The sequence below is a fragment of the Stegodyphus dumicola genome, chromosome 5 (assembly GCF_044657685.1).
Source record: "Stegodyphus dumicola isolate Sdum_Otavi_A_Nest chromosome 5, ASM4465768v1".
Lineage (NCBI taxonomy): Eukaryota > Metazoa > Arthropoda > Arachnida > Araneae > Eresidae > Stegodyphus > Stegodyphus dumicola.
The window spans coordinates 127,401,161-127,545,339 of record NC_140772.1 but is presented as its reverse complement, the minus strand read 5'-3'; the positions used below and the strand labels follow the sequence as shown (position 1 = coordinate 127,545,339).

General features: G+C 33.6%; 1 protein-coding gene across 1 annotated transcript; it reads right to left on the bottom strand.

Annotated features, from left to right (window-relative positions):
• Positions 1-67,365: 67,365 nt before the first annotated feature.
• LOC118199259 (heparan sulfate glucosamine 3-O-sulfotransferase 6-like) lies at positions 67,366-131,768 on the bottom strand. Its single transcript, XM_035371072.2, has 2 exons — positions 130,052-131,768; positions 67,366-70,364 (listed from the first exon to the last, which is right to left on the bottom strand). The coding sequence occupies exons 1-2, from the start codon at positions 130,555-130,557 to the stop codon at positions 69,740-69,742; spliced, it is 1,131 nt and encodes a 376-aa protein (XP_035226963.2). The 5' UTR covers positions 130,558-131,768; the 3' UTR covers positions 67,366-69,739.
• Between the last annotated feature and the right edge of the window lie 12,411 nt (positions 131,769-144,179).

The window sequence follows — 144,179 nt, the reverse complement described above, 5'->3', positions numbered from 1 at the left end:
TTTCTGCAAAACTCGACGATTTCAAAGCAAGCAGTGGCAACACTGTACGGAATAAAACATTTCTATCTCGAGCGCTCGAGGCTGTCTCTCGGAAATTCTAAAGATATGCTGTTTTTAAATATTTTGTGATTTTGCTGTTGAACCGAATTTTGTTTGGCGTAAGCTGACAGAACGTGATATTTAATAAACAAAGTGAACACACAAAACGTTAATAATAAAAAGATAAAAGGAAATTTTGTAAAGTCATCTTAGTAAGAAAACTGAACATTGAAATAATGACATTTGAAAAGACGAGCTAACAGAAAAATATGGCAACACTTAACGCTGCATCGGGAATTCTAAATACATGCTGCTATGCTGCTTTTAAAATTTTTGTAATTTTGCTGTTGAATTGTATATGGTGTAAGGGCGATGAAAAAAAAATGGGTTAGTAGAAATAAATGTAACAGCAGACTTGTAGACTGTGAGGACGGCGAGAGCATAAAAAGCTTTAATAAACATTTTTGGGCTACCGTTAAAATGTGAAACCTTTCAGATTTTTTTATATTTTTTATTTTTGATTATTCTATAAGTCTAGCAACATTTTTCCGTGTGCATTTTCTCCCTCTTGACCATAATTAAATCTTCTTCCTAGATATTAAGGAAATTATGAATTTATATATTATCTTCGGCTACTTTTTTAAGGTGAGAGACAGAATACTATTTTGCAGCTGTTTGATAATAAACATAAAAATAACGTTAAAAACATTAAACCATTTTTTCTCTTTCCTTTTTTCTGTGACTTATATCACGTTTTAAAAAGAAAAGGAATTAAATTAAGTCTGCCTTGTTCTTAACTTTCCTCTTGTTTCAATTTCTCTTATTTTTGATGAATAAGTACGTAGCGTATTCGGGAACTAAGTACCGTTTCATTCTAGCGCCGGGCCCACCAGCGGCCGAGCGGTAAAGTAGCTGAACACTGGTAGTTCGGTCCGAGGTTCGAATCCCGCAAACGGGCTGGCTGCATGGGTGTTTCCGTGGTTTTCCCCATGTGTAACGTGTATACGAGCCAGTTTCCCTTAGAAAGTCCTCCACGAAGGCGTCCCTTCCCTTAGGCAGATAGCCCTAGTGTGCTTTGCCATAATAAAATACACCATACACCACCATTCTAGCGCTGTGGTAGGCGTCCCGCGCATGCGCACTAGTCTTTCTTGTTCACTGACTTTCAATTGTCGCCATTTTGGTTGCTCTATGTTGTGTTTTCAGTTTGCTGTGCACATTCAAAATGTTTAAGACCCGCTGACTGTGTTCTCACGCTGACTGTGAGATTCGTGCCGTGATTAAATTTTTGAACGCGAGGAATGTTAAACCGGCCGAAATTTATCGTCAAGTGACAGAAGTTTACGGTGAATACGCGATGGAATGGTGAGAAAGTGGGTAAGAATGTTTAATGCAGGTCGAACAAATGTCCACGCCGAGGCTCGGAGTGGTCGGCCTTCTGTTGTCACCGATGATTTGGTAAGGAAAGTTGATGAAGCAATTCATGAGAACAGACGCTTCACAATGACAACTCGTTCAGAGGCATTTCCACAAATTTCACGTACTGTTTTGTTCGACATTGTGTCTGACCACTTGAATTATCGCAAACTGTGTTCCCGATGGGTTCCAAAAATGCTCACTGATGTTCACAAAACAAAGCGACTTGGTATGCCCTGACATTTCTCACGCGGTACTGTGATGAGGGAGAAAACTTTTTTAACCAAATTGTGACAGGTGATGAAACTTGGGTGTGTCATTTCACACCAGAATCGAAACAACAATCGATGGAGTGGAGACACACTCATTCTCCGAAAAAACAAAAGTTCAAAGTGACAATGTCATCACAAAAAATCATGTGCACTGTCTTCTGGGATAGGAAAGGCGTTTTGCTTACTGAATTTCTTCCCAGAGGTGAAACCATTAATGCGGCACGATATTGTGAGACTTTAACAAAACTAAGGCGTGCCATTCAAAACAAACGAAGAGGAATGCTCAGTAAAAGAATTGTGTTGCTCCATGACAATGCTCGGCCTCGTACTGCTGGTGTCACTCAATCGTTAATTCGACAGTTTCATTGGGAGCAGTTCGATCACCCGCCATACAGCGCGGACTTGGCGCCGTCCGACTATCACTTGTTCCTGCACATGAAGCGCGAGCTTGGTGGCAAGCGCTTTGGATCTGACGATGACACGAAAAATGCTGTGGAGTCGTGGTTATCGAAACTGGCGGGAAGTTTCTTTGACGATGGTATACAAAAACTGGTCACCCGCTATGACAAGTGTTTGATCATTTGCGGAAATTGTTTGAAAAATAGTTTAAGACATGTATTTTCATGTAAAAATAAAATTGGATTCGAAAAAATTGTTTTACTATTTTTTTTTTTTTCCAAAACGGTACTTAGTTTCCGAATACGCCTCGTATATATTACCTGATGAATGTCAATTTCTTTTTAAAAAGTAATATATTGAAGGTTTACTTTGAAATAATTACCATAGAAATTAAAAGAAAAGCTCAGTCTTAAAAAATTTAAAAGAATGTAGGTAGATTATTTTTGAAATCTTCCGTCAACGATTCGTAGAGAAATTCACAGCAAGGAAAAGCATTTTTTCAAAGTAAAACTGAAAGTACCGCAGTGAAAAGAGGGGCTGAAATGAGAAATGGCTGAATTTGAAAGCGTCAGCTGTCACCCCTTAATGAGGGCGATAAGGCTACGGGTGAAAGATTTGGTGTATGAGGCAGTTCACTGAGAGGCCGACCCCAAGCTATTTGTTTTAAAACTCCTGCCACCGGATCCATTATCGAGGATATATATTTGTATGGCATCTCCCTGAGTATATCTCAGCTGCGCAATTCTTCCTTTATTCATTCCATTTTTACCATAATCGGTCTCGTGAAATGATGTTTTAGATTGAAAAGTGAGCACATGGTAAGTGAAAATTGCTGCTCTTGCAGTTTGTAACTGTCATATCCAAATGGAATGGCATTGTACTAAAATACTTTGACATTTCAATATAATAGGATTAAATAGCTGTAAAGTTAATTAGTGAAAGTAAGCTAATCTCAAATACAATTATGGAAGAAGTATACTGGCCGCCCAACCGCGATAGTGGTTAGTGACTCTGATTGCTGTACTGAAAGACCCGGGTTAGAATCCCAGATAAGACATGGATGTTTTTAAATGTATAATGTTTGTGAGGCATGGGGGTACTCTAAATTTGCGGCTAGCCGAAGATCCTCTCGGGAAGTTGATGGTAGGAGAAGAGGGGTAGACCACCCTTAGACCCGTCATCCCAGAGTGCTCTCTCTCAAATCGTTGGCGAAACTGAGCTAAAGTCTGGCTGCCACCTACAAGGTGTTCAAGGCTCTTGAACACAAGTAAGTGCATTTGACTCCTTGCCACGATGAATGTCGTGGGCTTATGCCGACCATTGTCAGACAAGTGAGACTGGTAACAATAACAACTACAAAAAAAGTACATTATGCCACTTACAAAGTTTTATTACTTTGCGAAGCAGTTAAAATCTTAATTTGCTAGATAAAATATTCTATATGGGCATTTCCATAAGTGGACGTTCATCAAAGCTATCAGCCACCTTTCTTATCTTTTGATCTAGGTCGGCTTACGGGACATGCAGTCATAGAATGTCTCCGACACAGTTTACAGCACAGAATGCACTACTGCAAAATTTTGATGAACAAATACAATTATGGAAAAATACTGTTACAAAATTCATACTGTTAAAATATTCTCACTCATACTGTCTCAGTACATCTCATTCATATTGTTACAAAACTCTTGTGACAGCATGAATGAGATCGATAACTAAAATTCTATTCGAGGAAACTTTAAGAAAAATTTTAAGAGTTCAGATTTGTAGAGATAGGAAACCAAGAATACAAGCAGATTTTGTGAATTTAGAGCGATTCAGTGGAACAAACACGTTTGGTAAAAGATAGATAACAACGTAGTGTACTTATATATAAGAACAAAATCTTTCTCCTTTTTACTAATTTTGATCATGCGATACATTTTTATATTGCAAGAAATTGCAATCTTATTAGCAAATATAATCATTTTCTCTTTGAAACATTCTATAAAATTATTGGAAGACAGATAAGATCCTCTTTATCGTCATTGCATTAACTATCTATTTATGGAGATCACTGTATTAGGTAACTGTTTACGATCACTTTTTTTCAGATACTGATTTCAAAACAGATACGAATCTATACTCCTAATACTCTACATTCAAGTAATGCACAAAATATTGATACAACATTCTTTTTATTCTCTGTAATATTAATAATTACAACGCTTTTATTTTAAAACATCTAGTTAAGAATATGAACATAATTCTCTCATTAAATTCAAAACATAAGAATACTCTTTAGTTGCCAGACTGAGAATTACAGTGTTACATACATGAAGTTATACTGACAACAACACGCGTGTTATAAATTTAACTATTAGTTTTCTACATCCTCTCACCTTTGGGAGATTTCACAACTCAACAGTTAACAATCGTGTTGCAAATCATGCCTTTCTATTACTTCCATACCTCTTCCATATCGAGTTGTTACAGTTCGTATAATGGTTTCTGCAAGGTCTGCTACTCGTGCCTGGGAACCTTCAGAATGAGAAATTTGCTTTCTTTGAATTTTAGCTTGAACATCCTTAGCCATTTCACAAGTAATCTCTAACGGGAAAAACCTTTGTATCGATCTCATTATTTCTCCATGAGCTGTTCGAAGTTTCACGAGTCTGGTGATTCTTTCTTTCTGGACATAAAAATGTTGCGTTTGAATGGACAAATTGAGACCTCAAAGGTCACTTTTAGAAGAGGTTTCATGCCTCAAAATCCTACTATTACAGATTTAAATGCCTTGAAGACTACTTTAGTGGAAGAGCGGGAATTATCTTGTAAGCTCTAGGATCACTTACCGAGAACATAGAATCGAAAACTGTTATGTGTATACTTATTAAAAGAGATCACATTCCGCATTTTATAAGTTTGCATTTATTTCTGAGATATCCATACACATAGTAGTAGTAGTAGTAGTAACGGAGGACGTGGGCACCATCCATCTACCGTTACGGGTTAATTGGTTCTGCACACGTCCGCCCTTGTCTAGTATTTATTACTAATTCTAAAATTTTTGCATTGCCATATATTGTGGCTGATTTACAAATAAAGTTTATACAATAATTGTATTTACATTATTAGCATAAGTTATTACATACATTTTGATTGGAGAATTTTCTCTAATGAATTTCTTTCTTTTGTAACTTCTCTTTATTTACATTACATTTATATATACCTCCTAGAAAGCCCGGCGGTCATACGAAATGACCGCTGTTCTAGATATTATAAATTGTAATTAAAATAATTCTAATGTCTGCTAATTTAAATTGAATTACCCAGGGCAGGCGCCGAGGACGCCCCTTTGCTTACTGCCCCACGGGGTTTCCCCCTTCTACTTGCTTAATTGCTTAAAGTAGAGTGCAATGAAGGAAACCACTGGCGGTACATTTCTTACGAGCCACCGCTAGCTCAGTAAATAAAGGTGATTTAAAAAATGAAATGTTAATTCACATGTCAAAGATCTCTTTGTACACAACATTTCTTGCGTAGATCTTTCCATCATTTTTAAGCTCGCCTAGCAGAGGACCATTCATTATTTTTAATTTTACGTCCTTTTTTTCACAAACTCTTGCACTGGCAACATAAAGTTGACCGTGTCCAAATGCAGGCTCAGGTAAAAAAATGTCAACACGCTTAAGCGTTTGACCCTGAGACTTACTGATGGTCACAGCAATGGCAAGTTTTACAAGAAATTGTCTACGTCTCAATTGAAACGGCAACCCTGTGCCGTGGCAACTTCACCCCATTGGCTAGTACAATTACGCAAGCAACCAATAAACTGTCGGCGACAAACAGACACTTAAGCCGCATATATGAAAATGCTGGCTCCCGGGCTTAGCGAAGCACACCGTTGGATTCCGCAGGTCCGTGGCATGCCATTTTGACCATTCGAGTCTTCTTGGGACTTTAATTAGTCGAGATATTAATTAAAAACTAATTTTTCTCTACATTTTCCACTTTCTTTCGTGGGTTTTCCCTATTACAGGGATTTGGCTACGCGCCAAATTCTTTTTTCTCGAATATCTACGGAACGGCGCTGAGTTGAAATTCCAGACGCATATCCTCGGATTCCAAAAAATTCTTCGAATCCATCGATACCGTTCTCATCTTCGTATAACTTTAATCGGCCGACATATTAATTAAAAACTGCAGAAACGTTAATTTCCACCCTCATTTTTCCGGCAACAATAAACTATCGGCGACACACGCTTTAGCCGCTTATACGTATATATAAAGATATTGTAGTATATCGAGAACTATCGATGTGGTATATCATAATCGGACTTAAAGTTGGCACAGAGCCAAGCATCGAAGCGCGGGCAGTAATAAGAAAATGATTGGAATGCGAGTAGCTGTAGATATAAGTGTGTATGCGAGTGATGATATATTTTGTATATATAATAAAAGTAGCATGTAGCTTAAAAGGGTGTGTCTTGTGAAATAATTACTCACTGAAGGATACACGGTAGCTGGCGAAGATGGATGTGTGATTTTTAAAAAATGTGCCTAATGCAATGTGAATAAGGATTAGGGGATTCCACGAAGACTGCTCACGGTAAAGCTTTTATAATCATTTTTTCTTTCGGAAGATCATGGAGCAGCTTGTAACTGAGTTAATAGCGCAGAACAGAGCTCTAATGAAGAGACTTTCATCAGCTATTACTCCACAAATGAACAATTCGAAACTTTCGCTTCAGTTTGCAAAATATAATGAACAAGAAGAACAGTTTGATAATGTTTCTAGAGAGATTCGAAAGTTACGTATTTAAATCTACAAAATGTTCCACAGAACAAGCGTGGGAAAGTACTGATTTCTAGTTTGCCCAGAAAAATGTATAGTCTCTTAAAAAAACTTGCTGGCTCCTGATAATCCTTCCGATAAAGATTAGAATAAGTTAAAAATAACATTGAGAAATCATTTAAATCCTAAGCCACTTATAATTCCTAGCAGACATGTATTTTTAAATCGAAAGCAGCACGAGGGGGAAACAATTAGTGTGTATATGGCAGAGTTAAGTTCACTTGCCATACCGTGTGCTTACGATCAGAACATGTTAAATACGATGTTGCGGGATGTATTTGTTAATGGGCTAAGAGATAGGGTTATGCTGGATAGAATTTTTGAGCAGGATGATATCAGTTTAGATGACACTTTAAAAATACCTTTGACAATGGAAAAAGCGTTAAAAGGTGCAAATGAAATAACTAGGAAAACCCGTGGAAATTAAGGAATTTAGAGCCAGGAATAAAAGTAAATCCAAGTCAGTCGCTCCAAAACAAAAGTTTGGAAAACAAAACTTCGCAGCTAAGAGTGCTAAAAGCAAATTGTGTTTGCAATGTACGGGGACTGACCATGATAGAAATTCTTATTAAGACAAGTATCTGCAGATTTTGTAAGAAAATCGGGCACATTGAAAGGGCATGCTACAACGCTAAAAACGCTCAAAATTGAAAGGGAAACAAAAACAATTAGATGTAGGAAATGAAAACACAGTTCCTATAAACAGCATACATTCTAGTGAGGTGAAAAATAGGAAACCGCGCATAATGGTCTAAGTGAACATAGAAGGAAAACCAGTAGCTATGGAACTGGATACAGGGGGTGCAGTATCGGTAATGAGTTTAAAAACTTTTCGGCAAATTTCGAAAAAGAAAATTAAAAATACAAGTCTGGTATTTAAAACATATAATGGAGAAAAACTGATACCTTTAGGATTTACTACAGTTAAGGTAGAATATAAAGGTCATAATAAAAACTTAAATCTTTACATTGTTAAAGAAAACCTTGATACAATATTTGGTAGGGAATGGCTTTCAGAAATAAATTTAGATTGGTCCTCAATAAAGTCAATTTTTGTCTCTCAAAAGAGTAGTTTAAATAAATTATTGGAACATTATAAAGAGGTTTTTGACGGAAAATTAGGAGAGATAAAAAGTTATGAGGTTCAACTTGAATTGAAACCAAATGTTTCACCAAACTTTTGTAGAGCTAGGCAAGTACCATTTGCGTTAAAAGGCCGGATAGATGAAGAAATTGATCGCTTAGAAAAAGAGGGTATAATCGAAAAGGTTTAAACTTTGGAATGGGTAACTCAGGTAGTACCAGTAATTAAGCCGGACGGCTCTATACGACTCTGTGCCGATTACTCGGCGACTGTAAACCCAAATATTGTTACGCATCAACACCCTTTTCCGACCATAGAGGAAATATTTTCATGTTTGAGCAGGGAAACGTATTTTTCAAAAATTGATTTTAAATATGCTTACTTACACTTGAAAGTACACCTGGAGACTCAAATAACAATAAACACACAGAAGGGATTATATTAGTGTAATAGATTAATGTTCGGGTTAAATGCAGCGCCGGCAATCTGGCAACGTTACGTAGACGCACTATTCCACGGAATAGAAGGGTGTAAGGGCTTCATGGATGATGGGCGGATAACAGGGGCGGATGTTGAGGCACATTTAAATACTTAAAAAAATTTCTTCGAGAAATGTAAAACTAATGGACTGAAATTAAATTTAGAGAAAAATAAATTTTTTCAGTATGAAATAAAATTTTAGGTCATAAAATTGATGCTAATGGTTTACATAAGATTGATGAAAAAATATCAGGATTGCAAAAGCCCCAAGAATTTCCCAGAAAATTCAAAGCTTTTTGGGATTGGTTAATTTTTATGGAAAATTTTGACCTAAATTAGCGACAATCGCAAATCCCTTATATCAATTAACTAAAGAAAATTCAAAATGGGTTTGGACGAAGGATTCTCAGGAGGATTTTCTAAACATTAAAAAAGAATTGTGTTCACAAAAAGTTTTGATGCATTATGATCGAAAATTGCCCTTAACATTGGCAACTGATGCATCACCAGTTAGGTGCGGTACTTTCTCATAAACTTCCTGATGGAACAGAAAGTCCAAATGCATATGTTTCAAGAAGACTGACTGAAACAGAGAAAAAATAGTCTCAAACCGATAAAGAAGCTTCATTTGGGGAATAATTTTTCTTTCTGTATTTAAAAGGCAGGAAATTTACATTAATTACAGATCATAAACCTCTTGTTTCAATTTTAGGCTCAAAGAAAGGCATGCCAGTTTTGGCAGCAACAAGACTCCTACATTACGCTTTGGCTTTACAGTCATTCCAATTCGATATTATTTACCGGAAAACTAACGAGCATGGTAATGCTGACTTTCTAACACGACTGCCGACGAACTCAGAGCAACTGTCTGTTCAGAATGATGTAACTATTTTTCAATTGCAGAAGATTGAAACTCTTCCAATCACGTTCAGAGATTTGGCTAAGTAAACTGAAACTGATGCAGAACTCAGTCCTCTGCTACGAATACTTCTATGCGGCGGCGAATTGAAAGGAAGGGAGATGGAGTACAGTCTCCAAGATGGCTGTATAATGTATAGTTAATGCGTTTGTATTCCAAAACGATACCGTAATAATGTTTTGAAAGAGTTGTACCACGGACATTTAGGGACTGTAAAGATAAAAGCAATTGCTAGATCTTACGTCTTTTTTAATGGTATAGATAAAGATATCGAAAATACTCGCAAAAAATGTTCTGAATGTGCAAAACATAAAATAGATCTTCCTAAGGTAAAAGTTCATGATTGGGAGTACCCGAGCGCTCCAATGGAACGTATTCACATCGATTATGAAGGACCTATTTTTGAGCATATGTTTTTGATAATCGTCGATGCTCATTCAAAATGGCTAGAAGCTTATCCATTGAAATCAAGCCCGACTTTCGAAACAGTAGAATGTTTACGGGACTTTTTTGCACGATTCGGATTACCAATATTGTTAGTGAGTGATAACGAGCCACAATTTACTTCAAATGAGTTCAAGATATTTCTACAGAGTAACGGAATCAAACACAAAAACTACAGCACCATTTAAACCATCTAGTAATGGGCAGGCTGAACGGTATGTGTTTACAATAAAGCAATCTTTAAGAACAACGCAAAATTATCCAAAATTATTATTACTTTGAAACAAAAACTCAGTAAATTTTTGATGCAATATAGGAAAGCTCCGAATTTAACTACTCTACATAGTCCTGCAATACTAATGCTGAAGAGGGAAATTCGAACAAGAATAAATTTATTAAGACCAGATCTCAAAAGGAGGGTGGATGACAGAGTTCGAAAAGAAACCCACGAGTTTGCAGACCGAGGATTTAGAGTAGGAGATGATTGGCAGTAAGAAATTATAGCCAAGATAAGAGAAGATGGAGATTTGGAACAGTCTAATCCAAGGATGGGCAGCTTCATTACATGATAAATATAGATGGTCAGCTATGGCGACGGCATATCGATCAGATGCGTGATGGAGGAACCGTAACAGATGAGGGATTCATACGTCCACCTCCAGCTCTCGTTATTTCCAAAGAGCCTGATAAGAGTGGAGTTCCAGAAGCATCCAAAGAAAATAGCCACCAGGCAGATGAGTCTGTGTCGTCTTCCAAGCCTAAGGTTTTACCAGATGTTCCATCCACCGGATCTGCTGCTGATACAACCAGGTTACCAAAGAAACCAGCAGTACCACAACCTTTGCGTCGGTACAGTAGAATTCGACGTCCCCCAGATAGACTGCAGTTATGATAAAGGGGGAGGGATGTGGTATATCGAGAATTATCGATGTGGTATATCAAAATCGGACTTAAGGCTGGCACAGCGCCAAGTATCGAAGCGCGCGCAGTAATAAGAAAATTGACTGGAATGCGAGTAGCTGTAGTTATGAACAAAAAAAAGTAGCTGTAGATATAAGTGTGTATGCGAGTGATGATATATTTTGTATATATAATAAAAGTAGCATTTAGTTTAAAAGAGTGTATCTTGTGAAATAATAACCCACTAAAGGATACACTTCTCGTAAATATTTCTATTTGATTTGGTTTGCATTTTTAAGCGCTGTGATGCTATGCATTATCCCGTATGAATTCATTCAATTTTATTTCACAGTTTTTGAGTATGCACAAAATTTTAGACACCAGCGTAGTGCATGATGGATTTAATTTCTTTCATAAATATACTAGAATTATGTGTGTAAAAGTAGAAAAAAAGGAAGCTTTCTTTATCCCAATTGCTGAAAATATTAAAATTTGTTGAGGATACCACATGACTTCCTTGTACCGACAGTTAAATTATGCACATATTTTGCTGCATTTTATTTAAATTTATTTCCTCGAATTCCATTACAGATATGTTTCTCATTCAAATAATTCAATTGTCACTTCGCGGCAAGGAAAATAAAATCTCAAAACATATTGATAAAAAATTTGTAAAATACAAAAACAAAAGGGGAAAAAAACATGAAATAAAGTTAGAAACAGTTAATTTTTTTTTTCCTTTGCAATTAAAATTAGAGTTTCTACTCAAAAATAACGAATTCGGCCGGTGGGCAGTAAGATAAAGTTTTCGGTGCACAAAACTGAAAGTTTACTTTTGGGCCCACTCGGACTTGATTCACTATTCTAATAAGAGTTTCGAATGTAAACAAATGGCGGCCTCGTTAGAGTTAGTGCCACTTAAACAACTTTTAAATTGTTTATAATTCTACAACGATTGCATGCAGATTAATTAAGGACATAAATACCTTAATCAAAACATAAGAACAACATAATTCAATCACTTTTAAAGCAAAAAATGCACAATATACCGACATATAAGAATAAAAAATTGAGCTCACCAAGCCGGGTAACAGAGTGGTAATCAGTATATGTTCGGTGAGGCCGATTGCTACGAAAACGAGAGATGCACAACTAAATGTTATAGCAGTCCCAAGTACAAAATTTCAACGTTCTACGGCTATTCGTTTTTAAGTTATGGGAGATATTTACGCATGTAAGCACAAACATAACAATAAAAATCTCTTCTTAACCCATTTTATCATACATTCTGGATTAAAAAAGAGTCATTTATTCTGTCCGTACGTACAGATGTCTCCCAAAATTATCGTTCAAACGAATTTGAGAGCGGTCGAAATGGATATTTTTGTAGAAATATGATACCCGAAATTTTTGAGATTACAATATTTCCCTTACTTCGTACAGAGTAGTAAAAATGAGTGGTATAACAGTTGCTCCAGTTTATTGAGGGATTAAAGTATTTTATAAGTTAGACTTGCCTACATCCGTAACCTTTAAACGTGAAGAAAAAGATTTTCCACCTTCGAAGTTATTTATTTCTTTTGGAAGATAATAACGACATTTTAACGCATGTTTTATAACTTGAGAACATATTTTCATAACTTCGCAAGTGCTGAAAATTTTCTTGAAAGTGCATTGTTTGGTATCAACAGATTTTTAATCAGGCTGAACTAAATCCGTTTTATCGTATACTGTTTAAGTCATCAAAGAAATTTCTATTATGTGTTTATAAAGTATTATACTGTTTCTACTTTTTAAAACCTCACAGAATATACATATGCAATATATAATTCAATTATACTTCTACAAGCTTAATAATTCAAGTTTAATTTGTTCTTTATTCAAGTGCTGAATATTCTTCAGAGTATAGTCTTACAGTATTCTTATAGTATAGTCTATAGAATTGTTCTCTTCACAACGAATGATTTAATGTTATCCATAAGCAACAGCTAAATTTTAGCTAGGGATTTTCTTATAGTAGAGTTTAGAAGGTTATAAAATTTTTACAATTTGAAAATAGAATAGCTAACCACAGTATTGCTGATTTCTCTTTGGAGAGCATTATTAGGTTCAGAATTTTGGCTAAGGTACTGGAAAAATTTGATGTCGATAAATCAACAACTTAATGCTGATATTGCTTCTTGTATTCTACTGTTTGAAATTGGAGGTGAAAGCAGCTTAATTCAAACATAATTTTTGTTAAGGAATAATATTCAAGGTAACTTGCATTATTTACTAAAGGTAAGCAATAAAAATGACTCTGTTTCCTACATTTTTTCGTTTCCTTGATATTTTAAATCTCTTTGAGAAAATGCCTGCAAAGAAATGAATAAATGCACTTTTGTTTCCTTTCGGAGTTTTCTATTTTGCTTTTTTCCTCTTCAGCTTAAATTCGTTTTTTTTTCCAATACTTACATTTAAATGAGACAAACTTTAGTCTCATTTAAATGTGAGTAATGTAATTGTTATAATAATAATGTAATTGTTATAAATATTTAAATTTTAATAACACTAAACCCGTTATTATGTGGCAGCTGTGGAGCGGAAGAAGCTTACCGAAGTATTGAACTGTCTTCGTGTAAAGAGGTAGACGAGAAGAGGCACAATTTGACTACGCCAAACCCATGCCAGAGTGCACTGCGCTATTTCACTAAAAGACCCATTTATATGAATAATAAAAACGAATTAGCATCTGGTGAGATGCTTATGATGTAGGAGACCTAGAAAGGTTTTTCTCAAACTACGAAAACAACTACGCCGTGCTTTTACAGTATTAGAAAGGTATTTCTTTTTAAAAATGGATTTACTACACTGACAGACTGTAATTTGTATAATCAGTTAAAAATTACTGTTTTCAGTGAGTTAAAATCAAATAAAAAGTAATTGCCTCCAAAGCTATGTAAATCTGAATTTATTTACTTGTATTAATAAAATAGACGTTTAATTTCTTTAAACTCTTTCATATCTTAAGATTTCAGTTTTGTGTTTTTAGGCGCAAGTTAAAAAAATTGAAATGAACCGAACGATTTTGATATATTCGATATTTTTATTGTCACGTCCGAGATACATTTAAGTGTGAAAGATAATTTAAAGAATTCGATATTTTTATCTTGAAAGAAATGTTTGCATATAAAATGCAAACATTTATTGGTTGTGGCTGATAACTCATTAATATTGCTTCTATCTATAATATTGTAAAGAGAATTTTAATAAATTAAGTGGACTATTTTTTTAACCAAAGGAAGAACGAATTTCTAACGTATTTTTTATTTATGCGAAATACAAACTGATGACATTCTGGTACTTCATATAACATTGCAAACTATCCTGCTACTTCGAAATCAGAACACAAATAGTCTTTTACTATTTGAAATGAAAAAACAAATACTCAAAACTATGCATTAGTATTTCAGCTACAATAGTCAAGGCATGTCCATTGTTTATACATAACAGAAAATAAAGAAATTAAAAAGCAACGTTTATGAAGTCAAAATGACTGTTTAAATCTCTGAGAATCATAATGGATTACCATTAATTCGCTTGTTCAAGATGGCAGTTGGCACCAGTCCCGATAAGCGCTCACTTTTGACACGTCCATGACATCACCTCTAAACTATCTTACTCTAGCAGACGCGAGAGCGATAAGGTCTGAGAAATTAGGAATGGGAAAATCTTTTGAACCCAATGGGCGTAATGTGCTGTGGTACCATGACTGCAAAGGGCTTGGGAACAGGAGTGCGGACGCTAGGGAATCGACACAGCTATATAGGGAACTGAAAGTGATAGGCGAAAGATCTCGCCGTAGCTAAAGGGTTTTTCTCCTGGAAAAAAAAAATTATGACTGCGATCTATCAGTTTATGTAATCTGATCCTATACGAAAAGGACTTTCCCTAACGCGATCGCTTTTAGTGGGTCAGAAATCAGACACGCGCGATGCTTTGGGGTGGAGGGAACCAACCATGAAAGTTATCAGCTTCTTTTTTTCGTGACGTCAGAGAAAAGAGTGCCATTTGTGTCAAAGCACAAATGACATATATCTTCTGCTTTTGAGGGAAAATTAGGGTTTCACATGGATCATATTTTAGTAGTAACATAAGTTTAAGGTAGAATTTGGGAAAACACGAATTGCCATTTTTTATCAATCGGAAAAAATTGTAAAAGTAGAAGGAAGTAATTGTAAAGAAGTAAAATGTTATTACGTATAATATTCTCATGATGTATCAAATATAAAACGCAAATCCAAATAAAATTTAAGACCTTCCCGTATGAAAGTAAGTAAAACTGAAATTCCGAAAGCAACAAATATGAGTTCTCACTCAACTAAATCTTGCAAACTTATTCCAAAAATTTTAATTAAACGAGAGTGTAGTGTTCTTTTTCTTTATCTAGTTACCGAAATTTTGCTTCCGTATAGCACTCATGTACATTAGCAAATATGTAAGAGAAATTAGAGCAGAGAAATAGGTTAAATGAAACGTTTAATGCGGAAGTCGTATTCATTTTTTTCATGAATCATTTAATTTTAATCAGAATTTGTAGTCATTATTTAAATTTAAAATTAAAAATTTTGTGTTTTTAAGCATCCCTATACATGCTTTGCTGTCTTATTGTAAACAGAAAATTTAGAAAGAAAATAACGTGGAGTTAGTTATATATACATAACGAATGCTCATTTCATCACTCGATTGCTTTAGTGTCACGGTTTCTGTCCTTAATGAGAGCAATTAATGCGCACAAAATGAAACAGCTGAACACATTTTACAGTAAATACATCAAGTAAATTACACAAGGCGCTCGAATTTCTCCAAAATGCTTCTGATGAAATATTGGAGTACTTTTGGATTATTCGGCATGCGAAAATTTTCACGGCTGTAATTAATATTAAGTGGATCTAACAGGAAGAAGGCTAATAAAGTCAGACCTCTTACGCTGTTGTCACAATGAAAACAATCCAACTGATATGTATCTAAACAAATATAGTTTATCTGGTAGCCGTTTCCTCCATAGAAAGGTTTGTCACGCATAGAACGCACAGAAGAGTTTATCACTCTTATTTACATATAGCTTGAAACAGAGCGAGCTGAAAAGGGTATTTTATTAGCGTATTTAGCAAGAAAGAGATTTTGTGTCACGCAAGTAATGCGATTAACTTGTCTTAGAAAGTTGCACCAAGGCAAACAGCTTGCCCGCTTTGTCCATAATCAGTTCATTTGCTTACTGACGGAGAGGAAAGTAAATATGAACAAGTATGTGTCTACATGGCGGTATGTATTTGTGTATATACACAGTATCCCATAAATTTGAGCACATTTTAAAAAATCGATCGTATAAAATCAGCAAATCGGTTCCTTAACTGTCGTAGAGGTCTAGCACACTGTAAGAGTATAATGGAAAATATTAAGATTTTGTGAAATTTATTCATGCGCATTTGTAAGCATATTAAATGTTAATAACTGTGTAGCAAACAATATAAGTTCACATTATTTGGACAATTTTACGATATAAATGATACAGTGCCATCCATCAGTTAAAATGGGAATTATGTGAAATGTAGCTTATGTGAAAAAAAGTGCCCGTTTAAGTGGTAGTTTTTATATGTATGTCATTTTGTTCATTTTATACGATTTCTTAAAATATGTCTAAACTTATGCAACATCCTGTATAATTCCTTGAAATAATGAAAGCTTCTCAGAGAGTATAGCAGCACTCATCAATTTTAAACATAACATTTCTTTTGCAATTTGAAATGGATACGAATGGATTTGGTTGATTTACTAAAACAAATTTTATAATGGAAGCTGCTTAATTTCATTTCTATTTATTTAACTGTGTAAATGTTTAAGCTCAAGCAAAACTACATCAATGATTATAATACAAAGTTCTGTGTTTATGACATTTTTTTAAAAAAAAGTCTTTTTTTACCGCAAAGGGAAATAGATTAAGACTTAAGTTACTCTGTTATGCCTTAAGTATTACTTTTCTGTATAAAAATATGTAACTGTTCAACAACCGCTGACTTTTAGAGCTAAAGTGAAAGGAATTATATTGAACACAATTCAAATTTGACATTGAATCAAAAACGTATTCGAAAGCTCATTCACGCTGTTGATGTTAGACAAACTAATTCTTTCCCTCTGTTTATATTTAAAACTATAACGTGCATAATTTCCGTGCAGCATAATGCTGAAATTTATGCACAGCCCCTAGTTTCAGAAAGTGCCAGTTGTTTGCTAATGAGCCTTATGCAAGCCGATGAATACAAAGGCTAGTCAATCTAGAACTTTATTATAATCTCCCATCCCCACACTTGTTTGAAAAAGAGCTCCGCCACGTTTAAAATATCCTCCATTCTTCGGAAGTTAAATAACCGCGAATCTGGGGTCGAGATTCGAATGAGCTCAAAACGAGGAGTCATTCTCATGTGGCACATTCGCATTCCCGTTTGAAATAAAGCGATTACCGCACGAGGAAGATGACAACAAGAGATGAAACTGCAAATAAAAAGAATTTAGTCTCAAAAGAATTTAGCGATAAATTCTCTTTCAGAGCAAAAGGAAATATATATATATTTCTTATTATTTATAGATATATATTCAGTTCTAGGGTATGAAGAGAAAATTTACAGTCGTTTTTGACTTGTAGCTACATGCAATATACATTTTCATTCAAATTTATTTTAATCAAGATGATTGGTTAAATAATTAATTTTTGTGATGATATATGTAATGAAAATCTCATTATTTTACACAAAAATATTTGAGCCGTTTCCTTTAAAAGTGGCATATTTCTATTTTTGACAAAAAGTTAGTTAATGATAATAATGAATGAAAATTGCTATGAATTTTTTGCCCACCCCCACCCGAAAAAAACATTTTGTGAATATACATTTGCATAGTTAATGAAATTGCAAATATAATTACTTTGAAAGTCGTGTAAGTTCACTTTCCGCAAAGACATAATATTTAGTTAAAAAATTATGTTGTATAATGTCTCTACTTCGTTTTTTAAGGTGAGGCAACCCTGTTAATGACAACAAATTTTCGTTCGTTCACAGGAATTTCAGTACTCACCCGTTTATTGTAGAGTATAAAACTCAATATTTGTTCACCTAACTTGAAATAAATATGTACGATTAATTCTAAAATACTAATTGTTAAACAAGTGTGCATTTTATATCTATATATATATAAGGAAGAGTCTGTTTGTGTGCGTGTACACGTGTATGCCTTTCGTTCGTGCTGCGTGTAAGCTAATAGACCCAGAACTACGAAAGTTTGGACATAGGTGCATCTAGACAAGAGCCAGTGCACCTAGAAGCGATTCTTCAAAATTCGAAAGAATTATTTTTATTTTATGTTTTTTGTTGATGAAATCGCATGAAATCCGTAATTCTCTCTCATTATATCACACAATGGCACACAGCCATTGTTGCTGATATATCACTGTTGCAATTTTTGCTGATATCAGCACTGTTGCTGCTCGGAAAAAGGAGAGAAATAATTCTGTGCAGTTTCTTTAATTTAGTGTTTCTTTTGGATACTAGACGCTTGTCGAGAAAAGGCAACGGAAAGTTGGTTAATTTATTTATTAGGATAATTAATATTTGTATTAAGGGATATTGCTAATTTCATAGTAATTTTTTATATGTAATACATTTTTATTGAAATTTATGTTTTTTTTTTTTTTTTTTTTTTTTTTTTTTTTCTTCCTTGTAAAGTTGTTCTGCAGAGTAAAATTCTGTGCAGTTTTTAAATTCAATGTTTGTACGTTTAACGTTTACGTAACAATTTAACGTTTATATTACATTGAGATTATGTTATCTTAACATGGCGAAGCACACGAGGACTATCTGCCTAAGGGAAGGGATGCCTTCGTGGAGGACTTTCTAACGGGTATAAGTTTTTAATCTCGGTACACATGGTCCCCATGTGCAACCAGCCCGTTCTCCAAGATTCGAATCTGGACCGAACTACCAGTATTCACTAATCGTTAACCTGACGACCACTGGTGGAAATCTATTGCATTGTGGGAAAATGAACAAAATCAAATTCTAGGGTGCAGAAAATATCACCAAAATTCGTAAAGAGATTAAAAACTAAGTCTTTTTCTTCTAAAGTGTAAGATCACCAATGATATTAGAATTTGAAAGCTCGAAGTAAGAAAGTTTAAAAGGCAAAAGAGAAAAATTCAAGCTTCAGATGACGCGAAACATAGTGGAAACTTACTAATGATTCAAAACATTAGTTTTTCTAGAACGCTTTCTATAATTAAATATTAAACATGCTAAATAATAATTTAAATATCAATAATCGTTGTGAATAATCTAATAAGTGTTAACAATTCCTCTGCCCAAAGCAGTAGCGTAACATTGCTTGTAAAACAATGGTGACAAAATTCGAAAAGCCAAAATATGTACTTTTTATTGCTTTAATCTATATGTATTTCCTCTCTAAATGCTTTTCTGGCTTTATACTTTGCTAAAAGACGATGATGCGTATTTTCTGAGATAACAAAAATACTGCACAGAAAACATAAATCAAATTATAGTAAAACTTTCGTATTTTCAAAAGCAGGTTCGTGTTTTTGATGTGGTAACGATTTTTACTATAATGTCTTGCAGTGCTGACATTATAGACTGATGGTCTATTATCATTAGTAAGACTCAAAATAAGTTTCTTAAATAAAAAAGTTTCACTATCTGATTTAAATTATTATTTAGATCTATTGATTATCGATGCAAATTTTCCAGCAAAATCTTTTGATCAGTTCATAATTTCATATCTATCCAAGTACAACTACAGAAATATGCATTCTCATTATTAAGTTCTTAATCACAAGGCTTGTGTAATCACAGTCATTCCGGCACATCAAGTTAAAGGAGGTATTAGCTATTTTTGCAGCAAATTACGTTCGCTCCGTTTACGATCAGCTATGAGGGCGTCCGCCGTTCGAATTAATAATTGCTCTGTCAGTAAAATATTACGCTAATGTTTTATTCGCGAAAATTCTTTGTTGTGCAGGGGCGTTAACGCCCTTTCTCCCGCTATTGTTAGAGCCCCGAATCGATAACATCCACCGCCGACTGTGTAGCCACGTTCGCAACACGCTTCTTTTCCTTCAGATTTTAGAGGTTCTTTCCTTTTTTCTCTTCTTTCCTCTTGTGAAATAAAAAAAAAGAAAATATCTTTTATGAGATGAAAGATGAGACGAAAACCAGTAATTAGTGGTTAGAGAATGCGGTTCGTGGTAAGATCCTGGAGGTTTTACATTTCATGAACACAGCCATAGCCACTCATTAGACATATGAAAAGAGGAACGGTGAGGGGGGGAAGAAATGCAAAGCGAAGCAGAAGGTTAAAAATGAAGGAAATGTTACTATGAAAATGGTCAAGTTTTTAATTTTTTTCGAAAAATAATAAAAAAAAAACATATTGTCACAGGTTTCACAGAACTTGTAATTAAAGAGCAGAAATACTATCCTTTCCAAGTATTTCGCTCCTAGTGGGGTATAAAAATTAAAGGTTTACTCAGTGTTTCTATAGGCTGGCTTTTTAATATTTAGGAGAAATTTATTATCTTCAAAAGAAAGCGAAAATTTGTTCAAGTGAATGTGTTAAAGTTGCTTAACAAATGCAAGAGGAAGTTAATGCGACAAATATTCTATTTTTGAAGTACTAAATTATTAGCCAAAATGGATGTAAGTAGTGTCTTAGAACTGGAATTTTGAATGAAATGAGAGTAAGAAAGTATTTAAATCTATTAGTATTTTTTCTACTTTTTAGCAATACTTTAATTTTAAATGAAATTTTTATTCGCAAATCGGTTTCCTTTTGTGACTCACCTGCGAAAGCATCCTTTCCTTTAGGGATATAAATTCGACTGCTTTGCCTTACGTAATTAAACAATTACCAATTAAAATTTTCATCTGGTTAACATACATGCAGAAGGCAGATTTTTATTGGAGACAGCTTGCAACTGATAAATGAATTTCAGAGTATATTCAGGATTTATATGTGCCTTTAAATGATACCGAACCTAGGTAACCAGAAAAAAAATCTATGTGCTCAAAAAGAAGTCCTATTCAAAAAACCATGAACGTTCTGGTCTCGAAAATACGAAATATATTTCATGAAGAATTTTTCATCTGTTTTGCTGTTCTACGCTTGGTACAGACCTCGGCAAACCTCATCAAGACAAAATCAACAAATAACTCTTCTTTCAATGCTTCTGTGGTGAAACTAATTTAAAATCGCGTTTTTCGAATTTTGTCTTCACTTAAAGTGATTCATTGCACAAGAAAACTTGTGGAGGAGACCATCTGGAAAGAGAGACGGTGTTTGGCCTTCCTCCAAGTCGCGTGTCTGGAGCGTGAAATTTTGATCGAAGAAGTCACGCGATCATCGCCCACTCTCTTGATCTGGCCGCTTTCATTTAAGAGCGTCTTGGAACATTTCGTGTTTTTCTTAACGTCTACATTCTGCCAGTGGCTGTGGGCGAGAGAACTAAACGAAAATTTTGGGGAGTTATAGATGTCCAACTGGCGATGGTTTCAATAATATTTGATGTTTAGACCTGACATCGGAGAAATTTTTCGCAGGTGTTAGCAAGTTTTACTATTTTTTCCAAACGTGGAAAGAGCGAAAATATTCCTAAGGTTTGGGGGAAAAGAACATTCCTTGCCATAGCTAATTCATTGGAAATAACGGAAGTCTTCCAATTATAGAACTCGATACATTATCTGACAGTTTTGATATTATTTAAGTGGGTTTGAGGATTATTCTTTTCTGACTGCTGCAACTCCTCTTACAACGGTGCTTTTTTGACGTAATCTCTTCCCTGCATTTAATAATAAGAAAAGCTTCTCATGCATGAGCGTGGTTTTAAATGTCATTCTAGCCCTTTAAAATATTCTGTTAAGTATGGCAATTTATCGCGCTTTTGACTTGAAAATATTTCTCAAAGTCTTCAAATAATACACTCACTTCCAAACGTTAAGCATAAAGATATAAAATGCAGAAAAATCAATAAATACTGCTTTGATTGACACAAAATTCGTCAGGAAAGTAGCATATATATTTATGCATAAAAAATCAATAATTATATACAGAGATGAAAACAATATTAAATTTTTGTAAGTTATCAAATAATGACATACTGGAGACTTATGTATAAAGTGAATTATGTATAAAGAATAAAATATGTATAAAGAATATAAACAGAATTATGTATAAAGTGAAAATAAACAGCATAAATAAAAAAAGGACATTAATAGGGTATGTGATTCCCCCTCATCTGCATACAAAGTTTACACATTGTGACCATGCTTTCAATTAGGTGGTCAACCACCACCTCTGGCCTTAAAGGCAACCAGCAACCGAGTGAAAACTCGTAAAACTGCAGTGGCAAGCGGCTTGCTTCCTAAAGCTCCTTCTCTCTCCCTCTTGGCAAAAAGCTGCAACTTAAGTACTTGGGCGTTAGCAAGACAATTCGCATAAACAAATTAAAGCATTTAATTCTGGCCGGAAGTAGAAAATAAGAAGTGGTAGTACAGTTTTAAAATAAAATAAACGTTAGTAAAACTTAGGATCCTTACAAGTTCACCCATTTCACTCCAGTCTTGACAATTAAAATTTAATATATTTCATAAAATAATTGAAATTTTCTTTTTTTAATAAAAACAAAATGATGTATTTAAATTGTTATATTTTTATTTTGTCAGATACCATTCCTTTTGTTCAAATTATTTAGCAAAAATTTTTCTTATTTTCTTAAGCTTTCTAAAGATATAACAAACTTTCATTATATGGGAGATTCTGCATGCCCAGTTTTAGGCAAGTATATGAGTACGATGAAGTCAAATCTGAATAGTGAATTTTCTGCTTACTAGAACATTCATACGTCATTACTTTCTTTTATTATAAACTGTGAAAATTAAGTCAGAAAAAACCTTTTGCAAACATCAAACTTAGGATTTCTTTTCCTTATGGAAATTCTATGATGATGACAGACAAACATTTGTAAAAATTTATAAAGTAATATTTAATGATTTCAGTTTTAGTTAAGAAAAAGTATAGATTGTTCTTGAAAACCTTTAATCTGTTTAGATTCTTCTCAACAAGAATTAGTGATTTCATATAAGGAAAAAAAATGTCGAGTTAACAATAAATTGTAGTAAACTATAAACCTTTTTTAAAATATATGTTGCCCAAAGTTTAAATTTAGAGAGTTGAAGGTAGTAATTGTAAACGAACTCCATTTCGAAATTAAGTAGTGTAATATTTAGAACAAAGAAACCAAATATTCGTGGAAAAAAATTTTTAAACTATACTGCTCGTCAAAATTAAAAGATAATCTTACAATATATGTTCACTGATTAAAATTTTCAGCGAATATACAATGGTGTAATTACTTATATTCATTACCTGCAGCTGGACTTCTGCACGTATTTCAGCACATGAAATATGAGCATTAGGCAACTGACAACATAGTGGAGATATACTGTTCTTTAAAGTTATTGTGATTTCTGTCAGTGATCAATATTTATTAGTTATGACTCAAAGAGTGTCATTCAAGTGAAGACCATGAGAGGCCGTTGATTGATAGATTCGAAGGGGAAGGACTCCCAAAGGGAGATCCAAGATCTGAATATTCTTCAAAGTGTCATATCATGAACCTGGAGCTGCTTTTTAATCAGTGAATAAGTTGGTAAACTAGTATTCTTGATCAGGCTAGTCAAAGCCTGGTCAAGAATAACGACTGCGTCCGAAGACTTTCTGTCAGTGTCGTCTGAAAAGATCCATGAAACCCACCATGTAGGAAGAATGCACTTTCAAAAAAGTGCCATGCACTTAATTCCATAAGAATTAATCAAGTTCATTGAATTCTATGCAATAAAGATATGAGATATTCACTTGTTGTAGAGGTGACTGTATACTACTTTAAAGAAAGGTTTGTTGCAAGGCAGGGGAGATTATTTTCAGCCACTTTTAAAATTCCATAAATATAACTTTAATTTCGATATTTTGTGATTAGTCAACTAACAAACATGTTAATTTATGTTAAATAATGTTTTGGCATAGATTGCTGTTTTAATAATTTTTCGACAAGGTTTATTTGATGATGAGCAGTGTATTTCACTTCCGCATGGATTATCACAAAATAAAATGTTTCACGAACTAAATCAGCACAGTAAAATAAATTGTCTGAGTAAGAAAGCCGAAAATTTCAGTTAACAATATATCTTTATATTTCAGTTATGAACGAGATATCGATTTCCTCAACAAAGCTTCTAAACTGAACACCCCAAAGATTGACAATGCATAGAAGGCAAACGGAAGTCAAGATAATTGTTGTTTAAAGGAATAATTGAATTGAAAACCAATGTAGTACTTTCAGAAGTTCTTCGCTAAGTGCCGTATTCTGGAAGGAGAAAGACGTTCAGTAAACAATTTCAGATTTCATACCTAATTGGAAACCTATCCACTAGTGCGAAGTTCAAATGAGAAGCCGATTGACCACTATTGGTTCTCCTAGGATTCGATTCCTAGCTATTGAACCGACTGACTGAAGGCAACTTTCTCGATACTTCCGATTTTTAAAGCGAATACTAGCCAGATTCGTTTACAAAATCTTAGATGAATTTCTCACTGATAATTCTGGAGGCTTTACAAGTCGTTCGTTAAAGGAATTAAACATTAATCATGTATGAAAAGTGCAAATGGCCATCAGTACGCTTTTCTCCTTTCACTTGCGATTTATTTTCATAACCTGAGCATTGCAGTGTTATATGTGTTGAAAATATAAAAATTAAACTTAATTCATTTCATTTACTTAATGATTCATAATACGTAACAAGATCGAGATAAAATATCTAATAAAAGACTTTCATAGTTGACATTAACTCATGGAAAATTTTAATATAATGTTTATTAAGTAGTTAATGCATTAAATTACTGTATGGTCTGTTTTCAGTTGCAGTTGTAATCATATATATTATAGAATCTCTAAAATAAATTATTTGTGTTTCAGACTATACACAACTACAAAGCTCGTTGTCTGCATGACAGTTTTTAAATATCGCTCATATTAATGATTAGCATATTAATGATTAATTAAGTAGCATTGATATATGATTCAACGTTGATATTTGATTAACTTTTAATGCAAATTATATGATTTTTTTGACATAAAAATTTTTAAATGGGCAAATAAAATATTTGTAAATAAAAAGTTGGATTTAGCTTAAAATTTAAGGAATCGTATTCATTTTTTGTGAAATTTTCAAATGTTTTAAAAAAGAGTGGGATTTTAAAAGATAGATGTTAAGAAAATATTTTATTAGAACTTAGGAATTGAGTATAGAGACTTCATGGTTGTCGATTACATTTTGCCGCAAGGAAATCGCGTGTTTTGATAGAAAGGCTGAATGATCCCAGATACGATCAAGCAAATGATACAGGCGACAGGAAATGAAACTTCACTGATATGTCGATATCAGTGAGTTCTTTTTCCCATCTTTCACTGTCAGACGAGAAACCAAGATCGTTGCATTTTTCAGTAGATAGAGATAATACAGCTTTCAGCAGGAGGGACGTGGCAGCTTTCACGTTGTCAACAATGTTTCACCAAAAAATTTAAGTTAAAAATAAAAAAGAGAGAAGAAGAAGACTGAACGTATATATTCTAAAATATAATGATCTCGTGCAGCTTTTCCGCTTTGATAATTATAAATCGAAGATAGCTTTAAAAATAAATTTTTAACATGTTTCTTGGAAGCAGTAACGGAAAGCTAATCCTTCTCACCTGAAAAAGTATCTCAATTTCCAAGTTACATTACATTCTAAACACTGTTTATTTCTTCCTTTGTTTTATGTGAAAAGAACTTCCAACAAAATTTTAGCTTCCTTTAACTGATTTATTGTGATAGAATTCAAGAAAGATAACAAGTGTTGTAGAAATAATTATTAAATCTCTTTTAAAACAACCTAAGTAACTTATCCTTGAAACAAAGTTTGTACATGCAACTAATATAGTTATCGAATCTAAACTTCTGATTAATTTTTAGATTATAATTTTCCCTTTTTTAGGAATAATTTTTGCAATTTAGCAACAGAAAATTTTTAAGATAAAATCTCACAGCATCTATTTTCGGCTCTGTAGAATTTAATCTTTCAAATACTAACTTGATATAACTTTACCACATAGGCATTTTTTATACGTTCAATACAAATTTGTGAAGCTTTAAACAAGCATCTATATTAACTAACGTAATGAAGGCTGATATTTAATTTTGTTTTTATGAATGTAATAATTCGCAATTATTTTTAAATTAAAAATGAATCAATACTAATCTTATTTTTACTAGTTTTCAAATACAAGCTATTGTCATGCATATTGGATGGAAAATTCCCTTTATGTGTCAATCTAGTGGTTTTTAATTTGCTTCTCAACAGAAATTGATTCAACTAGAATTCAAAAATAAAAGATTTCTCATAGAAAGCAGCTGTCTTACATTCTTAAAATATGTTTATAGATCTTTGAAAGGGTGAAATGACTAAAAGGACTCAAAGGGAATTCATTAAAATTGCTGTACTTCAAAACTAATTCCTGCCACTTATTTTTTAGTGTGTAGCTTAGAATACTTTTCTAAGTGTGAAGAATTAGTATAAATGAAGAAATATAAGACAGTTAAAATATTTTAAGGTAATCATTTTAAATCATTGTTAATGATGTAACACGTGAAATAACTTGAAAGTTAAAGCCAAAAATACTTTTATAAAGGAAACATAATATTCATGGATAGGAAGAGCTCCAGATCAGATGCTGACATTACATAGTTCTGGCTCGAATCGAACATAGCCATAAAGTTTTGCCTGGAGCTAAAAATATTCTACCAATAAAGGAACGGCTGTAAATGACATCCAACAAAAGTGGAAGAGGGGCGCCAGTATCTGGAAATTAGATAAGGACGCAGACTAGGCGATTGCGTTTGAGGTATAAAACTACTGATAGAAATGGACTCAAAACTCGCAGTAAGCTTGAGTTTATTTTGAGTTTTCAGTCTCTTATATAAACAGAATCCAGGGCTAAAAATTTGTATTACCTTTGTACAATATAAATATGAAAAAAAAACTGAAAGATGAAATTCTACTGCTTGGGTGCTTTCTGATATTTTTCTAGACATTTTTAAAACCGGAAGAGGAAGAAATATCCAAATTTTTATTTTTGAAGAAAGAAATATTCAAATTTTAATAGTCTTCAAATCAAAATCGATTATTTTGCTCCTTTTCCTGGAAATAAAGAGTTGGTAGGTAGGTAGGTAGGTGACGGAAGACGGGGACGCCTGGTGGCTACCAGAGATAAACAGGCATGTGTCCCTCGCCTTCCACTATCTAATGGCAACAACTCCCTGTGGCCTCAAGAGTCCACACCGGGAGCATATTAAGGGTGCAGGAGTTTAGATGGCCAAACAGGGGCGACTTATTACATAATTACAGATATGAGACTTGTGGAACGGATTTACAGGTGAGGGGCTCAGAGCTAGGTACTAAATGTATGAAAACACAAAAACATGAAAATGTACAGAAAACACACACGCAGAGTAGGGGGAGGGATACACTTGATTAACACTGAAGACTTATGACAAATAAAGCACACTTAAAAAATAATAATACACATATACCACATGTCAGATACATATTTGGCCTCATTGATCACATATACTGTACATTGTGGGGTGTGTTTACAGACGAGGGGCCATAAGATGGGAATAACATGTGATTGCTGGACACTGATATGGGGGACACGTAGAGGTCCGGCGAATATATATTTGTGGAGCGCATAGGTTGCTGAGTATATGAGCATGCCGAGCGCGGTGACATGTTAGCAGCACAGGGTGATATTCATGTTGACTTCTGTTAGTGGCGGACGTTGTGGGATTATGCAGCGTCGCATATATCTTGGCCCATAGCGGCGAGCTGGTCAATGACCTTACAGATTTTATTGATTGCAGGTTTGTTTTTAATAATGAACCGTTGAAAGGCGTCTGTAGGAGGAGTGGGATGCTTAAAGTGGTTGTCTGCTGTGAGTGGGCAAGAGTAGATATAGTGGTCTGGTGATCCAAGTTGGCCGCACACACAAGCATCTGTAGTGGAGGTGTTGTGCCTATAATAATACGCTGGATAGGGGCCATGTCCCTATCCAGCGAACCGGGTGAGTTGGGGTATAGCTATGAGGCGTGATAGAGAGACTTTGGGTAGGAGATTGTAGGTCCGTCGTCCGGTGTCACACGCGTTCCATTCCTCTTGCCATATTTTGAGTAGGTCTTCTTTGAGAAGCCTCTATAGATGCGATGGTGGTGCACGGATACGGATTTGCTGAACTTCAGAACTGATGGCGGCTTCTTTGGCTAGGGTGTCTGCTGCATCGTTTCCAACTAGACCAGCAAGCGCCTTGACCCAGGTGAGGTGAATGCGTTGCTGGTGGTTTACAGAGAGTAGCTTTTGGATTTCGGAGATAATTGGGGAGGTGTGGCTTAAGTTTTGAATCGCCAGGAGTGAAGATTGGCTGTCTGTACAGATGCATGCTTGGTGGTAGCCGTTACTTAGTATGTCGTTGGTGGCGTTGAGGATGGCCTGGAACACACTATTGAAGTGCCGAAGTGCTGCCTTCCAACTGGTATGTTCATCATTTTGGTGGTAGCAAATGTAGGCGCTACCAACTCCGTCTTCAATCTTGCATCCATCGGTGTAGTAGACGTACGTAGCATTGGGAATACTAGAATTGCTAGTGTTGTCTATGGTGATGCGGAAGTTTCTTCCTTGAATGCCTGGGTGTGGGCGTTGGGTGAGGCGAGGGTTTTCATATAAGGTCGGACTGTGGGTTGTATCGTGGAAGGTGGCGTCTTTGCGTAGTTGCAGGACTCTGGTTATTGTAGCTTCTTGCTCGGCTCTAAGATATAGTGGCGGTATGCCTGCAAGGATGATGGCCGCAGAGGTGGCTGTGGTGCGAAAACCTTTGCACATCATTAGGGCGAAAGGTCTTTGGATGGTCTGTAGTTGTTTAAGTTTCCGGCTTTGCATCGGCTTCGCCCATATTGCGGCAGCGTACAGGACTATGGGTTCAATCACTGTCGTGTACAAAATCTTGTTAATATATGGGTTTCGTCCCCAATTTATACCTTGAAATTGACGGGCCTTGCGTGCAATGGCTTGTGTCTTAATTTTGAGTTGCTGTAGATGTGGGATCCATGTAAGGCCTTTGTCCCATATTAAGCCTAAATACTTGAGCTCTTTGACGATTTTTAGATTTTTCTGTTGGAGTTTAATACATGGATTTCTGCTTGGGTTGGTGCCTGGCTTGGGAATGATAAGAGCGGTTGATTTGGCAGTGGAGATGGTTAATTTGAGTTCTTGACAGAGGAAGCTGAATTTTTGTAATATTTGAGTGCTTCTGTGTTCCAATTCGTTTCTGGTGCGACCCTGGATTAGGAACGCAACGTCGTCTGCATAGGCAACTAGTTGTGTATGCTGTGGCCAGTTGGTGGAGATGATGCTGTTGAAAGTTAGATTCCAGAGCACTGGGCCAGCGCAAGATCCTTGCGGGCATCCTCTCTCCTGCTGTTTGATGGTTGTCCCGTTGTTGTGTGGGACCAGGAGGAAACGATTCTGGAGGTAACTGTCAAATATGCCATAGATGTTACGGGGCATCGAGATGAGCGGAGAGCTTGTTTAATGGCCGGCCACCAGAGGGTGTCAAAGGCACTCTGAAGGTCAATTGAGACAAAGGCCGTGTGAAGCTGTTGTTCTTTGTTATGGTGGATTATCCGTCGAACTTCCTCCAGAGCATGCAGTGTGGAGAGGCCGGAGCGGAAGCCGAACTGCCTGCTGCTTAGGATGCGGTTGTCTTGCAGATGAAAGATGAGTCTTTGTACTATTAGTTTTTCGTAGACTTTCCCTAGAGCCGGCAACAGGCAGATCGGTCGGAGAGAGCTTGGGCTTTGGGGATCTTTGTTCTTTTTAGTGAAGAAGACTGCATGACCAGTTTTAAAGGCGCTTGGGAAGAGCTCATGTTTCAGTAGGTTGTTGAAGAAGGGAAGAAAGAAGATGGGATGTGATTTGTAGGCGACCTTGAGGATGCTATAGTCTAGGCCGTCAGGGCCTGGTGCTTTCTTCTTGGACAGGGTACGATAGATTTGTGTGATTTCTTGCCTGGTGAAGGGAATGTCGTCTTGGGTCATCGGTGCTGCGTGTTTGTTTCTAAGAAGCTTTTGTTTCGGTGAATCATCAGCTGGGTTATCTGAGGGAAAGACGGTGCTCAAGATAATTGCAGCAGTGTTTGAGGTAAGGCTGGTGTTCGAGATGGCAGTTTGTTGCTGCAAGTAGATTTGGTGGGGTCGAAAAACTTTGCTTGTTGAGATTTTGTGGAGAATTCCGAAGGGATCAGAGTTCTCGCTGCAGAATTTCTTCCAGGTGGTAGTTTTTGCAGTCAGTATGCTTCGTTTGTATGTAGCTCTCTCTTTTCTGAACTGTGTTAGGAAGAAGGCGCGTTCCTCTGGGGTGTCTGCTTTGGTAAGGCGGCGTCTTAGAGCCCGGCATTTTTGGCGTTCCTGGCGAAGGTCCTTCGACCACCATGAAAGACCTTGGATTTTCTTGGCTGTGCGGATGGGGAGAGTACTGTCACAGCATTTTTGTAGCTCCTGCGTTAGATGGTTTGTGTACTGGTCGAGGTCTGCGGCGTTGTGGCAGCTCTGAAGTGATGGAAGTTCTCTGCTAAGTAGGTCGTGAAGTTGCCTTTTCAGTGTCTTGATTTTTGCTTTCGGTAGTCTGTAGCGTTTAAGTATTGGGATGGTGGTGCTGGTGCTGATACTGAAGTGGATGTATTTGTGATCCGACAGGCTACAATCGTCTGACACCTCCCAGTTTTGCAATAAGTGGCTGGCGTTGTTGCTGGTAAGGGTCAGGTCTGGCCATCCTTTGTTGTAGGCGTTGTCAAACGTAGGGGGGGCATCTATGGAATTGTGAAGGGGGAGGTTGTTGGCGGCTATGTAGTCTTCAAATTCTTGACCTTTCCTATTGATGTCGGTATAGCCCCAGATTGTGTGATGGGCATTAAAGTCACCGCTGAAGATGGTGGGAGCGGAAGGGCATTTGAGACGAATTCTGTCCATTGCGGCAGTTGCTTCTGTGATGGTGTCCGCGGGGTAGGAGTAGATGGAGCTGAGGATGAAACTCATGTCTGAAGTTTCGAGGAGGATAGCGACACAGTCTCTTTCTGTTGTTACCATTACGGGAGTTCAAATCGGGTTGCATATTATGATGGCTGCTCGTGGGGCTTGGATTGCTCGTGGGCTTTCGGTCACTTGGATTGTTCTCCAGGAAAGCGGGAAGGAAGCTACTTGGCCGTTCTTGCAATAAGGCTCCTGAATGAGAAGGATGTCGGTATCGTTTTGAATGGCATGTGCTGTTGCTTGTATGGTTGCCGCCTTTGCTCGTTGCAAATTTATTTGAATGCACTTGAGGAGGCTGTCTGGAGTTGTGACTGTTAAATTGCATATAACTGGTGGGGAGTGACCTGGCGGCAGATTGTGACACGATCTGGAGCTCTGAAGTGGGAGATTGTAAGCTTGTGCAGAATTTGGGTAAGACTGACTTGGTTGGGGAATGGTAGGATTAGTAGTTGGTGCTGCGTCGAATCCTCTCGATGTACTTCTGGTAGGTTGGACAGGTGGGGTGGTACGCTGGGTGTCCACCTTTTGTCTTGTGATTGAAATCTGCGCAGTTGATGCATGTTGGATGGATCGCGGCGCAGTCTTTGACGTTATGTGCGCTGGAGCAGAAGGCGCAGTATTCCTTGTTGTGGCAGTCTTGTTGTAGGTGGCCAAACTCTTGACATCTGTAACAGCGTTTGGTACTGAAATATTCTGTGATCCTGTGCGCATGCCATCCGATGTAGATGCGGCCAGTTTGCATAATTTGTCTGAAGGCAGGTGGTTGGCATTCGGCGATCCACTTGACATTATTATTCTTGTCTTTAAGCCGGTGTAATAGTTTGAACGCTGTTTTGTTGAGGCTGAATTCCAATTCTATGATGTTCGCGAGTTCTTCCTTCTGCAGGGAGATTGGGATATTGTGTATGGCTATGCGCGGGGATCTTGTGACAGGAAACTTTGTTGAGACGAGCTGTTTGCCTTTGTCGCTTTGAAGCGTGGTGGAGAGTTTGGAGAGGTCTGCTTGGGTGGCACACTCAACAGCGATACCTCCGTTCTGTATATGCCGGATCTTGCGCACCTTGATGCCAATCTGCGAAAGGGGAAATTCTTCTGCGAGTTTATGTCGTAGTGTATTGCTCGTGGCTTGTTCTTGTGGGTAGATGAGCAGAGTAGGCGGGGGTTGAAATGCGTGGGTCAGAGCCTTAGCGTAGGTTGGGTGACAGGCTGGTTGGAGCCTGCTGTTTTGTCCGTAGTATTCCTTGGTGGAGAAGAGACGTGGTCCGTGTTGGTCGTGCAATCTTTTGTTGTCTTTAGATTGGGGCCGCTTAGGGCTAAGGTCTTGAGCGCTTGCAGGAACCGCACTAAAGTTTCTCTTAAGTTGGTTGGCAGTAAGTGCCGGCCGGTTCGTTTAGATGTACAGATTTCGAGGCACTCCTCGTGCAGGGCAGAAATTTTATCTTCGTGAGAGAGAGAGATGGAGTCTAAGATTGCGTCCAAATTGAGTTTGCTGACGTAGTATGAGGTACCTGTATTTGGCATTTTGTAAAGGAGCACCGTTGCGCTGTGCGCTGCAAGGACCAAGCTTAGAGTCCCTAAATGTGGTAAGCACACTAGGAAATTGCTTGAGAGGTCGTGTCACTAGAGTTGCGCACGCACTATTGCACGCGCAGTTGCTGAAGAGTCCCAGTTGAAGTGCTATATAGTTGGTAGTCACTACTTCGCAAAGTCACAGAGACGATGGCAGACACTGAGGAGTTGTTATATAGTTGGAAGTCACTAAGTCACAGAGTCACTAGTTGACAGTCACTAATGATTTACAGATGATTAATGTGTGTGGTAAGCTGTGTGCTCATCGATTGCGGGTGTTTGAATGGTATGAAACAGGTATACAGGAAAGAACAATAAATTGCGGGCAATCAATTAAATGTAGCTATACAGATTAAATCAATCATATAACGATAAGAACAATCAATAATAATCTGGATACGGTATAAATCAAATATGAAGGACAAGGAATGGATTAATTCATATATAAGAATCAGATATGGTGAGATTAACCAGAATACAGTCAATTAGGAAGTATTGCTTACTATTATAATTGCTAATGGTTTCAGTAAATCCTGGCCTTTGATATTGAGGACACACATATTCGTACAATTAGTTAGCCAATTAATGCAATGGTTTAGACATTACATTTGTATGCATAATCCTTGAAAATGGCGTTTGTACCGGTAATCCGATCAAAATAAACACTGTTTATGCAGAAACAGGTAGGCTATACAAAAGACTAAATTGCAAAACTTAACGCTAATTACACAAGGACCAGTCAGATCGTAATTTCAACTATGCAAGAACTAGCTTATGGGAATTCAATTTGCTATATTGAAAAGTTACAAAGCTAATTATTGCATAAAAAAATCTTATAATGATTTAATAATGGTAAGGTAATGAAATAAAGCTAATAATACTGGATAGATGAGTTGTGCCCTAATAAACCAATTAAAGTTATCAGCAAAAGAACTATATTGTCAAAAATACTTAGATGTAATATAAACACATAGATTTAAAATTTGAATGTTAGTAATCGGTTACAGCCGAAAACATCGCGGCAAAAACACTGCAGACGAAGACGTCGCGGAGAAAACAACGCAAGGCGAAAACGTCGTGCTACAAAACATCGTGGGAGAAAACATCGCAGTTCTAAAACATCGTGGTACAAAACATCGTCGTCGAAATTAAAGCGGTTCAAAAACTTCGCAGTTTGAAAACATCGTCGTCGAAAATATCGTGGTAAAAAATAAAGTATCTACAAATCATCGCATGACGATAACATCGCAGACATGCTTTTTTCAGACATGCTTTAATAACTGTAAATGGATATTCCCAGAATGACTTGTGAGCGAAGATGGAAAGAAGGATAACTTTTACTTTCATATTTTTTATTAATTAATAAATTTTTGCTGAGAAAATAAAAAGGAAACTTAAGCATACAAAATTAATGCAACTTATAGCACTTAATAGAATTTTAAACCGGCATAGTTAACTAACAAAGGCCATTAATAAATCATTTTTATGAAGTTTTTACTGGTAATTTTTCATGAAAAGTATAATCTATAAAACGCATTTAATTTTCTATGCTTAAGTTTCCTTCTTACTTTTCAGCAAAAAATTTATTAGTTAATAAAAAATGTGAAAGTAAAAATTATCCTTCTTTATACTTTGCGCTCACAAATCATTATGGGAATATCTATTTACAATTATTAAAACCTGAAAAAAAGCATGTCTGCGATGTTATCGTCATGCGATGATTTGTAGATACTTTATTTTTTACCACGATATTTTCGACGACGATGTTTTCAAACTGCGAAGTTTTTGAACCGCTTTATTTTCGACGACGATATTTTGTACCACGATGTTTTAGAACTGCCATGTTTTCTCTTTGCGATGTTTTCTCCCACGATGTTTTGTAGCACGACGTTTTCGCCTTGCGTTGTTTTCTCCGCGATGTTTTCGTCCGCGATGTTTTTGCCGCGATGTTATCGGCGGACACCAAAGTAAGCATAATCACTATTAAGGCAATTTGAGAAGAAATTCCAAGATTCTGGGTAAAATTGAGATAATTAAAACTAGCTGACAGCGTAATTAAATGTATGTAAATAGTCGCATACCTTGGCCACAAAACTTCATCTGTTCTTTTGTGCTTGTAAGTATAATGGTAATACAGTAAGGAATACACAAGAAGTTAGAAACACACAAGTAAGCTGAAGAAACACACTGTGTATTGGAATCCAATATTAGCGTTGTTGTTGATCGCACAAAGCTGAAACACTGGCACAACACAAGCACAACACGAAAACACGAAGAAAACTCCAGGCACTAATTAATGAGGCACTTAGTTAAAATACACAAATTCGTTAGAAATAGTAAAAAAAAAAAAAAAAACACTATAGAAATGACCGATTTTTTCAATTTTTTTTTTCCCTTTTTTCCCTCTTTTTTTTAAACTTGTGTCGCGCAAACGATGAGATCGACTTAAGACATGGCTCTGTGAAGGTACGATGCTAATTAGTTGAGTAATTGAATTAATTAAAATCTTCAAGTACCTTGTATTGCTGAGGGAGGCAACTTTCTTTGGTTAACAGTCGTTAAGTCCGAAAATTAGGCGGAAAGTTGTAAAAATTCAACTAATTGTCCGATTAACTTGAAATTTAGAATCTTGTGTCAATCAGGCGATGAAAATAACTTCCGTCCTGGTACTATCAAGATCCGATTGTAATTAGCAGGGTTATGAAGATAAGTAAAAACTCTCAGTTCCCTTTGTTGCTCTGGGGGAGGGGAGCTTCCTTAACCGTCGTCAACGGTCGCTGAGGTATGCGATGACTCACGCTTCAGTGTGCTTGCAACGTTTGAAAACCATACTTTTGCTCGTAATTAATTAACTAATCAACCGATTCACTTGAAACTTGCACCAAATTATTCCTCAGGATGTCGTGCGTATATTGATGTAAGACACTTAGACGTCGAGAAAGCAAGGGCTTCTCCAGGGGCTTCTAAGCTCTGATGAAAGTCCGCGGTGAATGGTAGATATTACGAATATTTGAAAAAATTAATTAAACAGGAACTAATGATCACAGCATCGAAAATTTGGTATTGTTATGTTCCTTACGTAATGCACTTCCGTTGATGTTACTTTTGGCAGTATGGACTGAAGTAATCCGCTGAAAAGGACTTGGAAGACGGAGCGACAAAATGTCGACCTACAGCGCTAACGAAAGACACTAAAGGACTAGCCTACTGAATAGCTGAAAGAATTCATAGGAGGATTGACAATGATTTAGATAGTTTAAAGCACTCATCTGCAGATCAACATACCTTGTTTTCTATGTTAGTAAACTATAATCTTTACAGCAGTCTCCAGCTGAAAAAAGTAGCCAAAGTGATAGAAAATACCTTAATTAACATTATACAGTGCCCTCTAAAATTTAAGGAACAGCAGTTTTTTTTTTTTTTTTTTTTGTGTGTGTGTGTGTGTGTGTGTGTGTATGTGTCTGATTTGAGAATGATGCAACATAGAAACAAGAAATTTACAGGAAATATTCACTAAACGGTTCTTTAATGAATGCAACAGAATGTTTCTGAAGTTCAACACAAACATAATTACCACAAAAAGTTGTTTTCTTGGCAGAGAAATTGAGTCTTGGAGAACAGTATATCACAGTTTTTTGAGGGAAAGTGGGATGATACCATTACAAAAACGGGTTCTAATAAGAAATGTGTCCACACTTAGCTGCAATGCATTGGCGGAAGCGACGTTCTGTGCTGTCAATTAAGTTACTGGTCAGTAAAATGGGAAGAAACGACCAGACACGGACTAATTCTTATTCCAGCTCATCTAACGACCTTTATAGAGGACTTAAAGCAGCAACCTGCCTCCCGAGGTAGTTCAAAAGATGCTGTATCGGATTCAGGTCTCGGGATTGAGCTGATCATTCCATCCGCTCCGTACCATAATCCTCACGATATTTTTCAGCAGTCCTAGCTCGTCACGCATTGTCATTCATCAGAAGAAATCCAGGGTCAATAATAGCGGCATATGGGCAGACATATTGATCAAGGATCTCGTTTCGATATCTCACACCGGTCAAAGTTCCTCTATGGAACACATGCAGGTTAGTGTGACCATTGAGAGAGATCCTAGTTCAAACCATTATTCCACCACCTCTGTAACTGTGTCTTTGGGGTTGGTTGTATCTAGTGCGTTTTTCTCTCCGAATCAGCTGACGAACTTAATCTCTCTCCAATGTGAACCTGGACTCGTCTGTAAAGAGAACAGATGCCCATTTTTGACTGGTTCAGGAGACGTGTTCTCTTGCCCAACATAAATGGGCACATCTGTGTCCTCGGGTCAAGGGTACACAAACAACATACATACATATCTTGTCATCTTGCATACAGACCTATATTGTGAGGCGTCTGCGCACTGTAGTAGCTGAGATTCTTATTCCTGTTTCCACTAAATGATCTGCTGTGAGCTGAGGCAGAGTAGTGTTACTCCTCCTTCGGGCCGAAAGAGCTAAGAAAGGGTCTCCCGCAGGTGTTGTAACTCTAGGTCTGCCTGGAACATGTCTTCTAGACACAGAATCCTTGGATTCAAACTGATTCCATTGTCGGTGTATCACACTACGAGAGACGTTGGGACGTCTAGCAACATCAGTTTGTAACAGCGCCATTTCCATCCATCCGATCGCCCGCCACCTCAACGAATCGGGCGAAATACTTCTCCTGGACACTAATAGACTCTTCTGGATATTGTAAATGAAACTCTGGTAACAACTGAAGATCAATACTCGTGAACAAAAATTACAGTTTTTGCATTTTTTTCTCCAACCCTTATTTAAGTATTCATTTCAATAAAATAAAGTGGTAGCAATTGTTTTTGCATATGGTTTCTTAAACTTCGTTACTATCATGAATATGAACTGTGAATTTAAACGTTACTGACATTTTTGTAATGGTGAGCTTTGAAAAACATGCTATTCCTAAATTTCTGGAGGGTAGTGTACATTAACTGAAAATTGGAAGCAGAACTGAAGATGTTGAAAGGACTAAAAGGAAGAAGGCTTTTGAAACTGAAAAATCAACGGCTTAGACGCCATAGCAATCATCTGATAAACGAGAATTCTCAATAAAACAGAATATTGTGAATGAAAATACAAAATCTTACACTGTAGTAAAAAAAAAAAAAAAGTCTAAAATCAAATTTACTTTACTTTTAAGTTTGGTATACTTTTAAGTTTGTTATGATAGAAGTAGGAAGTTAATTGTGCTGGTAGTATCAAATTTATGAAAGCTTTCAGACAAACAAAATTTATTTTAGATCAGATGTACCCCAACTCTTGCCGCTTAAAATCAAACTAATTACTTCACAGGAGACGTTTTTTAACTCACAGATGAACTCGATAGAGTACGAAACCAAAATTAGTCTATGAGGTATTCACGTTTTTAAAGAAAAGATATGTACCACATGGAATGGCAAAATCTATATAATTGATACATAGCCCAAAACTTGATCCCGCTATAAATCAGGTTAATCTTTATTTCACAGCTTAAAAAGCTTAATAAAATATACATTTTTTTCTTTTTAATCGAAAGAGAACGTAAGATATGTGCTTAATAATTTGAGATTTACTCCATATTTCCTTTGGGAAATTCTTTTAAATTTACATTAAACGTAGAAAAGTCAGCTTTTGGTTTTTTGTGTCTAATGATAGATGAAAATTTTAAAAAATTATTTTGCTTAACTAGTATTTTTATTCTTTTTCTAAATATAATATCCTTGGTGTAAATTTAATATTATATTTCAGGGGTGACCAACCTGCGGCTCTTTGAAGGATTACTTGTGGCTCTCGATAAATGTACCCAGTTTCCTTTTCATTTTTGTTAGAAAGTCCTCCACGAAGGCATCCCTACCCTTAGGCAGATAGCCCTAGTGTGCTTTGCCATAATTAAATACACCACCTTTTCATTTTTGTGTTATTATATTTTAAAAAATTATTATCGTTCCGTATGTGTTTCAAAATGTCTTTTAAATTACAGACAACAAATATGAAAGACTAAGTGCAACGTTGAAACAAATTTCATTTCCATCCATTGTCTCTTGATTTTTTCTGAATCAATTTGAAGTTAACATAATTCAAGGTTAGTTTTCCATTTCGAATATAATTATGACCCAAAAAGCATCTGGAGAATTAGAATTAATAGAGATGCAAGAAGGTCAAGCTCCACAATTAAAATATAAATCGAAGCCGATTACTGAATTTTGGAAATTTGTGCCAGAATCGAAGTATCCTGAATTAAAAAAGGCTGCTTGTCGAGTTATTTCAATATTCGGAACAACGTACTTATGTGAATCATTTTATTCCACTTTAAAATTCGTGAAAATCCAAACACCGATCAGTATTAACTAACCAGCATCTCAAAGAATTACTGAGAAGTGCTGTCACCAATTATTCACCAAATTTTAAAGAATTATCAAGAGAAGTAAAATAAATGTGTTTAATTTTAATTATTTAAATTGAATACACATATTTTGTACTTTTATTTATATGTTTTCAATAAATATAATTTCTGTAAAAAAATTTTTAATACCTTTTTTTTGCATACGTTTTAAATACGTATTTAATTGCGGCTCGGAAAAAATTTCAAATTTTGAAAATGGCTCGGATTATCAAGGATCTTGGCCCCTCTTGTTATATTTAATATTTAAAAAGTCTAGAATATTTTGCCAACGAAACACCTTAGATATAGGCCTAGGTCTAAATTTAGATCTAGAGAACTAGTTGTTCCGAATACCACATGCTCTGAAATATTTAATACTTTGCTAAGAACAGTAAAAAAGGTAAATTAAACCAAGTTATTCCAATATATCATAAGAGATAGATTGTAAACACCATTGAGCTTAAGCGGAATAAAATTTATTATGTGTTCACTGTAATTGCTCAAAATATATCTTTGAATATTCTGTTAATGCTAACTCTAGAGAAAAAACAATTTATATTGCTATTACGAGTATAAACATGTCATATTGATAGCACAAACATACAGTTATTTATTACTTTTTAAACCGCGGAATCAGTTACTACTATGAAAAAGTACTTCTAAATACTTCGAAGATATTCACCTGAACTTGCAAGAGCAATTTTATGAATGCCACAGTTTCAAAAAATATTTTAAGTACTTTATTTAAATTTGTTAGCAATGAAATTGTTTTCTAATCTGATGCTTAATTTTTAATATTTCTGCAATAGTCATATTTTGCCAGCATTCTATTAACATAAAATATATTGCTGATATTCCAAGAAGGCAAGAATTGGTAGTCGTCAAAAACTAAATTGCAAATCTTGCCCCACCATTTGTAATATGTAGATTGCCTTCGCAATAGACGAACCTCGGATATCTTCCCCTAACATCTTCTGAACTTGCCTCCAACTCAAATCAAACAGAGTTCCGATGGAATCAGAGAAGCGGTTAAAAGGAAAAGCAAATATTAAGGATGTGGAAGAATTGGGTTCTGTGAGTGAGAAGGTTCCTGTCGTATTGGGGTAGAAGTTTCGTTATCCAAACTCAAGTTGAGGAGAAGCAGGTAAATATGCGCGGTAGTATGTCGCAAAGGGATTTAAATATATCAGATAATGTGATGTTGGGAAATAAGAATAATTCAAAAATTAATGTGTCTAGGAAATTAGAAGTAATTGAGGTTTGAGAGCTTACATAGGAATTTACCTAAACAGTAGAAAGCTTAAATTTTATTGTAAAAACAAGAAAATATTTTAGTATTTCAATTACACACAAAACAAAAAAAAGCTTATGGTTAAGCGAATTGATTGAACTGATTCTGCAAGTTTCATTGCGTTGTCATAAAATGCAAATTTGACTAAAATCGAAATAATTTGTAGTAAGGAACGCTTACTATCAAGCTGTCAAAAAAATTTAAATTTATTACCGGATTCTATGTAAAATTTCATCATCGAAACTTAATATAATACTTAGAATTTTCAACTTATCCTCCAGCGAAATAACAGAATAAAAAGCTTCGCTAGTGTAGTGGATAGTATAATATGGTGTGTGTGTCTAATAGTGTGCATAATGGAGTGTTTATAATAGTAGATGTATAGTGGTATCTCCGCTGGTATATAGAATGGATTTAGAGCATATTAAAATTTTCTTTTGAATTCATTTATAATACTACACATTTATTCAGTTCTGGCAACGCAGTGCTTTGTAGAACTGAGAGTTACCCGTATGAAATCTCAGCTTATATTATTGTGTAGCTTTTATTTATTAATGTAGCTATGAATTTATATGGTGTTTCAACAGCACTGCATTGCTAAATAGCCCTTGTTGGCCATAGCCTTTCATTCGAGTTTATGAAATGAATAAAATAGAGTAAGCTTTTCAAATTATTTTATTTAAAAAAGATAATTGACATTTAATTTTTTACACATTTCCTCTATGGAGAAGGTGGGAAATAAGAACCCGTTCCTCACCTTACATAGATATTTTAGTCAGAAAACCATTTCCACAATATGCATAATTAAACATGTGTAAAAACTGTCAAAATTATTTGACTTACAACACTTTCACCAGATTACAAAAAAAAAAAAAAAAAATCTCAGCAAACAGAAATTTGAACCGACTCAAAGAATTGTGAAATTTTTATTATTTCTACAAATAGAAATGCATTAATGTTTTTGGAGCAAAAAAACTTCAAAAATAAGCTATGCACTCGCATGAATTCGAACTACAAATTTTCCACTTGCAAGCAAAGCGTGTTAACCACTTACTCACAAGAGAAACTTAAGGATAATGAATGCAATAATGCATTATATTCTTTCTTTTTTCCCTCCCAACTCTTGCCTACTGAACAGCCATCACGGAGAAAAGCATGGAGCAAAAATTGTCCAGCCAAAATAAATAAATAATTTTTAGAAGTTTATTTTTGGTCATTCGCTACACTTTTATTCTAGTGCTAGTGTAGAAGACTATTAAGTTTTTCGAAGCAAAAAATGTGAAAAATAAACTGTGCGTTCGCCGAGAATTGAACAACAGATATTTTAGATGAACATTCTTATTATTTACACCACAATAGCACGTTCGGGGGAGGAAGAATGCCTTAGAGCATAAGCTCCCAACTTTTTTTGAACTGGTGCTCCCTTTTCTAGGGAATATTTCAATACCGCCCCCTCCCACTCCAGAGAAATAAGAACGTACATAATGCATGATGAAAACAAGAATTAAATAGAAAAAAATTACTAATAAATAGAATATTGTTGGAATTGAAACGCTACTCAATTTCATCTTTATTTAAAAAAGAGGAATAAAAGTTTTAGCTTAATTATTTTATTTATTAGTTTTAGCTTAAAATTTTAGCTAATGAGAAGGCTGAATTAGATGCATTTTAAGGAGCTTGTTAATATCAGGTTCGAGTTTACTTAAAAACAATCGTTAGTCATCGCGTTCAGTAACATGGAGCCGATTTCTCTTTTTCGTTACCCAATGTTGCTACAGCACTAAATCCACGTTCTGCTAAATATGAAGATGGGAATGCTATCAAAAATCGTTGAACAATCGACCATAATTCCGAATACAATTGCGAAATCGACTTCTGCAGCCAAAATTGTTGGTAGCCATTCTTGAATTTAATTTTTAATTCCTCATTTTTCGTCAGTTCTATTAGTTGTTCTTCTAAATGCGATGATCCTGCTGTGTTGACATTGGAAAAAGGATCCAAAACCCAGTCTGGTATGTCCATGTTTAAAATGTCCTAGAATCATTCCTTGAAGTCGTTGTAGAGGTTTTCCAAGTGTTGACAGTAAACAAACAAGTCGTCGTGCTTGAATGATACTGCTGATAAGGATGCGAAGTTATTGAATTCCACGTCTGCCTAGATTTCTTTATATAATAGCAGTTTGGACACGAAAGCAGCAACGCTATTTGTAGTCTTAATACAAGTTTAATTCGTCGCCCTGAAGTTGGAAATTGATATCATTAAACAATTTATACAGGTCCTGATAAGTACGCAATATCGTTCTTTGATGCGATGAGGTTGTCGCGCAATTCCGTATCTTTGTTTCCTAGGAACTCTATCACAGATTCAAACAGATTGTAAAATCGAGTCAAACAAGTACCTTTTGAAAGCCAACGCAACTCTGTGTGAAGCAGCAATCGGTTGAAATCTTCATCATTTGCAATGCAAAGCCGACTAAATAATCTGTCATTCAACGAGTTGCTTCTGATTTTATTAACTGCTCTTATAACAAATTGCAGTGATGTAGGGAGGCGTTCGCTCAAATTTTTCGCAACCAAATGCTGTCCATGAATTACGCAATGCACAGCAAGAACGTCAGGAACTTTATTTTTTAAGCATGCTATGAAGCCTTTGTGACTCCCTGTCATAGCTGGTGCGCCATCCGTAGCAACTGACAAAATATTATTAAAAGGAATTTCTTTTTCGTCAAAAAAATTTTCCAGTGTATCAAACACGGTTTCTCACTTTGTACTAATTTCCAAATTGGTAGCAAACAACATTTCTTGACATATTTTTTCATCTTTGATAAACCTCACGTATGACAAAAACAATGCTTCATTGGTCGGTAAAGTGGACCCATCCAGCTGAATTGAAAATTGACAAGTGTGCAGATAATTGCACAACGATTCTTCAATGTATTCAGCTATCTCATCAATTCGTCTTCACTCAGAATTATTACTCAAAGGTATGTTTCGGATAATATTTGTAGTTGGTTTATGACGCATGGTGGTTATTACTTCTTTAACTGCTGGTAAAATTAAATCTTTCCTAATAGTATGTGGCTTGCCTGTTTTAGCAATCAACAATGAGATATTGTAAAAAGCTCAAAGTCCGTCATCGTCTTGTTTAGAAGTTGATGAAAATAATTTTGATATAGTTGGCTTATTTTCAAACTCGTTTTTTTATGTCTAGAAAATAGCTCATATCTTTGTCTTTCTTATGCGGTGCATTTTATTAAGATGATCTTGAAGCCTAGAAGGTTTCATCGCTTCATTAGAAAATGTTATTTTTGACAAATAAGGCACACTAGCGATGATGGATTTGTGGGATTTTCGATAAATCCGTATTTTATATAATCCACACTATGCTGCCGCCTCTTCCTTTTTTGCTTCCGACATGGGTTTTTCATTACTTATACTTGATTTAAGTTAAGGGAGCTGCAAGAGATACTTCCGGTTTAAATAATATAAGTTGAAGTAGCAAAATATTAAGGCACACAAACGCCGTTTTCATCCTACGCAGTACGTGCTGCGATGAACGATAGAGAGAGTGAAAATGAGTCAACAGTTTTCTGCGAGAGAGAATAGGCTAATGCAACCACAGAGCTGTATACACTTAGACAGGTATCTCTTTCTCTCAACAGTGAAGTCTCATATCGAAATATGTGATAGAAATGAATTATCAGCGTGATTTTTAAGTCTTTTTTAGACTATATTTGGTTAATCTTCCCACGCCACTCCGTGCCGTATCAATGCCCCCTAATTTTCTCTGGGTCTTTCTCTGAGAACCTACGCCTTAGAGGTATTCGGCATAATTACGATTTCTGATGCTATTTCTTTGACAGATTTTCGTCTATCACTGTAAACAGCATTCCGAGTGCATGCAATGCTTTCATTGGTTGTAGAGAACGAAAAACATTCTCCTCTTACATTCCTGTAAAAGGACCTTATCATAATCGATGAGACCAATTATATCTTTGCGATTCCTTCCTTACAACACCATTGGAAGCTATCTGAAGCGTTTTAAGATTTCTAATCGTAATATACAAAATAAAACCAAAGTCTTATTTTTATAACATGTTTAATGGTTGTCATTTTGAACTTCTGTGATGTTATAGGCACAAAAAGTTCAGGACAAAAAATTCTACGTGGAAAAGAAATGGCACAGTCACTCCACATTTCATGTGATGTAGCCATTTTCAAACGCTTATAACGTAGTACATAGCATACTGTTATAAATTTATGAGAGACAGAATGACTCGAAAACCTTTTGATTGCTTTAGTGCCTGACGTGAAAATATTACGTAATACGAGTATTTACCTGGTTTTCCACTATACGGACCAATTTTCTTTAGAAAGTCCTTCATGAAGTTATCGATTCTCTTACGCAACCAGATCTAGCATGTTTTAATATAACCAATTAGTTCAGTCCATTACAAACCTAAAAATACCACAGCAGTTCATTACAAAATATCTGTAACGTGTTCATAAATTCCCACCATATTAAAGATTAGTAACGAGTTTTAAGCATCAAATATGTTTGAAATCTTTTATTCCCTGTATTTTTTACTCTAATGATTATGGAATGCTGATTTTAATTAGTTCCTTGTAACGAAGTTATTTAACTGTATTTATTTGACACTATGTCAAATGCTAAAAATTTAAGAAGTTATTATTTATTCTGTTTTTAACTTACATGGACGATTAAAGGAAATTATTAAAAATGAATTGTTGCAAATAATTCGTTTTAAAATCTTCTGTCAAAAATGCATATATTTATATATATAAGATAAAAAAATGCAAATCAAAATTATAATTTAAAATGCTCTTAATTGTTCATTTTTAATTTGGGTATTTTTTTTCTCTAGTAATATTCTCTAAACTGCGTCATATCTGAAAACTTATTCCACATTATGTCATCTTGAATAATTCTGCATTGACTATAATTTTTAGCCAATCAGATTAACGAAAAATTTAACTATAAATATTTTTGGAATCCTACTACCCTCCCTCTTTTCTCTGCTTATGCTTGCTGGCTAAAGGACGTCTCTTGCTTGGCTGCTTCAAAATTGTGGGGTGCAGACTGGCCCCCATTGGGAAGTGCAAAAAGTAATAGAGATACATCTGGGAATATCAAGTGATTTTGTGATTCTTCAAACATTCTTTGCATCTTCTGCTACGTAATTGATATATTCAGTAATCTTCTAATTGTCAATCTACTCGAGACTGCAAAATAATGTCTTCCCTAGTCAAGCATTCATCTTTCATCAATTTACTGAATTTTACTTATTAAATCTTATCACCACACACACACACACACATATATATATATATATGTATATTGTAATCTTTCAAGAATGATAAATTTATGGTATAATTAATTTTCTTTAGGGGAACCTCTTACCCTCAAGAAAACTACTATACAGATCTTTCCATATCAGTTCCTTGTTCCTTTATGCAAATCTTTATCTGTTTCCTATTTAAAATCAAATATTCTTTTAAAGTTGGAAAAATATTTTATTCGCATATTATTTGCTGCATGCAATTGAGTTGCATGCAATAAAAGCATTTAAACTACGTTCTAATATCTCCGTTTGTAGATATTATTATTCTAAGGAAAAAGCAGCTTTTCAAATATATACCGACAAATAACTAAAGGCCAAAGACCTATTGCCACTATTCTTTTCGACATTCATTGCGGGAAATGTTATTTGGCTATATTTCCCGAATAAATCCATCGGCCTGTCCATCGGGCAGCCCTCAGGAAATGTGTTCTGGAACAGATGCGGCCGAATCGATGATCGGACTGCAGGTAAAAGAGTGAATGGGGACGCAACGGCCGAGATTGACAAGGGGAAGTGAGCATTTTTGGCATTTTCCCTAGAGACGCAAAGGGAATGAAGATGGCATGTTTTTATATATAAGATCTCTCTTTCAGGAAATGCGAAAATTGAGTTGAATATTGAGTGACCACTCTGTTTGAGAGACATAGACCTTTTATTGCTTCGATCTTTTTTTCTCTGTTATGTGACCCACCTAAAGCTGAAGGGCGGTAAAAGAGATAGCAACTGTTTCAGCCAACTGTCAAATGTTCCCAAACTAATTTTTCGTAACATGGAAACAATTTTGCTCAGAATTAAATATTTTATTGTTCTTATTAATTAATATAATGTTATGATTTCATTAGTTACCTTGAATTTAGAATAATCAGCATAAATAAAATATAGAGAATAATTTCTTTTTAGAAAAGAATATAAATTAATTAGATAGTATTTAAACTGAGTTTTTTGGGTTATAAGACAGAGCATGATTCTTACATGCATTTGCATTTATTGAAACTTGCCTACTTAGAATTTAGAACAAATTTTACTGCAAGCTCAAATAACTGTTCTAGAGTACTCGTATATCGTAATTGAAAAAATCCTGAATTTGCGGCAACAACCAAGGCAATATTATTTGGATAACTTCTCCATCAGATTTTTTTATCGTACAATAAATTCAATATTTGTATTTTCCTTAATATAAATTCCGTCAACTCTTCAGCCTTAGTTTGATACCTATCACACATTTCCGCTCTATCTCACCAGAGTGAATGCTATTAAAAGGGAAGGTTTTAAACATTTCAAACTTGTAACTCTCATTGCCTGGTTCTCCCAACAAAATTTACCGATGATTTTGTATCAGCTCATTGCCTGCCTTCAAAGCGTAGCGATTGTTATGGTGACCTTTTGTACTTCTCCAAGAGGGTAAAATAGAAAGGGGGAATCTAATTGTTCCAGAAAGATGTAACGTCGTACTTTCTTCTATATCATAAAATGTAATCGCCGCTGAAGATTGTTTGGTGAATCAACACCAAGTCCTTTAAAGTACTACAAAGTCGTGAGAATGCTGTAAAGAACCCTTTATTAATTCAAATCATGCTTCGCAGATGGCATCAACTACTGTTATCCTTTTTGGCTTATCACAAAAGGTAATGGATAACTTAAAAATCAATGAAGTTAAGTATATCTTCACAGGTTAACTATCCTGCAAGCTGGTTCTGACTCGAAAGTCGGCGTTACAAGCCTAATTGCAAGAATAACTCACCGCCGCAGAAATCTAATGGCTAGAGAATAAAAGTTATCAACGTTAACTTCAAGCTGGCGGAACACGCTCTCACCTTCCCAAACCTTCTCTTAAAGGCTAACTTCTTTCTATCTTACCTGAATACATGCGCGCTAGTCAATTTGTATTCTGGCAAGAAATTTGAGTTGAAAGCAAGAGCGACAGAAAAGCTGATTGATCATAAAACAAATGTTAAGTAAATTAAGTAAAGTTTCATAAAGGTCACTTCCAAACGTCTGCCATCAATAATAATTGTTGGTTTTTTGACGCTCGTATCGTATCTACGATAAACCCGAATCCTTGCGGGACTTGCGGGGACCCTTGGAGTCTGACTAAATGTTGCCTTGCCTGGCGACGTGATGTGTAATTTGTTCGGGAGCCATTTATGGGGTTTCACTTGATCTGTAACTATTAAATATTAGCCACATCATATGTGAAGCGAATTATTGATATACTATCTAACGTAACTCCAAGCCATGAAAATGTTTTTATAACTCTTTTTATTAAGCAGAACTTAGAACATAAATGCACTTCTTGTGCTAATGATATCAAACACAGTTTTTGGTGATGCACCTAAAGGAACAGTTGAATTGCGAATCAAATTCGTGTATCGATAGCGATATAACGTAAAGCCGAATAGTTGCAACTTATCAGAGCTGGCAGGAACTAAACGTAGCGTGCACTCACAGGTCGGACGCATGCTGTTGTAGAGTCATTAGGTTAATTGGAAGCAGAAAAAATGAAAATTATGCAACCGCCTTCGCCGGGAATCGAACCACGGACCTCTGGAATACCGGCCCAGCGTGCTACCGTTACACCACGAAGGCACGCTAGGGAAGTGGGAGAAATGTCTTATACTGTGTCTTACAATCCAAAATAGTCTCAATTTATATACAGTCTAACTCATTTATATTCTGGAGAGGAAACGGAAAGGAGAAGTTATGGTAAAGGCCGAATTTATAAATAACTGATTTATTTAAGTAATAACTTTACAAAGTATTAATTTCATTGATTATTTTAAAATTTTATTTTTAATACTTACCTGCTGAGCAAAATTTTTATCACACCTATACAAATAGAGTAATTAATAACGAGTTGTAATAACAATTATGATGATCAATAAAAGTTGACATCTAACTGAAAGAGTTTTTCATTTGCACGAGGGATAAATAATAAATTTAAATACCAGTTTGTTTCTGTTCTTGCTTTAAAAATATAAATTAAGTCCAGTTTTCACTTAATAAACCACTTTCTAGAGTTTTAAAATGCATAAAACCGCATTTTGTTGCAAAATTACATGACTCGCCTGCATGAGTATTAAGAAAAAGATATTAGGTCAACAAATTTGATCAAGAATTGGTAATAAAATTGGCGGATATTTATCTGCAAAAGATACACGTATGATACAACTAACTTAAGAAGAAAATTCTAGAAAAAAGTATCAGTTTACATCAGAGCTTGCGAGTTTTAAAGGGAAAAATATAATGTTCGCTTCTGTTTAACCTTCCTCTCAACTCGGGCATGATGTCTTCTTCAAAGAAAATCAAGCATATGTAGTTGATTTTTAAAAGAATGTATAAAAATAACTTCAGTATAATGTAGATGTTGAAAGAAACTCTCTCGATTCCGAGGGCGGTCAGGCACAGGTCGCTCCTTTTTATAAATAAAAAAAAAAAAAAAATAAAATAAAAAAAAAAAAAATTGCACTCATTTTTTTTTCCTCCTGAAGAGGAGATACCTGTATCTAATAGTCCGCAAAACTGAGAGTTTTATGCTGCATTTAAGTTACATCAAAGTAAAAACGTTAAAAATATGCAATGCTCTCACCTAGATTTGAGCTCCGGATCTCCAGAACACACATCGAGAGCGTTTCCATTTAAGCTTCGACGGTGTGAAGAAAGGGAGGGAGAAAGTACTTTATGTACTCCACCTTTTAAAGGGTGTTTGGAGTTCATGGAGGTAGGAAAGGAAGGAGGGGCCAGTCGGCACTAGAAGTAAAGCACTACTTTGAAGCTTGGGTCACCAGATGGGGTGTTCTTTGTTTACATTCAGAAGCTCGCTTGACATTGTTCTGATAGTATTTCGACACACGACAGTTCCATACAAATTGAAAAGGGACACTTTCGCATGAAAGAAACATTCATAGTGTGATGGATAATAGCAATTTGTATAGTTTAGTGACATTTACGCAAAAATCACATCTTGGTTATTTTTCGATAACTAACAACAGCGAGATTTTGTTTATGAATTTGTTTTATAAAATTCTAAGCTGTTGAACTACAAAAATATAGATTTTAAGAAAAATGTTATGCTTAAAAGAATGAAAAATACCTTACGGTACATTTAAAATTGTATACGTCTTTCGATACCCTTGATAGAGTATTCGCTACTTTTATTTTATTTTCCAAACGCCAAAATGTTTTAAATAAAACAAATTTTTTCACATCCATATATTATTGTTGCATATTATTGCAAAAAGCATGTATCTGCCTTTGACAAACTACATAAATATTCATTAAATTATTTATAAATGTATTTGAAATGAAGAATTTATTCACTTATAAACAACTGTGAAAGTACTGTGAAGAAATCTAATTATTAAATGTATCTAATTTATAATGATTATAAATGTTATCTAAATATATAATAACCTTAATATTGAATTGTAAACATAAATTGAAATCCTGTTGACAAATACGTTATAAAACTATTTAAGCAAGAATTGTTCGTATTGGAAAGCAATCTGTTAAAAGGTATTGTAAAGCAAATGCTACGAGATGCGCACTTAAGAACGTAATAAAGAGTTTAGGATTATGTATTGTTGAAATGAAGGGTAAAAAAAAATCTGAGAAGAATTATTCCCCTTACATTTTATAATAACTTAGTTACAAGTTTTAAATAATACTTCAAAAAAAACTTATTTTATTCCAATTCAGAAATGTTCAGAGAAAGTCAAGTACTATTTAAACTATTTCGCTAATTCCTAATAATTCTCTAATTTAAAATGAACAAAATAGAGCATTAATTATAAGTTGACTTACTTTTTCGATTTAAAAGATGCCTCAGAAGCCAAAAAATCATGTCATATTTAAGAAAGTATTTTAGGAAGAAGCTCTATAAATAGAAAAGAAATAATGCATAATTTTAATATTAATAATGCAGTAAACTTTGATCTTAATTTTTGTACCTTAACCGAATAAAATCGAATTACCTTATTTTTTTTTCTAATGTAATTAACGAAAATTTGTGAAAATATTTCATTCAAATTAAACCATTTTGAGAAAACTGTCCTGTGAAAAGTATAGCATTTAATTCCGTTCAGAATGAAATGTTGTTTAAAAACATATTGTTTTCACATTCTTAGGACTCTGAAGTGTTGTAGAAAAAGAAAATATATACATTTATATGTATATTTACGACGTAATTACAAAATATTTACATCCGAACGCGTCAAATTCCATAGAACTCAATGGTAAATGACCCAATGTTTTGGTCACCACGTAGGGATCTCCGGTGCTTCAGAGCAGGGTACGGGAGAAACTTGTTTAGGGCGACTCCATCTTACTTCCTACCTCCATGTTGGAGTTGAGGGTAACCAGTCGCTAGATACTAATGGTGACGATTTATCTTCCGTCACCTTTTAGTTTGGGTCCAACCTGTAGAGTCTTTTAGCATTTTTCGAAGTCGGGAAATCGAAGAAATCCGCAGTGCGTACGCCGGGATTCGAATTCCGAACGTCCCGAATACGCGTCGAGCATGCTTCAGTTACACCATGCGTAAAGGTGGAAGAAGATTAACTAATAGTTTTATTGAAAATCTCTGTCAAACTAAGGTTGTATTTTCGACTAAATTTAAATCTTGTACTGGCATGTTTTTCTTCCATTTGATATGTACTGAACTAAATGTCAAGTAGAATAACTCAACCCATTCACAACTGTCTTGGTAAATTGAGCATAATGTCCAATTAACTTTTGACATTTTCTTAGATGACTGCTAGAATTCTCAAAAGCGTTTCCTTTCTACTTAACTATTTAAATTGTAATCAGGCTTCTGTTTAGGCCTGTCAATCAAGCTTCTCTCTCTTCTTACAGCAACTTTTCCTGGACTTCATCAATCAATCTTGGTCTTTTCCTTCCAGAATCTGGAAGGAATAAGTATCAGTATCTTTCTAAATACATTATAATTTACACTTTCTTGACACAATAAATTTTTGTTTTTAAACGATTCGTTTTCCTTAGTTATTGCTTAATTCACATTCATTCAATTTTTCAAGCATTAATTTAACTTTACCCTGGCTCTCCACCATATGTGGTGTCAAACGGGAATATTCGTGTTTTAGTCTTACAACACTTCCCCTAACCACCATGATTTGTTAGAATTCAACGACCAAATAGACACACCTTACTCGACATTCTACAACTCGAGCTACTTTAACATTCTTAAAAATTCAAGTGTAGGTGGAGAACCCTACAAAACACATTCATTCTAACTTCCCCCTCATTCATCTTTAAACATGCAGGCTTTCGCTATAAAGCATGACTTTATATACAGTTTAATACTTAAATTTTTAAATTCATTGCTTTTGAGCATTTTACTTTTAGCATCTAAAATTTTATGCTTCTACACTAAATTCTACTTTTACATAACATTCAAGTATTTACGTACATTTACAAAATTTTAATACATATGATTTTTACAATTTACCATAAGATGAATAAGAGAAATAAATTTTTACTTCACTCATTCTTCGCCAAGCTGACGGCACTGAAACTAAAATTCTTATTAATACAAGAATACGAAGTTATTTTTATCTTCGGCCAAATTTTGGCTTTAACATAACAGAATTAGTCTTTCGACCAACAGAAAATGCTTGTTCTTAGCTTTTATACTTAAAGAAAATAATACTTTTGCCTTAGCTAAATAAAGTAAAAACAAACTAAGTCTCAACCGAGACATATTGACTTTTGTCAAAACATAGAACTTCGTACTTATGCATAACATTTCGGAACAAAAGTGAAAAAAAAATTATAGAAGATTTTAACTTGAGTTTTCGATGATTGAAACTCCGTCATTCTTTTCTGGCAATATTGTTCCCAAGTTAGAGGTTTCATGGACGTCAATCTTCTCCTTACTGACCTCCGAGTGTCGTCCACATTAGTTTTTCTTTTGCGTCCTCTGCATGCTGGCCTCTTGGTGGAGTAATTGTCTGGTTGTTGTCGTTTCCGTTTTTCCATGGGACGGCTGGTCTTGACGTCCTCCGGTCTGGAGTCCTTCTTGAATTTCTTCTGTTGTTCCTGGTATTTTTGTTCCTCCTGCTGCCGTTTCAGTTTCCGGAACGGCGGCTTTGCTGGCACCTGCCTCTCTGGCCCTGGAAGCGTTTTCCTTGATGTATAATTTCTCCTGCGATCCGTTGTAGGTGGTGTTTTGCTCTTTACCACGGTTTCTTTACGCGGTGCATCTGTATTCTTGTTTTTCTTAAATGCTGGAGTTTGAAAGTTTTTATTTTTTCTTTTTGGTACCGTCGTCCGGGTTGTAGAAGGGCTAGGTCTCTCTTCAGTTCTCTGCTTCTTGGGTGGTGGAACAGTTGTTGTTATCTCTGGACCTTCTACTTCGTTTAGACTTGAGTCCTGCAAGAAACTTTTAAGGATTTCAAAATCATTTGAATTATAGTATTTTTTCACCTGGTCGGGACTTGCTTTACAATCTTCCCTCTCTCGTTCTTAAGATATAATAAGACTCCTTTGATTTCCTGAATTACATAGGGGCCTTCAAATTTTGGAGTTGCTTTGCCGTAAAATTGTCTGGGGCACTTGATAAAGAAAATTTCCGCTTCAATACTTTATCCCCGACTTTAAAATCTGCTTCACGGCGTTTTCTATCATAATATGCTCTTCGCTTATTTCTTGCCGTATCCGAGCTTTTAAGCACCTGATCAATCAGTTTTTGCACATCTTTCTGTTTAAACTCTTGCTCTCTTTGTTGCACAAAGAATAATTTATCTAAAGGCGTAATTAACTTTCTGCCTAAAAATAATTCTGCTGGGGTTTTTCCCGTAGTATCGTGATTTGCCGTTCTTAAAGCATATACTAATTCATTTATGTAGCCATCCCAACGCTTGTGATGTGTGCTCACGTAACTGCGAATTATTTTTACTATGTTTTTATTCACTCTTTCTGCTATGTTTGCGTGTGGTCTATACGGAACCATTTTGATATGGCGTATGCCAAGTCCATTGCATATGTTTTCAAATATTTGACTAATGAATTGTTTTCCGTTATCGCTAATGACTTTTATCGGTGCACCGTATTTTAAAATGTATCTGTGTAAGAATGCATCTGCGACTGTTTTGGCTGACGCGCGTTTAAGTGGAACAATTTCTGTCCATTTTGAAAAATGATCTACTATTACTAAAAGAAAACGATTTTTATTTAACTCGCTCTGGGGGAAGGGACCAAGAAGATCTATGCCTAAAATTTCATTCGGAAATGTAGCGCGAATGCTATTTAAGTACCCGGCCGGGCTGTAATTAATATCATTTATTAACTGACATTGATTGCAGGACCTGACATACGCCGTTACTATTTTGTATAATTGCGGGAAATATACCGCCTCGCGTACCCTTTTTAAAGTCTTTCTGACCCCTAAATGACCCGTTGTTTTTGCGTAGTGTAATTCCTTCAAAATGCTTAATCGAAGCGAGGCTGGGATGACTGCTTTGTACTCAAGATTTTCGTTTGTTGTTTTCGTATAAAATAATAAATTATCTATTATTTCATAGTTTTCTGCTCTATTTCTTATCGCATCGATATCTGTGTGCTCAAAGCTTTCGGGGTCTTTCAAATATGCATAGATATTTCCAAATTCAGGATCAGCTTTCAGTTCAGTAATAATCGTATCTCTAGAATCTAAAATTTTTGAAGTCAACACAGCGCATTTAAGTTCATTACCTTCATCGTCCAGTTTTATACGAGAAAGTGCGTCAGCTACATTGTTTTCCTTACCCGGTTTATATTTTATTCTGATATTATATTCTTGGAGTTTTAAAGCCCATCTTATTAACCTGGGGTTCAGGTTTTTCCCCGAGTAAAGTCTACCAACAGCCGCATGATCCGAAAAGACTGTTACTGGCGCTTTGCCGAAATAAACTCGAAATTTGTGTACAGCCATTAATACGACTAATGTTTCTCTTTCTGTAGCTGTATAATTCCTTTGTGTCTGATTCAATGTTTAACTAAAAATGCCAGCGGATGGCTATCATAAGAACCGCACCCACCGCATAGTCTGACGCATCTGCTGCAATTTCCAGGTTTTCGTCCCCCTCCGGGAATTTTAAAACAGGGCCATTGATGAGCGCTTCTTTTAATCTTTCAAAAGCTGTATTTGCTTCCGCTGTCCACGTAAATTTACCGCTCTTTCTTTTGATTACTAAGAGTGGTTCAACAATATTAGCGAAATCTTTTATGAAAGACCGATAGTAAGAACATAAGCCAAGGAAAGAAGAAAGTTTCTTGGCGGTGTTGGGCGGTGGAAAATTCTTGATGAATTTTATAACCGAGATATTTAAGTTCTTTAGTTGCGAACTTGCATTTTAAGGCGTTAATTGTAAGACCGGCCTCTTTTAATAATTTAAAAACTTGTTCTAGATCATTAATGTGTTGTTCCAACGTACTACTCGTTATAATTATATCATCTAGATAAATTAAAGTTGATTTTCCTAGGACAGGCTTTAGAACAATGTCCATAGCTCTCTGGAATGTTGATGGGGCCCCACACAACCCAAAGGGCATGCGTAAAAATGCATAAGTGCCCGATTTTGTTATAAACGCGGTTTTATGTACGTCTTCGGGTCTCATAGCTATTTGATAGTAGCCAGACGTTAAGTCCAAAGTAGACATGTATCTTGTCGATTTGATCTGTCTAACAATTTCCTCTATAACCGGCAAAGGGTAAACTTGAAATTTAGTAATACTATTTAGTTTTCTGTAATCGATAGCAAACCTCCAAGCCCTTTTATCCGAAGGAGGAAACTCGTTCTTTTTCCTACATAGTACGACTGGACTCGCGTACTCACTATTTATGGGCGTTATTATTTTATTTTTTAACATCTCCTGAATATGTTCTTCGATGATTACGTCTTTTTGTTTGTCGTACCGATAAGGTTTAGTCCTACAAGGTTTTTCGGCAGTTAATTGTATCTTATGCGTAACTATTTGACAATTTCCCGGCTTTTCTGAAAACAAGTTAGAAAAATTACTCGCCACCTGGATAGCTTGCCTTTCGGGGTCATTCAGATGGCTAAGGTCCACTTGTGGTTTCTCCACAGGTTCCACCACCCTCTGGTCCATCTCCAGCACCACGGAACTGTCTTGAAAATTCCGTTTGGCCCTCGCGGCCCTTAAAAACTCCATACCTAAAATAAGAGGATTTTGCAGATTCTTCACTACAAAAATTAATACTTTGAGGCTTTCCTCTTTTCCCTGTATGTTTAATGATAATTTCCCGATGCAGTGACATGTTTTTCCTTGCGCCGCTATAATTTCCGTATTTTTGGTTTTAAATAATCGTACCCTATAAAAATTCTTTTTGAAGAAATTTTCGCTCATAAAATTCCCTTCTGCTCCTGTATCGATGAGGGCTTCTACTGGTACATCGCCAACCAGGACTTGTATAATTGGTAGATGTGAGTTTTTTACGATGACCGTATTTAAATGTCTTTTTGAGGGTTTTTTTTAAAACTTCCGGGGTCTGGACCCTCCCTTTCACAGGCCCCTCTACTCGTTTAAAGCTTTCAATCCTTCAATCTGTGCCTTCTGGGTACGCGGATGTTTATTTTCGAATTTTCTTTTTGGGCCTTGACCTTCGAGTTTCGATGAGTTAGCTTGATAGCTCTTTCCCCCATTAGAGCGATTTCCATTTCTGGTTTCCTCATTTAAAGATTTCCTTCGGGTACTTTGAGCATACGTTGCCCCTCTAGCTTTTTCCGCTATTCTGCGATTTTGAAACTTCACCGCCAATTCGAAGAGCTCCTGCAATGTGCTTGGGTTTCTAATTTCGAAGTAGTCTTGAACAGCAGGTAACAATCTTGGTAAGATTATTTCAACAATCTCCGCATCGGGTTTCTTTCCATACAGCATATCCGTCAGCTTAATTTTTCGTAGAATAAAGTCCGTCAATTCTTCTATATCCCGTTGATAGAAACTATATAGTTCGGCTTCCAGCCTTGCTCGATCTTTCACTATGAGGAAGGCCTTTACTAACGATTTTTTGAAATTTTCAAATGTATATGTCTGGCTTCCAAATTCCCCTAATAAAAATTTGCCTATATTTTTCCACCATAGCGCGGCCTGTCCTCTTAGTGCGGATGTGGCGATGGCAACTTTTTGTCTTTCAGGCACAGGGTAGAGCTGAAAGTGATTTTCTAGGCCTTCTAGAAATATCGCCACCGAATGTTTTCCGTCGGAATTGACGTTTGGCTTGATTGACGCTCTCAAAGTCTGGACCAGGTATCCAAATCCTTCCAATTGGCTTGTCATTTCTTGGTGTTGTCCAGCGGCTTCCATCCAATTTTCGGCCATTTCAGTTCGATAACTGTTCGGGCGCTAATGTAGCGTTGCGCGCCTCCAACTTGCACGCAACCAAGAGGTGACTGTTGAAACTGGATAAATGACAGAGTCTTGTTAAGGGTTTAAGTCCCTTTTTATTCAACGTAATAAATTACAAGTGCGTGCTCTTGACGCTCACAAACTACGCCAACTTGGCGGTCAAATAAAAATAATACCCTGAAAAGAAACTAAAGACAAGACTCCAACTACGAGGCTCTCTAAAAGTAACTAACCTCACCGCGTTTTACAGTGCCGCTGCTAATTCAGCAAACTTGAAGATCCCGTTGAACGATTAACAATACTTCCAGGCAAGCACACAGGCCGAAACGCGGGGTTCTTCAATTTCTGGCTAACTACCTCCGCGCTCGTGAAGTAAGAACAGCACACCTCGAACTCGTTTCCTTTCTATTTAACTCAGAATACTTCCGCTGATAATTTGAATCCTTGCGCGTTCTACTAAAATTTACATACTCTGGCATTGGCAGTTCCAGGGGAAAGTAAGGCTTGACAGGAAAGATAGTTTAAACTTAAAATAAATGTTAGTTAAAATAAATATAAACCCTACAAAACAGTTAGAGATTTATTAATGTAAGGTAAAGTACAAGTGTTAGTTTTGCTGAATGGCAACACTCTGAGTACTGGTTAAGCTCAGTGCCGGATGAGATGTAATAAAGATCTTATATTTAATGCAGTGGCAGCGATTGCTAAGACAAGGGATGATGCAACCGAGGTAACGTAATTCAAAAGCCCAAACATTTTTGGTAAGATTTTGCAGCTTCAAAAAGTGTAAACTTTGTTATATTTTATGACAAATAGTCTATTAATGTAATATTTGTTAAAGATAAATTAAAAGTATTTTAATAAGTACATTGGAATTCATTTTACTTGTGATATTTATGATGACTTCATTTACGATTTTATCGGTGTCAACATATTCCTCTTTTGGATTTGGCATATGTGAATAATGAAAACTGAGCCCATAATTTCTTCTAGCAGGTGTTTTCTTTTAGCGGAAGACGGAATTTGATGATTTCTGGCCGGTCCCCTGCATCGAAGGTGCGAGTAATTCAGTTATTGGTTTTCTTCGACTTGCTTCGGTTGACATTCTTTCCTCAAGAGAATCGATATTTCTTTTCTTTCTCCTTACCTTTATCCCCACCATTGTACTACTTTCTCCAATAAAACGCCATCAAATTTACGATTCATTTTTATTATTTCTTCTCAACCGGTAAAAATCTTCGCCCCTCAGCTAACGAAATGCACTTTCAAACTTTTAATTAACTCAGCCCCGTTACAAAGTGAGGGGGAAAAAGCAAGAGCGCATAAAGTCGAAATATCAGTTTTCTTTTTTATTTACTTTTTCTTTCTAATTTGAATTTCTAGTCCTCGGGTAATGATTAGCGCAAGATCAAGCAGCGGTCGTCCGCCCAATTACAGCTGTCCATAGAAGGATAGCTTTTTGGCCATAAAACGAGTTTTCTTTAAAATGCAACTTATTTAAGGAATATTACTTTTTATCGAATAATAATGTTTTAAAATTTTTCATAAAGTAGAAACATTCTGTTAGGTTTTTCTAAACAACTCTGAATAGAGTTGGAAAGTTACAAGAAGCGGATTATGGGAATTATGCAACAGTGAAATGGTAATCAATTTTCGCAATTAATTTTTCTACAGTTTCTTGATTTACAGTTTGAATGGCAGAGTAAAGAGAAAAAGGTAAACGTTTTTCACTGTAATTTATCAACTTCTTTGTCAAAATATTAAGTATCTGAAAATAAGCAAATTTTGAATATGTTGATGGTCAGAAATATTTGGTATCCAACAGAGATTGAATGTTCACAGCCAGTTCATAAATAATCTATATTTACGGTACCTGATTTAAGATCAGAAGAAAAGAAGTATAATCCAGAAATGATCAAGGAAAATTTATGGTGCATATAGATTATGATACTCTAGGGACCAGGGGTTGGTTCTCAACCGGTGGTACGCAAAGAAGCAAAGTATTTTTAATTATTAAATTCAAAAATTAAAACCCCAACATCCTGATTCAGTTTTTTCTCTTACGTTCGTAAATTTATGCGGTCTGAGCTTTGTTCAAGAGATGTGGTGGTACCAAAGGTTTTCAATTTTCGTTTAGATTGTTTCGAGTTAGTCAAAACGTTGAGAACGGCTGCACGTTTGTTGCTTCTGTATCAAAATGCAGATCTACTGAACTGCGTTTACAGAATGATTTGTGTAGGTGTTACTTATATTGAAACAATAGCACATAAAGAAGTCTATTCATTTACATGACTTACTGTTATTTGTCTTAATTTAAATTAAGAAAATGTACACCTTGTACAATAAATAAATAAAAAAAAATAAAAATAAAAAAAATTAAAGGCACAGTTATAGATCTCTTAATGTACTGGGCCAATTGCCGAAATTTAACTTGCGTTTCTCATCTCACGAAAGCGCAACTTAGGATAACTATTACATTTATAAATAGTATTGCTCTAACATAGGTGTTTTGATGCAAAATAGGACTTTTTCTAAAATAGCATACTGATTGTTTTTCATGTTTCGATTTCATGACTCAAAATATGTCAAAATACCAAGTTTTGCAAAACACGCAGGAACAGTTTTTAAAAAATTAGCTTTCAAAATTTTACCTCCCGCATGTTAATTCAGTTTTGTCTATATTTATTAATATCCTTTTTTTATTAAACTTACTTGATTCCTTCTTTCACAGTTCAAAATTTAGGTTCAATCCAAATAAAATTCACGGATATTTTCTGACTTATTTTTTGGTAATTTTTGTAAATTTTTCTGAAAATATTTTTGAATTATAACCTATAATTTTTTTTTCATCACCTTAAAGCAAATATACTTCTAGGCAAAACTGCAAAAAATTAGAGTTTTTTTCATTCAAAATTTCAAAAGATATACATGAAGTTATGTATTGGGGAGTTTTGAAATTTGGCATATTTTTTATAAGCGATAATAACACTAAACATGCTTAATGTACTGTTAAATTTATTTATAGGAATGAACGATGCACTCTTTTTCCTCTCATGCATATTGAAAAAAGGTAAAGGAAAATAGATTACTGTAAATTAAGAATTTTCCCAAGCGAATTATTCTTGGCGAAAACTGAGGTAAATTTTTAAATATCTCACTAAGTTTCTTATCAAATTTTAAAAAATTAATTTTTGAGCATAGTTTGAGTCGTAGAATCGAAATATGGAAAAAAAAACCATATGTTATTTCAGAAAAAGTCAGATTTTGCGTCACGATATACATGTTAAAACAATGTTATATATAAGTCTATTACATATCCTGAGTCGGGCTTTCGAGACATGAAAAACGCAATTTGAATTTCTTAAATCGGCCCTGTAGAACGGAAGATATAGAACTATCCTTTTTTTTTTTTTTTTTTTCCGTGTGTGTGAGCAAGATGTATGTTTAAGATTTTCATATAAACGTCTGTGATTTATGATAGAAAGAAAATCTAATACAGTAGCTCATAGTCAAAACTTTTATGTAATAAAAATACTCTTCTTCCTAAGTTTATTAACCGGAAACTATACAATCAGATTTCGGGGTTGAACCTTCCAAATAAAACGGAGAAAAGTCTAGGTAGAATGCTTGTTATAACAGCTACGAATCATGTTGAAAAATGTTATTCTTTGATACCTGATAACGAAGTTTCGGTCAAATTATTTACAAGCTAATGCGTAATCTGATCCTTCTTCAAGATCCAATTTTGCTTTATTGGAGAATTTTTGTTTTCAAACAGGGCTGTATTGATGCAGAGATGCACAACAAAACTGACCTTAAATAAAAATTAAAACATAAAGCTGTGAAAAGGTTGATAAACATTTTACATAATTTAAAATTTTGAAACAGAAATTTTAAAATTATAATTTACTTTGCGTCTTTTTCTTTATATGTATTTATATATGTAATAAACTTAGCAATATTGATGTAAAAATTTATTGCAAAGAAACGTAGAAATATTGATGGCGTAGATACGTAGATAGCATAGATGGTAGAATGTTGAATCCTTAATGAAGAGCAAGAATTTTGTTTGTGTAGAATGTTGATCCATAATGAGTAGAAAACTGTCAGGCAAGGCAGATTAAGTCTTCATCTTTATTTCAATAAACATGTTGCGACCACAAACAACTTGGTTCAGTATTTGGGCTTATTTCAATTTATTAACATTTTTGATAACTTTACAGTAAGAAGAGAGCAGCAGGCAATAGACTAGCTAGGTTGAAGTGTAGAAAGTGCATTGTGTTCAAGACGAAATCTTAATTCAGACTGAGTTTTGGTTCTCAATGCATTTTGATTGGATAGTTAATACTGCTGTAAAAGTATTATTGGCTGCTTGAATATTAGTTCCATTCTGAATAAAAATGATAAGATTGCTAAGATTCTGGAAGCATTTAATTTGCAGATGCACCTTTGTTTCAAACATAAGGAACAAAATGTGCTCATGAACTGTCAACACTTCTGCTGATGGTTCAGCCATGAAAAACATTCTACAGAGATCAACATTTCAAATATTGTAGTTCGTAATGAATGCTAACACACTGCCAAAAACAAAGATTAAAAAAAAAGCTAATAAGGCAGCGGTTCTCAACCTTTTGACTAACGCGTAACATCTAAACAAAAACTGAAATCTTTAGTACCACCAATACATTTTACAATGGATTATTTTCTTAATTTATCTATAGAACTATTAAAAAATATATATTTTGCTACTTGTACAACCTATTGGCTATTTGTATTAAATATGCACATATAAAATATTAGATTAAATATTGGTTATCATTTTAATTATCAAAATTTAAGTTATAATACTTTAATTCTAATATTTAATGTGAAATTTAGGACTATTTAAGAGAGATCCGTTTCTTTAAGTTTAGTCTTATTTCACTTAGTTTTAACCCTAAATTAGGATCCACTTTTAATTTTGTACTGTATTTATTTTTGAACTATAACATAGAAGAAAATCCTTGCTCACACAAATAGGTTCTGCAAAAAAGGCAATAAAAATTTAATAGCTTTATTTGAAATGCCTTATCAAATTTTGTTCTCTTTTCAGATAAAAGTTAACAAATGTGTTATTTTTGAAATCTTCATTTAGAGTTAGATCACAGAAAATTTCTATCAATTTCTCTTTTTCTTCACGAGATAAAATTTCAGGTACATTTGAACAAAATGGATTTCTAATCCAATTTTCTTTTCCATATTCCTCAAAAAATGCGTGTTGAAATTATTTATCAATGAAAAACAATGATTTTTAATGCCGCATGCTAATTCTTCTTTTATTTTCAAACTATTTTCGGTTAGAAAACTTTCTAAAAATGGTACAGAGTTTAAAATATTATTATCCAATTCTTTGATTATTAGCTCGATATTTTTTATCATTGCATTTATTTTATCTCTAATGGTAAACAAATTAACACTTTGTCCTTGTAATGCTAAATTTATTAACTTAAATTTCCAAAAATATCAGCTAAATATGCTAAACGCGCCTACCATAATTTACTAAATAAGCAATTTCGCAATTCAAATTTTGAAACACAGAAAATCTGAATTTCTGACCGAAGTTCAAAAAGACGATATAAAACTTTGCCTGTGGATAACCACCTTACTTCGGAATGTAATAAAACCGTTTCATGTTTACTGCCCATCTCTTGGCAGAAAATCGGAAATATTCTTGAATATAAAGCTACGATTTTAATAAAATTAACAGTTTTCACACCTTGATTCAAAACGATTCTCAGGTTTACGGGAATTGTTTTTGACCACTAAAACTTCACGATGAAAAGTGAGTAAATTTCGTTTCAGGTGAAACTTTCTTTATTTGAGAAATAACATTTTAATGCTTTCCCGTTAAAACCCGAGCTCCGTTACTGCATACGTTAATTCACTTATTCCAAGGAATATTATTCTGACATGAAATTGTCAGTTACTTTGAAAATTTCATTGGCAGTTTCTCTAGCATGAAGGGATTCATAAAATAAATACTCTTCTTCGAAACGTATATAACCTAATAATTGAACGAAATTCGTTATATCAGTATTTTCATCCAACTGCAATGCGAAATACTCACTGTGTTTTATTTTTTGAATATGTGTCTATTTTATGGAATTTACCATTTCACGAATTCGTCGACTTACTGTCTCATTTGATATCGGAATATTATTAAGTTCACTAGCCACTTTTTCGTTGAATAATGTTAAAACGATATATTTAGTTGTGGGTAATACAAGGTTTTCTCCAATAGTGTGATCCTCTCCAATCTTGGCATAGGCTTACTAGGTCACTACCGTCTAAAGCTTTTTCTCTTGAAGTAACAAAACCTTTCACTACATATTTACTACTTTTGAACTCCAACAATTTCCTCTGAAAATATTCTTCAGATTTATGCTTTAAATTGCCATGTTTAGATTCAAGATGTCTATTAAGAAACGATGGTTTCATACTTTGATTGGATAATAGGTTATCTCAAACAACACATTGAGTTTGAGGGTCCATTTCATCTCCATAACAGGCAAACCCAAACGATAAATAATTTTCATTATATTTTCTGTAAATAATTTTTTTAATATTATTAGTGCTAGGAGATTGTCCTCCATCCATCACCTGTGAATCATCACTTTTCGGCTTAGTTAATTCTAGCCATTTTTTCAAATTGAAAATTTAGGTTGGTTTTATTGCTTTTTCATAAATATTTAAATTCTGAATATATTACAAGTTTTTTAAAAAACAAGCGACGATATTCTCAAATCGCGTAGAAAAATAAGGAATACAAAGCAGCAATAAGACAAATACCTGCTGCTGGAGACAGCAAATCGACGTAATTCGGCGGACGATGGATTCTAATTGAAAATAGAGCAATATGATCCCGGGAATGGTGGCGACATTAAATGTGGATATGCTAATAAATCAATCAACTTTAAAAGAATTAACGAGATTCTATTATCTTTTTATAGGAACTTATTTTTATTTCCTATTAAATGCAACATTCATTTCTTTTACTCCTTTTAAAAACATCATTTATGAATGATTTCGTTATGTCTATTGCTAAATAAATACTTGTGAAAATGAAAATATTTTATTTTGCTAATGTCTGTGAGCGGCTATTGACCTTGAGCAAAGCTCAGATCGCATAAATTAACGATTGTTAGAGAAAAATACTTGAATAGGCTGTTGGGGAATTTAATAGCTAAAATACTTTGTTTCTTTGCGTACCACCTATTTTTATTTTGCGTACCACCAGTGATACGCGTACTACTGTTTGAGAATCACTGTAATAAGAGAAATAAATCACATTAATCATTATAACTCGAGATGTTCGGAAATTAAAAAATAACAATTTCTGGGTAGCCGAATACGATTTTAGAATTAAAAAAAATCTCTGAATTTATCGTACTACACTAGATTGTTTGTTTTACACATGCAGTAGTAGAATTTTAACATGCTGACAATTTCACTGATTACTAAATTCTTCTAAGGAGGTTAAAATAAATTGAGTAAGCCCCTTCTGTATGCAACGTGTGATGAAAATGAAGCCATGAAACGCCATGGTACGACGTTGCGACTTATCAGGACCGCTGCCATAGGCGAGCTTCTGGTTGGTTTTGTGTACATTCTAACCTTTGTTGTGTACATGTTAGCTTTCATAATTGAATGGTTATAAGCTCCCGTTCTAATTTTAAAACTTCACATAATGATTTACTACCTAGTACATAGAAAATTCACAAGAATAGCAAATAACTATTTCAAATTCGATAAAATGTAGGTGCATGAAAATGTGTAAATGATAATGATACGACATGGTAAACCTAGAACAGCAATGAAAGTTTCAACAGCATTTTACGCCAGGTTTCTTTTTTTATGCCTATACACTGACTGCCAATAAATATTTGGACACCTGTGATAGAAAAGAAAAACTATATTCAATATCAATAGTTGGTAGAGCCTCCACGAGAGGTAATTACAGCGTGGACCCTCCGGGGCATACTTTCCACAAGTCTTTGTATGACAGCTAGTGGTATTTTCTTCCCACTCGGCTTGGAGAAGACATAGAAGTTCTTTCACCGATTTTGCACAGGTAGTGCACCCCTGAATTCGGCGATGCAACTCGTCCCAGAAGTTCTCGATAGGGTTCAGGTCTGGACTCTGGGCAGGCCAGTCCATTCGATGAACTCCATATGGTACCATACCAAGCCTTGATTAACGTCGAAACATGGCAACTGAGATTGTCGTCCTGAAAGTAACCCGTAAAACTGCCACGACGTAGGAAGCAGATTGCCATCAAAAATAGTGCAGTAGGCATCGGAGTTGAGCTTACCATGAATGGGGACCAAGGGTCCCAGCCCATTCCAGGAGAAACAACCCCAGACCATAATTCCACCTCCACCGAACTTTTCTGTTGGCACAATGCATTCTGGCAGGAGACGCTCTCCAGGTAGACGCCAGACCCAGACCTTGCCATCCGAACGGTAAAGGGTGAACCTTAATTCATTACTCCAAAGAACCCGTTTCCACTGATCTACGGTCCAATTTCGATGTGCTTTGCAACACATTAACCGAGCAGCGCGGTTGGACTTTGTGATCAAAGGCTTATGGGCAGCAGCACGACCATGAAAACCAAGCAGATGTGCTTCCTTACGGATGGTATTCATTGAAACAATACTCCCGGATGCCTGTTGAAACTTCTCGCGGATGAGGGCCATCGGTTGGGTGCGGTTCTTCCGAATTTCTCTGAACAGCACTCGTCGGTCTCTATATCCCAGTTTCGTTGGTCTGCCGACTCGGGGCACATTCCGACAATCACCGCTCACCTTCCACTTCTTAATCACATGGGTCACTGTCGATTTTGGGTAGTTCAGATCGCTAGATATGTCTCTTAAGGATCGGCCACATTTGTGATACCCGATAATTATACATTTCTCGAAATCAGAAAGCTCCGAACTGAGAGGCATCTTGCATGCGACTAAAACCGATGCTGTTTCCTACACAATATATACCGGCGGAGTCCGTGACATACTTTTGGACCGCAGATATCGTCATTTGCATAAGTGTCCAAATACTTATTGGTAGTCAGTGTATACCGGACGTTTATATTTGCTCTCAAAGACAGCGTAAGTTTATTTAACACTTTACTCCATAGTCTTACCCTTATCCTGTCTGCCTGCCATGGTTAAGTCGTGACTTCACGTTGTTGACATTTGCTTGTCTTCATTTTTGTGATGTCATACTTGCTCCATTTATTCTAACCTCCTTGGAATTCTTCGATGTTTTGGGGTTTCACATCTGCAGCCGCAAAAAACAAGACAAAAAAAAAAATACATACGCAATAATAAAATCTGGTAGCATCTATAAGGAAGGATAAAATAAGACATAAAATGATTTTGAAACTTAACAATCGGCAAGATAATTATTTTGAGTACTGTGATTCCCAGATTCATTAAAAGTTCTGAAAATTCTTTGTGTTTCATTATCACAAATCAAAGAAAAATATTTAAAAATTTTACGCTTACAGACAGGACGTAGCTCACCTGTAGTTGGCTGCTATTACAACTTTCATTAACATAGCAGGTTCTCCTTATTTTTGTTTCTCTCCTCTATTTTTCTTTCTCTTCAGAAAACTCGATCACTTTATCGGAACCTGCACTGAAATGTCTATAAGGTTATTTCTCCCGCCTTCTTGGCATGCCTTCCTGGCTTGATAGTCTGTACGCTGCGCGTATTCCAGAAGGCCGTGGTTTGATTTCCAGCGAAGGCGTTGTTAGTTTTTCATCTCTACTGCTTTCAAAAATACATGTCATAAGCCCGATAAAGAAGTTGGAAATTAATGCTTCTTCGCTCTTGGCGAGTGGAAACAAATTGTTTTTGACCAGTACGCAAAATCTACGCAATGTATATGCAATCATGATTGAGAACAAGGAATTAAATTTTGACTGCCTGTGTTAAACCAGGAATCTGTATTTCAATTCGAATTCTTAACAGATTCTCGTGGAAAAATATCGAATCACTATAATAAGAGTTTAATACAAAATAATGCAGCACATAATTAAGACAATTTCTATTACATCTACACATGGTATTAATTTATATTAAGTCGGCGAAGCAATTAAAATATCAAAATTATTAAAGATCTAACTGTATATATCAGAACTTGTAACAAACAGATAACGAAGCCAGTATTTTGTATTGTCTTTAACCTCTTTATAAATAAATGTTTTCTTTCATTCATATTTTATTAATCAAACATTTAAAAAATTTAAAAAAAGAAGACACTATCAATGGATATGAATAATGTACACTTTTATTTACATGATTTTATAAATCCTCCAGAATGTAATTTCATACAAAGAGTTACTTTCAATAAATACAAAAAGAAACACATTACCATCATCACATTCTATTCACATTCAAAGAAACATAAAAATAACTCTTGATTTGTTTATTTTTTTACATTTACACAAATATTTGGCATATACAATTTTATGAAATGAAAATGTATATTCGTATAGCAAATTTGTGTGCGTACATAGTTTATCAACAATTGAAAACTAAATGCGGTTTTAATAATAAAAATGCAATTAAAAACAAAATAACATATATAATTAGGAAAAATTTCTCAATATTTTAATATGTGATGGGATGAATAATGCAAAACATAAATATAACTATACATCGTATTTTTTTGTGAAGTACATAAATATCAAGCAAAATATATCAAGCAAATATAACTTCCTTTCAATTTGGCAAAATGTACAAGTTACATTGTTCATGCATTATGCATGCAAAATTTAATCTCTCATACCTAAAATACAAAATAATATTTTAAAGCAAAGGGTTTGTTTTCCGATAGTTGGTTTATTCATAGCTAATACTTGTATTTTGCATGGAAGGTCTGGAACGGAAGATGCGCATGATCCTTAAGCTTCTGACAGCAGGTATTTGAGCCTTTCTCAAAAGCGGTAAATGTGATAGCATAACATAATTTGCAGAGAGGTTTTAAAATGATTATATAACTAAAATTCTTTTGAACTACGGTTATAATCTGATGGTTCCATCAGAAGTTTTGCCACGAGTTTTTTTTTTTTTTTGATAAAACTTTAATTAGTTTTTAATTTGTTTTACTCTTTAATTAGTTTTATTCTTTAATTAGTTTTATTCTTTAATTAGTTAGTTTTAAACTAACTTTAAGTAATTTTGTAAAACTTTAATTAATTATTAAATTTAAGTTTAATTTATTACGCCTTTTATAGAAAAAAAGTGTTAATGACATAAATACCTTTTGTTATCGAATGAAAAATAATACTAAGAATAAAATTAAACTCATAATACTAAAGTTATTCTAGATATCAGTAATTAAAATTTCCGAGTACCTATAGAAATATTGCAATCAAGATTCTCAAATTAATCCTAGAATAAAAAGATGTTTAAAAATATTTTTTTTATAAGACAAATATGAATATAGAGTATCGATTTTAAATTTCCATTTGCATGCTTTATTTAAAAGTTTCCAATTTTATACGCTTCCTAAAATTAGTGTTTTTCGAAGTTCCTTTCCATCGAAAGGAAAAGGAATTAAATGATTTGGCTGACTGGTCAGTCAGTTTTACTCATTATTACAAAACGGTTTTTAACAAGCGTAACATAATTAAAACTTCTCTACTCTGAAAGGTCATCTGATTTCATTAATTCCTTAAAGTGGAATTATAGATCTGTCACTAATTAGGTACTTAAACGTGCAACCGTTTTGAAATACACCGTGCATGACTTTTGTTCAAATAATTTTAGATAACATCTTGTTGCTCACATTTAAATGTACTCTAAAGCACTTGTCATTTACTCTAGAGCACTTGGTTAATAATTCAATGTCCTTGATTTAATATATTGATTGAGTGTTAAAAGATTTTTTTTTTTTTTGTTAAATCCATAGGTATAGGATTCTTGTATTGACGCATCTGGGCTGGAATCAAAATATATAATTTAATTTTTAATAAAATTTATACTAAGGTAACATCTTTCAAAAACCCTATAGCATTACAAAAGTTAATTTTTGATGTAATACTGTAATAAAAGTGAAATATATTTTGTTCTCTTATAAATAAAATAAATTTTATTATGCATAATGTTATTAAAATTCAATTGTAACTATTCCGCAGATTAGGAAATAATAAAATATTTTTATTTTTATTAACAAAAGTCATTTTGTTTTTAGCGGGGCGAGAGTAATGACAAATCATTATAAATTGTATAACGTTAAAAATAGTTTTTCTTTCTCGGCCATTCAAATCGCCAAGTAGTAGTAAATATTAGTAATAAACATTTGAAAGAATTTCGTCTTAACCGTAATATCTATTTTTTATTTTAATAAAAAAGTAATTCAGCTTGATTAAATGGAATCAGATATGATTTTTTAAGAAAAAAGACATACATTTATGTGATAGTCGATAGATATTTTTGGCAATGCTTTCAGTGCAATATTTTTTGTCTTATGGAACACCCACGACACAAGCTCTTATAATTATTAAGTTACCCGGCATTATATCCCTTTCTAAGACAATTCTTTCTTAGCCAAAACGAAATGACAAAAGGACTTTCACCGGAAAGTTCAGTAAACACAATTTCTCTCCTTGATATGATTTGTCGAAGGGTTCCCCGCGTTCCGTCATAGCCATCCAAAATCCCTCCCGACCATCTGATAGAATTTGAGGTTAAAAGGTCGATAAAAGTCTCGTAACCTAGTTACTGTGGAGGGAGATATGTCTGGGTGTGTCCTCCCTTTGGTTTTGCCAAGACAATGGGGATTGCCGTTGCCTTCAGATTTCTTTAGACATGGAAATCCTTTTGTCTCGTTAAAATAGAAGTGTTTGTCCGTGATGACCCGTTTCAGCCCCAAAAAGTCTTGGACTCGAGCCATCTCACCTGCTGGATCTTTGATGAGGTTCTCACCGCTTACAAAGTGGATCTGTCGAAGCTGAAAGTATTGCATCCACAATTCGAGAAAGCGTGAATAAACTCCTATTCGAATGGCACTCCATGACGTGTCCACAAGCCCTGTTGTAGAATTACGAAAAGTCATTGCATCAAAAGAAGGACTTGATCGAACACCTCTTTTACTAGCAGTCTGCGTATAGTCGGAAATAGCCCTGGTGACAGGGTCTCTGACTACTACGATCAATTTGACAGAAGGTGACATACGATGAAGACGCTGAGGGACCTCACGTGTGATGAAATAGCTCGGAGTTTTTTCCATTGTGATTTGAGATTCCAGGCTTTGAGGCATCTGTTGTCTGAAATAAATATAGAAATTTTAAATAATTAAAATCTTTCAATAAATACTAATTAATTTAAAATTTAAGTGCTATCTTATCATCATATTACATTAACATAGCGCTCATAATAATACAAACTGATTCATTTTTCAATTTAAATTCACTGTTCTTCTCTTATAGGATTTCTCTGAAGCCACAAAGTATCGAGCTAAAATTTTATTAGGACTCACTTTTCGCGGGTTTTTTTTTCCATTATACCATTATTTTGTATAGCTTCCATACTTATGCGTGAATACTTATTTCGGATCAATTATCATCTGTGTATTTCAGTAAAAATATGCATTAGTATTATTCACTATTGTTGAATTCTTTGAAAAATCATAATACGGAAAATATATTATCATGCACGAAAAATACAGTAAAGACCTTACCTACAGACCACGAAGTTCATAATATCATCAAAGCCTTAGCATACAAAAAAGCACCAGGTCCCGATGGCATAGATAATATCAATGTTAAAGAAATTCACAAAGAATTTCCAGGTTTGTTTCCAAAACTATGCAGAGCCTGCTGGCGACTCGGCCACTTCCCTAGAAGCATGAAACTAGCCGAAATTGCACTCTTTCACAAGCAGGGCAAAGATTTGTCAGACCCGGCATCTTATAGGCCTATAAGTTTACTGCCTTCAATCAGTAAGATTTTAGAAAAAGTAATTCTGCAACGCCTTAATTTCCACATGTGCAGGAACAAGTCTTTAAATGAAAAACAATATGGCTTCTGCGCAGGAAAGTCCACAGACAATGCCTTAAAACAACTGCTAGATAACATAGAGCAGAACAAAGACAACAATTTGAACACACTGGTTATTTCGTTGGACATCAAAGGGGCATTCGACTCGTTGTGGTGGCCAGATGTAGTAGAATGCCTAGACATCATCAAATGGCCAAAGGAAATCCTGAATCTTATACGCAGCTACTTGCAGGATTGTTGGATACAGGTTACAACGGACAATGATGTACTCAAAGTCAAGTTGGAAAGAGGCTGTCCCCAGGGTTCCTGCTTGGGACCTACACTTTACAATCTTGTAGGGAACACAGCCTTTGCGCTCTATGACCAACAGCAAGGAATGGGTATCCAGGCGTACGCAGACGACTTTTTATTGGTCATTTCTGGTAGCACGGACATTAGGTTAAAGGTACAAAACGCAATCAATACTTTTGCAAGCTGGGCAAATCAGCACAATTTAAATATCTCAGCAGATAAAACTAAACAACTGTTTATATGCAGGCATGGAGCGCGAAATAGGATTCCCAACATTAAGCTAAATGAAGTCTTTGTTAAAAAAGTCACTGACCTTAAATATCTAGGTATTATAATTAACAATAGGCTTTCCTGGATACCACATATTAAAGAGCTTAAGCAGAAAATAAATCAACTTAGTAATTCCATGGTTAGAACATCAGGACCTCATTGGGGCACTCCAATCACTATGCTCAAAAGCTGGTACAGAACAATCTCAGAAAAGATCATATTATATGGGGCTGCCATATGGGAAAGGAAGCTTACTGCCAATATGAGGAGGCAGCTTCTCACCATACAAAGAATGCAACTTTTGATCATATGCAAAGGTTATAGAATATCCCCAACTGCGGCACTGCAAGAGCTGGCGGGTATCCCTGCACTGGACCTTCTAGTGGAGAGAGAATCACTATTAGTAAGGACATTGCGCCCAAAAAATAACGTCTCTCTGTGGCAAAAGACATTCTACCATACAGACCATGAGAAGCGCAAGCCGATCATGCTTGGACATCCTGCAGATACTGATTTATCGTACACAATATACATGAAATACACGCCGCCAAATGAGAAGGCATTTGCTATTTATACAGATGGCTCAAAGACGGAGAAAGGCACAGTCTGCGCCTACTGTGTACTCCAAGAAGGAGAAGTGGTTAAAACTTGGGAAAGACGACTGGCAGACAAGAATACCGTCCTTCAGGCAGAGCTTCTTGCATTAAAAGCAGCCATCAATTTGGCAAAATATCAATTAGGATTAAAGGTCAACATATACAGCGACTCTGCCTCAAGTTTGGAGCCAAAGTTTATCCCATCAGATGACAGACCTATCCTGATCTGGATTCCAGCCCATGTGGGTATTACTGGCAACGAAGCGGCGGATCTGCTGCCAATAACTCCAGTAGATTGGAACACGCAGTAAGTGTTCCGCAGTCCTATTTAAAAAAAACCACGCTCAATAGCTTTTACAAGAATGGCAGAAAAGATGGGAAAGGGAAAGCATAGGGAGAAGAACCTACAAGTTCTTTCCGAAAGTCACGTGCTCAGTTAATACATACAGCGGAGCACAAACTCAATTCTACACTGGCCATGGTCCCTTCCCACATTATCTTAAGAGATTCGGCATACGAGCATCAGAATTGTGTGAATGTGGTGCGGTAGGTGATGCAGATCACTTCCTCTTCAACTGCCCACAAACCGATAAACTACATTTAAAAATGCCAAGCAGTGAATACTGGCCGCAATGGGCGGAGAATACATGCGGCAACAAGCAGACGAAAACTAAAATAGAGGAGGTAATCAGGCTATGCTCAGCAAGGTACTAAGAAATTCTCCACCTTCCTTGAGAATTGTATCTTCGCAGCATAATTTTAAGAGCAATTCAAAATACTACAACAACTGAATATCAATACTAGAAAAATAGCTCACCCCGTAGAATAATAACAGGACTGTAAGAGCAAAACTATTGTAATGTAAGCATATTACTATCCAGTTTGTATGTACTTGATAAAAATAATATTGTAAAGCAGTTTAAATGATATTGAAAATCCAGTCAATGTGTAAATGAATTACAAGTTTAATTTGATTATCTCAGTAAAAGTATTGTAAATATGAATTCATATAATGTTTAAATGTACACATAGCTGTCATGATTTTATGTATCTATCATATGTAACTTGTACAAGACAATGATTGTAATCAACATATCTATGCTGATACACAGGCCTTGTATGCCCGTGTAATATTTATATGTATATTTTTACACGGAGGAAATTTTCCCTTCTGCCGGGATGACTATTAACACTGTAAGACTTTTACAACAAAGTCAGGTCAGTGGTTATCTCAGGAGGCGCTCAGTATAAAAGTTTGCTTTTAGAACATTAAAATGAAGGTATTAAATTAGTAATTCATATAAAGGAGGCCTAATTAAAAATATGAAGAAAGCAAATTCTAAAAATATGAAGAAAGCAAATTCAAAAAAAAAAAAAAATTTCGCTAGAGAATTTTACCTCACTCAAATAACACAAATCCAAATTTTTGACTAAAGTGCATGACAGACTTCAGCTGAAATGGAAATAAACTGAATCCCTGCTTCTTTGAATATATTCTAAAAGCTATTTTTCGAATGAAAATACCGTTTATTATACTCTGTGCAAAAATGCCATTTACAGTATTATAAGATGTGTTCTCCCTTTTCCAGCATGCCTTCGTAGTGTAACGATAAGCACACTCGACCCGTATTCGAGAGGTTCAGGCTTCCGGCGAGGACGTCGCTCATTTTTCGTCTTCTTCTTCAAAATAACCTAATGTTTCTACAGTGGGGCCCGAACTAAAAAGGAGGTGGATAATAATTCGTCACCACAAGGATTTGGAGAGTGGGTCCCCGGATCCCCAATCGCCTTTTAAAAGAGGGAGTATGTAAGGTATTTTCTTCTTCCTTCATGCCTTCGTAGAGTAAAGGTAGCACATTCAGTGCATACTCGAGAGGTCCAGATTCGAGACCTGGCAAGGGCATTGCTCATTTTTCAAGTCTCCTGGTTCAAAATAACCTAACGACTCTACAGTTAGCTTATTTTGAATTTATAGTTAGGTTATTACTCCTAACTCTTAGGAAATTCTCTTACTGTGGAATACAAAATGCGAGATGATTTTAGCAAAAAAAAGACTACTCTGGGAACAAGCCATTACAGCCTGTCTAATGACGATGATTTCATAACCAAAATGTCTGAAGCTATTACACCATCAGTGATTGGGGCAAATATAGAAAACCAAATGTAGCTATCGTTTGTTTTACGACAGTTTTAAATAACTGTATACTTTTATATTTCTTAAAGTTATCAGGGTAGTAAGGAGTTATATTTCTTAAAGTTATCAGGGTACTACACTTCTTACATGTAAGAACAAATGATAATTGCAGAAAGTTGAAGGTCTAATAGGAAAAAGAAATTTGTGTCCAAAGATTTCCGGCAAATTCGGAAGTTCTAGCGGTATTTCAAAATTTAGAGACGTTATTTAGTTCGAAAAGCATTTCATAAGGACAAGGGGTTTAGAAAATGAGATTATGAATAGGATAAGGAAAGTGAATTAAAAGAACATGAAACTTTCGTGGTAAATTATCGAATGAGCTCTTAGGCTGAAGAAATTTAAATTTAATCTTATGTTACTTATACATAATTTTTTGGTTAATTGAACTAAGCAGAATTGCGCATACAGAAGTACACTAAATTCAATACTATTTTTTATAAAAAAAACTAAGTCATTTTTATTAATAACACTTTAAATGCACATCTTACAAATTTTTGCAAAACGAGAATATCAACCATGATGGTCAACACGAAAACTTTGCATTAATTTTGGGACTCCAGTAAATGCACATCATATTTTTAAATATATTATCAAATATCAGTTGCAAATAATTTATATTTTTGGAGTAAAATTAAAACTTTTACTACAAATGTGTTGTTTTCGATCACAAGATATTAATTTATGTCTGATAAGCAGATTAGTTTATGTCTGATACAGTAGCAAAGGACTGACTTATATGTCCGACAGCACATCACTCGAAGGCATTACACATTTTATAGTAATGCAAGATGGTAAGTCATTGGCTAGTTTGGAAATACAGTACAACTCCAATTATCCGAACTCCGACTATCCGAATCGCTTTAAGAATTTTTCAGAATCAACTGAAAAAGAGAAGGAAAAACAGAAAAAGGAAAAAGAATATCAAGAAAAGGAAAGGGAAGAGACTGGAAAAGATGAGGATTACGTGTCACTTGAGGAATTAAGAAACATTCCTTTGAAAATTTTTGGATGTTTAGAAGTTAGTGCTGAGAATACGGCAGAATGTATGGTGTGCGATTCGTCAGATCCTGGGTTTCAAACTCTAAATGATTATGAAGTTATTGAAAGTGTGAGAAAGAAAATGTCAAGGAAGCAGGTGACCTTAATGTCAAAGATGAAGCAGACGGGAACATCAGCTGGTTGCCGGGCTTGAAACTGCGTTGAAGTAGATGGAGCGTCAGCCCGAGTGTGACCACATGCAACTTCTTATTGTCAAGCGGATGCGCGACTTGGCTGCCCGAAAACGGATGAAGACAATTAAACAACTTACTTTGATATTCAGCAAGTACTTTCAGCGCTTGTAAGTACTGTGCAGTACGCTGTATAACATGTACGTAAAAGTGTTGACGTTTCATTTTAATTAATTAAAACCCCTTTTACTTTAAAAATAGTTTTTCCTTCCATTTTCAACATTACAGCACATACAGTAATTAATTAAACTGTGCGTACATTCTTTCTTTGTAAAAAGCCCAATTATCCGAATGGGGTCCGGTTCCAGTTGATTCGGATAATTGGAGTTCTACTGTATAACTTTTTATACGAGAACTATATACTTAAAACGATATAAAATTATAAACCGAGCTTATGAACTTAAACCGATATGACTTTATAACGTTATAACCGAACTTATAACCTTATAGCCGAACTTATAAACTTAAGCCGATATGAATATTTCATTTATGTTTAATCGGCAAGATTTTTGACGAAGATTTGTGAGGCAATTTGTGAGGAACAGGAACTCTTGAAATTTCCCGGCAATCACTGCAAGGCCGTTGAGATACTTACACTATACCAAGAAAAGCACATTTTGAACATTTATTTTTAAAAATAACACAAATTCTTTTTTGCGTTTGAGATTTGGTAGCTGACAGAAACAAATTTCGCATATCTTTGCTTGCAGCTGTTAATTTACGGTCGATTTTAACATGAGGTGCAAAAATAAACATTTCCGACATATTTTACTTCTTTATTTTCATAAAGGCAAGAAAGCGGCTGAGGCTGACAAAGATATGTGTGAAGTTTATTGTATTGATTGCTTAACAGAACGCATGTGTCAGAATTGGTTTCAAAATTTCGTTCCGAAGAGTTTCCACTTGAAAATGGCCAGTGTTTTCGCCGACTTTCTGAAGTTGACGATGACAAAATTTAAGCCATAATGGAATCAATCGTCATATAGCTATGCGAGAGATTGCAAAAAAATTAAATGTATCTCACATAACAATTGGAAATCATGTCAGATATCTTGGACTGCTTAAGAAGTTCGGTATTTGGGCTCCGCATGATTTGAAAGACATTCACTTAACGAATCAATATTTGCGATAAGCATTTGGAAGTAATGCAATCGAACTTTTCTTGAAACGAATTATCAATGGTCATGAAAAACAGATCATCTACGATTAACATTAAGAATCATGATCATGATCCAAGTATGATGAATCAACAGAAATCATATCGAAAATTAAACTGCATCAGAGCAAGATCATGCTGTTAATTTGGTGGAATTACAAAGATGCCGCGTTTTTTGAGCTGCTTTCAAGCAACTAAACTATAAACTCAGCTATTTATTTCCTACAACTTGGAGGAAGCAATCAGAAAGAAATGGCCAGAATTCACAAAATGCAAAGGAATCGTGTTCCATCACAACATTGCGAGGCCTCACACATCTTTATCAATATGTACGAAATTATTGGAGTTTGGTTGGGAAGTGATGTCGCATCCCCTATATAGCCTCGACCTTGCACCATACGATTATCATTTATTTCGAACTTTACAAAAAATTTTAAATGGTAAAAATTTCAGTAATAACGATGACCTCAAATCATACTTCGCCAAGTTTTTTGCTGATAAAGACCAAAATTTCTATGACCACGGAATCATGACGTTACCAGAAAGATGGCAAAAGGTTCTCGAACAGAATGGAAAAAATTTGATTGATTAAAATTCATTTTGTATCAAAAATGAGTTTTATTTTGCACTAAAAATCGAAAATACTTTCTTGCTAATCTAATATATTGATAGAAATTTGAATTCCACCGAATAACGAAGCGTATATATAAAACCTCGGTGGCTAAAAGGAGCTCTTGAAATGGTCTCTTTACAAATATAGTTTTACAATAGACGTTGAGAACGTTTCTCTTTGTTAAAAGATCTCTTAGAAAGCTCAAAAGTTTGAGTGAATGCTGCTAATTCTTAATGTGACGTGTTAAAGGATATAGTTCAATTAGGATCTTAATAATATTCGAAATAATAACGTAATTTCAACCTGAACTAAATTATTAACATTTTGAGGTAACCGAATTAAAAAAGAATAGTTAATAATTATCTAACTGTACTGATTTAAAAAGACAGCTGTAACCAGGACCGAAGTTGCTATATTGCTGCCGTCCAAAATCTTGATTCCTTACTCAGCTTCCATATCTTGGAAAAATAATAATACGTCTCTGAGATTTTAAACTATGTAAATACAGATGCATGAATACACACTCAAATCTACAAAGCAGATTCTCGGAGAAGCCTCTTTCGATTGTAGCATCATATTTCAGACACAAAAAACAGTCTTCCCTTATATTAAAACTAAATCCCCAAAACGATTTCTCCTGATATAGACATGCTACATTTCATTTATTTCTCAAAAAGGTATTTTGCAATGTGAAGGTATGTTTCTTCTTCTATCTTAAGTTACCAAAGCTTTAAACGCCAGTCACGAGAGCGAGATAGGAAAAGCTTGATACAAAGAAGTTGGAGCAAGCTAATATAAAAAACGCAGCCTACACAATCCCTGAAAATAAGATTTACGTTCGCCGCGCCCCCTATATTCTATTCCGTAAAATATGACGGAAAAGAAATCCATTCAAGGATGTTATTTCTATGGTAACAGAAATCTCCAACAATAGAAGAACACAGAAGTAAGACAGGAAAAAAAGAAAAACTCCCGGTCCACTGGTCGCGTAATATGCTGTCCCTACGTTAAAAAAAATCTCTATTTCCTACTATTCCTTGACGAATTTTTAGGTTTATGTTACCATGGAAACGGAAGTCTTGTTATTCAAAGACTTTTTTTTAATTTTCGTTTCATGCAATGGAGAAAAGTTTCGATGTCACGGCTGTCTGTCTTCAGACCCCTCTGTGGGGCACGTCACTGTCACCTGGGTTCATTCGGCTTTTATTATGTGAAGACGGGTGAGTGGAAATGCATTTTGCATGCATTGAAAGTGACGGATAATGGGGTATTAAAAGTCATCCTTTCTTTTACACCGCAACCATACCGTTGGGTTTTATAATTCTGTATCCTCAGAGGAGAAACGAGATTTAAATTGGGTGCCGTATGCGCGACCGTCAAGTTCTGGTAAAGTGAAAAGTCTTTCAAACAGCCCAATGATGTGCAATATGGAATTGAATGAATGATTCATTCAAGATTTGAAGGCTGCGCAATCCTTAAATTTTAAGTTAGCGTCAGATTCCAAACGATAGTACACACTATTCGAAATCAGCTCAACCTTTCTATCCGATACTTTAACTGCAAGAATTTTTCATTTTTAAGAGCATACAAAATTATGCAGTTTATTTCTGTTAATTTTAATATAATTGGATTTTGTCTTGATATCTGTTTAAAGCTCTCACTTTAATGCATTTCAGTTTATTTGAAACAAGAATAAGTTCAGTCTTCAATGAGAGTTTTTATTTATTTATTTACTCTTAATAGTAGATTATTCTCGTGTTTTCTGAACAGTATTATCATTTAAAAAGTAAGAAAGATACCTGAGATTGGTGTAGATTTTGAATAAAAAACTGCTGACTTCAAAAGTAACCAGAATAGTTCTTTCTTCTTCAGGCGAAATAAATTATGCTTCTCAATAGAAATAGCGTCAAAAATCTCCATCATAACTTTCTATGTTATTACTGCATATAATCTCACACCTTGAATCACAAAACATTACAATGACATAGACAATGACAAATAACATACTTTTCACAATATAAGCATTATATAATACATCTTTGTTCTTTTTGTTAATTCCATTTTATACTAGGAATCTCTTCTTATGCGGATCCCACATTTACATTAGTTCCCTGAATGATTTCTGAAATTTGCATTCAGATTATTATCAAAGCATGGTTAATTGTTTCAGTTTTATTTCTTTAATACGATGAAATATATAAACCGATTGGTAGAGAATATTTTGAAAGGAAATATCTTTGTTAACTCTGAAGATCAAGAAATCCTTCAAAAATACATAAAAGATATTCCTGTCGTAGAGTAGAACCAAATCAAAGTTGAGTGTTTTTAACTGGTCAGTCATTGTTGGAGATACCAGGTTAAGAAGTAATTTTTTATTAGTCGATATTTTAAATATTTCTCAAATATAAAACTTTTCACTTTTCTTCATCATTTATTAAATTATGCGCAAGGAGCTATAATATTCTTGCTTTCTGTGATGTTAGAAATTCTATCACTAATTTCTCAGTTCTCAATTCATTTATCTTTCCACCTTTTAAAATCACAACACATGATATTTCTTTACTCAAATCATAATGACAAATGAGATGTTAATAGTAATTTACTGAGACTTGACGTACAGGTCGTTTCTCCAATATTGGTGATGTCGGTTATCTTCATCTTCTTTTCTATACTATCGGATGTCTCACCATTCATCATTTTTCCTTTCATGATTGAAATCTTCCTTTTTCTCCTGAGCTCTAAAAATCTATATCATAATCCTTTCTGAGAAATCGTCGATCATGCGAAAAAGAATCTCAATTTTATGAAACACCTAAAATTTCCTATATGTCGTTTAAGAAAAAAAAATAATGCTTTAGCAATACTCTTGATAAAGACAGACGAGAAACACGCTTCAAATAAATCATAAAAGTGAAGCGTACGCCTATCACAGGTTGTTGCCTCTCTTTTATGAATACTCTTGATTTTTGGCTTTTTTCTTTTACAACTTCGTAGTTTATCGTAAAGCCACTGTAAAGGTTATCAAAGCAATAGAAGACAATATGATGTGAACACCACATGGCATTCTTGTACGGTCTATTAGATTATACATATTTTTTGCTACATTTCATTTAAACTTATTTAATCGAATTTTATTTGAGATATATTTCTCATTCAATCAGTTCGGTTCTCACTTCGAGGCAAGGCAAAAACACATAAAAACTCAAAACATCTTCATTAAAAATTGCAAAATACGGGAAAACCTAAAACACCAAATACAGTTAAAAAAACAATTTTTGCAATTAAAGTTAATGTTTCTACGCCAAACCAAGCAATTCGGCCAACGTGTGAAAAGACAAAAATCTTCGGTGCATAAAAATTTCAAGTTAATTTCTAGTTCCACTGGGCAAAACGAAACTGAATTTCGTGCACATGCTGACCTGATTCACTACACTCAAGCAGGTTGGAACAGATGGAGTAAGCACAACGTCATAAAAGTGAAGCCAAGGAAATGTCAGCAAACTGACGTCATGACTTATCAGTGCCGCCGTACAGCATTTTCTTACCTAACTTTATTGCTTTTTATTACAGCTTGCGATATGAAATTCGCATAGAAATATTAGAACTAAACCATTTGCCATTATATTATCAAAAGCTCCTGATTCCAAAAAATTTCTAAATTTTCAAATAATTTTTTTTAATTATGTAAGCAGCAATGATGTCATTAAGTTCTATATAATTTATGCCGCCATGAATTAATGAAATTAAGTTAATCCATGAATTAATGAAATAATTAATTTTCTCCCACTTTGAAATATATTATCGTTAAACCTTTGCGAAGAAGGAAAAAGTTTTGCTTGTTCTTCGCAACTTCATATAACCATGCAAACGGGCCGCCGAGTATGCACAGCTATCGTCTGCTATGGATTAACTACTGCGCTAGATTATTTTTCAAATAAAGAACACGGAACAATGGTAGTTTAGAAATGAAGAACCAAATTCCAGCTCAAATGTTTCTTGAAAATACGAGTACATATAGTTCTACCTAAAACTGCATACTAAAATTAACAAAATATATATGCAGGCAATCACTAACGCGACTATTATATAGAACATGGTACGCTACAATACTAATACTTTAAGCAAAGTAAAGAAGAAAACGAAGAATTCTACCTTATGTAAATTGTAATTTTAAAGTATTAAATTACAAGTAAATGTGAAATACATAATTAATGCAAAATCAGTCTGAGATTTATAAGAATTTATCCTCTTATCTCGTACATGCTTTCTGGATGCAAGTAAAATCCTTGATTTGAATCCTTTTGATGATATAATTATTTTTCACGTTGTCTTGTAGAAACATCTAATCATCAGCATAAATCTTGAAGCAGTAGAAATTTTAAGAGAAAGCAGAGTACTGCTTTGGTAAATAGGATAAGAACTAGAATAATGAAAATGACATTTTATGGTTATTCTGATTGCATGCTCTGTCTGTTTTGCACTTATTTTTTTAAAAAAAAGAATGCTTGAAATAAGCGTAGCATACCAGTAAGTGATTGCATAATGTTTATGAAAACCTGTTGGATTTAATATTTAGAAATATTTAGAACTAGATTTAATATTTAGAAATGTAATTAAATTTAAAACTGATAGCATTCCTTTAACGAAATAATCTATATTGTTTTACTGACTCGCTTACTTTTGCTGTATGTAAAATAAAATTATTACATTTGTTCATAACATTTTTTTTTTTTTTTTTTTTTGTTTTACGTTGATTAGGTGGAAATCCACCCGGTTGTAAAAGATACTATCTTTAATCTTAAGTTAATATAATTTCAATTCAAGCACATCTTAACAGCGATTTATCGTTTTGGCTTCAGAAATACAAACTCAAACTGAAAGTAAATAAACAGCAATTTTTAAATCTATATCCGGTTTATAAAACTAAAACTTCTCTGCAAGTTTTAAGACAAATTATATTTTAAAATTTCAAACTAAAGACTATATATAACAGCGTAGCTGCTGTTTCATGTTTCTGGTTTTGAAGAAGATACAATAACCTTACGGGGTCGAATCACAGATCTTTTAATTCAGTAACACCATGACAGCACGCATGGGAAAAAGGGATAATTCCTTACAGGTGAATTAACGGAATCAGTAATCATTCAGAAACGAACTAATTTACTTCTGAAAATTTAAAGCAAAACTAATTTCAAACAATCATTGCTTTGGTTGTAGATTTCACAGTCATCCAAAAAAAGAGGAGAACGTTGAACTCCTTTTTCTACGAAAAACTTCCTCAGCATTATTTATATCCAATTTCTTAGTTTACATATTTTCTCGTTCGTCTTCTGAATGCCATATACTTGATGCAAAAGGAAGATAGCATGGACTCAGCTTAAAAATCATAATTGGTTGGAAATTGAATTCAAATGAGCAAACTGAATCTTCTGCATAATTAGCTAATCCCCTATTATGATGCCCAAAGAACAGTACTCGACATTTGTTGCTAAGGTGAACTGTTTCGGGTTTCACGGTTCTGCCCGGTTAGTGTCCTATGCTAACTAAATAGAGTAAGTCCTTAAAGTAAAGTAAATTAAGTCTAACTAAGTAAAGTAAGTTAGCCTACGGCTATACAATTAAAGTAATGCGTAAGTTTGCTGTGAGCTACAAGTCGGTGTGACAAGCCTAATGGCAGAAACAATGCAACGCTGCAGAATACTACTCGCAGGGAATTGAAATTAGCAACATGGCCTTCAACAAGCAGATCGCATTCTAATTCTACCCTCGAAAACCTACTTTAGAATATTATCTGTTTTCTACCTCATCTAAATATCACCAGAGCTAAAAATTTAGATCTTGATAGGAAAATGGTATTGAGGAAGATAGAAAAGTTCATTAACATAAAATAACTGGTTAAAGTAACTGATCATTTCTAATGCTTAACAGTTCAGAACTCTCGCGGGTAATTGCATAGTAAGGGTATCCATGCGCGCATGCTTTGTAAAGTGGTTAATTCGCAAGTACAGAATTGATGTTTCTCGCAGCTGCATCGCAAGTAAGGGTATCCATCGATTACTACATGTTTAACTTTTCCATCTCCCTCTAAAATACTTATATACTAATATGCACTTTCTTGGAAGAAGGGAGATGACGTGAGGAAAAAATAGAAAAGTGATAAGCTAACTGCTATAATAAGGATTTTTTAACCTAACACTACAGCTCTTTAAACGTGTTTTAATTACAACAGCATTGAGTGTCTCTTACATCCCCTAGAACCTTAAGTTACCTATTAAGATCTGTATATTCGAACTCTTAATTGCAAGAATCACGAGATGTGCAAGCCACAAGTCAAAATATCAAATGACACACGCACATGAAGATGGCGACCAGCTGACCCAACCAAACTTGGATTCCATTTCTTTCCGCAGTGAATCACGCCAACTTCAAGACAAACAACGATTATAATTTTGAAAATTCACATCAAAGCAATGGCTAAATTCTACTCTGATCCTTTTCTGAGCATTAATAGGACAGTTATTTACCCGATTTCGTTATCGTTTGTAACAGTTAAGTATAAGCATGTGGATTTTTCTACGTATTTTCTCGAATATCACCTGAATTTGTTACAGAAATTCCTAAGGTTATATTTACATACAAATATGATTGTTTCACTCACTGTTAAATAAAAGTATATTATTTTATAAATTTCCAAAATTTATCACAGCATTATTACATGCGAAATATAAAATCTTTTTATTGTAAAAAAATAATGATGTTTTAGGTTAGATCCGTAAATTTGTAGCAAATTCTGCTTAAAATTTTTCTTTACGCTTTAAAAACGTTTTTGCTTTATAGTTGTAGCATCTTGGAATTTTAGTTGATAAGAATCATCTTTTTATTTTACGTGCCTTTTGGCACTCTATCTGAGGTATCATTAAGAGTAACGTTCACTCCTAATTAATTCCTTCGGCTTTCTTTCTTTCTTTAAACTTAATTATTTAAGGGAAGGAAAGTACTAATTATCGGATCTTTTAATCTGCCATATCGACACAAAATCTACAATTTATTATCGCCTTCAAAGTTTAGAAATGCTTAATTAGAAACTTTCAAATTTATAAACTTTGCAACTTTAATTTATTTTCCTCTTGCAAAGCTTTCCTCCATGAATGGACGGATAATTAAACTTTAACACGACATCATCTTGGAAGATTACTGACGCTTTAAATAACAGTTTGTTTAAGTGTTAATTTTAGGTTATCTTCTCTTTAAATTCTTCCTATTCCAGTAAATGTTTGTTATTTGGAAATTCTCAGCAAAAAAAGAATTGTGCTGAAAACTTTTAAGCGGTAAGAATGAACTATGCTCTTAAAACAAACTGTTATTTCGAAAACGGAAAATTTTTAGGATTTTTTTAAATTACTTTTATCAATTTATTACTAGAGAACTGCATTTTCTATACCTCCTCCGACTATTGCATTTAAGTAAATAGAACCTATATTTCTTTCGTAGGAGGAAAAAATATGTTCCTGTAAATTTCTGTAAAAGAATTTGAGTGCACTGGATTTACGATATTACGTTTGTGGACTATTTTGTTGTTCCTCTTGAAAAGTGCTCAGATTGATCTTGAAAGGCTGAAATATTTTCGATGAAACTTAGGATTTTTAATGAAGCGAATCTAATTACTAAAGTTTTAACTTAAGTCAACTGCTTAATGTTAATTACCAGCTCGAAAAACTGATATTAAATTGTATGAAAATTCTACTCATGAACAGCTTGTAGATTCATTAAGTATTTTTTTTTTTAATGCAGGAGACGTGAAAAAGGAACAGTGCCCTCGCCCGAACTCGAACCTTGGACCTCTTGAATACGCGTCGCTTCCAATTAAATATCGAAGGCAGGCGGAAAGGAGGTAGAAAATACCTTATATAAGATAAATAAATCTGATCCTACTAAAACTATTCAGATTATTAGTTGCTAATGCGATTTCCCGATTCCCGTTGTTCCCGATTGCTAATGAGATTTCTCTGTTCTCGCTATGAAAGGTAAACACATGACCCATCCAGCATTCCTCTATCGCAATTTCGCTGCTTTCATTCACTAAAGCCTGCACCTTTGTAATCTGCTACAAAAGTTATATCCTTATTTAAAATTACCACGTCGGGCTATCTCAAAAACGATGTTAAAAGATTTAATTCGATTATAAAATATTTGAAAATAAACTAAAGAAACGTTAAGGAATGAATGCGAAATAATGGCGACGGACACTTATAGGCTTATGGGACGGCGATGGCTTATAAAATGGCGACGGACACTTATAGGACGGCTGGAATTAACATTTACCTCAAAAATAAGACGTACAGGAGCTGTGTTCCGGTAAGCTCCGGCGCAGTTTAAGCTCTGCATTTATTTACATAGAAAGGTAAAAGATAAATAAGCAAAACTCATTCCCTTTTTATGAAGAAATCCATTCACCAGATAGATAAAGGCAAGAATTTCTTGTGAAAACAGCCCACCAGCGGACGAGCGGTAAAGTCGCTGAACACCAGAGATCCGACCTGGGTTCGATCTCAGGCGTACGGGCTGGCTGCATGGGCGTTTACAGGGTTTTCTTTATGTCTGAAGTGCATATGAGCCATGACCTCCAAGAAGGCATCCTTTCCCTTATACAGATAGCCCTAGTGTGCTTTGCCTTAATCAACTATATCAAACCAATCCTTATAAAAACAAAGGATATTTAACTACAGAACTAACGTACAGTTGTGTTTCAATGCTTACGAAAGAAAGATTTTCATAAAGTTTTATGTAGACGTGCATCCATTTTAATATATTCTTTCATCCGATGTATCGTTTAAACAGCAAACATTTCATTCTACTCCCTTACTATTAATGCAAATTGTTCGAGAAAACACTATTATTGCTTAAAATACATCATTATATTTCATTATTTCATTTAAAGTTTCAGAGCATATGCTTTTGATGGCGGCTAGCTTATAACACAACCAACAGGAAAAAATTCAGAAATTGTCACTCCAGATTTTAACATCAGGTAAATAATTTTGGATTCATTTTCATTGAATAAGAAAAAAAATCCATTACCATATGTTTAGAAAGACAAAAATCTTGAAAATCTTTGAAAAATCTTGCGCCTACGAAAATTTTGCAATTATATTCAATAATTAATATATATAAATATGTGCAATGATATTGATATTGCATTGGAAAGGGATGTTAGACTATATAATCACTTGCATAATTAAAATGAAATACATAGTTCCTATTTTATTTAAATAAATAAAATAAATAATACATAGAATAAAATAATGAAATACATAGTTTCTATTTTATCCAGTGGACCAACAGCGGCCGAGCCAAGGTTCGAATTCCGCGAACGGGCTGGCTGCATGGGTGTTTTCGTGCTTTTCCCCATGTGTAATGTGTAGACGAGTCAGTTTCCCTTAGAAAGTCCTCCACAAAGGCATCCCCCCTTAGACAGATAGCCCTAGTGTGCTTTGCTTTATTTAAATACACACACACACACACACACACACCCTTAGAAAGTCTCCACGAAGGCATCCCCCTTAGGCAGATAGCCCTAGTGTGCTTTGCCATAATTAAATACACCTACACCTACACCTATTTTATCCAATTAAAATGAAATACATAGTTCCTACCGATCAGAACAGTTAAAGTGTAAGCATGTGGATTATTCTATTTTCGTGAATATTACCTGAATTTGTTACAGAAATTCCTAAGGTTATATTTACATATAAATATGATTGTTTCACTCTCTGTCAAATAAACGTATAACTCACTGTTAAATAACTCCGAAGTATTTAAGTGAAAGTAACTACGTTTACAAGATTTTAATATGGGAAAAAATGCTTCATTTATTAACGTTATGATTGTCGACTAAATACTCAAATATTTGTTTAAAATCAATGATTTTTTCTGTCAAAATTTTAAACAGAAAAACAATCATTAGTATCATTAAAAAGAATGTATTATCCTTTAACTATTAAAAGAAACCCAAGTAGAAATTTATATCGATACTGTGCAAATCCTTAAGACATTAAAATATTTAATTCAAGACGAGATTCGTTTTACATTATAAGTACGCAGTCGTTGCTTCCGTGTGTAGCTGGAATCAATCCAAATATATTTTCAAAGAGTAAATAATTTTTTTTACTTGTATTACTAATGGTTCAGATAATATCGTCATACTTTAATGCCGTTTCTGTTTCTTAAAATTGTTTTTAAATGTGTAATGGTAAAGATAAAGCACAATAGGGGGCCTATAAAAACTATAATTTGACTTCAACAAACAATTTAAATAGAAAGTTATGCATCCACATCATAAAATTTCAAATTTTTTATTAATAATATTATCTACAGAACGTATATAAATTTCCAATATTACGAGAGGCTATCATTATATCTGGCATTTCATAAAATTACCTATTATGTTTAAATTTTTTCAATCATATAGTTTTTAATGTTATAACATAATCACTGCGAGGATCAAAGACTAGAAACTATCTTCGGATTTTCCTCTGTAAAGTTAACTATTAATAATAAAGCATTTATTATCTGATAGATGATATCAGATAATAAATGCTTTATTATTAATTTTAAATTTTTTCTATATTTCTTTGATTATATTCATATATATCCAATTCGATTTTATTACCAAGAAGTTTTGTGATGATATATTCTTCCCTCGTATTTCAAATGGACAATCCTTTTATCATTTCATCATCAAGTATAACAAACTCTCAAGGAAAGAATTGACTATGGAAATATCAGTTAGATTGATAAAGCAAATCTAACTCTAACTAATCTAACTTTTAAAGTATCCTGGTCTACCAGTGGCCCAGTGAATTTGCATTACCGAAAAATACGAGTGAATTTAAAAGGCCAAACAAAAATGAAATAATTTATTATCAACAACATTCCCGTTATAATATATAGCTATAATTTATATATTCTAGGGAAAAACTTCTTTTGCAAATGGAACTGTTGACAATAATCAACTGCAATATATTAACTAAAAGGATAAAAATGTGCTCTCATCTCTATCAATTTAGTATCCATGGCTTCAAGGACCTTCGCTTACTACGTTCTTCATACATTTTTTTCACTAAATTAAAGAAAAAAATATTTCAAGCTGTAACCACGTTACGGAGAAGTAATATGGTAAAAATAGTAGCACAAACGTCCTAGGCCTTATTAATATAATTTAATCCCAGAGCTGGAATTGTATTCCAAACATGAACAAAAACAAATATGCCTGATTTGGATCTATATTTTGTTTCTATAACGCTTTTGCAGGAAAATGTGAATTTTACTATTTCGTATTTCTTTGAACGTAGTAGGTATGATAATGCAAAATACAGATAAAACATTTTTACATCGATCTGTTTTCCTTTGTGAATTGGAATAGAATAGTTATAGTCTGAAAACCTAATGTTGTCTGATTCATTTTTATACCCGAAACTGTGGGCTTATAGCTAATCATTTTATTTAATTTTGAATTTTTTTAAGCTTAGATAATTTTGACACCAACTCCTTTAAAAAATAAAAATAAGAATTTAGCGGGGGGGGGAGAGGAAATCTTGAGCGGTATGAAAGAATAAATTTGGGTGGGATACTTTAAAATATATGATAATCTTAGCCTATAATGAAGGACTATTTAAGACACCAACGTTTTCTAGGATATCTTCAAGAAAAGATATTGAAACCAAACTTCAGGCCCTTGAAGTAAACCTTTGATTAGGGGAACCGTTTGTTTATTCTCTGTCTTCCGCCTCTCATCCCATTTGTGGAGAAGCAACCAGCTCAGACGTTGTTTTTATTTCATTTTCCTTCATCCTTCCCCCCTCCCTCAAACCATTCTCTCCTCCCCTCTCTCATCCTAACAAAAAACTCCCTAAATCGAGATTTTTCTCCCTAGAAGAAGGGGGAGGATTTATCCTCAACGGCGCAGTAGAAGCTAAAGTTGCAACGCTTTGAGAGCTCCATATATTTTGCGATAAACAGAAGAAAACACTCGGCGTTGTGTAATATCGAGTAAATAGGAAATTAGGTTTTTTTCTGTTCCTTTTCGTGGAAAAGTAAACAGATATTTCATTTTCTTAGGATTAGCTTCATGGAAATGTTGATTTTAGATTGCAAATCTATTTCATGATGGAGAACAATGCTCAAGAAAACTCATACTTAAAGGTTTCAAGAAGATTGGGGATTTTCATTTTTAAGAATATATATATGTATATAGGTATCTAACTTGTAACTAAGATAAAAGCCCCTTAAAATGACATACTCGAATTATCGAGCCTGTGACTTATTTCTTTCTAATTCGTTCTGAGGAAAACGTACAATCCAATTGTTTAGAAACGCATATTTTTTAGGCTCTATTCTGTATTACACAAGTGGCTAACCGTGCATGTAGGTTGAAGTTTAATGATAAAAAAGATCACATTTACCTCCTTAGATTTTAAAACTGGAATTAATGAATAACACGAAATAAATTTTTTGATACGCACAAGAAAATTGTATAGAATACACACAAAGAAATAGAACTAAACAAAGTATTAAAATGTTCCAATAAGATTGCATGCTTTATTTTCAGAAAAAGCCGCTAAAAGATACTTATTAAATTTCAGGTTTAATAAAGATGTTTATCAAAATCGTAAAAACAACCTTGTATTTAGCGTAAGTATATTGAAACACTCAATCGGTTTCGAGGGCAGCTAAAGGTCCCTCCTCATCAGGAAAAAGAAATACATAGTAAGAAGAAAAATAAAGGGGGAAGAGTCTCAGAAACACGTGGTCCTTATCAGCAGTGCACGTGGTTATAACCGGATTTTTAATCAGAGTTACACTGGCCGCCTACTTTTACTGAGCCAGGCTATCTGATCAAACAAGAAAAATTAGCGAAGTTAAAAATAGGGAGCGAGGGGCAATTGCACCTTCACGCTCAAAATCTAACTCTGATTAAAAATCTGGTTATAACCACGTGCACTGCTGATAAGGACCACGTGTTTCTGAGACTCTTTCCCCTTTATTTTTCTTTTTACTATGTATTTCTTTCTCCTGATGAGGAGGGACCTTTAGCTGCCCTAGAAATCGATTGAGTGTTTCAATATACTTACGCTAAATACAAGGTTGTTTTTACGATTTCGATTTCACATTATCGTGTTTTTCTTCTAGTCTAAAGATGTTTATATTTAGCTAACATTTTAAGGAACTGCTGTATTCCTGCCTTTCATGTTTTCGGAACTATAAAGGGCCATTCATACTAAAATTTATCTGCGCTAGCAGAGTCGGTTCTATGTGTCGAGTACCTCAGCTGTACGTCAAGTTCAGATTTTTTAACTCACTCTACTATGAAGAAAAACTTATTTTGGAGCAGCGTCGGTTTTGTCTTAGCTCAGCCAGCTAAAAGAAGATCCATGGCTTGAACACTGTGAGAAGAACTGTAATCCAATTAATCTTCCTGAGGAGTATAATATCCAACATATTACAGCACTAAACTCAGAGGCTATCTGTCTCCATAATTTAGTGAGCTAATATTCGCACAGCACATGAGAAACGCAAAATTCTTAAATGGAGTTCATTTGATTCTACAAATCGAACTCAGGGTGAGCGATTAGTAATCGGTAGTTTGTTTTATAAAATATGAATTTAAACCTTATCAGAAAAACTAACTGCTTTTTGAAGACACTTGCTTGTAATCTAATATTCTGTGCATTTAGTAGTAAAATCTTTTATTCGGTAAGGCTAATTCTTTAAAACCATATATGCTATATACTCTTAATTGGAAACATTTGGCTAGGCTCAAATGCTCTCGAAACGACTGTTGAAACACATGTATGTGTGTGTAAATGGAAAAATGGAAAAAAAAAAAAAAAAAAAAAAAAAAAAAGCTCCTTTGAGCGTAACGTAAAATTTGAAAGCTTTCAGATTTTTTTTTAAATTTATTTTATTTTAAATTATGTTGAAATTGTTGTTAATTTGATCTCTATAAATTATAGGAAAATATCAAGAAATACTAGAAGCTTTACAAAAAACGATTAACACGAGAACATTCGGTTTTAAACACGGCAATTGTTATTTTCATTAATTTCATTATATTAAGCCTGACTTACTTAGAAGCTAACGTAAAAAACCTATTATACAAATTTTAATATTAACCTTTGAAAATACTAGTGTACTTTGAGAAATTCTGTTACGTTTAAAATCTTCAGATTAATAATTTCCCCCAGAGCTTAAATTGCACTGGAACCCGGCTCCGGTACTTCTAAGTTTTTGGGATAAATAATAATTCTAGGCTTAGCCCACCGGAGCGCTAAATAAGTTCTTTTATGTAGCTGAACAACAATTTCAATAGAAATTTGATCTCTGAAACTTTTATTTTTTGTAGGAAAATTATATTTAAAAACTTTTATTAAATTTTAGTTTATCTCTTTGCATTTTATTTAGTTACCTTAGCCTTTAATTATTAAATAAATAATAATTAACTAATTTTTATATAATTAAATAATTATCAGTAATTAAATAATAATTGATAGATATTAATGTAATAATTATTATGATAGTAATATTTAATTTTTAAATTAATGATTTTAATAGTCATTTTATTTATTTATTTACTTTTGTTTCTCTTTGCTCCCGCACTTCTAATTTTAGAAATTAAGCCCTGATTTTAACCTAAGTGTTATTATCCGGCATTGCTGCTTAAAAACGGGAAAACAAAGACTGAGTAGAATAAGAACTAATTAGCTAACAAAAACACACAAACAATGAAATACGTTTCCGTGCTTCATGCTTTTACAAACTTCAGCACTAAAAATCTGATTGATTCACTAAATTTTATTTTGAGGTTTTCAACCTAATATCAAATACTATTTTCCTCTAATTCTGTCTAAATGCTTTTTTGATCTACTGTTGCAATACTTTTATAATGTAACTATACAAATATTTTTCCATTACTGTTAAATTGTTGTTTATTTACATAGAAGTTTTAATTTTTATTAAATATTCAACCCGCAAATTCCACGAATCTTAAAAATCTTTAAAAAGAATCTTAAATAATCTTAAAATCTTAAAAGTCGATTTCGAAATTCGACAATTCCAAAATTTGCTCTTTTTTTGGACGTTTGAATCTCTCGAATCCGAAACTAAAAAATGGTAAAACGTTTTATTTGAACCATTCATTAAAAGATAGAAGGCGATTCTTACATTTTCAGAGTATCTGGATCACCAAGTATTTATTAGCTTGTGGCGGTTCTCAATGCCATACTGATAGTTTAATGGTGAAAATTTCTTTTTAAATTTACTTTGAGAAAACGAAACTGAGGTTTTAAGAGTTTTAATTATGTACTTCATTAACAAAATTTCATTTGCATCTTCTTAATAAAGGCTATCCAGAAAGTAGATTACGTTTTGGAATAAAAAAATAAACAAAGTATAGGAAACAAATTTTATTATATACAGATGAAAGCCACACTCAAATACTACTTTTCTACATAGTCACCATACAAATTAAGGCATTTATCGTAGCGATGTACGAGCTTGGAAATTCCTTCGTCGAAAAATTCGGCCGCCTGCGCCTTCAACCACTTCGTTACCTCTTCTTGCAGCAGTGCGTCGTCAAGATTTTTGGAATCCATCTTGCACAAAACTTGTGGTAACCAAGCTTTTCGCTGATGATTTCGTGCAACAAACTTCGCGAAATTTGTGGAAAACTCAAAGAAAGTTCCGTTATTGTGAAATTTCGATTTTCACGGACTTTAGCATCGACTTTTTCGAGAAGTTCGGCGGTCACTATGCTGGGTCTCCCACTTCGATCTTCGTCGTGAACATTGGTTCGGCCATTTTGAAATCTTATGACCCACTGACGCACTCCACCTTCAGTGATAATGTTGTCCCCATACACTTCACGAAGCTGCCGATAGATTTCTATCGGTTTACAGTTTTTTGCAGTCAGAAACCTTATTACTGAGCGCACCTCGCAGCTCGCGGGATTTTCAATTAACGCAGACATTTCAAACCGTCACAGTATCTGAACGGAGCACAGCACGAACCTCTCACTAGCACGGCTAGATGCAGACTGAGCTGCGCAACGCTCTGACCCCAAGATGGCCGCGCTAGCCCCGCCCCTAGCGGACACAGACGGAAACGTAATCTACTTCCTGGATGGCCCTCGTAGAAATGTGTTTTATTTACTGTAATCATAAATTCGTTTACCACTAAACGCAGATTTCAAATTTTGCTTCAGTTCGTCATTTTTAATAATAAGTAATTCTTTTCCTTCTTAATATTCTAATATGACGTATTGGAGAGACTCAAGAACTTTTAAGATTCAATTCGAGAAAATTTGGGTAGGGGGTTAGGTCCGGAAACAGGAATTTGTCCTATCTATTTTTAATGTACATATTTCATTGTCTCAAACTGAGCAATATTTAGAACTGAAAAGTATCAGTAATTTTTAAAATCAGTAGTTTTGAGTAGAATTTAAAAATTGAGCTCTCAAAGTTTCAGCTACTCAGTGCTTATTGGATTTGGTATATAATTATTAATATCACCTTTTTTATTACACTTACTTTATTTCTTCTTTTATAGTTCGAAATTTAGGTTTAATTTAAATAAAATTTGCGGATTTTGTTACTTATTTTGTAAATTTGTATTTTTTAGTATTTTTTAAAAAATTTTCTGTAACATTTTTGAATTATAATCTGTAAAATTCTTATCATCACTTCAAAGTAGATGCATTTCTAGTCATACTTGCAAAAAAATAATTTTTTTTTATTCTACATTTTCAAAGACATGTGGGTTTACTTACTGGCGCGTTTTCAAATTTGGCATATCTTTTATGTGCGATAATAACGCCCAATGTGCTCTGTGCAATTTGTTAAAATTGTTTGAAAGTATGAGCGATGCACCCGCTCTCGCATAATGAAAAAAAAGGGAAAGAAAAACGGATTGCTATGAATTATTCTTGGCGCAAACTGAAAAAAAGTGCGCCAAGATAAATTTTCGATTTTCTGAATTTCTCATCAGATTTTGGAAAATTTAATGTTGGGCATAATTTGAGTTATAGAATGGAAGAAAATCTATACTTCATATCAGAAAAAGTGATTTTGTATCAAAATACCTATGTTAGAACAATGTTATATATAAATCTAATATATATCCTAAGTCGCGTTTTTGAGACAAGAGAAAAAGGCAAGTTAAATTTCGTAGTAGAACAACAGATATAGAACTTTCCCTCCCTCTTTTTAGTCCAAAGGGATTTGAATCCCGAAGGACTATTAGTTTCGTTTCGGCATTTTGCATCGCACTCTTAAATATCGGTTCACTTTTCAAACTGTTGCCACAAAATGTTAGAGTCCTGCATTATATTTGAAGAAATTAAATAATGAAAAATCTGCATAAATGTATGTATATTTCTCGTATTGTGATAAAACAACGGTACATAGAGTCATCGAATTTTGAATAACGTAATCCTCCAACGAATATGAGCATGTGGAAGACCAAATTTGAAATTTGAAATTTGTTTTATAATCGATTTCCTATTTTTTAAAACTTTGACGAATTTTTGATTAACAAACTCAAGCATTTCAAAGAAATTTCATCCTCACAATGGTCAACATGATCGAAACTTTTAATCTGCTCTAAACGTTAATCCGTAATTATATAAAAGATTTTCCATACATAAATCTATTACTTCTCTTATTCATTTGGGAAATAAATTTTCGCCCACGCTTAGGAATATTTAACAACATTTAAAATGGAATTGTTGTGTTATTCAATATGATTTACGATAGAATACTTAACAACACCGATCTTGCCAAATCAAAATTGTATCCTGAAAATGGTAAATTTTAGTACATGCTTAAATTTAAACGGAATTAAACAAATATTTGACTAAATAAATGGAAATAATTATTTTTCATAGTTAAAATGGGGTATGCAATTAGTTTACTGTATGGAACAAGTCGTTTTTGAATCTAGAGATACAGACTTTTTTTTTTTTTACTTTTAAAAGCATAAAAACATTAATCAAGATGAAATATTATAATCTAACAATCTATAGCACATAACTAAATGAAAATACAGTTTCTCATACTTAAACGGTCTCAATATTTCTGTTGATAATTTCTGAAGTCTATATTCAGCAAGAAGATTATATGATCTTTTTTCTCAAGACTTTTCCTTTTCGCAATTTCCTCGTTGAAAAACATTTCTTTATCACACGAAAATAGCAGCAGATACGTAGATGGCTTAGTTTGTTATACTGACCGATATAAAATAAGCTACCTATGTTCATTAATATTTATACTGAGAGAGCAAAATACACTCAGAGATATAAAAAAGATGTACAAAAAGGCATGTACTCAGATAATTTAAACATAATTTCAGTATTGTATAATTTCAAAAAAGTGATTGACATTAAAATATCTAACAATCGTGTCAAAAAATTGATATTTACGATTTATCAAGTTTTCTAGGATAAGGTCGTTAAGGGGTTTATGTATATAAAGGGGTTTCTAAAATTATATATATATATATATATATATATATATATATTATGTAATTGCGCATTTCTGGGAAATGACAAATAACTCTGTATTGATCTGTTAATTCATTTTCTAATAAATCAATTATTAATTCATTTTCTAATTAATAATTAAATTATTTATTAAAGAATTTTCTATATCTTAATTTTAGGCAGTTATGCATAATAATTGTTTATTATAAGTAATAATTAATTTCTTACTTTAATTGCAGTTTGTACTGTTATACAGTTAAATTTTTCGTTCCGATTAAATGATGATTATATTCATTGTAATTGAATTTTCTAATTTTGTATTTTTGTGTGTTACTGCTTTCGAATTTTTTTTCCTAACTTAAAAGAATAAGCAAATAAAATTACAATGAAAAGTATTTTAAATTGTTTAAATATAAATTTTTTATTTTTAAATTTAGAAAAATTTAAAAAAATCTGAAAGGTTTCAGTTTTTAAATTACGTCCAAAGGGGCGTTTTTTTTAACGTGTTTTGTGTGTTACCTTTATTAATTAAATATCAATGTTCTTTGGACTTAAACCATAAAATTCAGTTCAACAGCAATGTCGCAAAATAATTTTAAAATGAGTCTATCTTTAGAACTTCCGATACACAATTCCGCGCGCTAGAGATAAAAGGTCCCCCCCCTCGTAGAGTGTTGCCATTGCTCGTTTTTAAATCGTCCAGTTTGTTAATCAAAAAGACATTAAATTTTACAAAACATGAAATAAATAATAAAACAAATTCCAAATTTCAAATTTGGATTTTCAGATGCCCATATTCGCAGTAGGATTACACATTCAAAATTGGATGTCTCTAGGTATCGTTGTTTTATCACAAGACGACAAATATACATACATTTATGCAGATTCTTCATTATTTAATTTCTTCAAATGTAATACAGGGCGATAGTATTTTGTGGCAATGATTCGAAAAGTGATACAACCTTTTAAAATTTTGAATGAAAAATCGCAAAACGAAAACAATAGTCCTTCAGAGACAAAGCCCCTTTGGATTAATAATTAAATTAAAGATTTTTAAAAATTTAAAGCTTATTGTCCTTTCAATGCTTATTGTCCAAACGACGTAATTTTTTATTTAATTTTAATACAAGTATTTTTGTTTTTATTTCAATATCTCATCATTTAAAAATTTTGTGATGCTCCAGAATTTTTTAATTTGTAATAAGATGTCTTAATATGTAATAAATACATTTGAAATACCCTTTTTAATATATATCAAATATCATCAACCTTTTATACTTCGTAACCACTAGTAACTGGCTCATCCATTATACAGTTAGGTAAAACAATTATTATTTGATGTAATAAAGGAAACTAAGCATATACGCATAAAAAAATGAAATTTTGTATTTATAAATTGCACAAATCGATAAGCATTAAAACACGAAATTTATCAAATGTTAAAAAAGAATCTCACGTGGACACCACATGACTTCCTTGTACGGCTAAAAGAACATATGCATTGGCATGCAATAATGTACTAAAAACAGTTTTAAATAATCTTTTTTTTTGGCAATTAAAATTAGTTTGTAACGAAAAGCAAGCAATTCGGACAGCAGGGAAAGAGATTTTTCAGTATACAAAATTGTAGTTTACTTTTGATCCTACTCGGCAAAAGCACATTGATGTTGGTGCACAAACTGGGCTTAATTCACTATTCTACTAAGAATTTCAAATGTAAACCAATGGCGGAATCATTAGGCTTAGTTGCACTTAGAAAGCTTAAAACTGTTGATAATTCTACAACTATTGCATGTAGATCAACTAAAGGAATAGAAACCTTAACCGGAACATAAGAACAACATAATTCAGTCACTTTTAAAGCAAAAAATGCACAATTTACCAACATATAAGAATAAGAAAACTGAGCTCACCGAGACGGGTGTAACAGAATGGGTATGTATGTATATACGTTTGGAGCGGCGGATTGCAACCAAAAAGAGAGGTGCACAACTATATGTTATATATTATTAACGAAAAATGTACAAACTTTCAAAAAGGACTTAAATTTCTAACTTCATTAAAAGGCTTGTGTGAGCACAAGCCTTTTATTCTTTTACTCAAAGTAAAAAATTCGACAAATTTTAGCAACAAATTTGTACGTTACAAGGCATTGTGATTTTTTTTTTTTTTTTTTTTTTTACCACGAGAAAAAATACAAAGCTAAGTGAAACGCAAATCTAATCTTAACACAGTACTTCGCAAAATACCATTTATCGGACTTTTGAGTAAACAAGCAGAATTTCTTTTTTTATAAGATTGATGCGGAATTACTGGGAAAGAAAAAAAAAAAAAAAATGACAAAATCAGAAAGAAAAGAAATAAGTGAGCGTATAATTTTTTTTTTTTTTCGCATGAAAGAAAGGAGGAAAGGGGTCGGGCTGTCGAACACCGCGTGCGCATTCACTGTAATCTATTGTGCGATGCGAGGTTTTGAATATTACGGGCGAATAATAGGAGGATTCTGCACACTCTTTTCTGTCATAGCATCACCATAAGGGGTATTATGTGAAATGCTAAAACATTTAACAACCTATCATTAGGGGGCCCCGAATGAATTTGAGGACGGTTTTGAAAAAGGGGTCCTCTTTTCCGAACGCCAGGGGGTGCTAGCAGTGTCCCAAGTTTGGGTAAAGAGAGAGAGAGAGGAAATTGGACGAAGGGAAAGGGGGAGGAGAATATTGTTGCTAAGGGAAACAGGGCAGGTGCTCAGTTGGTTCAGGGTCCTTTATTGTACTGCGTGGGCTAAAGGCATAAAAGTCTTTTATTTTGCTTGAACGCGGAGTTTTTATTTTTATACTTATTTCGCTTGAATAGCTCTGATTTCTAGATATGGCATTATTCTTGATCTGGCAGGGAGCATGTAGGAAAAGAAAAGATTTCCAACCAAATTAGAAACGGCGGTTTTGCAGTTATTCTAACTGAATCTGTAATCATTTCAGCATTCTGTTCGTCAAAAAGAGACAACATTTCGAGAAATGTAGATACGAAACCAGTTATGTGTATTTTTAAGAGGACATCATATATTAGTTCATGGAATTCTTGCAAAGAAAATACAGCCATAGGAAAAAACTAAAATGAGTACTAAGGTGGCTAACAGATTTTTTTTAATCAAAACCAGATGAAGAGTATAAATGTTTTCTTAAAAAGTAATAACTATTTTTTAAAAGTTTTAATAACTCCCTTCTTTTCTTTTGTCCATTTAAAAAATTTTTTAAACTTTGATAAAAGTTTCAAACGCTGCATTTTTTAACACTTGAAAGAAATGCTATTTTTTCAGACCGCGTTAAAAATTCTGTCCTTCATAAGTAAACAGTTTTTCTAGTCGAGGAAGCATACTGGCTTTCGTTTATAAATTATATTATAAATGTATTGGTGTTGCCAAGACTAACAAATTAGAAATCATAAAATTTTATTTGATGCCACGATCGTAAATGAATAAGATTCTAACGCATTATGATAGGTGTATTTCAGAATATCAAAATCACTTATTTTGTACATTATTTCGAGCATCAAAAGTAAAATTTAATGATTATGGTCAAGTTTGTAGTAGCATAATATACTGACAGATTCCTTTTATTGTAGAGACATTAGGTATTTTTTTGGAAGCAGAAGAAGTGAAAAATGAGCAACACCTTCACCGGGAATCGAACCACGGACCTCTGGAATACGCGCTCAGCGTATTCCAGAGGTCCGTAGACCACCACACCACGAAAGCATGCCAATAAGGCAGAAAAAATACCTCATATAATCCCCTTTTTTAAGGGCTACTGCGGGTTTTAGGGGCCCCATTCGCCAAATCCTGAATGTATAGAAACATCATCCAACACCCTTTTAGTTCGGGCGCCACTGTAGAGACATTAGGTATTTTTTGGAAACAGGAGAAGTGAAAAATGAGCAACCCCTTCGCAGGAAATCGAACCACGGACCTCTGGAATACGCGCCCAGAGTGCAGACCACCACACCACAAAGGCATGCCAAGAAGGCGGGAGCAATACCTTATAATATATATATATATATATATATATATACCTTTATTTTAGCCCAAAAGGAGCTATTAATCCTGAAACTGTATTTTGCGGCGTATCATCGCTCTGTATTATCTTTAAAGGAATTATATAGTGAAGAATCTGCATGTATGTATATATGTATGTTCTTCGCATTGTAAAAAAAATCTACGTTACCTAAAGCCATCAAATTTTGAATAATGTAGTCCTCCATCCGAACATGTGCACCCGTAAGCCCGAATTTTGTATTTCGATTTTGTTTTATTATTTAACATTATAACGATTATTACTAACGATTTGAAAGCAAGAAGTGGAAACACAGCTCGAAATAAAAGATTTTTATCTCAAGCGCGTGAGTCTGCTACCATTTAAAAATATAAGGCACTTATCTTTCACTTTAAATTAATAAACTCGGCTCTGTGAAGGCGTTGTATTGCTGCGATCTGAAATAAAAATCATTTATCTTCCAAAAAATGTGTATCGACAAAATATATATTGACGGTTGTCCAAAGGGTTTGTTAAGGTTTTTTACGCTGTCGCTGAGCTCGCAGTCTACCAGTCTTGTTACCAGTCTGTTCAGTGTTACACTCATTCTTGCTACCCTATATTTTTGTCTTTTTAGCTTTATCATTAGACACAATTTTCTTCACACTTATGACATATACAATTCAACAGCAAAATCACAAAACTTTTAAAAGCAGCATATGTTTACCGAAAGTGTTAAGTGTCGGCACACATTCTTCTGTTTTTTTGTTTTTTTTTTTTTTTTTTTTTCCCTAGTATTTTCTAAGTTCATCATATCGATATTCAGTTTTCTTACAAAGATGGCTTTATAAATAAAAGTATTTTTGCCTTTTTATTTTTAATGCATTGCGTGTTTACCATATTTGTTAAATATCACATTCTTGATACTTACGTCATATAAAATTCGATTCAAAAGCAAAATTACAAAATATTTAAAAACAACGTAACTTTAGAATTTCCGATAGACAGTCTCGCGCGCTGGAGATAAAAATGTTTGTTTTCGTACAGTGCTTCCACTGCTGACTTTGTGGTGCTTCCACTGATATTGTCGAGTTTGTTATCAAAAACTCATTTAAGTTTTATCAAATAGGAAATATAAATTTCGAAATTCAAAATTCGGACTTCCAGGTTTCCATGTTCGGGTAGAGGAATACGTTATTCAAAATTTGATGGCTCTAGGTACCGTTGTTTTGTCACAGTGCGAGAAACATGCATAGATTCAGGAAGATTCTTCATTATTTAATTTCTTTAAATATAATACAGGGTGATAAAATTTGGTGGCAACAATTTCTAATAACCCATCTGCAGAGCTAATTTTTTAAAAACTATCAAGCCTTTTTTATTTATTTATGTTTTTTTATTTATTTCAAAACAGAATTTTAGCATGATTTGAGTCGGAGAATCGAAATATGGAAAAATATCCGTATGTCATTTCAGAAAAAGTCCGATTTAGAGTCAGAATATCTATGTTACAACAATGTCTAATATAACTTTAATATATATATATCCTAAGTCGCGCTTTCGAGACATGGAATATGCAAGTTAAATTTCGTCCAGCGAATAGAACGGGAGGTATAGGTATGCTTTTTTTTTTTTTTTTTTTTTTTTTTCATTTTTATTTATTTATTTATGGGAAGTGTACATTAAAAGGGGGATACACTTAAGAATAAAAACTTGAAACCATTATAAAATCAGTAATGGCGATTAAACGCTTTTTATGTGCATTATTAATTTCTGCTTTTTTATTTCATAGGTCAAAATTAATTTTGGTTATATATTGCATTGTCTCGAATATACGATGGTTATATATGACTCTACAAATGGCACCCGAACTAAAACGGTTGTTGATGATGATTCTCCGCACCCAGGATTTGGCAACTAGGTCCCCTAAAACCCTAGTCGCTCTTTAAAAAGGGGAGTATATAAGGTATTTCTCCCACTTCCCTAGCGTGCCTTCGTGGTGTAACGGTAGCACGCTGGGCCGGTATTCCAGAGGTCCGTGGTTCGATTCCCGGCGAATGCGGTTGCATATTTTTCATCTTTTCTGCTTCCAATTAACCTAATGACTCTACAATTTGAATAAAAAGTAAGTAAACTTGTTTTTGCAAGTTAAAAAAAGTTTCGTGTAAAAATTTAGAAATAAGTGAGACAGTTATGCTTTTTAAGAGTTTTAAGAGAAACTAACATTATTTTATTTTTCTTACGGTCAATACGATAGCTACATTTAATTTATTCCCATGCCAACGCTATTAATACCATTACATTGAGATTATTTTCTCATTAAGGAACCACCATATCTTCAAAGGATAATATTTTCTCAATGAATTTCTTTGGTCTTTGATGAATTCCTTTAAATCTCACGATTTCGTTTTTTCGGTTTTATTCTACAAGCAATATTTTTTTTTTTTTTCTTGCTTTTGATTTGCACATTGGCTAATTTAAACTATTTCTAGTAACGGGACCATTTTGAAGCTCTTTCGTGGATTTAGCTTTCCCTCAACAGAAAACTATCTGCATTGAATACACTCACTCTTAAAACTGCTGAAATTCTAATTCCTGGGCTAAGATCATATCATTCCTTTAAAATGCCTTTCAAAATTTCATATACGAAATCATTTCCTGCAACTACTTCAGTTCCATAAGCGCAGAACATAACTCTGCTGTAGATATTAAATGTTACCGTTAATAGGAAAGGATGAAACAAGTTGAAAACATTGAAGTAAGCTTCTTTATTTTACAATATCTCACTTCCTCAGAAAAATAGTTAAAAATAAAAATCAAACTGAGATACAAACGCACCAATGTAATTTTAAAATTAGGCAAAAAGCCAATCTTTGTTTGACGTAAAATAGAAATATAACTCAATGGATTTATTCGGCTAAAACGTTAAATATTACATGAATAAAGAAAAGGAACAAAAACAGAGAACAGTAATCTAGACTTCACGAAAACAGGTTCAGTGGCCACGTGATGTCGAACTTTTTCAAATCATTCTGCAAGCATAATCTAGGGCAGCGGTTCTCAACCTTTTGACTAACGCGTACCATCTAAACAAAAACTGAAAAATTTTAGTATCATGACTACATTTTACATTAATTATTTTTCAGTTTCTGAATAGAAATATTTAAAAAATATATACATTTTACCATTTGCACAGCCTATTGGGTATTTGTATTAAATATGCACACATAAAAATTATTAAATTGAAAAATTAGTTACCATTTGAATTATCAAAATTAAAGTTATAATAATATAATTCTAAACTTTAGTGCCAAATTTTAGCCTGTTTAAGACAGATCAATTTCTTTGTTTGGTCTTATTTCACTTAGTTTTAAGCGGAAATTAGGATCCACTTTTAATTTTGTTCTATATTTATTTTCCAAATATAACATGTAAGAAAATCCTTGTTCACACAAATAGGTTGTACAAAAAGGCAATAAAAATTGTATAGATTTATTTGAAATATTTTGCTTGTTTGTTTGTTTCATTTTGAAGTTAATGAGTGTGTTATTTTTTAAACCTTTAGTTAGAGTTCGATCACAGGGAATTTCACAGGAATCACAGGCAATTGTTCTTTTTATTCACGATAAAATTTCAGGTACATTTAAAAAAATGGAATTCTAATGTAATTTTCTTTTTCATAATCCTCGGCAAAATACATGTTGAAACTATTTATCAATGAAAACAATGATTTTAATGTCGGATGATAATTCTTCTTTTATTTTGAAACTATTTCGGTTAGAAAACTTTCTAAAAGTGGTAAAAAGCTTAAAATATTATTATCTAAATTCTTTCGAGTTTTTTTTATCATTGCATTTATTTTATCTCTAATGGTAAACAAATACAACACTTTGTCCTTGTAATTCTAAATTTAGTTCATTTAATTTTCTAAATATATCAGCTAAATATGCTAAACGAGCCAACCATAATTCAATAAATAAACACATCTTCAATTCAAATTTTGAATCACAGAGAAAAATTTGTGTTCCGATCGAAGTTCAAAAAGACGATTTATAACTTTGCCTCTAGATACACCTTAGTTCAGAATGTAACAAAAGCGTTTCATGTTCACTGCTCATCTCTTGGCATAAAATCGTAAATATTCTAGAATTTAAAGCTCGAATTTTAATAAAATTAACAATTTTCACAGATTGATTCAAAATGATTTTCATGTTTTTTTTTTTTTTTTTTTTTTTTTTAGCTACTAAAGCTTTTCGATGAATCAAACAGTGAGTAAATTTAGTTTCAGAGATAACACCAGAATGTTTTCCTGTTAAAGGCCCAAGCTCCGTCACTACATATGGCAATGCTCTTATTCCAAGGAATATCATTCTCAGGCATAAATTGTCAATTACTTTGAAAATTTCATTGGCAGTTGCTCTATCATGAAGAGATTCACAAAATAAATTCTCTTCGGTAATTCGTTTATCTTCTTCGAAACGTATGTAAACTAATAATTGAACAAAGTTCGTTATATCAATACTTTCACCTAATCCTAATGCAAACTATCAATGTGTATAAAAATGTGTTTTGTTTTCTGAATAAGTGTCTCTTTTATGGAATTTGCCATTTCATGTATTCGTCGACTTACTATATCATTTGGTAACGGAATATTATTAAGTTCATTATCCGCTTTTTGGTTCAATATTGTTAACACGATGTCTTTAGCTGTTGGTAATACAAGGTTTCCTCCAATAGAGTGAGCCTGCCCAGGCTTGGCAATTCTTAGGCTTACTATATAACTGGCTTCCAAAGCTTTTTCACTTGAAGTAACAAAACCTTTCATTACTTGTTCATTATTTTTGAACTTCGATAATTTCCTCTTAAAATGGTTTTCAGATTTATACTTTAAGTTGGCATGCTTAGATTCAAGATGTCTTTTAAGACCTTACTACCTATTTAAGAAGTGATGATTTCATATTTTGATTGAATAATAGTTCACTGAAAACAACACATTGAGGTTGAGGAGATTAACGGAGTCATTCCATTTCATCTCTATTCCAAGAAAGCCCAAATGATAAATAACTTTTATTATATTTTCTATAAGTGATTTTTCTTTTCTTTTCGATATTCTATGTGCTAGTAGATTGTCTTAGATCCGTCACCTGTGAATCATCACTTTTCCGCTCAGTCAATGCTATCCATTTTTCCATTCTGAAAACCTAACAAATATTTAAATACGCAATATACTACGAGTTCTTCAAAAGCAAACCACGATATTTTCAAACTGCGTAGAAAAGTAAGGAATATAAAGCAACAAGAAGATGAAATATCTGCTGTTACAGACAGCAAATCGACGTAAAAAATTATTCTAATTGAAACTAGAGTAATGTGGGCCCTGAAATGGTGGCGAAATTAAATATAGATATCAGGACAATCCTCGTAGACATGCTAATAAATTGATCACCGCTTGAATTAATGAGGTGCTGTTACATTTTTATAGGAACTGATTTTTGTTTCCTATTAAATACAACATCCATTTCTAATCCTGTTTTTAAAAACATCATTTATGGGAAATTTTATAATGCTTATTGCTAAAAGAATAATTGTGAAGATAAAAACGGATTATTTTTTCAGGTTTTCGGATTATTATTTATTAGGGGATTTAAGTGTATGAGCGGCTCGGTAGGCCTTGACCAAAGCTCAGATCGCATAAATTTACGAATGTTAGAGGAAAAAAAAAAAAAAAAAAAAAAAAAAAAACGTACACAGGTGTTGGGATATTTAATTTTCGAATTTAATAATTTAGAATATTTTTTTTTTTTTTTTTTTTTTTTTTTTTTTTGCTTACCACCTTACTACCTATTTTTCTCTTGCGTACCACCGGTTGAGAATCGCTGATCTAGAGCCATCGAGGGCAGGGCAGGAAACAATTAAATGTTTCATATCTTGAGGAACCTTTTCTGAACATTCACATAAATTATTTCGCCTTAGAGAGATTAATCGACGATCTGAGGGCTCATAAATTCGGGGGTCTTAAACTCGAGCCTTACGGGCCTAAGCAGTAATCAGGCTCTTAAAGCAGTTATTTGTTGATCCTGATGTGCTTGCATGCACATCACAGAAGAAAAATCCGCCTTCTGTTATTGGAAAATACAGGAGCTGCGATGTGATCAATAATGTGATGTCACTGCGCTTTAAAATTTCAATAATGCCATGGCTCTATTTATTCTCTTACTTCAGATTTGGTTTGGTTTGGTTTATTTAATCAAAGCACGCGAGGGCTATCTGCCTAAAGGAAGGGATGACTTCATTCAGGACTTTCTAAGGTAAATGGATTCATATACATGTCACACATGCGGAACACCACGAAAACATCCATACATCCAAGCCCTTCGCTTAGAATTAAAGCCAGATCAGAACTACCAATGCTCAGTGACTTTACCGCTCGGTCGCTGGTGGGCCCTTATTTCACAAAGAGCGCGCTAGTTAGGGGAAATTTCGAATTTACTTTGTAGTATGCTCCAAATTTCACCAAAGCAACGTAATTTCATTAGGTTTAATTAATCCATTGCCTTTCTGGCTTCTGTAAGCACGGGGTTGTTTAGCGTGTTAATCTTTATTATATTAATAAAGGGTCGTTTACACCCTTTCCTTGTCTCTGTAGTACTTACAAGACACAGTGAAGGTTCACCAGTTGTGCTGTAGAGTTCTGGTCTAATTGTATGCTATCTAAGAAGGCCAGAACTTATAAAATTGTGTGATAATTTGTTCTATCATACGTTTTAAGTTCACGTCAATTATAGTGCCAGCAGTCACCTCAGCGAGAATATCTTTTCAAATATTTTTATGTTGCTCTTAAATTTTCTGTTTTAAATTAAAATTTCAATGGGAAAAACACAATGTGACTTTGTAACTAAAACTAAGTTCGGTAAGCCTGGGATAGACTAAAACACTCAGCCAAAATCACGGATCAGCATTCATAACAAGCAAAGGCTAAAATTCATTTGATGTACGCCGAAATTATTGCAAACAAAAAAGTCACGGAAAAAATGCGTATAAAACATCATTGTTGTACAAAATATGGTGGAAAGAAAAGAGGAGGAATAGATCGAGGTATAAAATAACGTAGTAATAAATAAAACAGTGCAAAACTTCTCAGTTTTAAAACATCTTCGTACAAAATTTCGAGGTAAAAACAAAGCATCTATAAATCATCGTATGATGATAAATCTCAGACAATGCTTCTTTTGACTACAAAAATAATAATTTTCGAGTAATGATTTATGAGAGAAAGAAAAATTAATCAATATTTTTACCTTTGTATTTCGTATTTTTATATCAAATAATAAAAGTTTACTGAAAAAACAAGAAGGAAGCATTTGAAATCTGGAAACTATCAAAATTTATTGCTATAAAAAGTAATTAGAGAATTTTAATTTATCTTTGTAATTATTAAAAGGCCTTTTTCAATTAACCACTTTCCTAAAGACGTATTAGTAGATTTTTCTGACAAAAAATGAAGTTAGAAAGAGAAAGATGCATTTGTTCTATTTTAAAATTCTATTTCATTTTATGAATGATTCATGGTAGTATTTAAATATGTTTAAATTATAATAATTTTAAGTAAGTATGCTTAAATGAATATAAATATGCTTATTTTTAAGATTTATGATTCTATCTAAATATGTCTAAATCTCAGCTTACTTAAAATTAATGCTTAGCTATACGTAGCATTAATTTTTTCTAATTTCCAGATTTTGAATGCTTCGGTTTCCTTAATGCTTTATAAGTAAAATTTATTAATTAATGCAAAGGAGCAAAAATATTACTTAACTCTTCTTGTGCTAATAAATAATTATGCAAAATTATTTTTTTTTTTAAGTAAGAAGAGATATGTCTGTAATGTCACCACCAAGTTATGATTTGTAGGTGTTTTATTTTTTACCCACGCTATTTTATGCGACGGCATTTTAAGATTGCTAAGATTTTGCACAACCTTATTTTCTGCCTCAAACAATTTTTACCCATCAATGTCTTAAACTGCGATGTTTTCTACTACACTTCTTTTTTCCTCACAACGATTTTTACGGCGAAGTTTTCTTTTTGTGACTTTCCTTTCGCGATGTTTTCACCCGTAACCAATCATTTCATTCTGAAAACTATCTTCGACACATACAAGAACTAAAATTAATCACTTCAGCTTCTTGTCAGTATTCAGCAACGCTTACTTAGTGATTATACGTTATGAGGCTTAAAATTTAGACTACCACTTGACATTAACCTGGCATTTTAAAGAATTTATTTTTTTTCCTTCAAGATTTCTTTAAGAATGCTCATAAGCGTTGAAACGGCCGAGCAATAAAACCACTAAACACTGGTAGTTCAGTCTTTCTGGTTCAAATCCTGGCGAACGAGCTGGCTGCATGTGCACTTTCGTGCTTTTCCCGGTGTGTTTCGTGCTTTTCCCGGTGTATACGAGCCAGTTACCTCAGAAAGTCATCCACGAAAGAAATTCCCTCCAATTATGCAGATTGTCCTAGTGTGCTTTGCCATAATAAAATAAATAATTTATTTCTGTTAAAAAAATGTTTGTCCAAGTTTATTAGTGATCCCCCCCCTTAATACATTTGTTACTTGAAACGAATTTAGCAATCCAGATTACGAAAGTAATTTAAAATGAAGTTAAAAATATATTTTTTTTTCTTTTAATGTACTCGTTCCAAATAGCGAAAATAAGTTAAAATGAAGAAAAAAAATACGATTTTTTTTCTTTCTTTTAATGTGCTCGTTATTTGCAACGAATATACCATTCGAAATGAAAGCAACTTAATCGAATAAAGAGAAAGTTACGAAAAGCGTTAATCCCTGCATTAATCTAGTGTAACCTAGAATTATATTGAATGCATAAATACGATAAAACTCCTATATGAGCGATCGTCATAGTCTTACTGATTGTTAAATGCAATAAAGTACTTCAAAGTATCGAAGCATTATATCAATTTTAAAGGAGAAAACAGTCATCTTGTAAAGGTGAAATAAGTAGTGCAGTTTCCTATCTATTTCTCATTTCGTTCTAGCATAGAGGTGAAGGGTCACGTCTGGAGAAAATAGAACACAATTCTCTATAGAAAATCGAAAGTCTCCCATTCCTCGAGACCATAAAACTATCCTCCCCTCAGCGAATTCGGCACCCTGCCATTCACTGCAGAAGGTAGGGGCCAAAATTGTTGCTCTCCGTGGGGGCATTAGGCGGTCGACGGAGCAGCCATAAAGACGAGGGAAGCACAATGATCACGGATGCTTGACTCTCCAAAGGTGTCGGGCCCTTGTCGACTGAAGTGGAGGCACCTCCCGCCTCAACGTTTTCTATGAAGAAATCCTCTGATTCCCGCTGGTAGGAATAATGAAAAAAGGACGGGTCGAAGTCCAGCCGTTGTATATGTGACGGTGTATCCTGTTTACGAAGGTTCTGGATTAGAATTTCTGAGGTTTTCATGAAAGTGAATAATGGAAGTCAACAAGGGGTTCTCAAGGACTGAATTCTAGGTGATATATTTACATGGGAAGCTGTCCTGGAACTTAAAATTCATTGAAATATAGCAGCAGAACATCCGTAGATCTATTAGCCACCTGTTTGGATAAAAATCTTAACTCAACTAAGACAATAATATCAGTCATATGATATGCAAATAGTATTTTGTTGCTAAAGTTTTACTGAATAGGTTGCACAGCCATCAAGTTAGTTAAATATCAAGCTGAAACCTACTACTTTAGACTTTTGTATAAAATTTTAAAACACTTAGCGATGAAAAAAAAAAATTTAAATCTGAAATGTTTCAGATTTTAAATTACGTCCAAAGGGGCGTTTTTTAACATTTTGTGTGTTACCTTTCTTTATTAAATATCATGTTCCTCGCACTTAAACCATAAGATCCAGTGCAACAGCAATATCGCAAAATAGTTTTAAAACGAGCATATCTTTAGAATTTCCGATACAGAGACTCACGCGCTGGAGATAAAAATGTTTTTTCTGCACAACGTTGCCATTGCTCGCTTTGAAATCCTTGAGTTTGTTAATCAAAAATTCGTCAAAGTTTTAAAAAATAGGAAATCGATCATAAAACAAATTTCAAATTTCAAATTTGGTCTTCCACATGCTCATATTCGTTGGAGGATTACGTTATTCAAAATTCGATGACTCTATGTACCGTTATTTTATGACAATGTGAGAAATATACATACATTTACGCAGATTTTCATTATTTAATTTCTTCAAATATAATGCAGGACTCTAACATTTTATGGCAACAGTTTGAAAAGTGAACCGACATTTATCCGTCCGACGCAAAATGCCAAAACGAAACTAATAGTCCTTCGGGATTCAAATCCCTTTGGACAAAAAAAAAAAAAAAAAAAAAAAAGATATAATTAAATTAAAAGCTGGGAAATTTTTTTCGTAACAATAAAAATGGAGAAAGAAACTGAAATTATGTTTGTGAATTAAATTTGTACTCCATTTTGGCACAATCCATGTACTAAGTACATGCATTTTCCGCTACAAATACCTCATTAATGAAATATATCCTTGTGTCATTTTTAGTTCGCAGATTGATACTAGCTGAACAAAAATCGGAGGAAGAGAGAAAGATGCTTGGAGAAGAATTCGAAGTTTTGATAAACATTAGAATTTCGAACACACTGAATTCAGAGAGAAATCTTTAATTATATATTTTATGTTCATGAAATAAACAATATAGCTTCGAAAGGAAACTAACATACTGATATTGAATCTTCAAAACATTCCCTTAATGACTGAGAGAGGATATCTGGATTGTCTATGTGTTGTACAATTATATCATGTTTCAGTTGAAATTTCTAATTAAAATAAAAGCTTTTTATCATTTTATGAATAAGATTCTAATTTCTATGTTATAAAAAAAGATTTAGAGTATTGTACTTCTTATTCATATATAATTTGAGGTTTTAGGTTTTTGATTAAAATTGCGATACAAAAATTGAATGAGTTTTCCCTGAATTTTATGCAGTATAACATATAACAAGCAGCAATGCTCTTTTCCCTTACGTTAAAAAAAACATGCCAATTTTATTTTTTGCCTTTCGTAATTTGTGCAGTTAGTTGGGTAAACAGTCATGCAGGGTGTAAAAAATATTTTTTTTTCGTGAATGTTTACATATATTTTGATTAAAATCTCAAATATATATATTATGTGTTTTCCTAGAGCGCGCTGCTAATACCACGACACATCATTAAAATTACGGGAAAACAGTTTTTTTTATATATATATAAAAAAAGGGGGTTTTCATGAAAGATTTTTAAGACAAAATAATATAGTATTCAGGTTAATCATCGATAAACCGTTGAAAAAAATCTAACACCAATAAAAAGAAAAATCAAATTTTAAATCTTCTAAGATTATCCCTATTACACTATAAAGAGTGTTTACACACTTTTAGAATAATTTCGATAAAGAATTAAAGAAAAGAAAATGTTTGAGTATGAAAAATTTTAGTAACATTTTATTCTTTGAAATGAGAAACATCATTTGCTACTTTTAAATTTATTCGCCTTTCAAAAAGTCGCGTGTAAACAAATTGTGGATTGAAGAATATGTTTGTACGCTTTCCGAAGAGAACTATTCTTATTCTGTAATTCAAAAAAAAAATTGTCAAATACATGGTATTAAAACTTCTAAGCGCAAAATAAGCAACGCTTTTAATTTAAAAGGGAAAAACAATCAATCATCACTTATACACCCAAAGAATACTAGAAAAAAGGTATGTATATTTTTTCTAATGTTTTTCAAGTTAAATTTTTAATAACAAGAGCAAAGTCTGTAGACGCAGAAATCAATTGCAAACTCTTTAAATACATCCGTAGCAACAACAAAATGAAATAACAAACCAACATTCACAGTTTAAAAAAGCTAAAAAGTATAATTTTCGCTAGCTTCAGCCGAGACATGCGGCACAACGCAAAACAGTTTTTAGAACCCTGCACTAAAATTATTTAGTATAAAATACATGGTAGTACAATATTGTGACCCTTAATGAAAAATGCGTTTACATAAATGACTGAAAAAAAAAAAAAAAAAAAAAAGAGAGAGAGATCTCTTTAGTATCGAAAACAACGAGAAAAAAATGTACAGATCTGGTTCCGCCAATACGTAGAAAGCTTCAGTAAAGGGCTTATGACTGTAACAGAATTCCCTTACTGTGAGAAATGAAAAGTAAGAAGAATAGGGAAAATGTTAAAATCAACTCAACGTACCATTAAAAGAAAGTTTTACTTCTGTTATTTACAGAAGAAATTCCATTTCTTTACACCAAAAGCTTTCAAAGAGTGAAATTTTATCAAGACAAAGCAACAAGTCATTCTTTGAAAAGTACCACTGCATTCTTTGAAAAAATAAAGACTGATACATGTATTGTTTATACGTTTTTTCAACGTATTCCTGTGAAGTCCCCTAACATATATCTTATGGGCTATTGCGCCAGCTGCCTCTTTAAAAGAACTGTTTCTAAGCGCAGACCCACCTAATTGACGAAATAATAGAAGGGGAATGGTCTGGAAATTTTACGATAACCTCCTCTATCATAAAAATTACAAAGCAGACTTATAACTATAGCCCAAAAGAAAGCCTATCAGATTGAACATTAAAAAAAATACTGTACATTTTAAAATTATTTAAAAGACCCGGAAATTATCCTAAAAAGTGTAAACACCCTTTGTACTTCAAAAAAGAATATTATTATTGTAACTTTTGTTGTCATTAAAATTATTATCCCCCCCCTCAAAAAAAAAAAAAAAAAAAGATTTCAAAAGGAAATCTCTTCAACGTATTTACTGTTTTCAGTTAGCGGATTTCACTTGCCAGCAAAATATAAACTATTGCCAGTGGTTACCAGCAAATATAAAGCATCCAAAATTTCTAGGAACATAATGTATGCAGATGGACAAGCAGCGATAAAAGTCCCCCACCCATACGCTTTGCTAAACACCTCTAAAAGGTGTCTGTTGGTTTCAGTAATTTCGTGGCCTGGTAAAATAAAACATATTGACACTTCAGGGAAATATTTATTGCAAGCTTCGTGCAAAATCAGTGCCTTGAAAGAAATTCCCAGCTACATCTTACATCTTGAATAAATAAGTCTTTTCTGTATTAAATAAGTACACAAACTCTGGCTGGTTATATTTTATAGCGAAACGAAATCATAAAAATATTTTACTATTATTTAGATTTGCCACTTTGAGCAACTTATATGTTAAATATAAGATTTTATCTTCTTCAATTTCTGAGAGACTGTTTCTTAAAGCACCCGTCCTATCTTAACTCCTGGGCTTTAAATTGTTTTAATTTTAATTTATTAAAAATTCAAATTGTTCATATTGTTTAGCAGTTTATTTTAATCTAATAAACCGATTTCTATCGTTTTTAATTTTTTAAATAATTCTTTTTAAAAGCTTTAATGATAAACTTTTCGAAATGTTACATGGTGGTCTAAAAATTCAGATTTAATTTTTTTTTTCTTTACTTTGTTTCTAACAACACTATCCGTGAGGAGAGAAATGCAATTGTAATTTTTTTTTAATTGTATATGTAAAGTTATTTTGTACAGCATGCGAAGCAAAGGAAAAGGGCACTGACTAAAGACTTACTTGAGTGTAATCAATCTTAGAGTTCTCATTCGTGAATCTGCTCAAAAAGGCCGCAACAACGGTAGATTGGTTAAGATCTCTGAACGTTAGTAGTTCGTCTCTAGGTTCGAACCTAGGCTGCATGCTGCATGGTTGGTTTTCGTTATATGTAACGTGAACATGAGCTAATTCTAAGTAGAAAGTGCTCCACGAAGGTATCCTTCCCTTTAGGCAGATAGCCTTTGTGAACTTCTATATTCTAATAGCCAACCTGATCATTCCGGATTTTTTTTTTTTTTTTTTTTTGTTCTTATTAACGTGCTCCGCCCTCCCTTAGGCACTACACGGAAAGGGAGAGATGTCCCGTGGAGGAATTTGATCACTCCGGATTAGTGGGCAATTTTCTTCGCAACGATATGTGCACCGAATGGTAACTCTTAGATTATAGCTGGGCAAGGGATTTTTTAAGACAATTTAAAAAATAAAATCAAACGTTTTATTTTACTCAGTTTTAAAATTTGCGAACATTATTTGATGGTGTTGTACTCCGATAGTCACTTGGGCCGACCAGCACCCGAGCGGTATAGTCGCTAAAAAGTGATAGTTCTGTCTGGGGTTCGAATCCCGGCGCACGGGCTGACTGCATGGGCGTTTTCGGGGTTTTCCCCATATGTAACCTGTATACCAGCTAGTTTTTATCAGAAAGTCCTACAAGAAGGCATCTCCGTTAGGCAGATAGCCCTCGAGTGTTTTGACATAATTAAATATACCATACTATAGCGATAATTACTTATCTTGATAAACTTTTAAATTCATCATGAAATTCCAGGAGCCTGCTTATTTTAAATTAAGTCTCTTTAATGAAACGGATTTTGTTGCCGCTCATTCCACATCCAGTATACGAACAGCTTCTAGAATAACCACACATGGATCACACATAAAAAGAGTGGCTACAGATTTTGAGCAGCAGAAGTCAGAAAAAAACTTTTCTAGTTGCATCGAAATTTCTATTTAATTAGTGCGCCCCAAGCGAAGGAATTCGAAAATTTCTTTACCATCTCCTCTCCAGTAGCCTTTCAATTCAGCTTTATTATTGATGGATTCTAAATGCCTTTTTTCTTGTAAAGGCATTACATTCTCACTTTCATATCTTCCCGAGAATCAGGCCCACCAGCGGCTGAGCGATAAAGTAGCTGACCACTGGTAGTTCGGTTCGAGGTTCGAATCCCGAAGAACGGGTTGCCTGCATGGATGTTTTCGTGGTTTTTCCCCATGTGTAATGCGTATACGAGTCAGTTTCCCTTAGAAAGGTCTCCAGAAAGGCATCCCTCCCCTTAAGCAGACAAAATTCGATGTTTTACCATAATCACATAAACCAAACCAAACCAGCTTTTCGAGAATTAGAATTCGAGCACTACGGTAGCAAGTTTCTGCTAATCATACTCCTGATCAAGAAAGAGCTGCTTTATTTGACATCTCAATTGAATTTAAGACTTGTGTCAAATTAATGCTAGGCTCAGAACCGTAGAGTGTTTTTTGAGTTGATGTATGTTAGAAACCTAATTGAAACCCATTAAACTGAATGATCCACAGTTACACGAAGCATATGTATTTCAAAATTAAATTCGGATTCCACGTAGACAGTCAGCGATTTATCACGCCACCATATATTCTTCTAGATAAATAACTATAGACTCAGAATGTTTTTAAAATTTCGAATCACCAAATTACCCAGCTCATGTAGCACAAAATAAGCCATCGCTTCTTGTGGGATTTAATATAATATAATAGATATTCAGCTGGTTAAAATACGCGAATCATAAAGCAAAGTCCTAATGTAAGTTTTGGCTGAGGCCTTTTAATCATGCGAGCAAGCACGACTGGCAAAAGGCTAAACCCGAACTAAATAAATCTATAATTAGCTAGACGTAAACAGAAGGTCAGTAGTCACTTTAAAAGCTCGACCTTAACTTCAAGAAATCTGTTCTTATATGCGTTAACTAATCTGCATCTTGGTGGCAGCCGACGAAAGTAGAACTGGCAATAAAATAATGGATTAACAAACATAAGAAATCTCACACTCTTACTACATTTAAAATGAGAAAACTAAATAGACTTAAAGTAAATGGACATCAGCTCAGGAAAACAGTTAATGATAAGGAAATGACATTGATTTCAATACAAGTTAAGTGCTTCATTAATAATAATAATTGTAACTAAATGTGCTCGAATATTATTTATTTATATTATTTTACCACACTTAGATTAACGCATTTGTTTAACAATAAAACTGCTCAGGTTAAAAAACTCAGCACTGCATTAAGACAATTTAAGCATTTGCACCGATTATAATATTTAAACATTAGCATAACGGTGTTACCCGAATAGTATGATCACTAGCGAAAGCTCACTTTCGTGCCACTGAGCTCGGTTTCTAGTCTTGGATAAGGTATCGACATCTGTAACTATAATGCCTTTGAGCGAATGGGCACTCAAAATATGGAGATCCAAAACTCCTTTTTCATTCAATCCAGTCGATTTAATGGACAGGATGCTAATTCATGGAATAAATTTTATAGATATTAAATTGTTGATATATTCGAAGACATTTACGTTTTTCAATTCCTTGGTAAGAGCTCAGGTACAAAATAATTACATTATTGGTGCCACAGCTATTATACAGCCGTATCCACTTAAGTCCTTACCCGGCTTATGTTTTCGCAGCCATAGGTCGTAAACACATACTTCCAGTTACAGAAATGTTTTAAATGACGCAAAGCTTCATCTTTTGTCATTTTTACGTTTAAAAAGGTCATTATCTGAAAAAGTACGGAATCCGACGTTTTTTTTATTTTCCTCCGGTTTCTGTTTTTTTTTTTTTTTTTTTTTTTTTTTTTTTTTTTAAACTTGTTATATAAAGTTTAATTCCCGTATGACAAAAAGACATCGAGACATTTGGTATTGGGAGCTGTACATGAATTGCAAATTTAATGTTTTCATTTGAACGTAACGATAAGTAAAACATCATTTAGAAAAAGGTTTCTGATGTTAAAGAGAATCAGTAACGAGCATTCCTATGAAGAATATTACGAAAAGCATCGATCAGCATAATTGTTTTCAAAATATTAAATCTTATTCGCAAAATTTTATAGAATGCGTGTTCTTGAAAACACTGGTAGGCTTCAGTAGGGGCAAGCAGCCCACTCACATGCCACACTAACTAAGCAAAGATTCTTCTAATTTCTGCATGCCATTCTGAGTTTGTGGACTTCTAAAAATTTTCATGGGTACTGCATTATTACTGAAATTAGTACTGAAAATTATTAGCCCAAAGGGCGGTAGCACAGAAGGGCTGATAATTTCGTTTTGGCATTTTGCGTCGAAAACTTTAAATATTATCGCCGTGTGTCATATTTAAAGAAATTAAATAATGAAGAATCTGCATAAATGTATGCATATTTCTCGCATTGTGATAAAACAATGGTACGTAGAACCATCAAATTTTGAATAACGTAATCCTCCACCGAATAGAGGCATCTGGAAGCCTTAATTTGAAATTTGTTTTATTGTCGATTTCACATTTTGTAACACTTCAATGAATTTTTTATTAACATACTCAACAATTTCAAAGCGAGCAATGGCAACACTGTAAGAAAAAAAAATATCTCCAGCGCGCGAGACTGTGTATCGGAAAAGATATGCTCATTTTAAAATTATTTTGCGATATTGCTGTTGAACTGAATTTTATGGCTTAAGAGCGAAGAACATGATATTTAATAAATAAAGGCAACACGCAAAACGTTATAAAAACGCCCATTTGGGCTTAATGTATGAATGCTGTCAGAGTTTTTCTTTCTTTCTTTCTTTCTTTCTTTTTTTTTTTTTTTTTTTTTTTTTTTTTTTTGTAGTTTAATGAATTTTTCGCATTATTACCAGATTATGGTTCCCAAGTAACAAAACTTCATTCAAATATTAATATAAGATATTTTTAGACTTTTAAAACTTATAAATCACTTGTGTGGAAATTCTTTTGGTATACCAAACGTAACAAAATTAATTCTCTAATTCTCTTGGTATACCAAACGTAACAAAATTCAAAAATAAACACGTAAGTAAATCGCAAACAATATCACTGCGTGACATACTGACGTTTAAGGGTAAAAAACCAATCTCGACTTGAGCTAATTTCTATGACCAAGGGTTGTGAAAATAAAGGCCAGACAGAGACTTTGCGGATACGGCGTATGGCTAATAATTAATATAATACAGGAATAGCTAATAATTAATATAAAAACAACTTGTAGCAATAAGGTGGCTGCAATTTTATTTCTTCAGAAAGCCGAGTTTTACCCTTAGTTGAAATGATAAAACCTTTGAGGTGTTAATAAACACCAGCGGAAATACAGGGAGAAAATGTCAGGGAACATATAAAAAAATAATGAAAGCATAGGCAGAGAAGAAATTGGTATCTGAATTTTTAGAGTAAATACATGTAATGAAAATAAGCATAATTAGTGGCAATGGAATGAACCCTTGACCGATGACCGGGTGGTGAAGGCGTAACTGCGTACTAGAAAGATGAAAGATTTGCAGACAATCGTACAGTGAGTAAACACGTAGTTTATTTTTGAACATTTTTTAAACATATTTTTCCACATCACTAGATTACGATATTAATCACCGCAGGGTTTAACTATGATTTATTAAATTTCTGAAAAAATAGAGAAAACCACCGACAAGAAAATGTTTGCAAGTTTTGCAAGCGAGAAGAGAGGTAGAAACTAAAGTGCGCGGTTTCCAATATGGAAACTCACCTAGAGAAAGTTTCGGTTTAAGTTCTGAATTAGTTACGTCAAAGTTTCCGTTTCAATTGTTCATTAAGAGAAAGTTTTGGTTCCGAATTAGGTACGTCATCAGCGAATTAGTTACGTCATTATCAACCGAATACGTTAAGTCATACGTACGGATTGATCTATAAGTGACTTTGATACATTGCAGATGGTAGGAGGGAGACATATAAATGTCTACAGTAGAAATTTAAACAGCTGTTGCTAATTAAGTTAGTATTAGAGATTTATTTCCTTAGTTTATATTTACATACATTTAAAATTAGACATCTACTAGTGTTTTTGCAACGCAAAAAGAACAATCAAGGAAATAATATTTTTTAAAAGAATGCGAAATATTTAATTGTACATGCATACGTTACCTTAATTAAAGGAAAGATATAAAAACTGAAATCGAAGTTTATGCAGCGCAGATTGGCAACACTTCATGTTTATAAATACTACGGCGGCAGATTGGCATCTATTATGTATTAGCTGATGATAGATCAACTATAAATGTTCCTGTTTAAAGGTATTGCGATAATACTATAAATGTTCCTGTTTAAAGGTATTGCGATAAACAACTATAAATGTTCCTGTTTAAAGGCATTGCGAGGACTTTCTAAGGCAAATTGGCTCATATACACGTTATACATGGGGAAAATCACGAATCACACTTTTTCTTCGTAATTACAGCATTCGCATTTGGAAGCCTCACTTTTCTCCGCGTAATGCAAATAATAGTACTCACATTTTTATATTAATATATAATTCTTTAATTCTCATTAAAAAAAAGGCCGTAGAAACGGGTGTATCCTAGAGCTAATGATGTTTCAAAATTGCTAATTCTTCTGACATAATCACTTTTTTCAAATTGCTAAATTAAGGTGGTATGTTGTTATTTATTACAATTCGAAGTCAGTTATTAAAATGCATCTGATAATTTTATTTTCTTTATTTTACTAGCTTAGAATCAAAATATTTTATTCTGGAGGTGGTATTGAAATTATTGGGTGCGTCTTGAATATCCATCGAAAATATAATGTCAGAACCGAAAAAATACGGTAAATTTAATCTGATACCATCAGCTTACAGATTGTAGCCCAATGAAGAAATGTTTAACCTCTGTCAAAAGTAATTATAAAGGAGTTATTTAACACCTAAATTTGCAGTTATGTTTGTAAGTTAATGAAAAATAAATTGGTACCTTTTTGGTATTTTGCCATTTCAAAATATATCATTGTTTGTACCATGTTTAATCCTTGGATGCAGCAAAATCGTAAATAACGCCTCTAAAATAGCCGGCTGAAATGCCTTCCTTTACATATGAAATCTCAGAGATGGCAATCATCGACATTTGGTATGCATATTTCGCATAATGGCTGCGGCATTGACGAGCACAGAATCGAACTATGACAGTAATTAATGGATAAGCCGAGTGCTCGTTTGCGCCGCGTTCCAGAAGGATGTATGCAATTATTATGTAATCAATATTCATCGAAATTTTGAGTAGTTCATGTACTATACTCAGAATGGCATGCTGAAATTAGAAGATTCTTTGCCTATTTACAGTGGCATACTTCACACTCTTCTAGGATTCGTGTACACATTATTTGTGCAATAATATACTAAATTTTTTATATATATCTTCTACTCCGAGTTCTGCTTCTATCCCAAAATAATTTGGCTGACTATGTGTCATAAAATGGGGATTATTCATTCAGGTAGCAGCACCGAATATCATGTACTTATTTCCAAACAACTCTGCCGTTAACGATAGATATTATAATTTTCAATGCATATTAAAAAAGGATCTCAAAGGTTTCAGATTTTAATGGTCGCTCAAAAGGTTTTTTTTACTCTCTCGCTGAGCTCGCACTCTACCGGTCTGCTGTTACATTCGTTTCTACTAACCCGCCCTTTTTTTGGGGGGGTCGTTTTAGCTTTATTATTAGGTATAATTTTCTTGGCATTTTCGGCATATAGAGTTTAACAGCAAAATTACAAAACTTTTAAATGCAGCGTAGCAGTACACGTTTAGAATTCTCGATGCAACGATAAATGTTGGCATACTTTTTTTTAAAAGTTTATCATATCAATGTACAGTTTTCTTACTAAGATAGCCTTAGAAAACTTTTTCTTTTTTTTATTTTTAACGTTCCATGTGTTTAGTTTATTTATTAAACGTCACAATCCTAGCGTTTATGTCACATAAAACTCCATTCAACGGCAAAATCACAACATATTTAATAATAGCATACCCTTAGAATTTACTAAAGACAGTCTCGCGAGCTGAAGATAAAACTTTTTTTTTTTCTTCGTATACTGTTCCTGCTGCTTGCTTTGGAATCGCTAAGTTTGTAAATCGAAAATTCGTTAAAGGTTTCCAAAATATGAAATAGATAATAAAACAATCGAAATTCAAAATTCGGGCTTCGAAGTGTCATGTTGAGACTATGTTAGTACTACGTTATTCAAAATTGGATGGTTACAGGTAGCGTTGTTTTAACACAGTGCGAGAAACTGACATACATTTATGCAGATTCTTCATTATTTAATTTCTTTAAATATAAAAAAGGGCGATAATATTTGGAGGCAACAACTTGGAAAGTGATACGCCGTTTCTACTGATTCAAAGCAAAATACCGTTTCGAGACTAATATCCCATTCGGGACTAACGTCTCTTTTGGGCTAACAAAAGGTTATATCTTTCCATTCTATCCTAGTTTCCAGGTATCCAAGATCAAATTCACCGACACTCTTTCTAATAATCGGAATGCTACTAACCGTATTCAATAAAAATATTTTTAACCATTGACATAGCGAGAGGAGTAGCCATAAATTATTATTTTCGAACAAAGGTATAACGTATTTATCATTATTTTACTGAGAAAAAGGTCTGCAATTCATTTTTTCATAAATTCTCAGTTTTCTTTTCTTTTTTTTTTAACTTTTTTCTTTTCATGTAATAGTTTAATAATAATACCGCAAGGCCAGTCAGAAGCGTTTTTTCTTCATAATTGTTTTTTAAAAAATTTTTCTAAAGTTGCACAAAATTAAAAAATGCAAATTCGGTCTTCTTCAGTAAGTAGAAAAAAGTTTAATTTTTTTTTATATAAAATTAAATGTCTAAAATACAATTCACTAAATATAATCTAAGAGGTGTGCTAGCTATAGGCCTAAAAACATAGAGAGAATGTAGATAGCTTACTGAATTGCACTACCATTATTAGATTTTATATAGAAAAATAGAAAATAATTTTATTTTTGCCATCATTATTCAAAATAGCTCTTTAGAAGTCAGCAATGTTTTGTTTTCCACATTTTCCTTAGAGGAATGAAAATGGAACGGCAGACAAGAAATTTTTTTCATAATGGCCTATGAATTCCAGTTATGCTACTGTTAGGGCAATAATTACGTACATAATGTTAAGAAGTCTGATGTGGACACCATATGACTTTCTTGTACGGCCTATTAAATCATACACATTTTTTTGGCTGCACTTCATTTAACTTGTTTCCTCAAATTATTCTAACTTAATTAATTGATCTCTCAAGGCTAGCTTAAAATGATATCAAAATTAGCAAATTTTGAAATTAAATATCACGATCAATTTTTGTCGCACGCGAGTGAAACTTCTCGTAATTTTATTTTTTCATAACGAGTGTAAAACTTTTCTATATATATTTACACGAACCGAGATACCGCATTAAAAGTTAGATTTCGTTATTTGCCTATTTTTTTAAATCTGACATTGCCAATACCTTAAGTATATGAATATTTTCATCGTTTGAAACACCTCTGTAATTTGAAGTACATGACTACGACTAACGATTGGCAAAATAAAGGCAGGTTAAAGACTTCTAAGCCCAGTAAGGATTGAGTATATATATACATATATAATTAAAGGAAGAAAAGGACAGAGCACTGTTGATGAGTACGTAGATCCATATTGAAAAGGAAGCATTCCGATTGCGTAGTATGATAACACGTTGAGTTCGTAATGTATGAGAAACTTGGCAGTTGAAGCAGTTTTAATTCCATTTTTATTTGCAATTGACATTTGTGGCCACAATCATTTGGCATTCTAGTCGTGCCTATTCACAGAATATTACATTTTTGATGCTTCTGCGATAGGAAGGAAGCACAGAGAAATCACATCCTAGCAGCATAGAGAGAGAAGCTGAAGTGCGTAGTCATGCAATATGAAAGCCCGCGAAGAGAAAAATTTTGTTTTGAGTTAAAAGTTTCGTCACTGAATGCCATTTTGCACAACAATGCCTGGACTCTGATGTAATTTGATCGTCAGAGAGAATTTTATCGTTTTATATTTATTATATATACCCAACCCTATATAAATAATATATACCCTTACATAACACACACAAGGTAATGAGCTAGCAGACGCTAGAGCAAAGTGGGCTATCGATAAGTACAGTTGACCTGCCTCTCCTAACGATATCAGCAAAGTTATCAAGAAGCAAGGATCAGATAAATGGCAGAAACACTGGGATAGTCAGGTATATAATAAGATAAAAAGTGTGAAAACTAGAATTGAATACCGGGATACTAGTAGGAACCGGATGGAGGAAGTTCTACTTACTCGACTTAAAATTGGTTACTCGCGAATTACCCACGACTATTTACTAAAACCAGAGTGTGAACCAATTTGTTCCCCCTGTAATGCTGTCATCTGAGTTCATCATCTTTTTTATCTTAGTGTCCATATTTTAAAAGACTTCGGTTAAAACATTTCAACGAATATGACTTGCCCCTCGACCGCTTAATCAGGAAAGAGGTGACTACCAATTTATTTCAATACCTGAAAGAGGCAGATTTTTATTATTTAATTTGATTTTAGTTGATGTTGCATCTTGTTGTCTTAATAATATCTATTTTAACGTATTTCACGTTTTAAGATTTTACACCTGTACAAATCACCTGCATTATAAGAAACTTCATCTTAGCATCCATCATTTTTTAGTTTCTTCGCATTTTATGCATTTCGACGGTTTTAATCTTGCCTGTTCGTCTCTATTGTCTAAGCCTCATTTGTATGCGGAAACAACTGACATGTATTTGGCGCAGATAACCTACAGAGTTTTGCGCCAGTAAAATTTACTACTACTACTACATAACTCACACAAAAAACACACGTATATATAAGGTAAAAATTAATTAAATAATTCCTGCATTTGAGCTGTATAGGATTGAACTGTAAAGAAATTTTTTATAATTATAAAGTTTAACTTACCCTAAGAAAAATTGTTTAGGATATTAATTTAGACTATTGCTAGTTGGTAGTGAAATGTAAAAGCTAGAGAAGAGTTTTTCTAAAAGGGGAATTAAAGTTAGAAGATTACCTTTATGGTAGAAACAAGTTAAAAACTATTAATCACTTTCGGTTTAATGTTTTAAATAGAACTCTATCAGGTTCTGTGTTCCTCCTTACTTGCTTTGGGAACATTAAATGACCTGACTCGGAACAGGGAGCTTACTAAAGCTATGTTCAATAAATGTGGGAAGTAGACAAGATACACAGGAAGGGTATACGAAACCCTTTATTTTTCTCTCTTTACAATGATTTCCGGACTTCGGAATACAGAGACCAACCACTTGTGGTCTGAACGTAAGAATATAAAAATATTAACTAAATTCTAACTAAACTAACTTTGGATTAATAAACAAGTGTCTACTTGAAGATTGGCCGTATATTAATAGAAAGGCCGTATGTAGTACAGAGAACTGTTAACACTACGATACGTTTAAAATTATCAAGAGGATTAAACCTCTGGCCTTGAAGGCAACCAGCAACCGAGTAAAACTGCTATGGCAAGCGGCCTGCTCCTAATCACTCCTTCCTCTCTCTTGCTTGGCAAAAAGTCACAACTTAAGTACTTGGCGTTCGCAAGACAAATTTGCATAAATAAGTTAAAGCTTTTAATTCTGGCCGGAAGTAGAAAATAAGAAGTGATAGTAAAGATTTAAAATAAAATAAACGTTAGTAAAACTTAAGATCCTTACAACTCTTCAAAGGTTTAGTATTTAAAATATTAAACTCCGATGATTCATGAGTGCCGAACACATGATTTGTTCTTCCTGCCACTTTGAAATTCAAACAGCTACTGATTAATTGTCTATAACTGCAAATTAAAATTTATAAAAATCTCATACTGACAAGAACTATCCCGACCTGCGCTTGGGGCTCTGCTAGTTTAAACAAACAATATAATAAACCCATAATCAGACTAAATTAAAAGAAGAACGATATAAAAATAGAATTTCCATAAAGATAAACACCTTCAAAAACTGTACACAAAAGATTTGAAAACATTATTCTCTTAAACACCATTATATATAAAAAATGAAACTCAATGTGTAGCTGCGAGACCTTAAAAACTACTATTCTTGTTCCATTGTAATCTAATCAAATAAAAATTGTAAAAAAGGAGCAAAAAGAACATACGTTTGCAGACCGTGCGGCAGTGTAACATGCTTAAAATACTGGAAGCCTGAACGTGTGCGGAAAGGCAGATTACCAAATTCTGTAAAAAATTTTGAAACCGTAGAAGAAGGAGTATGGGAACAACTCATCTGGTACGCATTACAAAATGAAGTAGGTTTCTGTTTTCCTAAGCCCGCTCATATATGTTTGATTCCGCCGAGTGCAATAAAAAGGGAGCAACTAGGTGCTATAGCAGTTCCATACACAAAATTTTAACATTCCACGGCTATCTTTTTTTTAATTATGGGAGATGCACACATACATACAGACATGCACACATGCGTAAGTACGGATGTCATGATTCCTTTTGAATCCCTTTTATAATCAGTATTGGGAAAACAGCCCTTTAATCGGTGTCCGCCATAAACATCGCTGCAAAATCATCGCGAACGAAACGCGGTGGAGAAAACAACGAAAGGCGAAAAGGTCGTGGTACGAAACATCGTGGGAGAAAATAAAGGGGTACAAAAACTTCTCAGATTAAAAATATCTTCGTCAAAAAATATCTTGGTAAAAAATTAAAGCACCTACAAATCATCGCATGACGATAACATCGCACACATGCTTTTTCAGGTTTTAAAAGTTGTAAATGATTTGGCAGAGCAAGAAAGAAAGAGAGATTCTTTTATTTATATATATCTTATTTTTGAATGAACTACTAAATTTTTACGGAAAACATAAGAAGGAGACTTAAGTATTTAAAAATTGAAAATGAGTAGAAAATTAATGCAATTTACAGAACGTAATAAAATTTTAAATTTACATAATTAATTAACAAAGGTCAATCTTTTTACTTCCTTGTACGAAGAAAAAAGGAAGTATTTTATAAAGTTTTACTGATAATTTTTTTATGAAAAATAGTCTAAAAATGCTTAGAAAACCGAAGATAAATAACTGCGTGAGGTTAACTCTATAAAAATTGCTTAGTTAATTATCAAATTATTTTCTTTCACATTCGATAATCTCATATTGTTTTGATGAAAACTATATTTTGTTTTGTTTCCGTTTATTCTTAAAATGTCGTTAACATTTTCATGTAAAGCGTGCAATCAATTTTTTGGATGTCGATTTGCTAGTTACGACGAAAGTCAGTTACATAATATGTCAGTACGGCATTTGAAAAACGTATGTGTGCGATGTTATCGTCATTCGATGATTTGTAGGCACTTTATTTTTTACCATGATATTTCCGACGACGATGTTTAAACTGCGAAGTTTTTGAACGCTTTCTTTTCTACCGCGATGTTTTTCACCACGGCGTTTTCGCCTTTCTCCCGTTGAATTTGGTGTTGGTGTATTTAATTATGGCAAAGCACACGACGGCTATCTGCCTAAAGGGAGGGAAGCCTTTCGTGGAGGACTTTCTAAGGGAAACTGGCTCGTATACACGTTACACATGGGGAAAACCACGAAAACGCCCATGCAGCCCGCCCGTTCGCGGGATTCGAACCTCAGACCGAACTACCAGTGTTCAGCGTCTTTACCGCTCGGCCGCTGGTGGGCCCAGTTGAATTTGGAAATGGCCAAATGAATACTTCTGTTGAAATATGATACCCGAAACTTTTGCTATGACAATATTTCGTTTACTTCGTACAAGAAAGTAAAAAGGGTAAATGTATCTATTGCTAAAAATGAAGACAACTGTTCTTGATAATGACGGAATGTGCAGTCATCAGAAATATATTTATTATTAGGATGTTCTATTTTGATCTACAATCCAGTAATCATTTTATATTATTAGTAATCATTTTTATAATTCCTGCGTAATAATTTTTATAATTCCTGCGTAATCATTTTATATTATTTGCTTAAAAATAGAAGTTCTATGTTTTTAATGTATTCATCGATTAATTATGAACTCATCATTGTATTAGACATTGATTTTAAAACACTTTTTAATTTAACAAAGCCCGTAATATTAAAAATCCTTTAATAAATAGCAAATTATATATCAACATTTATTTTATATGCTATTTTATTTATAGAACTTCACTTGCTTTATTGAATATATGGTAAAATATATAACGCCATATATTTAGTGGGGGTTTTAAGGTAGAGTATCTGAAGAAAATTTCTAAAATTTTGCAAATGTTAATTTAAAAAAATACTTTATAATACTTCAAAAAGGTCTCAGACACAAAGCTTAATGAATCCAATTAATTATTATATAACTGAATCTCATATTTAGAATTTAGAATGAAAATGAAACCTAAAAACAATATTTTCCTTATTAAAATTAGTTAATTTTATTCATTAAATATAAGGAGCATTGATAAATTAACGAAAAAGTGTTGGAAATAGATTATGCAACTATACAGCAGTGTTCTTAAAATAGTAATTTATATAATAAATAAATTTTAAATAATAATTTTTAATAAAGATAATAATTTTTAGAAAGTTTTACGTAAATAATAAAATGACGTGTGATCAATTAAATTATCCGGAAGTACATAGAATTTAATCCTTTGTTTTCTTCTTGTATTTATAGTCATATATTTCTAGTCAAATATAAATATTTAATACTTATTTTAATATAAATAATTATTATTTGCTTGAAAATGACCAATTTTCTCATCAAACTGAGAATAATTTGTTTATCTAGACTTAAAGCTAATAGAATAAAAAGCATCATTCATTTTCATTTATGCAAGCAACTATATGAAAATTTGCTATTAACGTATGCAAATTTGCCTGGGAAAAGTTCTTAAAATCCGAAAATTATTATTACAAGGATTTATAGTATCAAAAAAATTTTTTCTTCAGAAGAAGAATTATTATATCCACCGACTTCGACCTCATACGCTTCTTAATATTTAATATAGCCCTTAAGTCATACTTCACGGATGAATAAGGCATTCATTACACTGAATTATTAATTAAATGCTTTACTGCAAGCTTTAAGTATTACGTATAAAGGTATTATTCTTCATGACAGATACGTGAATACGGAAGCTGTCAGGGTTACTTAGAGTAAACATGAATGAGAAGGAATAACATAAAGTACTCCTATTACCTTATGCCTTTTCTGAAGGAAAGAAAAGTAGAAATTTAACAAGAGTATAAATGTAGAAAAAGGAAGATTTTGAATTTTTATCTTTATTTACATGTGCACTTTTATCAACCGTTGCTTAACCCCGAACAGGATATTAGTCTCGAAACGCCACTTTGCTTTAAATCGCTATAAACGGAATCGCTTTTCAAAATTTTCCCACCAAATATTATTGCTCTGTATTATATTTAAAGAAATTAAATAATAATGAAGAATCTGCATGAATGTATGCATGTTTCTCGAACTGTGAAGACACAACGGTACCTAGAGCCATCAAATTTTGAATAACGTAGTCCTCCATCCGAGCATGAGCCCCTGAAAGCCTAAATTTTCAATTTCGAGTTTACTTTATTATCTATTTCATGATCTTTAATGAATTTTTGATTAACAGATTCATTGATTTCAAAGCGAATTGTAGCAACACAGCATGAAAAAAAAAAAAAAAAAATTATTTCCAGCGCGCGAGTATGTCTATTGGAAGCTGTAAAGGTAAACTGTTTTTAAGTATTTTGCAATTTTGCTGTTGAATCTAATTTTCCGTGACGTAATCGCCAAGAATGTGATATTTAATAAATAGTGTAAACACGCAAAAGAATAATAAAAAGACCAGCAAAAGTTTCGCAAAATCATCTTAGTATGAAAACTGAACATTGATATGATGGACTGAAAAAAAAATAGAAAAATGTATGCCAACACACTCGAGAGTTCTAAACATGTACTACTATGCTACTTTTAAACTTTTTGTAATTTTGCTGTTGTTTTGCATATGGCGTAAGTGCGAAGAAAATGATGCATAAAAATAAAGCTAAAAAGAAAAGAGAAAAAAAAAAAGTTAGTAAGAGTGAATATAACAGCAGAATGGTAGGCGAGCTCAGGGAAAGCGTAAAAAACCTTAACAAACCCGTGTGGGCGACCGTTAAAATTTGAAACCCTTCAGATTTTCTTTAAATATTTTATTATTAAAAATTTAATCTCAAGTCTATCTTTTAGATTCAATTATTTGAAAATCATGAGTAATTTACATAATTTAGCTAAAGAAAAAAACGCTGAATGTAACTATAAAAAGGTATTCCGTGAAAGCTTGATGCGTTACTTGACGAAAATTGATTTCGAAACATTACATTTTCACTGCTATATTATTTTGTAACTGTGCATCGATAACAGTTTTTATTTGTAATATAATCTTTTAAAATTTTTCGGCGTTTGGGAATTTGTAGCATAAAAAGCTAAAAACTCTTTGCTAATAGCTTAATAATTTACATTTTCTAACTTCCGACACTATATGTTTAACTCATTAAAAGCTTTTGTTAGCAGACGCTCTTTGACTAAGTTAAACAGTCAAACATACTGAAGTTTCTATAAAATAAAATACACGCCTTTTTTGCATGAAATATAATATATAATATTGTAGTTCAGATATTGTATGGGCATAGTTTTACAATAAATTCTTTTTGAAGCGCATGTACGATCTTATCTGATATATAAAAAATATAAAATTCTTGTAAAAAAGAGACTTAAGTGCGAAGTGCGAAGAAAATGATACATAAAAATAAAGCTAAAAAGAAAATAATTACTTCAACATAATTTTGCATTGAAATAAGCAGTGTATGAAGCAGTATAAGTACACGTGCAGGTTAGTATCATGCATATGCTTACTTAAAAAGATCACGATTAGACATTCTAAAAAGTTCGCTTCTTTACTAATTCATGTATTATTTCAAATGCGTTAATTTCATTAAATTTTTACTAAAAGTTAAGAGACACACACAAAATAATGAATAATAAATATAACACTTTATAATTAGTTGTAATTTTCTTGAAACATACGTTTTATTTTCCTATGTATTGAATTTGATTTTATTTTATTCTCAGTTATTTGATTGTAGTTGATGTAGTCTCTATACTTTCAATAATGCAGTGTAGTTTATTTCAAATATTCCCGTTAGTACTATGTCTGCTAGCTAAAAGTGTGCTTAACGCTACATGGAAATCAAACTAAGAAGACAGAAAGAGTAAAGTTTACCTGTACCACTCTAGCCCTCTGTCATAAAATCTGTCGAAGAAATGCGTTTCCGGTCCTGTAGCTCGGATATCCGGGTGCAATCTCAGAAACTCCAGCAATGCTCTGGTTCCACACTTCTTCACCCCTATTATGAGAGCCTGGGGCAATCTGCGCTGTGCCCCTCCCGCACCCCACAATCTCATCATCGTTTCGCCGGATCCGGAAGTCTGAGAACCATTGCTGACGGATAGTAATAAGTCTGCGCTGGAAGATTTGCTTTCTTCCACACTGGATGGACCGGACTTGATCCTTCGGGGCAACCATATTTTCACAGCATAAGCTCCCTCATCTTGAGGGGAGAGATTCACCTTCGGAGCGTCCGGTCGCATATAAGAAATAAAAATTCTGTCAGTAGCAATAACTGGGTAAGTAGATAGGATGTGCCATGTGTAGCAGGTAATGGAACAGCAGATAAGCGTCAGCATAAACGTTCTTCTGAAAATTCTGCACCTTCCTGGCAAGTCCATCTTAAGAAGTTATTCCTTTAGTATCATTACACTCACAGAATTTTTGCCCATTTTCATGCGTTCTAAGTTGAGAATTTATGTCCTAATTACTTTAAACAAAGTCTTTCTTTCTTTTTAATTCTTATCTGAAATAATACTTGGCTTTCACGAGAAGTTTTAATCAAAATTGCAATACGTATTTCTCTATGATTCATATTTCAAAACTCAAAGCGAATCTTCTTTTACAGTTTTTGTTTTGCATTGGAATCTACTTAAAAAGGTAACATCTGTTATTATAGTAGGTAGAAGCCACAGAATTTCTGTTAATAACAGCAATTCGTGAAAATTTCTTTTCCTTTTTAAATTAAATTCTATTTTTCTTCTGGAAGAAGAAATTTATTCTTATCACTGATCACAAAATGCTTAGTAAGCTGATGGGTAGGATAAATTTTAAGTATTGCAAATTAATCTAAGACAAAGTTAATTTAAAAAATCGTTACCTTTTTTTTGCACTAACAGAAAAATGTTTAGAAACGAACTTCAAGTTACAGGTTAGGAGTTTGTCTTCTTGGCTTATTTCCCTTAAAAATTTATATATGACAGTAAATAGAGATCCAGCTTTATTTTATCTAACAGTAGCAGTGTTTGGAGAAGTTTCCTTTTGGAATTATTAAGTTTGGTTGTTACGTAAGTAGATTTTGTTGCTCACCAATTTAACAACAAAAAACTGCCGTAAAGTTTTTCGATAACGCATATTGAAAGATCTACGAAATCTTAAGCTTCCTTGCAAGTGTAATTAATACACTTACAATATTTATTGATGAAATGACGGCACTTTAATTAAAACATTGCATTGTTCCTTATTAAAAACTCAAAAACTATTTTTAATATCACCACTGATACTCAACAAAAAGTCTGCGATATCTTCTTTAAGTCATTTTAATATGCAAAAACTACGAAACTGAAATGTTGACATCAAAAGCCACCATTTCCCACGTGTAACGCAAAGAGAGACATGCAAAGACAAATTTATCATCGTGTTAAGATCTACGATATCGATAAAGTAATTAAAAAGCAATCAAGTAATCTGCTCAACGCACCGGTGGAAAAAGTTTACCAATCTGTTCACCAAAACAGCTCACCATGCTGTAACATCCCAAACGATCAGAAGCTTGCGAGAACCGCACGTAGTGCATGAACTGCCAGAGGGAGCTGAACGCTGTTCTGGTATAGAACTTGCCTCCCGCAGAAGCCACGTGACCACAATTCGATTCGACGTGGGGGAAGATATATCCAGCGACACCTGTCGGTCGATGGTTGAAACGAGAATTATTCCGTCTTGGAATTCCAGTACCGGGTTGTTAAAGGCGAGAAATCTTCGCAAGATGTCTACTTCTCAGGCTTAAAACTTCAGAATAACGTGCAGGAAGGTTTCGTAAATTATTCGTATTTATTTAATCAGAGGTTTAAAGTTAAATTTGCACAACCATTCCTAATAACAGTACACCTATATTAATTTACCTATCTCAAAGACTAGAATTGTTTGTCGCATTAATTTGCGTACTCAAATGAAAAGATTGTCGTTTCTTAAAATTACGATTCCAAACATTTTTTTTTAAAGACCAAAAGCAGAAAAGAGAGTTTGAATAAAAAAGAATGAAATTTTAAAACAATTCTTAACTTCTTATGTTACTACACAAAAATGCTCCAAGGTTTGTTTCGATATATGAGTTTATAAAAAATTTATATAGGATCTGCATGGCTGGATTAAGCTTTTTAGAGCCCTAATCACTTAAAAGATTCTGGTGCCCCCGCGTATGTTTAACCCAGTTTTATTTTCTTTCCTTCTTTCACTTTTGGTTTAGCTGCGCCATGCGTTCCATTGTAAAACCGACAATAGGAAAATTTTTGATGCTCCCTTTCCTGAATACCTTAGCCCTTTTCCGGTGTCCCTTTTCCTTGATGCCCTAATCTGTCCTTATATTGCTTAATGATTAATCGAGCCCTGAGTATTTACAGTGTACTAATTATAAACAATGTTTTTTTATTAAGCTTTTCATTTTACGAATGACAAACGATAGTTTGATTCGCTTTGGTAGATAAAGTTCCTATTTATTATCTGCTAAATATTATATTATTTTTTGTTTATTTTTTTAATTGTTTACCTTCTGATTAAAGCACGACAGTTAAGTCAGAATTTATGTTAGAAGTAGTTTTAACTGAAAACAAGGTTACGGCAGTTTTACTGACTTCTTTTAAGTCTTCTTAATATTAATTCGGAAGTCAAACAACAAAAATCAGCGTTATATTTTCAAATTTTCACAGGACTAGTTTCGATGGTTTTACTGAACCACCATCCTCAGCTGCAAAAGCGCAGTGTTCGGCTCATTCATTCTTTCTTAGTCATAGGAGAATTGTAATCTTTGAACTTTATTCAGATGAGATGACAGGATACAGTTGCTCATCAAAGAAAATATTTGAAAGATAATTAATAAAGAATGCATCCAGTATCAGACAGAATGTTAAACGCTGAGAATTGTAGCTCATTTTGCAGTTTCTTTTTAACGGCATGGAATTAAATTAACAACTCTCGAAAAGTAAAATACGCAAAAGATTGATAAAATTCTCTCCATTAAATTTTATTCTGACTTCTCATTTCGAAATAAGAAGCACATTACTAATATAAAAACATGCAATAGAAAATTACTTGATAAATATGAGAATAAAAAGTAAAGGGAATTTTAATGGCTTAGAAAAATTTAACTAATTTTACTAGTTCATGAAGAACAAATAATGGCGATTTCAAAAGGGCAGGAAGAGTTTCTCGAATGTATATTTACTATATTCAAGTGCACGATATCAATCAAAAAGATGCAGAATCGGTAAGAGATCTGATATAAATGTGAAGAAGTAAAATTCGATAAAACAAAAATGAATTTTTTTGGACACTAACATTATTAAATTACTGTCAATGATCGAAAGAAACCAGTCTTAAAAATTTAAGTGAAATGTGCCTATTTTTGCTTCCTTATACGAAGTAAAGATAGTATTGTAATTGCAAAAAAAAAATTGGGTATCATATTTGAACAAAAATATCCATATTGACCGCTCTTGTATCCATCTGAACGATGTTTTTGCGTTTTAAAATGAATTCAGAAGAGATTTTTTATGTGACGTCTGCGCGTACGTACGTATGTATGTCTCTCGTATAACTCAAAAACGAGTAGTCTTAGAACGTTGAAACTTTGTATATGGGACTGCTATAACATACAGTTGTGCACCTCCCTTTTTCGTTGCAGTAGGCAGCACGAAACACATACACGCATATATATATATATATATATATATATATATATATATATATAAGTAATATTTTCGCAGTCGGACACATGAATGAAGCTTGGCATGAAATGATGACACAGAAGAAGTTAGCTGTTTTGATTCCACATCTTTATTCAATTCAAATGGCAAATCATTATTCTCTTAGATTCTCCAAAATTATATAAGAGATAGCAATTTAGACTCAATAGGATTAACTTTAAATTTACTGCTTCATACTATTCAAACAAGGAAAGAAAGACTGGAAGAGCGGCAGCAAAGGTGTTATAGTGACAGGAGGAGAAAAGCAAACTAATCAAAAATTACGTTCCGTTTACCGCTGTTCGCCGCGCTTAGCGAGAACGTGAAGTCTAGCTTTTGCCATGGAGTGAACTCTACATTTATATTAGCGATTACATAACATGCCAGAATGTTCTCGAAAGTACTGGTCTAGGGAAAAGATCCTGAAATTGCGGAAAGTTAATTAGAGGTTGCCTGTTCGCGTAGAGCAAAGCCATTGTATTTTTTATATTTTACATATACGTGTGGCTTTATTGGAAGGATTAATCCAAACGCATAAAAAAGCTTAAGTTTCACATAAGAACAATGATATGTAATAAAAAATAACAAACATTTGAAGTAAAAACCAGAACGAATTAACATGAGAACAAAAGTAAAAAGTTAAAAATTTAAACAACAAGGAAAGGAATATATGAGATGTAGTCCTTACGAGAAGTTCATGAAAGTGCTGACATTCCAGTATAGTTTGCTTATCTCACCACGTTTCTGAGACTCTTTATCTAGTTCTGGGCATAAAGAAGATGCTCTGCATTTATGATGACCGAATTACAAATTTGACATAGACTAGATGGAAGATGCTTATTTTATTAAGATGATGTGCCATGCAATATATATAACAGAGTGAATATGTATATATATATTCACTCTGTTACCCCGCTCGGTGAGGTACATTTTTTTCATTCTTATTTATTGATTAAATTTTGCATTTTTTGTTTTAGTTGTGATTGAATTATGTCGTTCTTATCTTCCGCTCAAAGTTTTATGTCTTTAGTTAATTTGCGTTTGTTTACGTCTGAAACTCTTAGTATAATAGTGAATTAAGTCAGTTCGTGCACTAAATTCAATGTATTTTTGCCGAGTGGGACCAAAAGTTTACTTTCAATTTTGTACACCTAAAAATCTGTCTTCCTGCCCGCTGCCCGAATTGATTGTCTTCGCGTAGAATCTCTAAATTGTTTTTAACTCTATTTGGTGTTTTATGTGTTTCCGTATTTTACAATTTTTAATGAAGGTACTTTGATTTTTTATGTATTTTTACCATGCTGCGGAGTTGAATTAATTGAATAAGAAATATATCTGTAATGAAATTCTAGAAAACAAGTTTAAATTAAATGCAGGAAATGTGTCTAATTTAATAGGTTTTACAAGGAAACCGTAGTGCCCTCATCAGACATTTATTCTTTCTATAATTTTACATTTAAGGATAGTTTGTTACTTGACTTTCATCATAGTGTAACCAATTAGAATACGCCAAGGTAAAATTCGATTTGAAATAGTTATTTGAGTTGTAGTTCAGTTACTGCCTGAATCATAGAAACTAAAACTGTAATTCAGTCTGTCTCTGAGTGTTTTGGTAACTAAGGGTGTAAGTTTATAAATACAGTACAAATATGAGATCTGATAACAATCAAAATGATCGCTTCTTTAAAAAATACACTCAATTGCTCTTACAATTGTATCACTAGGAAAGGAAATATAGTCTCCATTTACAGTACTACCAGATATCTCCACGGTAAGGTACGTTTCGTTGCTAACTAATCTTTATTTCAGTCGTTACGTCGCTGCTCATTATACACTGTTAAACAACAAAAAACACAAAACGTTAAATTTACACTTTCTTGACAACGTTGAATTGAAACAAGAAATAAAAAAAATCAAAACGTAAAGTAGAATTTTCTAGCTAAAATGCTATTTCCTTATTAGCTAAATTACAAATGCTATTTCCGTACTCTGGATAAGCTGAATAAATTTAAAATTAATCAGATTAATTTTTTTATAAATTCAGTACATCCTCTGCTATAAATAACACACCTTTTTAGGTTTATCTATCTATAAATTTGATTTAAAATGCCTTTAATTTTGATTTAAAAATTACCTTAAATCTTTACAATCATTAATTAACCTTTTAGTACCCATGATTTGTAACGACAGTTTCAGTGATTTGCATTCAATGAGAGCGTCATTACTTATCTCGAAGCTCGTAAGCCATTCGTTAAAATACGTACACGGTTGCAGGCAAATATATATGCATTCTAAACATCAACTACCATGAGTGGCTCTTAATGAGACAAACGCTTCAGTCGCATTAATATCACTCCCCAAGCAAAAAAAAAAAAAACTCGCATCCAAACTAAATGATCTCTTGTGCGTAAATAGCTGGCAAAAGCTCTGCTGTTGCATTCTTTCATTAGCTTCCACTCTCAAGAGAAGAGTAGAGCTGTCAGACGAATTAGATTCTTAATGTCTCCTACTCCACAGCTTAATCGAGTTGGCCCAAAATGAGCAAAAGATAAAGATTCGACTGAGCCTGCATTGTTTTTGTTTTTGCTTTCAGAGGGTGGGCGGTTGATGGATGACCCTCCAGGAAAGAGCAAAGAGTTAAAGATGGAGCTTAAGGGGACTCGAGGCTGACGAACTTATGTTGTCTATTATAAGGTAAAGTGAAGTTATTGCTTAGAGTCTATTGCCAATAATTAGAATATTTGCTCCTGCTACTGGAAGATTTAGCAGGAAATACATAGTTCGATGAACGCTACTGCAACATGCATGAACCTTTATAATTACTTGTTTGAGATTTTTGCTTAGAATCACAGAAGTCAATGTTGTGAGAAAGTGTCGAATATCACAGTAGAGTCATTAAGTTATTTTGAAGCAGAAGACATGAAAAATGCGCAATGCCCTTGCCGGGACTCGAACCTGGACCTCTCAAATACGTGCCGAACGTACTACCGTTACACCACGAAGGCATGCGGAAAGGAGGGAGAAAATACTTTATATACTACCCATTTTAAAGGGGGACTGGGCTACCCAGTCGCCAAATCCTGGTGGTGAAGAATCATCATCTACCACCTTTTTCGTTCAGGCGCCAGTGTAGAAATATTAGATTATTTTAAAGCAGAAGACATAAAAAATGAGCAATTTCCTTGCCGGAACTTGAACCTGGACCTCTAGAATACGCGCGGAGTGTGCTACCGTTACACCACGAAGGCATGCTGAAAGGAGGGAAAAAATACCTTATAGACCTACAATTTAACTTAAACCGCTTATTACTTCCACCATAATCAAATGGTAAATAAATTTACAGTCGTAACCTTTGGATTCAAATTCAGTATACAGTTGGAGCAATGAAACGGAACTATAGAAATTCTATAAGAATGAAATGACTAAAGAAAGAATAGTAGTACATGGCAGTATTAGAATGGTTTGATGTTAATCTTAATGTGGTAAAAATGTTAGAATTTCCCTAATTAATTTTATCAAACTGGTCAACTGATCCTGCCTTTCATATAAATGGGTTTTAATATGAATTATTACATTAAATAAGAATGATGTATAAATCTTCGGAAACTTTACTAATAGACTGTAGATTTCTAGGAGTAAAACCTAAAACTTCACTATGATCTCACTGGTAGAGAATTTTGTTAGAGCAAAGGACACACCTGTTGAATTATAGGACGGAGAAATACCATAGCATGTCTGTATAAAAATATGTTGATTTTTTTCACTTTTAAAATTTCTTATTTTACTGCGTAGGAAAACATCCCTTAGTTTATTTATTAATGGACAAGGTCACATGAAATGAACTCAGTAATAATTATAATTCAAGCAATATTAGACCAAGTTTGAAAACATATAATCCGTGATAGAGTATAAAATCATCAAGGTTAGTAAAAGTCACATGCTGACATTTTTTACATTTTTACTTCCTTGTACGAAGAAGTAAAGGAAGAATCGTAATCGCAAAAAGTTACGGTTATCATATTTCAATGAAAATATCCATTTTGACGCCTTTCAGATCCATCTAAATGATGTTTTTGTATGACATCTGTACGCATGAACAGAATAAAGGACTCTTTTTTCCCCAAATGGATTAGAAAACAGATTTAAAATGGTTTCAGAAGAGATGTTAGAGAATTAACCCTACAGTTCGTACCTGTATCTGTAAAATAAATTTATTATAGTAGTCACATGCATGTTTCCGTTTTTAGAATTCATCTAGTATTATCATATATGATTATCAAACTGTGTGGAGGAAGTGAACACCAATATTTAACAACTTGTCTACGTCTTTGCTAAATTTCATAAGTATGTTTATAACAAATAAAGATATATTTTTAAAAACTGTTTCCTTAAATTTCTTTTAAATAAACCGAGATTTCAAATTTTGCTTTATTCTTTAACTTTTAATATTAAAAATTATAAATATTTGTAGTGTTAGTCAGAAATAATCAGTACATCGTAATGTCAGAGTTGGAAGGTGATTTAAAAAATGATGTGTAAGTTAGCAGCACTGTGGAGTGGGTTATGCAATCGGAATTAAATTTAAACCCTCAGTATCAACTTCTTTAAGTAACTGAAAGTACTTTATGTAACTGAAAGACAGAACAGATGAGTTGATATATCATATAAACGAAATTCATTCTTATATTTCTGCCGAAATTTCTCATAGAGAGATTCATTTCAGCTATCTGAATCAACATTTTTTAAATCATGGACAGTTTTCGATTTTCGTTTGTTCGTTTTGGAAAATTCAATATAATGTAATGCACACATCCGTGTTGCAAATCGGATGCCGATGTTAGTATTATTATTATTTTGAAATTCCGCTATTTCAAAGCCTACCCAGAAACTGACTTCCTACGGTTTTATTAACAAATGGTCTCGAAAAACTTTCAAGTATGGTCTAAGCAAGCAGAAAGGTATCGAGCATAATTAAACATCTAACAGTTCAAGAATATTATATACTAGTTGAAAAATGAAGAATTCTGATTTTGTATACAATAAATCTATTTCCTCCTCGTTTCTTTTACGTAATGTTCATAAATCAGGTTACATGCTTCTGTGCAAACCTGTTTGATGGTAGATCAGCTACATCTGGATTCTAGAATTGATAGCAGCGCCATCATATTTTCTGATCTATTTTGATAAATGTACTTTGCATTCTCTAAGAAGTCCTATATTAATCCCTTAATGGCTTGACAGCTTGCTCGCATCTGTGTGTTTGAAAGCTAAAGGTTTGGGGCAAAAATAAATGTTCATTTGAGTGTCCTGGAAAGCGGCATTTTCACAAATGCTTGAGTCTGTAGGCGTATAGAAGTACAGTGACTTTAGAAACTACAAGTCCATACTTCAAAACTGAAAGCTGATGGAGCTAGAAACCAACAACATTTCACAGCATATATGCTTGAAACTGTAGTGATCAGGCACTGAAACGTAATATAGTCTTCCCTTGGACTACTGAGGTTTCGTGAATGACGTGTAAGGCATGAAAGCTGATTGAAGATTAATATAACTAAAACATAAACAGATTAAAGATATGTAATTTGGGTACTAGAGCCGAAATTCAGAATTAAGGCGGAAAAAGAAATTCAGAAGCATTTGGGGGCAAAAAGCCTATGGCCGGCTCTAACCTAGCATGTATTTTTGGCGAGCTACAAAGAAACAAGTTCGTCAAACAACATGCGAGAAAATAAGTGATGCTAAAATGATTTCACCACCTATAAGCAGTCCATATTTTGACAGACGCTTTACAGAACACATAAATTTGTGTCCAAGTTAGTTTCTCATTGCTTGATGCAATGTTAATCAAACGAAATTTAATGAGTTAGATGAAAGATCTCGAACAACGCTAACTGACAATATATGACTTAAAATTCTCCCCTTGAATCGAAATTTTAGTAAACTCACACAATGGTGAAATAAATGATGGTCTCAACCTAGAACTACAAAGGAGTCGTCACGAAAGGTATAATTTCACGTGGGAAAAGTTAATGACAAGTATAACTGTGAGTGGCTGCGACAATTATGAAGGAAATTGCATGAAAATGACCTAACCTACTTAAGGACAAGTGAATTAATTTTGAACACTACTCGCACGTGAAAATGTTGTGAGTGGTCTTCTAACCAAGTATGAGCGTGGAGGTTGCCTCATCAACCATAAAAATCCTTTAAATTTCAAATTCGTACCCAAATTGAAAGAGACCTTGGTTGGAGAGAATTTTCATCTGCAAATATCTATATTAAGAGAAAATTTTGAACACATTCTATCGTTACTTGCGATAAAAGATGTTTTACAGATGTTTCAGAAATATAAAAGTATCCCGCAAAAATGTTCGTTGTTCAGTGTATTTTTTATAAAAGCATATTTATGCAGTTATGCGGTACAATAATTATTACTTTTTAAAGACTACATGTTACAGCTTAGAACCAAGATGTTAGACTATAAATTTCTTTTTCCCTCTGTTCATGATATGCAACTAGTACATAAAAGAACAGCTGAATGAAGCAACTAATTTTCGTTTCAAGTATTTTGCGTTTTTAAAATATCTGAACTCTCAAAGAAATAGAACTATAGAAACTATTATTATATTATACATTATTAGGATATGAAATTTAAGTACATATGGTGTTTACACATTTTTAGAATCCTTTCGGGACAGTTTAATTAATACTTCCATGTGCCCATGTGTTCCATATCCGTGATAGAAGGTTCTTTTCGTAAAATTTCCAGGGGTAATGATTTCAAAGCCTTTTCCATTATTTTTCAGAGCGAATCAATCAGGGAGAGTTTGCGCTGAGAAATATGTTGGAAATATTAAGGAATACTTTGAACAGTCTTATCTTTTCAAGGAATTCAATGGTACGTTTCGATGAATGACTTATTGCTTGTCTTGATGAACGCTTTCCCTCTAGAAGTCCGTGGGAGAAAGAAATGTAATTTCTTCTGTAAATATCGGACGTAAAATATTTTCTTAATAATACGTTGAGTTGATTTTAAAATTTTTTCCCACTTTTCTAATTTTAAATTTCCCATTGTAAGAGAATCCTACGACAACCATAAAACCTTTAATGAAACATTCTTTGCCTTGATGGAACCAGGTCTGTACATATCTTTCTCTTCGTTTTTCGTAATAAATAGACCTTTTTTTTTGTTGTTGTTGTTCTTTCTCTCATTTAAGTTAACCCATGCTTCGTCAAGGGTCACTATGTATTTCCATTCATCTCTTGCTAATAAAATTTTCATAGAGTGTTCCACAAATTCATCTGCGTTGAGTTACATGCCTCTGCAAAAACTAGTGAACCCCCTTTCTTTGGATTCTTTTAATATGTAAATCTTGGTAGTAGTTGTAAATTTTATTTGTTGTTGCTACACATGTATTTAAAGATCTTCCATTGATTTCTGTGTACACGTATTTTCTTTTGTTACCAGCTATTTAACTTTAGAAAAATTAGAAATAGTACATGCATTTTTAGGGCCTTTCCACGTAGACCTTTTCATTTCCAATTCAGTGTTGCTTATTTTAAACTTCGAAATTTTAATGCCCTACATTTCACAACATTTTTAATTATGAAATAGCAATATTTATCTTCGGAAAAAGCAAATTTTGGGCTAATATTTTTTAATCTACAGCTTGTTTATATGCGACGTTTTGAAAGAAGAATTAATTTAAAAACAGATGCAGATGATACTATTTCTCATTTCAAAGAATGAGCTGTTACCAGAAATTTTTATTTCCAAACATTTTTTTAATGCTTTATCGAAATCGGTATAAAAATATGCAAATGCCCTCAATATTTCTTGAAATGAATGCAAGATGCACACACAAGTTGCATTCAATTGAGTCAATGCATGAAAGTTGAATAGATTTCTCTTTAAATTTTATTAAAAAATTAAAATATTAATTTCGTCTTCTTTCTACTTATTAAATATTCAAGTTGCTCGTTAAGTAGAGAAAGAAACTGAGAAAGGAATCTTAAATTCTAAAGTAAAATAGTAAAAGTTCTCAGAATCTATGACTCTGTATCTATGAGATGAATCTGAGAAAATAAATTCTATATTAAGTTCTATAATGATTTTTTTCCACAATTTCTCGTCATACTCTGTTACTCTGTCAGAAAGCTTTTGTAACTTATTGTTTAAAAAGATTTAAAGACTGGTGTAGGAAATCATTACATTTCTAAAATGAAACTATTAAAATTAGGCATAGTATCTTAAAAGCAAAAATGAAATACTCATCTCAGCTTATAATTTATATTTCATTTATTCTTTTCTTTAGTTCTAATCATAATTTTATGACGTACAAAACATGATTCTTCATATTGTTAACCTAAATTACGAATATTCACAATTCTATTAATTTTTAAACATCCGTATCTACATCCTTTCCCCAGAATACGTAAAAATGACTTCAAAACGTTGTACTGGGCTAATTATTCTGTCTCTTTTATAAGCAATGGATTCATTGTATCAAAATTCTTCATCTCCCCAGACCATGATGTAATGTGTTTTACTGTGAGCAATTTGATATTAGCCACTCTAATTTTGAACGGTAGACAGTCTGCAACTATTCGTTTCAAGAATTTTGTATTCTATGCAGTTAGTGCGCGTTATACGCCGGGATATATATATACAGTAAGACCCCGCTTAACGCGGGGGATACGTTCCATCAAAGTAGAACGTAATGCGAAACAGCGCTAAACGAGGCTATCTTTACATGTAAATATTGGGGTTAGGGGAAGATGGCTAGGAAATTGGTTAGGTATTAAATTTAAAAAGTATGTTTTTTTAATAAAAATAAAACCAAACATTTATTTCTTAAAGCCCAAATTAATACCACATTATTATTTCTTGCAAAAATAAAAACAAAATATAAATAACAAAACGAATATTCTTAAAAAAAAATAAATAAATAAAATTCTAAGTCAGTCATATTTAGTTAGCCTTCCACGTTTTCAGTGTTCTGCCTTTTTGTGACAAAAGCATCTAATGTTGTTTGCCTTTTTCTTTTGCGTTGTTCTCTTAAAAGTTCTTCATAAACGGATAGAGCATCTCTAACACCACGCCTTACTTTCGAGCTCCTGTCAAAATTCGGATCATTTTCAATGAATTGATCCATTATTTCAGTTATGGTATACAAACTCCTTTTTACAAACGCCATCGAAAGTGCTTTTTGCTCTTCTTCTGAATCACTGCTGTCAACATTTTTGTTTTCTTCTTGTTCAGTTAATTCCTTGAGCTCATCATTAGAAAGACTAGCCGCTGCTTCTTGAATTATTTCTTCGACATCTTCCACATTTACCCTTTCAAAATATGTCTGTACAATACCGCACCAAACAAGAAATACAAGTACACTCTTTCGGATATGTATTTGAAACCTATCGCTGCATAATATTTCGGGGAATCCCCGTATGCTGCGAGCGATTTCGTGGAATCCCCGGGTTGAAATAAAAGAGCGCTAAACCGAAACAGCGCTAAACGAAACAGCGTTAAGCGGGGTCTTACTGTATATATAATTCATCCAGAAAAATTATAAATGGACTCCATACTTGCGAAGGCATATCAAACATATTTGAAATCATGAGACAGTTCGCGTTTGTTTGCCTGGAATCTTGTAATCCCTGTTCATTATGTTATATTCTTATTTATCAGAAAATTATCAAATCATGTGTTTATTTTCTGTAATTATATAACGTAATATATAACTGCAGTTGCCTACTTCCTGATAGTCAGTTTACTTCCTGATTCTGATTTACGATCAGATTAACCTGGCGATATATAAAAGAAAATAATATGTTTGTATATCGTTTAAAAGTCGAATAATTATTATACTAGATCATCAGAGTAAAACAAAGCTGTGAAAAAACCATGAAATGGAAACGAAACGTACATGGCCTAACAACAGTTATAGAGTCATTAGGTTATTTTGAAGCACGAGACGCGAGAAATGTGCATTGCCCTCGCCGAAAATCAAACTCCGGATCTCCTAAATACGCGTCGAGTATGCTTCTAATTACACCACGAAGGCATACGCAAAGACGAGAGAAAATAAACTTATACAGTGCTATCAGGTGCTGTTTTAATATTTTGAAATTATTTTTAGCTATAGCGATACACATTTTAATTGTACATCATTCCGAATATATTAATACTGATAAATCCTTCGTCAAACGTAAATTGTTAAATTTTAGATATAAATCAAGTGCACAGCTATTGATCTTCTGTTTTAAACTGTTCGCAAAAGTAG

Excerpts from the sequence above, each read along its gene's own strand:
- LOC118199259 (XM_035371072.2), bottom strand. The coding sequence starts at position 130,557 with ATGGACTTGCCAGGAAGGTGCAGAATTTTCAGAAGAACGTTTATGCTG. Across the intron at positions 70,365-130,051 it reads AGAGGGCTAGAGTGGTACAG|ACAACAGATGCCTCAAAGCC; the intron begins GTAAACTTTACT and ends TATTTATTTCAG.